The 144,179-nt window shown below is 38.1% G+C and overlaps 2 protein-coding genes and 1 non-coding gene across 3 annotated transcripts; all 3 read right to left on the reverse strand.

Annotated features, from left to right (window-relative positions):
* Positions 1-7,988: 7,988 nt before the first annotated feature.
* LOC126006962 (gap junction beta-2 protein-like) lies at positions 7,989-8,702 on the reverse strand. Its single transcript, XM_049772498.1, has one exon. It carries the CDS (start codon positions 8,700-8,702, stop codon positions 7,989-7,991), a length of 714 nt encoding a protein of 237 aa, XP_049628455.1.
* A 23,834-nt stretch (positions 8,703-32,536) lies between these two features.
* On the reverse strand, positions 32,537-67,920 carry CD163 (CD163 molecule). The gene is made up of 15 exons (XM_049771978.1): positions 67,881-67,920; positions 66,735-66,821; positions 62,389-62,709; positions 58,526-58,846; positions 54,258-54,578; positions 52,555-52,875; positions 43,201-43,515; positions 42,561-42,875; positions 42,370-42,462; positions 41,976-42,290; positions 40,017-40,337; positions 38,534-38,893; positions 37,923-38,030; positions 34,983-35,078; positions 32,537-32,576 (listed from the first exon to the last, which is right to left on the reverse strand). Exons 1-15 carry the CDS (start codon positions 67,909-67,911, stop codon positions 32,560-32,562), a joined length of 3,342 nt encoding a protein of 1,113 aa, XP_049627935.1. The 5' UTR covers positions 67,912-67,920; the 3' UTR covers positions 32,537-32,559.
* A 6,704-nt stretch (positions 67,921-74,624) lies between these two features.
* Positions 74,625-74,731, reverse strand: LOC126008360 (U6 spliceosomal RNA). The gene has a single exon (XR_007495694.1). It is a non-coding gene; the product is annotated as a U6 spliceosomal RNA (small nuclear RNA).
* Positions 74,732-144,179: the final 69,448 nt, after the last annotated feature.

The following is a 144,179-nucleotide window of genomic DNA, read 5'->3' on the forward strand; positions in this document are numbered from 1 at the left end:
TAAGATAAAGACTGAGAAACAGAGCCGTGCTCATAAGCGCAAACACACACACACACACACATTCACACATATAAACAAACATACACACATAAATAGACACACATATACACACCCGCAGAAATCAGCAAAATCAGGCCTGGAGTAAAAACTAAGCCCTGCAAGGTATGACCCCAAAACAAAACCAAAAATTCATTAGTGAAATTTCAATAAATTGATAAAGTGATTGCCTTATCTTTTTAACAAATGAATTTTTTTTTTTTGAGATTAAGGAACCTTCAAAAATAGTGCCTAGGAGAACCTGAGAACCAAATCATAAAACTGTTGGTTCATCTCATCTACTGCTGGTGGGAATGCTGCCTGGTCCAATTCCTATGGAAAACAGTATATGGAGAGTGCTCAGTAAACTTAGAATTGAGCTGCCATATGACCCAGCAATTGCTCTCTTGGGTATCTATCCCCAAGTCGGAAGGACATTCATCCCAAAGTATGTATGCACCCCACTATTTATCACAGCATTCAGTACAATAGCCAAGATTTGGAACCAACCTCGATGTGCAACAACAGATGAGTGGATCATGAAAATGTGGTATTTATACACAATGGAATACTACATAGCAGTTAGAAATGATACAATCATGGATTTTGCAGCAACATGGATGGACCTACAAAATATTATGTTAAATGAAGTAAGCTAGAAGATGGAAGCTAAATACAGAATGATAGCATTTTTCTGACGTACTTAGAATATATATGTGTGTGTATGTATATATACATATATATGTGTGTGTGTATATATATATATATATATATATTACCTCAAGAACAAATACAATGGTCTAATAAGGTAGAAACTCCAAGCACTGCAGTTGTCAGCATTTACTGTGGAAAAGTGTTCAAAACAAGTGGAAGAGGATCTCAACACAAAGCCTCGACTATCCATTATACCATAAAGAAACCAGCAACAATGGAAACAACGGTTTAGTGAACAGGTAGGTCATCAGCCTTTTACTACAAAGGCCTATAATAATGTCTTAGGGAGCTTATACACAAATACATGTGAAGAATATGATTGGAAGCCAGAGACTCCAGTGACAGCGTTTCCTAACGATATGTTTTAGTGCCTTAAACTTAGTAGGTATAAAATAACCTTTCAGCTTCTCTATCCACAGGGATTCTTGGATACAAAGGGTGGACACCCTAATTTGACACCTTGGTGCTCAGACATACTAGATACCATATTCAGTTTGTATTATGAAAATGTCTTGATAGGACACTCCAATATATCATTTTTTATGGTTTATGTCCTCTATTAGGACCTGAAGCATTTGATCATTCCAACTACTGAAACAGTCAACTACGAACCACAGAGTTATATTACAGAATCTACTCGTCAAACACGCTTGGGCAAATTAACATTCTCTCTCTCTCTTCCCCTACTTCTTTCCTTCTCCTCTTTCTTCTTCTTCCTCCTCCTCATCAATTCAATCTATGTCAAATAAAGCCCACACTGATAGTTTCTCTTTAGGAAAGGAACTTCGATACATAAAATGCAGCAGACAGGGTAGCCACCTACATAGGTAGGCCTCATTACCACATTGTTTAGTACTCGAGATGCTAAACCTATGGTTTTCCTAAACTGCTCCAGCCATTATCTAACCCTGAAACCTTCACTTAGCAAGGCCCAACCCCATCACTGACAAAATGCCTAGAAAATGGGAAAACCTCCCAACTCCGACCCATCAACCCAATCTCTTTAATTTGATTTATTAATTTTTTAAATTTGTTTTTACTATATTTACCTTTTTTCTGTTCTCTCTCTTATCTTTTGCTCTCCCTTCCTCTCTTTCTTAAGCTATACCTAAGCTAATTATCTTTTTTCAACCAGACTTTAAGAATTCAGACCCATCTATTAGGGTCAGACCTCTAACAACACCTTAAGAATAAATCACTAATGTCTGTCTTAATGTGGGCATGAATACAGAGAGAGGACTCCTCTATGAGAGCCAAACCTAAACTGTAAATGAACCATGCCTATAGTGTATAAACCCCTCCTATGTACAAGCCCTCCTCCCCCCTTCAGAAATTCTACTATCCTTCACCCCCCAATCCCAATTTGATATCCTCCTTATAAATGCTCTTTAATTCATTAGGAATCAAGATTGACCTCCTGCCCCAATAAGTCATCACCCAGCTCCCAAGTGAAGGGACACCCATTCAGCCCCACATCCCGTCCCCCAGCAAGAAACCACAACCAACACTCCTGCTGACTGACTCATGCTCTGTGGCCCTCCTTCTTTTTTTATTATTATTTTGAGCCACATCCGGCAGTACTCAGGGGTTGCTCTTGGCTCTGCACTCAGGAACCAACCCCTGCCAGGCTCAAGGGACCATATGGGATGTCAGGGATCGAACCCTGGTCGGCCACGTAGAAGGCAAGCATCCTAGGGCTGTGATTTTGCTATGGCTCCAAGCCCACTTGTGCAGGCAGCGTGGACGCTTCGTTGCGTTTTTGAAGAAGCTGCTTCCTGCCCTAGGATCAAGGCTCACTCCTTGCTTTCTGAGAGAGAGAGAGAAGAGAGAGAGAGAGAGAGAGAGAGAGAGAGAGAGAGAGAGAGAGAGAGAGAGAGAAGAGAGAGAGAGAGAGAGAAGAGAGAGAGAGAGGGGGGAGGGGGAGAGAGAGGGGAGGGAGGGGGAGAGAGGGAGAGAGGGGGGAGGGGGAGAGAGGGAGAGAGGGGGGAGGGGGAGAGAGGGAGAGAGGGGGGAGGGGGAGAGAGGGAGAGAGGGGGAGGGGGAGGGAGGGAGAGAGGGGGGAGGAGGAGGGGGAGGGAGAGAGGGGGGAGGGGGAGGGAGAGAGAGAGGGGAGGGGGAGAGGGAGAGGGAGAGGAGAGGAGGGAGAGGAGAGGAGAGGAGGGAGAGGAGAGGAGAGGAGGGAGAGGAGAGGAGAGGAGGGAGAGGAGAGGAGAGGAGAGGAGAGTATGCATTTGATCTGTGCAAAAGCCAAGATCACTAACTACAGAAGACTCACTATGACAACCATGACTGGGCAGAACTTATTCTGGGACCATTAATAAAGACCCTAGTCTAGGCTTTGTCCTACAACCTGTACAACAACCAAGATCTCTAATCCCAGAGGTCTGGCTGAGACAACTGCAACTGAGCAGAACTTCTGGGAACATAAAGAAAGATTCTATTCTAGGCATCATACTAGGATTAGTGCAAAAACCAAGACTGATTAAAATTACAGTGTTGGAACAGAACTTCTAGAAAAGAAAGACTTCTAGTAAAGAAAGACCACTCTAGTCTCCATCCTATGACCTGTGCAAATACCGAGATCTCTAGTTACTGAGGTCTGATTTTATCATCCACGACTGAGCAGAAAGTTTCCAGACAGCACAAAAGGACAAGGGAAGAGAAAAAAAGCAGGTATGGAGCCTATAGTTATTCCCATGACAGTATGCTTGAAGGGTGGAGAAACCCTTTATTTCTTAGGCCAAGGGAATTCCCTCTCTAATCTCCCCAATATTTACTGTGCCTATGCAAAAAAAGCACAAATTAATTTGTTGTTGTTGTTATTATTGTTGATTTTTGTGTGTGCTTTGTTTTGTTTTTATTTCAGGACCGTGGTTATAATTTGGTTGTTGTCTTTATTGCTGTGGTGCTTTTTCGGGTTCTTTTAATTTTTTTGTATGGTTTTTGTTTTTCTTCCTTTTTCCCTTTCTTCTCTTAAGTTGATATTTATAGCCTCTAGAAGAACTCCTATCTTTTCTTTCTTGTTTGATTTTCACCCCTCCCTTTTATTTCCTCTCTTTTTTCTTCCTTCCAAACAGAACCACATAACTTGAATCATCTTGGTCTGCCTCACAAATTGAGGGAGAAATAATGGAGGGTACCAAGACCAAATAGGTATATGAACATTGAGAAGAAATAAAAAATGATCAGACTTAAACACCAAATCCAAAGCCAATGACAACAGAATCGAAACCCAATCTACAACAAGTTAGACAGAGGGGACCACTTATACTAGCAGCCCAGGGGTCAAAGGAGGGGGATATGGGATGCATGCTGGGAACAGGGGTGGAGGGAGGACAACATTGGTGGTGGGAATGGCCCTGATTCAATGCCAATATGTACCTAAAATATTACTGTGAAAGATTTGTAATCCACTTTGGTCAAAATAAAAATTATTTAATGAAAAAAATTGGTGGTTCAATGCAAAGACCAAGGAAATGTGTTATTTGGATCCTATAGTACAAAAGATTACCCATATCACCCTAGTTTTTCTTCAGGGTCACAACTGTCTGTTTTTCAATAATATGTTTATATATGCACCTTGATTACAGACATGTTTGTAGTTGGGTTTCAGTCATATAAGGAGTGCAATATTCTCATCACCAATGGCTCCCATCTCCCTCCCCTCCCCCTACTCCCCATCTATTTGAAATCGGCATTCTACTTCTCTCACTAATTAACATTGTTGTGACACTTGTTAGTGTTGTCATTTCTCAAACTGCATTCACCACTCTTTGTGGTGAGCTTCATATCCAGAGCTGGTCCTTCCTGCCCTTGTCTCTATTGTCTCTGAGCATTATTACAATAATGTCTTTAATTTTTCTTTTCTTATTTTTTTCCCATCACTTCCAGGATCTCATGTTTCATGGCATAGTTTCTCAAAGTAGTCTCTGATTACCCTCAGGATTTCTGTTTTATCTCTAGATATCTCCCCTTTTCATTTCTAATCTTGTTTATTAAGTTTTGCTCGCTTCCTTTATGCATTTGGTGGCGGGTTATCAATCTTGTTTCTTTTTTTTTTGGTATTTGGGCCACACCCGGCGATGCTCAGGGGTTACTCCTGGCTGTCTGCTCAGAAATAGCTCCTGGCAGGCACGGGGGACCATATGGGACACCGGGATTCGAACCAACCACCTTTGGTCCTGGATCGGCTGCTTGCAAGGCAAACACCGTTGTGCTGTCTCTCCAGGCCCCATTGTTTATTTTTTCAAAGAACAAACTTTTGCTGTTGTTGATATTTTGGATTGTTCTTGAGTCTCCATTTAGGGGCACATTTGTCAATGCTTGGGGACCTTCAGGTATGTGCACAGAGACTATGTGGTGCCAGAAAATTAACCTGTGTTAGTCACATGTAAATACATTCTATTATTCAGCCTAATTTTACATCAAAAGCTCATTTGATAGAGATATAGATAGAAATGATAAGAGATAGAGATGATATAGCTAAGGTATAGATACAAGATATAGATATATACATATACGTCACAATAGAAAGAGAAAGATGTTGAAGTGATTTATAAAAATGACACAGAGGTCCGAGCAACAGTACAGTGAATAGGACCTTTACTTTGCATACAGTCAATCCAAGTTTGATCCCTGATATATCATATGGTCCCTGGAGAACTTTCAGGAGTAATTCTTGTGAGCACAGCCAGGAGTAACCCTGAGTACAGCTGGCTGGACCCAAAAAACAAAACCAAAAAATATTTAAGTATTTCATGAGAATAACTTGAAACTAATTTTCTTGAGAACTTATTGTTATTATGATGGATAATAATAAATTGATAATTTAGTGTACAATGATGTAATTGAGTCTATGAAATTAAATATAAGATGAAAAACACCTCAAACCTCTTACATAGCTTCCATTACTACTTCTTCATGTGCTGATGACAGTCAAGATTTACTGTATTAGCAACATTCAAGAACATAATACAGTTAACAACCATTACCAAACTGCACAATGGATTCCCAAAACTCATTCATCTTACAGCCAGGAGTTTGGGTTTTTTGGTTAACATTTCTTGAATTGCTTTAATCCCCATCCTCACTCTAAGAACTATCATACTACGCTCTCTTTGAGAATTTTAGTCCTTCTGGACTCTACTCCTGTGTTCAATTTGTGAAGGAAAAATAAGGAAAACTGGAACTATAAAACAGCTGACAAGGATTTATGGTATCAAAGTAAGAAAAAGAAGGTGGCCAAGTTTACGATCTTAAAAAGAAGTGAAACAAGGTAAGGGGGAAACTTGCAAACATAGAGATGCCCGAATCCCAGAACATGGAAATGGAATCACAACAGTTAATCATACTAGTGCATAACACTTTTTTCTTCAAAGTCACATCAGTATTAACTGCAATTTAGCTTGAGTAAGAACATTATCTTGTCTGATTATCTTTGTCATAAATGTATAAAAATAGTTTTTCAGGTGCCCGAACTCTTGGTCCTCATCATTCAACTTCTTTCTCATCACCCACCTCAGCTGCAATCTTGCTTCTTTAACCATTCCCTAACAAATCCAATAGTATTTATCTTTCTAGATCTTGCATGCACTACCAATGTCTTTACCCACTACTCTTAAGGGTACAGTGAGGTTGTAGTATCCATATAATGACTCTTGTGAATACTGGTCTAAGGAACATAGGAATGCAGGTATCTCTGGCTTAATTTCTGAGAACTGAGAAATGGCATTATTGGGTACCATGGTCATTGTAGTATTAATTCTTTGGAAGAATGTCCTTACTTTACTCATACTGTACCATGAACATATCTACCAACCATATAGGATTCCTTGTGCTCTACCCTCTTGCTAAAATTTAATATATTTCCTCTTTTTTTGTAAGAGTCTTGCTAGCAAATAAAATTCAACAATTCATACACCCTGACCAAGTGAGATTCATTCCAGAGATGCAAGAATGGTTTAACATAGGCAAGTCAATCAACATATTATAACATATGAATAAAAGAGAAAAAAATCATATGATCATAGCAACTGATGCAGAGAAAGCGTTTGACAAGATCAAGTACCCATTCATGATAAAACTCTCCACACGATGGGTAATTTTTCACTTCACCATAACACCAAGGTGAAGATAGACTTAGAGCAAAACAAGTCGTTTAGTTTATATTGAAGGAAAAATACCTTGTGCCCAATCAAGAATAGAAAATTGCCTTTACTTTAAAGTTATACTAGACTGGTACTTGCTGAAGATTTATCAACCTCTGGTCACCACTATGGACATAACCCAGTCTTTGTACTTTAATGTACCAGCTAACTATTCTTAATGTATTTGTTAAAAAAAACATGTAAAGCATTTCCTCCCTAGACACTGGGGATTGCAAGGGCCCCAACAAGAAATGCAAACTGGAGAGGCCTTAGACAGAATTCCCATCCCTTTATCCCATAGTCACTGGGGTTAGCAACACTGTTACTGAGAGAGGGGGCAGTCTGCAGATGACTTTATGGACTTTGAGCTCACAGTTTTCTTGTCCTGATTGATCACTTCAAACAATCAATGGCAGAGTTGGTCCTAATCACCCTCTCCTGTTGCAAACCACAATGCCTGAAAGAGCGAAAGGGAGGGAGAGAGGGGATAAAGTATTTGCCACAGAGCGGGGCTGGAGTGAAAGCGCAATGGTATGGCATTTGCCTTGCATGTGCCTGATCCAGATTGGACCTCGTTCCTTCCCCGATGTCCCATATGGTCGCCCAAGCCTGGAGCGATTTTTGAGTGCATAGCCAGGAGTAACCATTGAGCGTCACAGGGTGTGGCCACAAAAAATAAAAATTAAAAATTAAAATAATAAAAGGTCTGCCACAGAGGCATTTGGAGACAAGTGCGTCAGGAGAAAAACTGGACATTAGTGGTGGGAAAAATGTGCACTGCTGAAGGGATGGGTGGGTATTACAATATAGTATGAGTGAAACTCAATCTTGAACAAATTTGTTACTATCTCTCTGTGAAGTGAATTTTATTACATCAAAAAGGAAAAAGATTCTTTTATATAGAATAATTTTTCTTCAGGTCACGGACTCATGCATACCAAAGGAAGATACATTGCCATACTTTCAACTTTTATTTTGTATGAGAACAATGTGCTGGAAGCAGAGGTTTGGATCAAGTCTGTGCTGCTTCAAGTGGAGACCACATTAGGATTGATTCTGCTTCCAGTCCATGTGTGAGATTGATGATGTTCATCACAGCCGTTTTTTGATCCAGTAACCTCTTGAGACCCGGTACATGCATATGGTGTACACGAGGAAGCTAGCGTTGAATAGAGCAGTGATCATGGCAACCAAAATCATTTCTATGATGGATGCCCACTTTTCCTGTCTGTCTAATATTGCACATGAGTAAGGTCCAGGGCACGCTTGAGTACTGCACTGAATCGGTCCCTGAAGCAACGGTAGTTGGAAGTGCACAAGAATGAACAGGAAGATCACCTGAAAAGTAGTCTGTAGAACAAAGTACACAATGTATGCTGCCCAGAGTGAGGTGTCAAGGACAAATTCCAAATCGGTATCTTCGTTGCCTGTAGAAGCTGTTTGGTCAGAAGCCTGGTTGGTTGCTTCTATAATGCGTTGCTTATGTAGCTTGTGTAATTTCTGTGCGACCCAAAACTCCATGAGAGCAAAGGTGGAGGAAAAGAGGAAGCCAAACGCATACCAAACGCCCACGACGGGGAAGCTGAACTGCTGGTTACCGCACTCTGAGAGGCAGAACGTTGAGATATTACCAAAGCATTTGAAGGTCTCCTCCAGATTGAACCAATCGCCTTGCACCACATAGATGGCTGCAAAATAGGCAAAGAGAAGTCCGAACCAAACCTTGCGACCTACGTAGATACTAGTAGGCTCTTCGCTCATCTGGACTAGGGTGGGTCCCACACCTTCCAAATTGCTTTCAGCCATTGTGGAATCTAGGAAGGCAATGGAAGAATATGAAAGTAAACTAGAACTCAGCCCGTTTAGAGTTGTCTCTGTCCTTTGAAATGTGTTCTCATTAAGGATGCCAATGGCACTGATGAAGAGAACTCCATAGAAAGTATGTGTGGTATCCCCCAAATTTCCAACTGGTGTGGTCCTGGAAGCCCTAGCCTGCTGTGCAGGGCAGTGAATGATAAGATATTCTTGGAAAAATATTACTGGGCACAACCCCTTTCACTGAAGCTCAGGATCAAACCCTTTTGGACAAAAAAAAAAAAAAAAAGAAGACAACTTTTTCATCCTGTGTCTAATGGCTTCATTGACTGCACTTCATTTTCCCCTTCTTGGAATTTCCCTTTCCTGACTCTTCATTGAGTGTGTCGTATACTTAACTCTCAGATATTTATCATCACAATTCTTTGTGTCCCATCTGCTTAATCGAGGCCACAATCTCCAATCGCATTCTGGGGGAGCACAGTGACTTATAGAAACTGTGCCCCAACCTGCTGAGTCAATCCTCTCCCAAAAGAAACAAAAAAGGGTTGGATGGATCCCACATGAGTAGTGCATTTTTCTTGCCTGCAGTGAACGTGGTTTGACTTCTGACATCTCATAGGATCCCCTGAGTCTGCCAGGAGAAGTTTCTGACCCTGAGCCAGTAGGAACCCCATCAAGTAGGCCCCCAAAACAGAATTAGAAAAAAAGGCAAGGCCAGAGAGAAAGTGTCTCGGGTAAGGTATTTATTTGCCTTATATGCATTCAATCAGGGTTCGATTCCCAATGGTCCAGATAACTTTCTCAGTGAAGGGCCCGGAGGAACTCCTGGGCACTGTGGGATGTGCTCATAAAACAAGTAACTCCAAATGAAAACACCAAGACTCTTGTAACCTCTGTGATAGTCCAATTACTGGCAGTAAACTGCCATTCCTATCAAGAAAACTGATTTAGGAGACAAGATCCTGGGGCAGAGCAATAGCACAGCACTTGAGCATTTATTTGCCTTGCACACGGCTCACCCGGGAAGGTCCCGGGTCCCATCTCTGCATCCCAAAAGGTCTCAGGACCCTCCCTAGAGTCATTTCTGAGAGCAGAGTCAGGAGGAACCCTTGAATGCTGCCATTGTGGCCCCAAACAAACAAGCAAGCAAACGAACAAAAACCAGAGCTAAGATCCAAGATGGCTCACCAGGACTGATTGCCAACACCCCAGATGATCCCATGATGGGCCTCTCCAGAGCCAGGTTCTGAGGTCAAGGTAAAGAATGCAATCCCCTGAGATCAGCATCCAGCTCCCACCCCCATCCCTGTTCTGTCCTGCTCTGCCCAGGCTTTGGAGAAGGTGACTTTTGGGGGCAGGTCATGCTAGGAAGTGCTCCTCACAGGGGCCCTGGGGCAGAAATGGCTGCCCAAGCCACGACAGGGCCCTGGAGAGCCTGGCGTTTTGTAAGCTGAGTTGCTCTCAGCTCACTAAAAGCAGACTTACTCGTTAAACAATTGGAGTTCTGGGAGGACTCGGTCTGTCTGTCTGCCAGCGCAGTTTCCTCCTCAAGATGGCCGACAGCAGCTCAAAGGAGCTGCACAGTGATGTTGTGTTCTGGAGCTTCTGCTTTTCTCCGACCAAGGAGGCCCCACCCACCGCCCAAACCCCTCCTCCACAGTCCGAGCCAGCAGCCCCCTTCAGCCAGGGGTTCTGGGGAGGCAGTAGATGGGACTCCTGTGTGGGGTGGTGGAGCAAGTGCCAGACAGGAAGATGCAGTATATCAGAAAGGCCACGCTGGAAGAAACCAAGATCACAGTGGGCCCCAGTAGGGAATGCAACCTGGAGAAGCTGTAGGAAGAATTCCCATGCCTTTCCCCCTCTAGACACTGGGGTTGGCCATGGCCCCAACAGGGAATGCAAATTGGAGAGGCCATAGGAAGACCCCTCTAGACACTGGGGTTTGCAACACTGTTACTGAGAGAGAGGGCAGTTTGCAGATTTCTTTAAGGACTTTGCACTCACTGTTCTTGTCCCGAGTGATCACCTCACACTATCAATGGCAGACTCTGACCCAACCACTCTGTCCCTATTGTGAAAAACTTTTGACTAAGGTGAATTCCTCCCGACTTTGTTTCTAGTGTCCTTGGGTGTTATTCTCGTAGGATGTTTCTTCTTATTCCCCAAAGGATGTGATTGTTCTAGGATTCTGGTTTATTTCACTCAGCATGATACTGTGCAAATCTTCCTCTCTCTGGCCCCAGGCACCGGAACCTTTGTTTTTATTTAAAAAATACATTAAGAATAGTTAACTGGTACATTAATGTGCAAAGACTTGGTTGTGTCCATATGGTGACCAGAGGGTTATAAATCTTCAGCAAGTACCATTCAAGTATAACTTTATTTATTTATTTATTTATTTATTTATTTATTTATTTATTTATTTATTTATTTATTTACTTTTGCTTTTGGAGTCATACCCAGCAGCCCTCAGGGGTTACTCCTGACTCTACGCTCTGAAATCACTTCTGGCAGGCTCGGGGACCACATGGGATGCCGGCATTTGAACCACCGTCCTTCTGCGTGCAAGGCAAACACCTTACCTCCATGCTATGTCTCTGGCCTCTCAAGTATTAATTTAAAGTCAAGACAATTTCCTATACTTACTTGGGAACAAGGTGGTTCTTGTTTTTTAGGGTTTCTTTTCTTTTCTTTTCTTTTGGCCTCAATGTAAACTAAACTATACTTGTTCTGCTCTTAGTCTATCTTCATCTTGGGGTTTTGATGAAGGAAAAAATTACCCATTGTGTGGAGAGTTTTATCATAAATGGGTACTAGATCTTTCAAATGCGTTCTTTGTATCGATTGCTATGATAATATGATTTTTTTCTTTTTTTATATGTTATATTATGTTGATTGACTTGCCTATGCTAAATCATCTGGCATTTGTAGGATGCATCTTACTTGGTCATGGTGTATTAATTGTTGGATTTTATTTGCTAGAAAGATTCTTGTTAAAAATGGTGAAAGATATTAAGTGTTAGCAATACTGTAGAGCACTAGGAATCTTAAATTGTTGGTAGATATGTACATGGCACATTATGGACCAAGTATGGAGGTTCTTCCAAAGAATTAATAATACAATGACCATGGTATTCAATAAAGCCATTTCTCAATTCCTAGAAATAAAACCAGAGATACCTGCATTTCTCTGTTCCTTGTACCAGTATTCATAATAGTCATTATATTATACTATTACCGAACTGTGCACTAAAAGTGTAATGGGTAAGAACATTGGATATGTGGGCAAGACCTAGGAAGAAAAATACTGTTTGATTTGTTAGGAAATGGTTAAAGAAGCAAGATTGCAGCTGAGGTGGGTGGTAGAGAAAGAAGTTGACTGATGAGGGCCAAGAATTCAGGTCACCTGAAAATCTTCATTTGCTCCATTTTTATACACTTCACTACAAAGATAAACAAACAAACATTCATACTCAAGCTAAATTACAGTTAATATTGGTGTGACTTTGAAGAAAAAAGTGTTGCGCATTAGAATGGTTAGCTATCTTGATTTGCTTTCTATGTTTTGGGATTCAGGCAGCTCTATGTTTGCAAGTTTCCCCTTATCTTGTTTTCATTTCTTTTTAAGATTGTCAACTTGGCTACCTTCTTTTTCTTCTGTGATGCCCATAAATCCTTGTCAGCTGTTTTATAGTCCTGGTTTTCCTTAATTTTCCTCATAGATTTAACATAGGAGTAGAGTCTAAAAGAATTCAAATTCTTAAATTGAGTGTAGTATGGTAGCTCTCAGAGTGAGGATGGGGGTGAAATCAATGCGAGAAATGTTTGCCAAAGAACCCAAATGCCCAGCTCTAAAATGAATAAGTTTTGGGAATCCAATGTGTAGTTTGGTAACTGTTTTTAACTGTATTATGTCCTTAAATGTTGCTAATAAAGTAAATCGTAACTGTCATCAGCACATGAAGAAATAGTAATGGAAATTATATAAGGGGCTGGAGGTGTTTTTCATCTTATATTTAATTTTATAGACAGATATAAATTATATATAATTTAATATATATATTAAAATTAAAATATATAAAAATATATATTTAAATTATATATAATTTAATATAAATATATATTTATAAATATAAATTATATTTAATTTTATAGACAGATAGTACATCATTGTACACAAAATTATAAATTATTATCAACAATCAGTTCTAAAGAAAATTAGTTCCAGGTTATTCTCACGAAATACTTAAATATTTTTGGTGTTGTTTTTTTAGGGTCCACCTACTATGCTCAAGGTTATTCCTGGCTTTGCACACAATAATTACCCTTGGTAGTGCTCAAGGAACCATATGATATAACAGGGATCAAACTTGGATTGGCTGTATGCAATTGTATGTATGTATCCTACTCAGTGTACTACTTCTTGAACCTCTGTATCATTTTTTTTCCGGGCTACACCCATTTGATGCTCAGGGGTTACTCCTGGCTTAGGGCTCAGAAATCACCCCTGAATGGGGGGGACCATATGGGACGCCGGGGGATCAAACCACGGTCCTTCCTTGGCTAGCGCTTGCAAGGCAGACATCTTACCTCTAGCGCCACCTCGCCAGCCCCATCATTTTTATAAATCACTTCAACATCTTTCTCTTTCTATTGTGATGCATATGTATATATCTACATCTATATTTTTATCTATATCTAGAACAACACCATCTATATCTATACAATTCAGATCTATATTCCTATTACATGAGCTTTCAAAATTCAAAATTAGATTGTTAAGGACTGGAAAGGTATAAAAAAGTGTAAGGTACATGCTTTGCATGTGACTAACCCTGGCTTGTTTCTTGGCACATCCTGAAGAGCCGCAAACATTGACAAATGTGGCTCCGAAGAAAAACTAAGGTGATCTGAGTTATCTTTGGTGTTACAGGATCCAAGTAAAACTTATCTCCTTGGGTCCTCACATTGAACCAACAATTTTCAATGGCTAGTCAGCCCTCAGGGCCTCTTAAGCACTGTTTTGGAGGGTTCCTCAAAAAGTAGAATTCATTTGTTAAAAACATAAGGCGATTACTTTATCATTTTATTTAAATCTTCACTAATGGTTTTATTTGCGGGGGTGTCATACTTTGCAGGGCTTAATGGTTACTTCTGGCATTGTGCTCAGAATTACTCCTGGTGGGCTCAGGATATCATAGGTTATACTAGGTTCAAATAAAGGTTGGCCGTATGCAAGGCAAATATCCTACCTATTGCAGGATAACTTTAGCCCCTCACTAATGATTTTTAAAACTATTTGTCCTAGGGCCAGTATGTGCCTTGCATGTAGTCAACCTAAATTCAGTCAGTTGGTACTATGTATGGTCCCCTGATTTTGGTCATTATTGATTCCTGAGCACAGAGCCAAGAGTAAATCCTGAGTGCCACCGGATGTAACCCCAAAGCCTCTACCACAAAATGAACAATTTTTCCTTAACAGAGAAACATAAGTATACTCTTGTTTTGTTTTAATTTATTTTTAAATAGGGCTGTATCTGTTTTGGTATCCCAGGGCTATATTTGGCAGTGTCTTTGAGGCCATGTGATTGGGGGATTTCAAACTCATGACTTCAAATGCAAGACCTTTGATTTATTCCTTGAGCTATTCCTGGCCTCTGCATAGATTTTACAGAATAAAGAAGAAAAGATAAAACATGTACATAAGGAAGAAAAGCCTCTTTCTTGAGTTACTTAAGTAAATGAGTATGTTTCTGCCTAAAATAATTCTTTTTTTGTTAAGTATATCAACACATAACAAAACAGAATTGAGTAGATTTTATTCTTGTATAGTTATTAGCAAAGTGTTAAGATAATATAAAGTATTTCAGCTTTTAAATTCATTCATATCTTGATAGTCAAAAACTTTAGCTTGGAAAAGTATAAAAATTACTTTTAGAGAATTTGGTACTGTAACTTATCATGCTGTCAATAATATGGTTTGCCCATTTATCATGCCAACACTGTATAGTCTATTAGCGTGTGTTCACTTCCCTACATTAATATTCTACCAAATTTGAAGCTACTAATGGCAAACAGGCAATTGATGTCCATGGTTTTGTTTCTGCTACCAAGAAGTCACTGTGAGCTCATTTCCTGTCAAAAAAAGATGATACTTAGTTCTATTTGCATGATAGCTAGTATTCCTATTCTGTGTTCATAATTTCCCAGGGATTGAAATGATAATAAAATGGGTAAGGCATTTTCTTTGTACATGTCCTGGGTTCAATCCCCAACATCCCATATGGTCCTGTGAAAGACAGCAGGAATAATTTTTGAGTGAGGAGCCAGGAGCAACCTGTGAGCATTGTCAGGTATGCCCCCCCAAAATGAGTGATTTGATGAGCACACCCCCAAATCTGCCTTGCCTTTTCAATTTTTCCCTATTAAAATTATTTAAAAAGCATGTATCACATAGTGGACCTACTTGATTTTAATAATTTGCTTCCAGATAAGGGTGAGCAAAATTATTAAAATAATAAAAGAAAAAAAAAGAAGTGAAGAAGAAAAAGTACAGTGACAAGCAAATTTGTGAAAATTACTATATCTCCAACGATGTCATTGAGTCATTATCAGGAGGTTTATAAAGCTCTTATTGCTAGCTGACCATTCTGTTACTTAATTTCTTTGTGATATTAGATGGCTTAGATACACATTGGTGTGTTCCTATGGGAATGACAGTATTCAACTAAAAATTGAGTTGTCAAGCAGCCCCAAATATGGCGATGTGGTCCAGGAATTCCAAGAACCGTTGCTAATACTGATAATTTTGTGGGGTGGGGTGTTTTTGACTGTCAAGTTTTCTGGAAATAGAAGAAGTCAGGGTAAAGGTGCTGTACTCACTACAAAGAAATTATAATGATAACAGCCCAAATACCAGCATTTTCTTGCATTGCACTTTTCTGCATGGAATATTCTTTTCTTAACTAGATTAAAAGCTTCCATTGGGATCTTAGATTCACATCTTAGATCTTGAATTCCTTGTTCAAGCTTATCCATTATACATATTTTTTGATTTGTTGTTAGGCAGGTTCATGTTGTTAGTGATTTCTTTGCAATTTTGGGTGAGAAGTGGAGGGTTCATCCTTTGTCTTCAGAAAAAGAGAAGAGGCATGTAGGCTCAGGAAGATGGTGGATAATGAGCCTTGGGAACCAACAAAGACGAATGGGCACATGAACATGTTGCCAATTGGGCTTGCCAATTGATCAACTTAGAGAAGGTGAGGTTTGATGACGATTTGCAAATACTGCATTCTATGTGGAGAGATGCTGGGCAAAGTATTCTCAATAATGGCGTGCTATAATAAAAATCATAATCAGGAAAAGTGAGTGGGAATGAATGACAGCTTTAGCTGTTAGTGACAATGTGATTTGTCATTTGGGTGCTGATTGAAGGTAATTAGTTAATCTAGGTTCCTGGAAAAATATTCGTTGAAGAACATTAATTTTGGTTTTTGGGCCACACCCAATGATACACAGGGGTTACTCCTGGCTATGTGCTCAGAAATCGCTTCTGGCTTGGGGGACTATATGGGATGCTGGGGGATTGAACCACGGTCTATCCTAGACTAGTGCTGGCAAGGCAGCTGCCTTACCGCTCTGGCCCTTATTGAAGAGCATTTTACCTATTTTTTTTTGAATAAAGAACTTATTTATGTGGCATAGGAATGGAGATTTTGAAACAATTCAACTATGTGGTATTGTTTATTTTAGAAGATAACAAGAAATTCATATTCTTATTGACATGATGCACATCCCAGATAGAAACAAATACCCTAAACCAGGGCATTCCATTGTTTCTAGGACATTTTTAATTCTATAGTTTCAGGAGTTCTCTCAGGAAAAAGTCAGGTCTTTCTTGATTATGGAATATAAATATCATTCTGCTGACCTAGGTAAGCTCAAAGGTTTTGGATTCTAGAGTCAGTTCTTCCCTTAGTAACTGGATAGGGCTTCAACACAGTGAGATTCATGTTCTGAATATCTGTGTAGTAACCTATTCTCTGCTCTGGTCTGACAGTCATATTATTCATGGTTTGATGGAGCATTGGTGAAAGTGAAGAACTCTTGATATTTCTTGTCCTAATAGAGCATATGTCAGGCGAGAATTGGCCAATCCTGATGTAGGTATTCATAATCTCTATTGTGTTGAAAGTTGTGACTTGGTCCCCCAGATCACCGAGGAGATGAGCTAGATGGGGTAGAGAATTCCATGTCCTTTCTCAAATTTCAATAGCAGAGTTGAAATTGGGGTCCAGTTTGTTTGAAATGGTGTTTCTTGGCTCTCTGCCCTATTTTCTGTGCTCTTTCTGTGTTTATATATTGTTAGTTTCTCTCCTTATTTTGTGCTATATTTTAATATATCAAAAACTTTAAGTACCCTGGTAATCCTTGGGATTCAGGGGAGTATGAGAGAATGTTGTTGAGTAAAGGAAAGACAAGAGACACCTTATACTGTGAAACACTTAAAAGATGTTGTTTGTTCTGTAAGATCTTAACATGAAATAAGAGGTCATACATACTGTAATCTTATTTTTGAGAAGTTTCTGGGGATAGAGGTCAAGAATGGGCTAGTAATTCTTACTTCCTTATTTAGGAGGGGGACTTTTGCATCAAATCTGGCAGTTCTCAGGGCTTGCTCCTCTCATGACTAGGGATGCTGGGTTTAAACCTAGGTTGGCTGTACACAATGAAACAATTGATCCCCACCTTGTTATCTCTAGTCAACGCCTTTAATACTTGTAGTGTCTGGGAATTCAGGATACTCTCTGGACTGACATAATACACAAATATAAAAATAAGGGGAAGCCTGGAGAAACTGAGAATATAAGAAGGATGATTTTCCATATAGTGATATCTGACCCAGCTATTTTGTATCAATTTTGCTCAGGGACAGATATTCACAATGCACTACTAGGTATAAGGATAAAAACAATGGTATAAATATCGACCAACGGAGGAAGACTAAGTAAGGTTTGTTTGATCCACACCCCTGCAATCCTATGGCCATAAATTTGCATTTCTAGTTCCTTTCCTGTTCACATACAAGGAAGTAAGAGTTCTATACTTAGGCATGATTTTGTCACTGATAAATCTCCACAATTGGTAGGCTCTTGCCATGGGCAGAAGAATCATATGATAGCACTGGGACACACAAAAACATATATAATTTTTCTGTGATGAGAGGAGCTTTCATTCCAATGGAGAAACCCAAACTGCAAGTAAACCAACCATAGGTTCCAAGGAGGGATCTCTCTGGACACTGATTTTTGGGGGAGGGGGGACATTAGGTGATGCTCAGAAAACGCTCCTGTCTTGGAAGACCATATGGGACACGGGGGATCAAACCGCGGTCCTTCCTATGTTAGTGTGCACAAGGCAAATGCCCTACCGCTTGTGCCACCACTCTGATCCCAGGACACTGACTTTTCTGACCTTCTACTTCTGGGTATGACTTCAAGTTGTAATGTGGGTTCTGGTCTTGAGGATTTTTGGAAAAAGAGGCTGAAAGTCTTAGTTCCAGTCTTGATGCCTGACTCTGACAGCTATAATATAGTTGTACACTTGCTATCAAATTTAATAGCAAAAGTGTCCAGAAAGGGGTATAATACACAGAATTGATCAAAGACCAATCAAAATGGGACTGCATGCAAATATCTGAAAATGGTTAGGATTAGGAGACACAAATCAGATGTCTTGTGCATGCAATTTTGTGAAAACCCCTCTGGATAGGTTTATGCTCTTCTCCTGAGGCTGTCTGGCCATGAGATAGTTCCAGAGTCAGTCTTGACTTCCTGCCCAGGAGGCTGGGTAGGGGAGAAGTTAATGTTCTTTACTGCAGCTTTTACACTACATTGTTATAATTGTGGGAACCTATCAAGCTACTGGAAGTTTACTAATTCTTGATAAAGTATGAGATGCTAGTTCTTTGTCATGGACTTGCCCTTTGTTAACACTAACAGAGTTACTGAGAGAAAACCCTTCTATCCTGGTAAAACTAACATTCCCGATAGATTCTTTTGACAAAGAACACTTTTCAAGCAGAATTTTTATTGTGAGCCCTCATCAACTCATTCACTCTCTTATAAATGCAAGTTTATTTCATAGGACATCTATGATGTGGACAGGTTTCTTTTTTCTCATTATTCTTGGGATGCTTCTCTTCTTGATCAAGGCTCAACAACAGAGACTTCTTTTTCATATTGAACAATTAAAAGCAATCTGGCTTTCTCTAGGCACTTGTCATGAAGATGCTTCTGTGATGGTAGAAGGAGTCTTGTGATAAGAATATCATATGAATGGAGATGGAAAGTCTAATTCTCCAAAGGAATGTTCTGAATACCTAATAATTAAAATTCTTTCAATGCATGTTTGAGAGGTAGCATATAAATTCAGGAAAGGCCATTTATCCTGTTTATCCATCTGTTGGTGGTTCTGTGAGTTCTTGATGAAATGGTCAAAAAGAGACACTCTGGAATTTTTGGATTCTCTGGAACAACATCTATCCTTTTTTTTTCTGAATATGTGTTAGAGATATCGTGACCAGATTTTACACCAAATCAAAATACTTGTTCACTAAAAGATTATTGCGTTGCTTTGAGGTAGGTAAATATGCTTTTATTTTAATTGTAAACACCTCTAATACTAGCCAAACACTATTACTACATAAATGAATTTATATTCTTTACAAAGAGAAAGTATAATTTACTATTGTAGGAAAAATGTTATGAATTGCCTTTTCAAATTTTATATGGAGTCATTATAATTCTTATCATTTATTTAAATGTCTTCCCCAAGTCACCATCCATTTCATCACTCTTCTACTACTGTTAAGACTCTAGTTTGCTCTGATAGCCCAAGGTCAGAAAAATATTCCTAGTGATTTGCAAAGGGATTAAAGAGGTTATCTGGTCTGAAACTTTTCCTATCCTTTAGTGAGTGAGAGGCATATTTTTTTCATGGAACTGGGTGATATGTTAGTAAATAAACAAAGGTTTATCATCTAGGCCCACGTCTAAGTGACCAAGAAATAATCCTAGAGGGTTCTTTTCTCTCGTGTCCACTACTCCTGTTATTTTAAAGGCATTTTTTGCCATTTGTTTGCATCTTAAGAGACTTGGTAAGTTTTGGGTTCTGTGGTGAAGTCCTTTGCACCCCTTTCTTAGTTACCAGTGCATGCATGCTGTATATGACCATAACTGCATTTATCAAGTTGAATATATGTTCCTTGAACTTCACATATATGAACCCAAGTATACAGATTCTGGTGAGGCATTAATAAGTAAACTTTTCCAGGCTGACATTTTTTACTGTATGATATTATTGTCTTTGATAGATTAGGGTCCATAGAAAACCCATACATTCAGAAAACGAAGTACTAGGATTGAAGGAATATAAGTTACATTTTAGCTATTGCTTTGCATACACATCCACCCTGAACACTGAACTCTTTCCTCATAATTGATTTTGGGTGTTGAGGGGACATTGAGTTTTTATAGAAGTAAAGCTCTCTGATATTATTCAGTGCTTACTGTGATTTATTGGTAAATATTGACCAGTCCCCACGAAGACATTCAATATTCTCATTGTTTCTGAAATTGACTTTATCACTACCATCACAAGAGGAGACTTTATTGTAATAATTCATAGAAGCATAGAGGTGAAGTCTGGAAGGTCCAGACCCTGTAGCTATTCTTATCAGGGCCCTAAGTGCTAAAGCCAAGGTTTATTAGCAGAGTTGAAGGTGCCTCGCAATCTCTACCCTTGACTCAGTGACTTTTTAAAAAATCAAATCAGATTCTGGCAAGGTACCCATACATTTTAGTTTATCCCATATCTCTCAGCTTTCTTATTGTAATGATACCTTTTTGTAATCTCATGGATGCTTAAGAAAAACATCATTTATATTTCTAGAGAAGGTAACATCTATTGTCAACCAAAAGTGCACTTACTTATCTTTCACAGTCTTTGAGAATCAGGGATCTTAGGGAGTGATCATTAATCTATCAGCATTGTCTTTCTGGTGGCTCAAAGAAAAGATGCTATCTTCCTCTTTAATCATTCCACCTTCCTTTAGAGCCACAGGGTCATTCTGGCTTCTGATGTTTATACTTCTTGCTATAGGAATAAAGTTGAGGTTCAAATCCTTTGGGTCTCAAAGGAAAGGGTCTATTTAAGTCAGAACTTTAACCTGCTCATTGGCTGAGATACAAGTCTGCTCCAAGTGGTTATGCTTTGGGGATTTCCTATTCCTCCCTTCCCAATTTTATTTCTCTAAATCTATTTAGAAAGGCTTTTCTAGTCTCTTTTATGAGACTTGATATTTAAATTTCAGGTTCTTTTTCTAAATTTTGGAGATTTCTTCTGATATCAAGAGGTGCAACTTTCACGGGAGTCCCCCGACCCGCGGGGGTGTGGAAATGAAAGTTGCCAGTTATTAATGGGTTCACTCGAGCAGAACCGACCTGTAAAGAAGAACTAGAGAGATTAGTAAAAGAAGCCTTCAAGACAACGCATGCTGTTCAAAAAGGGAAGTTTATTGTTGGGGGATCAGCTTTTAAGGGCTGAAACACGTCAGGGGTGTTACAAATTTTACACCAATCACAGTTACAAGCATTCATTAGCATAAACTGGGGCAGGTAGTAGGGAGGGGCAGAGGTAGACCTGAGCACGTTTTACTAAAAGGCATAAGATTCAAACAGAGTTCTTAATAATGTTTGCTAACACAAAGGCAAACTCTATATTTTTCTTTCTGGCTGGATATATTGGGCTGCTCTGAATTACTTTATTTTTGTCTATTTCCTTTGTTCTCAAGGCATGGGCCTTTTGGTCACGTGGGTGACCAGATTAGGAATTACTGAGGTGTCCTATGTCCCAGGTTTCATCAGCTAGGCTCCCCACAGTTCCCCCTTTACTGTAATAATAAAAGAAGAAGAGCAAAGTGGGTGGAGTCACCTGTTTTAGGTTATTTGGTGGGCTTCCAGTTCTGGACATGGCAACAAGAGACCAAATTAAAAGTTTTTGCGCGTAATTTAAAATACTGTTAATGAGAGTTTCTCCCAAGTGGTTTGATTGTATAATGTTAGCAAAACTTAGCTAATTCTGAGAGAGAAGTAAATCAAACATATTTAAGCCAGCCCATTGGGAAGAAGGGAACACTTGAACCCACAAAAGTCCCCACAACAATGTTCCTCCTCTAATTCCAAGTGTTGCTGAGCTTGTCACACTAGAAGCTTATTAGATTCTCAAAAATAGGACCAGAGAGTTTACAGATTAGAAGTATAGATTTGGTCTCACTGATTATTTCTCTCTGGTGTATGTTACATTAAAAGGGGGACTGTGGAGGTGGAAGGATGGGAAGAAAAGGATAAAAGTTCATATATCAAGTGTTACCTAACAAACAGATTTGGGAGATTTTTTAAACTTCATTATCCTCAAATGCTCTCTTATACTTGAAATAAAAACCCTTTTTAAAATTTTTATTGGGAATAGAACCCATGTCAAATTGCTTTAAATGGAACCCCACCTTTCAAACTTTTTTCAGGGACATTAACTTTCAGGGAGACATAAATGTATTCTCATGTGCTCTGATCCAATCACTTGCAGGAAAATTCACAACTCTAGCTTCTAGATGTTGCAAAGGGTCTTTGGCCACCACTGAATTCATCATTATTTTAGCTTGATGTCTAGCTCTTCCACCTTGTTCGTTCACCTTGTCCCGGAAACTATTCCTTTGCCAGCTCTTCTTTCTTTAAATATCTTTGCTTATACAATTTGATTACAAACATGATTGTAGTTGGGTTTCAGTCATATAAAGAACATCCCCCCTTCACCAGTGCAACATTCCCATCATCCACGCACCAAATCTCCTACCTCCCAATCCCCCCAACCTGTATTTGAGACATGCTTTTTACTTCCCTCATTCATTCACATTGTTATGTTAGTTGTCAGTGTAGTTATTTCTCTAACTGCACACACCACTCTTTGTGGTGAGCTTCCTATCCTGAGCTGAACCTTCCAGCCCTCATCTCTATTGTCTGTGATAATTATTACAAAAATATCTTTTATTTATCTTAAAACCCATACGTGAGTGAGACTATTCTGTGTCTATCTCTTTCCCTCTGACTTATTTCACTCAGTATAATACATTCCATGTCCATCCATGTATAGGAAAATTTCATGACTTCATCTCTCCTGATGGGTGCATAATATTCCATTGTGTATATGTACCACAGTTTCTTTAGTCATTCATCTGTTGAAGGGCATCTTGGTTGTTTCCAGAGTCTGGCTATTGTAAATAGCACTTTTGTCAGCTCTTCAATACCTTCTTCTCTCATTGCACAGCTGGCTCCTTTGGCCTTTCCTGCCTTGTCGTCCTGCGGCAGGTGCACAGGTGCAGTAGCACGAAGCCCAGCCTCTCTGGTCATGGGAGAACTCGAAGGGCCCATCTAGGCCATGCTCAGGTCGAGGGGTGGGGCTGAGGAGGTCTGTGGCTGTGGTAGCTGCTCAGGAGATGAGGGATATGCGGGGCTTCGAGGCCCACCAGAATCTCTCCTGGGCTGCTTCTGCCCCAAGCACTCAATCACAGCTCGCTCCACCAAAGCCATACCCTGTGTCCGCATCCAAGAGGCACCTGAGGCCAGGTATTAAGACTTGGTGTTAGTGAGTTAGAAGGGGTGACATTGTCTTTCTTTTGGAGGTGTGAGAGGCATGAAGTGACAAGGGAACTTCTTGATGGTGCAGGGTCACTGGGGAGAAGAGGCGTGTGTAAAGGATAGGAAATAAGCAGGGGTCAGAGCCCTGGATATGCCTAGATGACAAAAAAGACCGACATCTGCATTATGGGTCCTTTTGGGTGTGTGTGTCCTGGGTTCCACAGGCAGGAGCTGAGGCTTCCAGTCGATGGCAGGTGGGGAGAAGGGGCACACAGAATTTGTATTCAGTTGATTCTAGTGAATAAAAAATTCAAACACGCGTTCCATTCAGGTTAAGACCTAGTTGAGTGATTTTTTTTTAAAATTCCAGTTCATTATAGGGTTTAAGAGTAGATTAAGTGGGATGAAGGAAGTATCTGAGAACTCAAAAGGAAGTCATTTAAGAGCAAAGGAGCAGAGGCCGGAGGCAGGGCGTTTGCCTTGCATGCAGAAGGACCGTGGTTCGAATCCTGGCATCTCATATGGTCCCCGGAGACTGCCAGGAGCGATTTCTAAGTGTAGAGCCAGGAATAACCCCTGAGCGCTGCCAGGTCTGACCCTCCCCAAACAAACAAACAAACAAACAAACAAACAAACAAGAGCAAAGGAGCAAAAGAAAAACTTAAAATGTAAGTATTGCTTAGGAAACCCACAAAACTGAATCAATATATGAATTATGGTAATTTACAAGGGTGGGAAGAGAAAGAGAGAGATGCAGAGAGAAAGACAGAGGAGACAGAGAGAGATAGGAAGAGAGATAGAGAGAAGGCAGATGGGAAAGGGGAGAGAGAAAAATAAGAGGAAAAAAGATATCACACTGGAGGAATGTCTTAAGCATTAAAAGCATTTTTTTTTTGTTTAAAATCAAATTCATAAAAAACAACGAAGAGAACTCAAAATCTGTCACTTCAGATGGTATATACCACTTCAGGTGGTAACCACCTCCAACCTCCAGGTCTGGTGGGAAGCAGAGAGATCCTGCAGGAAGTCCCATTATTTCTCTGAATCTTTCTCTCCAGAACCTGGCTGAAGATCTGCTTTCCTGGCCCACTGATACCCACCAATGCTGATAGTGGCCACAAACCCTTCAGTGGCCCAGCAGGCGGCCCTGCAAATGAAAACAGCCCCTCCCACTGGTACCCCAGCTTTCTCAGCCATGAGTCTAAGCACAGAAAAACCAAGAGCCTCTTCCAGCCATGGAGGAGCTGGCAGGGAGTATAGAGGTCTCGAGTCAGAGCAACTGCGTTTGTACTCTGGAAAAGATCAGAATTTGTTTTGCCTTGGGGCCATATTCATTATCTGCCCTGGACTTTTTAGGAATCAAGACCATTAGCAAATGAGGACTGAATTTTACTCTCAAGGTTGTAACCAAGAACAGACCTTGTTCCACTGCAGAAGAACTTGAGTCTTTGAAAGGAACAACACACACATTTTCTATGTGTATTGTATGTTGTGTGTTTGTGTGTTGAACATTGAAGGGCACATGAGCCCAAGTCAGAGCTTCTATGATTTTTAGATGATTCAGCGCTAGAGATGGACATGTATGCAATTGTGATGTCTCTATAAACCCAATCTCTGGAGAGTTGGCAGATCTTGAAATTGGCAGGAGGATGCCATCTCTGAGTCCTTGTAGGCACTTGCTTTACCCCATTTGCTTCCATTTTTCTTCCCCAATTGATGAATTTATGTCATGTCTATATAAACTTTATTCTTATTAATATTCTCTTAGTATGTCTTGATTTTTCAACTTAATTGTAGAGAAATCGATATTTGAATGATATTATGTTGGTCCAAACAAAACTCTGCTAAGTTCTTGTGTTCCAGCAATGGAATCATGAGAGTAAACCACAAATTCTAGCTGCACATCGGTCCCTGGCTTCTATGTAGGAGGAATTTCAGGAATGTTACAGTTGAGGAGGACAATCCTAAGGAAGGGAGACATGAGGTGATTCTTTTCTTGTTTTTCTGCCTTCTCCCTCTGACTTCATTAGAAGCTAGCCTGGCTTCTGATATGTATTGGAAACCTAGTTTTTAAAAAAATTTTGAGGGGCTGGAGTGGTGGCACAAGTGGTGGTGCCTGCCTTGTATGCGCTAACCTAGGATGGACCACGGTTTGATCCCCAGCATCCAATATGGTCCCTCAAGCCAGGAGCTATTTTTGAGCACATAGCCAGGGGTAATTCCTGAGCATGACCGGGTGTGGCCCAAATACAAAAATAAATAAATAAAAATAAAAAATGTTTGAGAGGGGCCGGGCGGTGGCGCTGGAGGTAAGGTGCCTGCCTTGCCTGCGCTAGCCTAGGACGGACCGCGGTTCAATCCCCTGGCGTCCCATATGGTCCCCCAAGAAGCCAGGAGCAACTTCTGAGCGCATAGCCAGGAGTAACCCCTGAGCGTCACAGGGTGTGGCCCAAAAACCAAAAAAAAAAAAAATGTTTGAGTATTGTTGGGTTTGTATGTCTGTGTGTTGTAGTGTCAGGTTTCAAACTCAGAAATTATGCATGTGAAGCATGAGCTACATTTATTTCATTTAGCCATAGGTCAACCATTTTTATACATTCCAGCTTCATCTAAACAGGATGAATTTAGCTTTTAGAGTTATGTTGTCAGTAATAGGAAGAAAAAATTCATATATACTGCAACTATTGAAAATTTAAGTTTGTTTAGAAGTTAGCATAGCACTTAAAAATATCCAAAGAGAGGACCGAGAGATACAACAGTGGGCAGAGTGCCTACCTTGTATTGTATGTGGCTGACTTGGCTATGATACTGGGCACCATATATGGTCCTCCAGAGTAACATCAGGAATGTTCCCTGGACATAGAACCAGGAGTAAGCCCAAGAGCCACTGATGTGTTTCAAAGAAAAACAAAAACAAAACAAAAAAAAAAGAAAAAAGAAAAAGAAATTGAAGCTCTGATTACATAAAAATAACTGAAAAATTCTGAAAACTAAAATACATACCAGATACACAGAAAACATAGAAAACTATTATGTGTAATGAGTAGAGCTAGCAATGACCAGAATAACTAGCTGAGGGATGAAGAAGTATGGGCTGCCGTTCCAAAGGAGATGGGGAAGAAAATTATGTTTTCTGAGATGATGACAGTCTAAGCTGAATGCTTTTTAGTGTGTCTTGTTAATAACTCGTGATTTTTGAGCTAGCAAACCCTATCTTTATTCACAACTATATTGTGATATAATCTTAAGCAAATTAAATTTATAAAAATATTCTGATACTTGCTATCTTTAAAGAGCTCTGTAAAGCATTAAAATAATAGAGGTGTATTTGTTTGAACGCACCTTCAGTATATATTTTCAATGATATTTGTATTGACATAAAAAGAACTCTACAGGGGAATAATGTATTTGCCTTGCACAAAGCCAACCTTGGGTCCTTTCTCTCCCAGCACCCATATAGTTCCCTATCTTATATAGTTCTGCTCTCTCCTCAGAGAAAAGTCAAGCATAAGCCCTGAACAAAATCAAGTGTGGCCCACATATTGCCAAAAGATGATTTTTGTCACTATCAAATTCTCATATTTCACAGTGTAAATATGTTTTTTTTTAAAAATTAAACATGTATTTAGTATGCAGACATATGTATTCTTTTTGTAATTGTTCTTATTTATATTATTTTTCATCTGCCAGTCAGTAGGAATTCTCTTCAATGACAGCTTAGTATTTCTGTTTTAATTCATTTTAATTCAAAAGTATAAGCTTCCTGATTTCCTGCTTTAGGATGCAGAGGAAGACCCCAGTGAATGTAATCCCAGCAAGTAGGCTGTCCCCTACCCACCACCACAAGGGTGGTGCCAGACTCCTGCCATTGTCTTATAAAGGTCCTTTGCATTCCAATACTTGACCTCCTGATTTCTTGCTAAAGGCTGCAGAGGAAGACCACAGAAAACTGAAACCCAGCAAAGTAGGCTGTCTATGCCAAAAAAGGGTGGAGATGAGTGCTGCTGTGTGTAACTGACACACACAGCAGACATTCTGGACTTTGTCTCTCTGCTGTATTGTGGCCTGGATTTTAATCCTCTCTGCCCATCCTTTCCTGAGGGCTCCTGGTGAGCTGTCCTACTCACAAAGGGTGGAGATGAGTGCTGCTGTATGCCTCTTTGACATACACAGCGGACATTCTGGACTTTGTCTCTCTGCTGTTCTGTGACCTAAATTTTGATCCTCTTAGTCCATCGTTCCTGAGGGCTTTTCTTCAGAGATGAGTTGTCCCACCCACAAAGGGTAGAGCTAGAAGAGTGCAGCTGCTCTGCTCTGCTCTGCTTCACAGCCACACTCATCTTGTAGTCAATGAACTCCACCATTCCGTGTAGAAAAAAAACCACACTCATGTGAGACAGTGGTGAAACAATGCAGGCCAACTCCATGCCGAGAGAATGAAGATGGCAGCTCTGATGACCTGAGAAGAGTCAATCACCTAGTTAGCCTTTCAGATGAGGAGTTTTGAGAAAAAATATGGAGGATATTCATAGAACTCAAAGAAGGCATATATCAAGTTGAATGGAACAGAAATAAGAATCAAGAGGATATAAAGATAGATATCAGAAAACTCCAAACTGAAATAAGAAGTCTGAAAACTTGGAAGATGAAATAAAAACCTCAAGGGAAAGCCTCTCCAACAGAGTAAAAGCAGCTGAGGACACAAACACTGAGCTGGAAGATGAAATGCATAACAACTCCATACAACAGAAGAAATTGGAAAAGAGCCTTAAAGCAAATCATTAGACAATGAAAAAATACTCAAATAATGCAATCAGATAAAAATAGAAGTCTTCAATAAACTCAACAGAAACAGTACAAGAGTCATTAGTGTCCCAGAGACACAGAAAGAAAATACCCAGGAATAATCAATAGTCAAACATGAGGGACCAGAAAAATATTTAATACAATTGTTAACAAATTTGAAAGAAAACTTTGCCCTTTCACCCCTTGATAGGTCAAGCAGACAGAAGCCAAACAAGAATATACTAGTTCTGAAAAGAGAAATGGAAGAAAGTGGACTAAAAGATATATGTGGCACTCCATCCCCAATAACCTGAATACACATTCTTCTCCAATGCATATGGGTCATTCTTCACCATAGACCACATGCTGGCCCATGAAATATATCTCCATAAAACTAATAGGATAGAAATTGTAAAGACAACCTTCTCAGATCACAGTGCACCTAAATTAGAAGTGAACACAGAAGAAAAACTTCAACACCTGGAAATTAAACAGCTCATTACTGAAAAATCAGTGTATCAGGGAGGATATCAAAGAGGAAATCAGAACAAGAAAAAATATCTAACCCCATAAAAATTGGAGATAAATGAACAATTACTCAAAAAATACAAAGAAATACAAAGAAAGAGAGCACATGAAAAAAATGCTTCACATTACTAATCATCAGAGAGATGCAAATCAAAACAACAAAGAGGAACAGAACAACCAGGAACAGAGACTGGCACACGTTGCAAAGATCAAGAACAATTAGTGATGGCAGGGATGTGGAGAGAAAGGAACTCTCATTCACTACTGGTGGGAATGCTGTCTAGTCCAGCCTTTAGGGAAAACAATATAGAGATTCCTCAAAAGACTGGAAGTTGAGCTCCCATATGATTCAGGTATACCACTCCTAGAAATATACCCTAGGAACACAAAAACAGAATACAAAAATGCCTTCCTCACACCTATATTTATTGCAGAGCTATTTACAATAGCCAAACTCTGGAAACAACCCAGATGCCCTTTAACAAATGAATGGCCAAAGAAATTGTGGTACATATGCAAAATGGAATATTATGCAACTATCATGGGAGATGAAGCCATGACATTTTCATATAAATGGATGTACATAAAATTTTATAGTGAGTGAAATAAGTCAGAGGTAGAGAGATAGACACAGAATAATTTCACTCATCTATGAGTTTTAAGAAAAACAAAAAACATTATTGTAATAATTCCCAGGGACAACAAAGGGCTGGAAAGACTGGCTCTCAATGTGAAGCTCACCACATATAGGGGTGAATTTAGTTATAGAGATGACTACACTAACTGTCGTGACAATGTTAATGAATGAGAGGAGTAAAATGCCTGTATAGAATACAGGTAGAGGGTGGGGAAGAATGTAGATGGGGGGCATTGGTGGTGGAAAGGTTGCATTGGTGAAGGGGGTGTTCTTTTTATAACTGAAACTAAACTACAATCATTTATATAATCATGATGCTTAAATAAAGAAAAAAATTTTAAAAGTACAATAAATGAATATTTTTTATATTTTTGGTTCTTGGACCACACCTGACTGCACTCAGGGGTTACTCCTGGCTCTGCACTCAAAATTTGCTTTTGGTAGGCTCAGGGAACCATATGGAATGCCGGAGTTCAAACTTGGGTCTGTCCCAGTTCTTCCGCATACTAGATAAATGCCCAAATGCTGTGCTATTATTCTGTCCTCCTAAATCATCATTTTCATTACATTTGTAAACTTTGATTTTTAATAAGTAATAATATTTCTCTTTTTTCCCCTTATCTTCCATTCCCTTTCATCTCCTTTTCTTCTTTCCTTTTTCTTTTTTTTCACACCTAAAAGTTTTCTGGAACTAATCCTGGCTCTATTCTTAGGGTTATATCCAGTGGCACTTGGAAAACCTTATAGAGTGCCAGGGTTTTAACTTGTGTTGGCTGTGTGCAAGGCAACAGGTACACTCTAAAATATGCATTTACTCCCTAAAATATAAATCTCTAACATATTAATATGTAATAAAATAATGAAATGTGATTGTTTTAGACTGGTGTGTTTTAAATTCTTATTTTAATTATGGTATTGTCTCCATTCTATGGCATTTATAACCACTTCTATTTTAGTTTTCACTGGTGATAAATTTTTATGACTTTCAAAGTGAATAAAATATTTTATTTTATGGTTTACAAAGTTATTAATAATTGAGTTTTAGGCATGTGGCATTTTAACACCAATCCCACCATCAGAGTCAACTCCCATTACCAGTGCCCTTATTTTTATTTATTGCTTTATTATCATTATTATTTTGGTTCTTGGGCCACACCCAGTGATGCTCAGGGGTTACTCCTGGCTATGTGCTCAGAAATTGCTCCTGGCTTGGGGGACATATGGGACACCGGGGATCAAACCAAGGTCCATCCTGGGTCAGCTGCATGCAAGGCAAATGCGCTATCGCTCCACCCCACCCCCCGGTGCCCCTGCTTTTAAACAGCTATATTTTGTTAGAAAACAATAATCCCTATTAATATCCTAACCTGATTTCGTTGATGAAACCGTGGGATGATGCTATTAAAAATAACTTCAATGACCTCTTTAGGTGTTTGGTGAAGAGACATGAACCTATGTGTCAAGTTGTTTATTAAAAATATGAGACCATATTGGGCCTGAGCAATAGTATAGCATGTAGGGTGCTTGCCTTGCATGCGACTAACCCAGTTCAATTCCCAGAATCCCATCTGGTCCCTTGAGCATGCTAGGAGTGATTTCTGAGCGCAGTGCCAGGAAGTAACCCCTGAGCACCATTGAGACCAAAAGGACAAAAAAAAAATTAAAAATATAAAACTATAAAACAGAGTTTTTGGCACTTGAAAATAGAAATCGTGATAAAAGCTGAGGTTGAGTTTTCCTTGTGACTTCCTGTTCATATTAGGATATGACATGTTCAGGGAATTAAAGAATCTGCTTGAAATCCAAGAGGAATTTATTATAAAGAATTAAAGAAATGAAAGGAATTAAAGAAATCTGCTTGAAATCCAAGAGGAATTCACTATAAAGAGCATTCAGGAAGATTACTATTTAGCACAAAAAATATTAATATAGAATTTACCCAAAAGAGAAAATATGTCCCTTCTTTGTTTAGCAGACATTTTACAGCTACTAAGTCAAAAGAACCAGAGGAAGTCATATTGCCGACAGCTGGATTTTTAATGAAAGCTTTGTCGATGTGAACACAAGCACATTCAATAAAGTTTGAGAAAATTTTACAGTGTATCTTAAATTAGATTCTGTTATTATTTGGTTTTGGGTCTTCAGGTCTCAGACTGTGCTCAGTATTTGTACCACATGTGGTGCAAGGGATCTGTCTGGGTCAGCCATATGAAACATAAGATCCTTACCCCTATAGTCTCACTCCAGTTCCCCCAAATTAGATTGTAAATGTTAATCATAATTGGGAAAAAAGGAAAGTTTATGGCTGGTGTAATAGTACAGAAAGTAAGGCATTTATTTTCCTTACACACAGCTGATTCAGGTTTGATCCCAGCATCCATATGGTCTTCTAAGCTAGCCAGAAGTGATTCCTGAGTACCAAGGCAGGTATAATCTCTGAGCACTACCAGGCGTGACCCCAAAATGAAAAAAAAAACACAAAGTGGGCAGTTTAGTTATCCATCACTTTAAATAAACATTCATGAGAAAAACAGAAAGATCTTTCTTAGTCATATTGATTGTTCAGTGTTCTGATGGGCTTTGTCGGAGCACAGGGAACAATTCCCCTATCCAGTGGGTTCTTTGGAGACTGGATGAAGAAACAAATTGGCATCATATATACTACTAGGAGAAAAAGTCCACCTTTAATAAACATAGATGGTGAATTTACATGGTGGCAAATTCTGGGATTTTATAAACTGTTGACCTAAAGCATTTCTTTTCTTACTCGCATTTTAAATTTCTTCATGTTCACTTCATTTCATTAACCAGTGTAGTCTGTATGGTATGAAAAAATTCTGACACTTTTATGGGATATTTTAAAATAAGAAGAAATCTATTATTTAAATCAAAGTAGAAAATGTATTACGTGAAAATGATGAAGCATTTTATATTTAAGACAATCACTCTCAAACCCCCCCCCCAATGCCATAATACCAACAGAAAGTTACGAATAATTTAAACCAGCTATTTACTTTTTTTTACTCTCTAGGGAATCTTCTATACAACTTTTAGTAGTCACATTTTCCAATTTAAATTTGATAAATTCATCAGCAGTCTTGGAGACTAGAAGACTAAGAGCTATATTGTATCCGTTCAGTTCATGTTCAGTGAATGAGGTGGATTCTCACTCCATTCTTGTTCCGTTCTCGTTCAGTCTTTATCAAGTCTTTATCAAGTCTGAATAAGGCAATAAATAAAAATTATTTTTCTTCCATATATAAAAGCATGGAAGTATTAGATTGTGTTATTTTATTTCCTAATTATCACAATATATTATATTACAGTATAAAGCTGAAACACAATCATTTACATTTGAAACAAAATGATCAACACAATAAACTTTAGTGCATAGAATTATTTCTATTATATACAATTACATTGGCACATCCAGAAATGCCATTTTAATTGTATTTCTTTTTTATAACTTTATGATTTATTTTTTTATTATTTTGGGGGGCCACACCTGGCCGGTCAGGGATTATTTCTGGCTCCCGCTCAAAAATCGCTCCACTTTATGATCATTGCTGGTAGCTCTGGAGACCATATGATGTACTGGGTATTAACTTTTGGCCTCAATTTGTATTTCTAATGCCACATAAATATTTTTGCAAAGAATATATTTTCTATGTGTTGATTCTAATTTTTAGTATCTTATCACCTTTTAAAAAGCTTAGAAGTCTCTCTTTTTTGATATAATTATTTTTAATATATTTATTAGACATTTATTTACCCAGCATCTTTTTTATTTTTTTTGGTTTTTGGGCCACACCCGGTAACGCTCAGGGGTTACTCCTGGCTATGTGCTCAGAAGTTGCTCCTGGCTTGGGGGACCATATGGGACACCGGGGATCGAACCGCGGTCCGTCCAAGGCTAGCGCGGGCAAGGCAGGCACCTTACCTTTAGCGCCACCGCCCGGCCCCTACCCAGCATCTTAACCCCATGATGCACCATTGGTGTTAACTAATGAAGGGATAAGTCATATTTATAAAATATAGAAGTCAGCCTTATGTATTTTCAATAGGAATATATATACACAAACATATAAATGTACATGAAAATGGATGTATACATATCTTATTTTTTTCTTTATAATTCATAGGTTCTAAATTTTCTAAGAGAATGTATCCATTTTGAACAATGAAAAACACAATTTCTTCACCCACCTCACTGGATTATAAATTTCCATTTTCATTTTTAGTGTGCCTCAGAATAGTCCCCTTTTTCATCATAAATAGGAAGAAATTAAGACATAAAATTATTTCAACAATTAAACCACTATATTCATGGAGTTTTCTAAAAGCAAGAAAACAATTACTGGGACTGGAGCAATAGCACAGTGGTAGGGCATTTGCCTTTCACATGGCTGATCCAGTATGGACCCCGGTTCGATCCCTGGCATCCCATATGATTCCCCAAGCCAGAAGCAATTTCTGAGCGCATAGCCAGGAGTAACCCCTGAACATCACCAGGTGTGGCCTCAAAACAAAACAAAACAAAAAAACAACAAAAAAATCCCCCAAAATTACTGGAAAATAAGTCAGAATTTCTCTCAAGGGTCTTAGATGCTCTTTTGAACACTGTAAAATACTTTATACACAATTAAGAAGTCAAAGAAGTGTGATATAAGGGACATGGAAATTCTTTTCTACAGCTTCAATTACTTCCTTGACATAGTTGTAGATAATGTCAAGGCTTTAGGATGGAAGAAGTGAGAGACAATTCCTCTGGAAGGAATGGAGCAAGCACCAAGAAGGTGCTCCATTACATAAAGTTCGTGGAGTAACTGTCATTGGGATTCTAATACAGTAAATTATGCTGTTTGTAGCAGAATTAGTATATAGGTAATAAGTAAGAAAAAGATAGAAACATTATTTCTTTTAAAGGACGCCACTGTAAATACTTGGGATGCAAGAAAGATCTTAAAAACTTCAATGTTCATATTTTATTTGCAAAATACATAAAATGTTTGTTACAAAAAAGAAAATGTAGAATTGAGAAAGAAACTTTGAGATATCTGAAGCTGGAGAGACAGTATGGGGATTTTATGCAGCCCAACCCAGTTCAATATCAGGCACCATAGAATCCCTTGAACTCTGCCAGTGTGGCCTGGGAAAACAACAGGTCAAAGCAACACTGACAATCTCTAAGTATTAAGAATCACTAGGAGGGTTCCTAAGCTCCTGAGTACCAAATGGAAAATCCTCTGTTTATATAAGTAATTGAAATAGTGAGTGGTGCAAACTGAATCTGTTTATCTACTTTTAAGAAGATTAATTTTGTTTCAATTACTTTTTTTTTTACTAAAGTGAGGTCAAAATCATAATATTCTGCTAAATGATTGTATCTCTCACAGAACAACCATAGATTGCTTAACCAGAGGTGTCACAATCATTGCAACTTTAGTGTTCTCTATGAATAATTTTATTTTATTGCTATCTTTCTTCCTTACATGCATCAAAAGTGTCCAATTACATGCTTTGGATTTCTTTCCACTGCTACACAAAACCGACTCCCCCAGCATAATTACATCCAATGGTCTGAACTATATGGCCTTAAATTTTTTTTAAAAAAATTCCACTTACCTGAGGGAGTCAGCAGGTTCAGATCATCTTCCTTCAGACAAGAATTCATTTCTCGGTATTGGATTTGGTGGACAGAATTCTCTCCTCTAGTGAAAACTAACAATAGAGATACCAGATTTGGCATATGCAGAAACATCAAACTTTGTCTCATGTGTGCTTTTCCTATTGGTGCAGATATTTAATCTTATCCCTACCGTACCACACACACGCATATACATAGACACAAACCAGTCAGCCATCTCCTCTAATTAATTCACTTGTGTTTTTCTTTAAAAATCTCTTAAATCAGTTCTTATCTTCTCTGTCTTTGACCTCCATTACTTCAAAAATGTTACTTTTTCACTAATGAGGTACTTACTCAACCACTTATATATCTAGTTTCCAAGAAAAAAAAATCCTACTAATAGAGAGCTTGGCTCTTTCACTTGCTTATAGAATACTCCTCAATAAGTAGTAATGTTCTCATGGAATACAGAAATTTAAAGTTTGTTCCTTTCCTCAACAGCCATCATCTCTACTTTAACTAAACTTTTAATTTTGTCAAACAGTAAATGCATCATACTTTAGGTTTGTCTACATTATTGAACATTTTTATTTTTCTATAACACATCTTTTTTTGGGAGGGCACACTCAACAATGGTTAAGGCTTTATCTTATCTCTGCACCCAAAATATCAATCCTGAGGTGAGTCCTACCAATATTAGCCAATATTAGAGCAGGAATTTACTCTGCCTGTGCTATCAAACTCCACCCTTATTGAAGGAGACAGGCATAGTCAACAAAATGCCCAGTGACATATAACATAATATCCTCATTGAGATGCCTGTGCATTCCTCCAACTATAGAAGGAATATAGATCTATAGTTGGAGAGATCCCATCCTCATAAGAACATTCCCTTATAATCCTGAATAATCCTCAACCAACCAAAATCTCATTGTTATCTATCTTGCTTGGGCAAGCCAAAAGAGAGTGAATACTGCCAAGTCAAGCCTACTCTCTGGTGCTAGCTAACAGACCATGCCTTCAAAATTATTTTCAGATCAGAATGCATGAACATTCAACTATAGAGGGCAAATGTGGCAAGGGAAGCACCATATTCCTATTAAATCCAGGTCATCACAAGTTCCTTACCCACACACAGACCCATGCGAACACAGGACAGACAATCTGGAAATACATTCCCAATATAAATGCTCAGGTATTACAGAATATTTGTGATCTGGTTTACTTGTGCAAGGTGTCTGTGACCATAATAATCCCTAGTCATTGCTCTGGTTGGTCATACTTTGACCTCATGCACACCACCAGATACCAGCAATTTTGCATCCAAGCTCAGATCGGCTAAACCTTGGGATTTTTAGTTCTATAGGAAACTTGGGTTTCAAAATTCCCAATGGGTATTCAGATTGACACAAATTCCAAGCCATAGGTACTATCTTTGCAAGCATGAGCCTTTAATAATGGCTCAGTCCAGGTCATACTCAGATCTCCACCCTAGTCTCAATGTGACCCTAAGCATAATGAGAAAAACCAAAGCTCATCCTCACTGATGAGTGAAGACAAAAGCCCCAAATGGGTTCAAATACACTGAACTTCCTAAATACTCTGATAAAGAATTCCAAGTAAGTCCTATCAATGTTCAATTAAATAAAGAACTAAGTGAAATAAATAATCAATAAATTTAAAGGGAAATGAGATAAAGAGTGGTCTCTGAGCTGAAAATAGAATAGCAGGTTTCAGTAGCAGAATCAAAGAAGTAGAAAACTGAACAAGTGATCTCAAAACAAGAGAAATAAAATTAAAATAGAAAAAAATTGTTACAAATAAAACTGTAAGAGATTTATGAGGCAGGTTTTAGAGGAACAACATTTAAATAATAAGAGCTACAAAAAATAACCCCACAACTTTAGACAAATAATATCCATAAGGTATTAATTGCCACTAAACAAGGTGTATAAGAAATGCTAAATGGTCTTTAAAAAGCAAGGAAACAGTATGTTACTCAGAAGCAGCAATGTCCATCAAAAATATAAAATGACCTAAAAAAAGATTAGCTACAAAGGGGGGTGCCCAGAATGAACTCAGATTTGCTTTAATTTTTAAAAAGGGAAATAAATTTAGTCATTTAGATGTAATGAAGTACTTAATAACCCTAAAGCAAACATACGTGGAAGAAACTAACAAGAATTGACAAATGGTAGTTGATTTCTATACAAAAGAACAATATCAAAAGGAAAACAGAGAAAGCAATGAAACATTTAAAAACTCGTGGAAAAATGACCACCAATTCCCTTATGTTAATATTTTTTCTAAATATCAATAACTTAACTCCACTATGGCAAGTTACTCTTTTGATATAATGATCCCCTGATCAACATATAATGATCCCCTAGTAAACATAGAGTCTTATCTCTGATCATCCTATTTAGTTTGAACTCTTGTCTGATAGAAAGGCTTCCTTTTTAGGGTACCATTTGCATAGATGATTGCTTTGTGGCATTTTATGCATATCATCACATATCTCTCCTTAGAAGCAGCACAAATGGTCAATTCCATAATGTCCCTATTAAACATGTAGATTAAAGGAATCATCCTTACAACCAAAGAACTCTCTGTCCTATAAAGTCAATTCCCCGAGAAGCTGCTTATAGTTCATGTTTCTGACCAATTGATAATTATATCTAAGATGTTTAAAAATCCTAACATACCGGGCCAGAGAGATAGCATGGAGATAAGGCGTTTGCCTTTCATGCAGAAGGTCATTGGATCGAATCCCAGTGTCCCATATGGTCCCCTGAGCCTGCCAGGAGCAATTTATGAGCGTGGAACCAGGAGTAACCCCTGAGCGCTGCCGGGTGTGACCCAAAAATCAAAAAAAAAAAATCCTAACACACTTCTCATGCTATAGAAAGATCAGGAAATAATCATTTGATTCATACCTGCAAGTCGCTGTCTCTGTCTTTGCTTCAGAGTCCACAGGAGGAATACCATAAGAGACACCAAGAGAATAATCCCAAGGATACCAAAGACAATAAGGACTGCATGACCTAGGCACAAATAATATCACAAAAGATAATACTCTCTTAATTAAATGTCTAGAGTCCCTGTTAACTTTTTAAAGTCATGCGCAGAATCACCAAAGAAAATTCAGACTCTTAGAACTTATTTTGACCCAATATCTCAACATGAGAAAATCAAAACATTGATGACCATTGAATACATTGCTCAAAAACTCCATGTCATACCTGTAGCACTTGGTGGTTTTTCACTCACTAGCTTTTCTATAAAAAAAAAAATAGACTCTTAATTCTATAAAAATTAGACAGAATACATATATCAATTCCCCCTATAGTTTTTAGCATATTTAAACCAAACTCCCCCTTCTTGCTTAGAACTCCTGTTTCTTCCATTTGCATAGAGATATATACAAGAAAAAAACTTTTCCTTGGTGAAAACCAACATATAAACACAAAGATCTACCTTATTCCTTCAGACTGAAACATCATCAGGTCCTTGTGGAATTCACTCAGACCTCAAACTTCACTCCAACCTCTCTTTGCTTCCAGAGATTCTAAACTTAATCCACATTCATGAAACTCACCCCTGCATATCACTGCAGCATCTTCCTTGTGCCCACAGTCACTGTGTCCCCAGGTTCCTGGAGGACAATCCCACAAGGAAGACTCATTTCCTTTACACTTCACTCCACTGAGCCATATGGGGCCAGTCCCCTGACCAAAGGCCGCTTCTTTTAGGGCCTCCACAGCTGGGCCACATCCTAGTTGCCCACACACCACCTTTGCATCTTTAATGTCCCATGAATCATCACAAACGGTTCCCCAGGAACCTCGATGCCAGATCTCTACACGTCCAGAGCAAGTAGTGTTTCCTCCTCGAAGTCTGATATTACCTAAAAAAGCAGATACTTAGATCATTTCTGAGAATAAAGACACATCTACGGCATCACAGCACAGAACTCATTTAAAACAAGCTAAACATTGATTTAAAAACTGCTCAGAGTGCATTTCAATTCAGAAAAGAGAAGGAGCAAGGGCTGAACAAGTCAGGTAATAAAGCACAGCTGAATGGTCAAGGATAAAATTGAACTTTTGATGCTGAACTTAATGTGGGTTCTATGCACATGTTTATTTTTTAGTGATGTACAATGGAAACTTAGGAATGTTATGATGGGACATTACTGAAACTGAAAAGTTATGTTTATTTGAAACAATGTATATGTATAGACATATATACAATATACATATCAAAATGGATAAAAATACAAATTCATTTAGAAAACAAAATCTAATTCTTTTTGTGGGGTGTTTGGGGTGACACCTAGTGGTCAGAAGGTATATTCCTGGATCTGTGGTTAGAAGTGACCTGTGGAGATGCTCAGGGGACCATTTGCAGTGCCAGGAATTTGAACCAGGTTCAGTGGAATGCCAGGCAATTTCTGTACTATCTCTCTGGTTCCATAAAACAAAATTCTTCTCTTGCAAGTGAACATGTCTTCTCAGAAAGCTTGGCATATTTAATTCTAGATTAAGAACGTAAATGTAACTCACAGAATGTCCAATGAATAAAGTTAAAGTTAATAATGCTATGTTCTTTCAATTAGAAAATGAGTTGAGAGACTGCCAGAGACTTAGAAATATTTTCCCAGTTTAAGAAGCCAAATGGGAAAATACTTTAAGATGAATTATTTGGACCGCTGCATCTTTTTAAGTGATATACTAAGATAGTAGTTGAAAGGAAAAGGTAAAAGGAAAGATTGACTAGTCAAATACAGAATCATACAGTCCAATACCTCATTTGAGAAAGCACAAAAATAAAATTCTCAGGATCGTGGGATATATGATAGCTTTGAAAAAAAATCCATGATCTGTGAATACAAAAGGCTAAGTGTACTGAAACCCATGACACCATCCAGGTATAAAAAGTATCAGAAATACTGAATCTTACTTAATTTGAAAGGAAGATGACAATGGCACTGTGGCATGAAGTTTTCACATAGAGCCAAAGGAACTCACTGTCACATTTGATCCAGGTCTCCTCTGAAGGCTTAGCCAGTCTGTGCTTCCATGGAGATGATGGGCACTGCCATAATGTGTTGGGTCCTTTTGGACACTGAACATTGTCCACCCATATGTGACGGGGTATTATCTTGTCTGAAGAGGCAGAGCTGATGGTCCCATTGTCCCCACAGCCCAGCTGCTGGCATGCCACTTTCACAGTGGTTGCAGATATGCCACTTTTGCCAATGCTGCCCCAAACTCCATTGTAAAAAACTTCTAGACGTCCTGTACAGGTGTCTTTGCTGGATTTGCTGACCACTCTTAGAGACATGAACTCTGGGGGGCAGAATTGCAAAGATTAATAGTTTCACACTGTTTCTGAAGATTTGACTCTGGCAAAAAGATGATTTTAAAGAATGGGACAATATGTATGAGTAATTTTTTTTTGTTTTGTTTTTAGGTCCTGGTCACGCCTTCAGGAGTGACTCCTGGCTCTTCACTCAGAAGTCGATCCTGGCAGGCTCAGAGGACCATATGGAATGTTGGGATTCGAACCAGGGGGTGTCCTGTGTTGACTGCGTGCAAGGCAAATGCCTTACCACTGTGCTATTGCTCTGGCCCCCATATGTATGAGTAATTTTATAATAATGGTTCATTAGGTTATAGTAAACTATACAAAATGTTCTTTAAATATCTTATAAAATTCTGATCTTGAGTTTTGTATTCTGAAACCTCTCAAATGCCACTGTGAATATGAACTCTGTCAAATGCTCAATCTCGTTAAATTTTTTCTCCCTAGATGACTGTAAATTGACCCTTAAAAATTCTATTCAAGGGCCGGAGAGATAGCATGGAGGTAAGGCGTTTGCCTTTCATGCAGGAGGTCTTCGGTTCGAATCCCTGCGCCCATATGGTCCCCCGTGCCTGCCAGGAGCAATTTCTGAGTCTGGAGCCAGGAATAACCCCTGAGTACTGCCGGGTGTGACCCAAAAACCAAAAAAAAAAATTCTATTCATTAATTTTACTTAGAATTACCCCCTATTAGTTAAAATTTAATAAGAGGACTACATACTAAAATGAAAGTTTTGTGGATTATATCATCATAAATTGGAATATTACCTTCTTTTTAGCACTGAAGAGCTCTGCTCTACATAACCTCAACCAGAGATATGTCATTAAAAATTGATGGTGGTATGCCAGGAAGAGGAGAGAGCTAAAAATACCAGAGTGATTTCATGTGGGATACATGGCTTTGAGCCCAATATGACATGATCACCTGTATACTAGCTTCTGAGCTTCTGTGTATCACCAAGTGTGTCCCCTGCCCACACACAACTTTAATGACATGAAGAAATTACCTCTATAACATACAATTTTCACACTTTCCAAAGTAACTGAGTAATATAACTATTTTTACTCAACATATGAGAACCGACTACATTTTTCTACTTCATAATTATGTTTAAAGCTTGCCATGTAGACAAAACAGAAATTGTGGATTTATGTGTTAATTTTTTGTCTATCAATAATGCTCATTGATCTTCATGAAACATAAGTTGGACATGATGATTATCTTTCCTCTGCAGAATTTTATTGCTACTAAGTGTAAGAATAAGATGATCACTGTTATGATCAATTAAAAGAGACTCAAATTTTATTGCTTGATGCAATAATTATCAAGCAACACACTATTCCTTAACTAACATCCAGGACTCATCTATATATATTTATATAAAATATTTTTGCTATTAGGCTTGTCATCATTTCCATGACATGTGAGTATCTTTTTCTTTCTGATGTTATACTAACTTGCACATGAGGTGGCAATACATTACACTCTTAGAATCTGAACTCTTACGTGGGTTCCCTCTTGCTTTTCAATGGATTCTCCCAGATTAACATCCCTCACTGCCTGTGGCTCCATAGCAGTTCTTTCTTATGTAACTGTGGCTAGAAGGTCTGTGCAAAACGTACCTGAACAAATTACTCCTGCATCCTCCTTATGTCGGCAATTGTGCCTTCCCCAGCCATGGGAATGGCATTGCCAAAGAAAAGACTCTTTTCCATTACAATGGATCTCATCCAGCAAAATGGGACCTGTTCCTTCCCCAAAATGAGCAGAATCGGTGGCATTAATGGCCAAACCACAACCCAGCTGTTTGCACACCACATGGGCATCACTCAGGTCCCAGCTGTCATCACAGACTGTCCCCCAGGATCCCTCATGGTAGATCTCTACTCTCCCTGCACAGCGATTGCTTCCATTTACCAGACGGAGTTGACCACTCCCTGAAAAGAGAAAACCAAAGTTACCAAAACATCTTCCTAATCATTGAGATCCTTTACTTTGGAAAAGGATGTTTCTCACCTATGCAGGCAGAAGATCTTTCTTCTGACATGGGAGAGCTTGTTGGGAGTGAAGTTGAGGAATTGCAGGGGAATAATGTGTGACTCTTATTTCCTGCAAAAACCAAACCTCTCAATCATTCAAGGCACAAAAGATGAGACTGAAGAAGGGAGGTCAGGTGCAGACTAAGGGTGCTGAGCTGAGCCAATTACCTGAGCAGATGACAGTGGACACTTGCTCTGCCGAACAGAGCGGTGCACCCAGAGCTACTACTGGACAATCTCCTAAGGACTTTTCAATGCCAGTACAGTGGAACATATGTCTCCAGGCCTGAACACTGTTTTTCCCAAAATGCGACCCTCCTGGGATAGAAAGGGCAACTCCACATTTAAGCTGCTGGCACAAAACGTGGGCGTCTTCCATGTCCCACTGAGTGTTGCAGAGGGGACCCCAAGACCCCAGCATCTTGAGTTCTACTTGTCCATCACATTGGGATTTGCCATTCACCAAGCGGATTTCAGTGAATCCTGGAAAGAGATATACATTTGTTTGTTTGTTTGTTTGTTTATTTATTTATTTATTTATTTATTTAATTTTTGGTTTTTGGGCCACACCCGATGATGCTCAGGTGTTACTCCTGGCTATGTGCTCAGAAATTGCTCCTGGCTTGGAGGACCATATGGGACACTGGGGGATCTAACCGAGGTCCGTCCTAGGTTTGCCTGCCCAAGGCAAATGCCCAATCACTTGGGCCACTCGTCCGATCCAGAGAAATGAATTTTTAAAAGGCATCTGTGACCACCAAATGCCTGCCCTCTCCACAATACAGGAACAAAAGAATCATTTTCTTACTTGAACAGATCACTCCAACATCCCTGCTGTGATCACAAACTCCATCTGGACGAGGTGCTACTGGGCAGAGGGAAAGATGGGACTCATTTCCCTCACACTGGAATTCTTCAGACCAGATACTTCCTTGTCCTTTTCCATAGTAAGCTCCCCCAAGAATAGAGATGGCGACCCCACACTGTAATTCCCTGCACACCACATTGGCAGTTTCTAGAGAGAAGTCAGAATCACAGACTGTGCCCCAGGCATCTCCGTGCTTCACTTCAACACGACCAGAGCAGGGAATGTCACCTCCGACCAGCCTGACTTCCCTGTGGGCTAAGAACATATAACATGTCATTGGAATGGGGGGAAAGGGGAGAATTATAGAACCTTTTTACTAAGCACTTATTTTACTAAGCACTTAATTGTCATCCTAACAATTGTATTTGGAGATTAGTATTAGAAACCTTCCAATTTCATAGGCAAGGAATAGGAAACATGAAAAAATGTGGTCATTTTCTCAGAACACAGTGAAGGACTAACATCGGAAGTCAAGTAGCACATTTCATAAACTAGGACCTTGATCCTTTCAATATACTTAACATGTAGAAAACTAATCTGTCAGCCCTCCAGCACATTTCTCTTCCATATTTGTTTCTAATGCTTTACTACATCATTATGTATGTTGTAGAGATCTTTGTTATAGCTTCCCAAGTGATAGACTTGTTTCTAATCCTCTTTCCAATCAAGATGGATAAGGACCATCTTCAAACATATTGTTAACTTTCAAACACTTCCATGTATTTATTTAAGAGAATTTAATGTATATATACTGCTTATATTACAATCTTCCAGTTTATATTTGTTTATTTACTTATAAATCTTTTAATTTAAACACCATGGATTACAAAGTTTCTTATAATACATTTTATTTCTAGCATTCAATATTCTGATACCAATCCTACCACATTCCCTCCACTATTGTCTCCAGTTTCTAACCCTCTACCCAAACCTGTCCCTTAGCAGGTATAAATATTTAATATTGTTTGTTACAATTAAGTAGAAATAGAATTATTTAAACTTAACTTCATAAAAGAAAATTTGTGAGAATTGTCTTATCTTTAAAGGGGGTCATTATGCCATTGTCTGAAGAATTACTAAACTGTTTGATATATAGTAAAATAATTTGATACTATAGAGGAATACATGCCAGTAATAAAATCTAAAGTTTATATTTCTGTGAATCCAACGAGTAGGCAGGATATACTAAAGACTCAGATATTATGTCTGAAACACTAAAGAGTCTTGGTCAGATATTTGAACACCACCTGGGAAGGAAAACTGTATTCACGAACACTGAGAAGAGATGGTAAAAGTACAAAAATCTTGGAAATAATCAGATTGTCAGAATATTATAAATCCTAGTAATACATACTGGTAGTATAATATTATACCAAAATTAGCCAGATTTGAGGCTAGAGTGACAGCACTGGTATTCTTTGCCTTGCAAACATATGACATTTGCCTTGCATGCAACCAACCAAGGTTCCATCACCGACATTCATTATGGTCACCAAGCCTGCCAGGAGTTATTTTTGTATGTAGAGCCAGGGGTAACCTTTGACTGCTGCTGGGAATGGCACCAAAACAAAACAAAACAAGTAGCCAGCTTGCAAACAGAAATGAAAAAAAAATTACCACTTTTGTAAAGAGATTTTATCCTTTTTAAAACTGTTATATATCATTAATTGAGAATTATATAATTTGGAACTTATAGTATTGAAAATATCCTTCAAAAAAGTTTTGGTCCATACCAAATCAGTGATGCTCAGGGTTTACTCCTGGCAGGCTCTAAAAACCATGAGTCAGTAAGAAGCAAATCAGTGTTGGCCAAGTGCAAGGCAAGCACCCTATTCTGTGCTATCTCTTCAGCTCTTGGGGAAAAGTTAAGTATCCTTTTACCTTAATTGAGAAGGCAACAAAAGCACAACCAAACAGATGGTCAAATGCTCCCAATCTTAGTTACTTTTACATAGCATTGGATTAAAGCAAATAGAATAGAAGCCTACAATACTTCCAAACTGCTCACTAGTTTGCTGACTTTGAAAGCAACTGAAGTCAATCAATGAGTATTCAACCTTTAAAACGTGGTAAGGATAGACCTTCTATCACTATCATTTATCACCATTGGTTGTAATTAATCAATCAAAATATTTGAGCTATGCCAGAAGCACTTGACATTTGGAGATCAAAAATGCCCATACTTGAGAAAAGCCCCTGTGGTATAATAGCCCATTTATATTTTTGGTTTATAGGACTAATACAAAATGTACAATCATGTTTACTGTCCCACTAATAACCCTTCTTGCCCCAGTAGTTTAGCTGGTAAAGGAAGATAGGGTTGACATGGTTGCTTATACACCCATGCACCACCCCATAATTTAATACTAAATTTCCAGTAGAAATACACCAATTAGATATAAAATGATCTTAGAAACTACATAGCTTAACAAACAGAATCAACAACAGAATATTCAGCTAACAATAAACAGCTCAGTAAACCTTAAAAAGAAAACATATGGGGCCATGCAGGCAGACAGATCCCAGATTTCAGCTCTTGGAGAATATGGAATTAATAATAATATATATATGTACATATATATATATATATGCAGAAAGACTTTTATAGTTGGAGGAATGCACAGACATCTAATGAGGATGGGATCTTTCTAAGCATGTTATATTAATATGTCTCTGGGCATTTTTTTGACTATGACTGGCTCCTTCAATAAGGGTGGAGTTTGATATCACAGTCAGAGTAAGGTCCTTATCTTGTGTGCTACAGATCCAAGTTCTGTCCTCAACACTAATAAAGTCTTGTGAGCACTTCCAGAAGTGGCCCATGACAAAGAGTCAGTAATAAGCCCTGAACATTGCTGGGAAGTGATGGAACCCTGATCCTTCACCCCAGCTAACAAAAGTGTGGAATTTGTAAAGAGTATGGTCAGAAAGATATGAAAAACAAGATAATGCACATCAACAAAAATGCTTTACAGTTTTCCTTATTGCTTGGAGGAGAGAAAACTGTACAGCTCTCCACAAGAAAGTGAGGTGTAAGTTGCCATGAAGGGAATGCCATGTATCGAATTCATTGTACAACAATTATCCCTAGTGTCAGTGGATGATATTACTCTTGAAACAATGTTCTATTGTTGTACAGTAATGCAGAGGGCAAGAAGAATGTGCCGCTACTTGGAGTGTCTAGTGGGTATGACTTATACTTCAACATCAGTGGGTGTGGCCCACCATGACTCTGGCTGCTAACTTCCTACTTGATCAAAAATTCCAATAAAGGGCCCGGAGAAATAGCACAGTGGCATTTGCCTTGCAAGCAGCCGATCCAGGACCTAAAGTAGTTGGTTTGAATCCCGGTGTCCCATATGGTCCCCTGTGCCTGCCAGGAGCTGTTTCTGAGCAGACAGCCACCCCTGAGAAATGCTGGGTGTGGCCCAAAAACCAAAAAAAAAAATTCCAATAAAGGTATTACAAATAAAATGTTCAATAAATCAATAATACATAAATCAATAATACATAAAGAATAAGTTAATTATTTGATGAATTATGGGTCAAATGTTTGAGAAAAACAAATTTCAATGACCTTTAAGTATGGACCAAATGTCTCAATGAACATTCTGAACCAAATGTCCCTGAGGCCATCAACAGGAAATGGAATGAAAAATCTGCTAAGCTTAGCCAGTTTTACTTCCCAAACAAATTCAGATAAAAATTTGCAAGGATGGAACAGGATGGAGCGCAGCATCTGAGCCCATTAAAGTAGACAGAGAGACAGCAATTTATCAAAGAGAAGTTTGAGCTATTAATGACCTATAGGAATTTGTCATGGAATAACATCATTCAGTATGTCGAATAATTGCTGCCAAAAGAACAGTCCTAGGTATTTATTTATGGCCACAGAACCTTCACATCTGACTTTTTTGAGTTTTCTTTTTTTTTGCAAAAAGAGGAGATATTTTAGCCACTTTTTATTGGTTTGCTTGAATGCAAACTAATGTAAAATATAATTAAAAGTAAATTTTTACAACTCTTTTTAAATTTAGAAGAAAATGATGGGATATAAAGTGTTTTTGCATATACTTCATTCAATTCATGTAAAGTCCCCCTAAAGGTCATAAAGTAAAATATACTTTCCATTGTAGCATAATTTAAAATGACAGTAAATATAATGTGTATGTATTATGAAAATATAACAGTGCATAATAGGACAAAGTTCAGACCAAATGTATCTCTCTCTCTTTTTAATTTTTTTGCTTTTTGGGCCACATCCAGTGACACTCAAGCAAGAAAAAGATATCAAGGGCATCCAGGTAGGAAAGGAAGAAGTCAAGCTCTCATTGTTTGCAGATGACATAATACAATATTTAGAAAACTCTAAAGACTTACCAAAAAGCTTCTAGAAGCAATAGATTCGTATAGCAAAGTGGCAGGCTACAAAATTAACACGCAAAAATCAATGGCTTTCTTATACACCAATGATGATAGAAAAGAAATGGACATCAAAAAACAATACCATTCACATTAGTGCACCACAAACTCAAATATCTTGGAGTCAACTTAATTAAGAGGTGAAAGATTTATACAAAGAAAACTACAAAACCTTGCTACAAGAAACAAAAGAGGACACACAGAAATGGAGGCATATACCTTGGCAGGATTAACATAATTAAAATGGCAATATTCCCCAAAGCATTGTACAGACTTAATGCAGTCCCTTTAAGGATATCCATGACATTCTTCAAAGAAGCAGATCAAACACTCCTGAAATATATCTGGAACAATAAACACCCACGAATAGTTAGAGCAACCCTTGGGAAAAGGAATATGGGAAGCATCACTTTCCCCAACTTTAAACTGTATCACAAAGCTAGAGTCATAAAAACAGCATAGTATTGGAATAAAGACAGACCAGTGGAATAGACTAGAGTATTCAGAGAATACTCCCCATATATGCAATTAGTCTTTGATAAAGAGGCAATAAATGCAAAATGGAGCAAGAAAAGCCTCTTCAACAAGTGGTGTTGGCACAACTGAATAGCCACTTGCAAAAAACAAAACGAACTCAGATCTTCATCTAACACCCAGCACAAAGGTCAAATGCAAATGAACTAAAGACCTTGATATCAGACCTTAAACCACAAGGTATATAGAACAACACATAGGCAAAACACTCCATGACATTGAGACTAAAGGCATCTTCAAAGAAAAAAACAGCACTCTCCAAACAAGTCGAAGCAGAGATACACAAATGGGACTATGTTAAGCTGAGAAGCTTCTGCACTTTAAAGGAAATAAAGCTCAGGGTACAAAAGCCACCCACAGAAAGGTAGAAGCTATTCACCCAATACCGATTAGATAAGGGGCTAATATCTAAGATATACAAGGTACTGACAAAATTTAACAAGAAAAAGACATCTAACCCCATCCAAAAATGGGGAGAAAAATGAACAGACAATTTCTCAAAGAAAAATATATAAATGGCCAAAAGGCTCATGAAAAATTCTCCACATCACTAATCATCAGAGAGATGCAAATCAAAACAACTATGAGGTACCACCTCACACCACAGAGACTTGCACACATCATAAAGAACAAGACCAATCAGTTCTGGCAGGGATGTGGGGAGAAAGGAACTCTCATTAACTGCTGGTTGGAATGCCATCTAGTTCAGTACTTATGAAAAACAATATGGAGATTCCTCAAAAAACTGGAAATTAACCTACCATTTGATCCATCAATATCACTTCAAGGGATATTCCCTAGGAACTCAAAAACGCAATAAAAAAATTCCTTCCTCACACCTATATTCATTGCAAAACAATTTATAATAGCTAGACTCTAGAAACAACCAAGATGTCCTTCAGCAGATGAATGGCTAAAGAAACTGTGGTACATACACACAATGGAATATTATGCAGCCATCAGGGAGATGAGATCATGAAATTTTTGTATACATGGATAGACATGGAATCTATTATGATGAGTGAAATAAGTCAGAGCGAGAGAGAGACACACAGAATAATCTCACTCATCTATAGGGTTTTAAGAAATATAAAAGACATTAAAATAATTCCCAGAGATGAGGGCCGGAAGGACCAACTCAAGATATGAAGCTCACCACAACAAGTGGTGAGTGCAGTTAGAGAAATAACTATGCTGAGAACTATCATAACAATGTCAATGACTGAGGGTCGTGGAAAGCCTGTCTTGAATATAGGTAGGGGAGGGAGGAGATGGGACATTGGTGATGGGAAGGTTGCACAGGTGAAGGGGGGTGTTCTTTTTATGACTGAAACCCAACTACAATCATGTTTGTAATCATGGTGTTTAAATAAAGCTATTATTAAAAAAGAATATAAAAATACTAGTAAAAAGCAAAACAAACAAAAATCTGGTAATAACATAAACAAATTAAAATTATAATTAAAATAAGCAAACAGATGCAAAGGTATTTGCAAAACAAGTATGAGAGGGTTTTCTGTATATGTGTTATTAATAGTGAATAAATCATGTTTGAAATATAGCACATACATGTGGACAATAAAGTAATTAGAAACTTTATATCAGAAAGAATACTGATGCAAGTATATCTTTACCATCTGGAGTGATTATCCAAATAACCTACAACATGGCCTAATAGCATGTTAAAATAATAATAATAATAATTTAAAGAGGAGAAAATTGCAATTTTCTGGTGTACTCAGAAGAAAAGATTATATCTTCAAATATTTATATAAATAAATATGAATTTAAATTGAGCATCAACTTAAAAAATAGAAGCTAAACTTTAGAAAAATTCTAAAAAGAATAAGCTTAATGCATTAAAAAGCAAGGAAAAATGTCTTAAAAAATCCAAATGTGGAGTATTAAAAAATTAGCTATGCAATAACAAATTTAGTTGAGAATGATCACTCTAGGCTAGAACTGTGAATTGAAAGGAAGTGAAACAATATGTCCTTAAGTAATAGTATTTAAAAGGAAAAAAGAGAAAAGAAAAGTATTTTCCATAGAGGAAAACTAGAAGTGGGTGTGGTGTACCCCAAGACCCACCCATATCTGGGAGGAGTTTTGGGAACCGGATAATAGGTGTAACTATCTTGGCTGGGTATTTGTGAATCCAAGAACAGTCCCCAGAATGAGAAATTACTTCCCATCCCCTTGTCCCCTTTCGGGGGAAGGCCTTGGTAATATTTATCCGCAGCAAGTAATAATCCACACAGACAAGAACGATAGGGTTTAAAAGATCGGGCAAGGAGAGCCAGAGAATCCTCCTGCAGCCAGCAGCTTTTCACAGAAGGACCCCTCACTCCTGTCCCTCAAGCTATTTATTGCCAACTCCACAGCGCCCCACCTGGAAGGGTTAGGTGGGGCAAAAGTCACAGAACAATCCTAAGGAAACACTTTTAAATACAATTCCAAGAATCATCTTATGGAAACTTTTTCATATGCTACAAGTGGGGGTAAGGGTGAGGGTGGATGAGAGAGTAACTGGGCAAATTGGTGGAAGAAAGTAAACATTGGTGAAGGGATGGGTAGTGGAACATTGTATGACTGACATTGAGCTATCAACAACTTTTTAATTCTTTATCTCAAGGTGACTTGATTAATAATAAAAAGAAATTAAATACATAAATGTACCAATTAATAACTGATAGAAGAATCATGATAAATATTAGAAGCTTTGTATATCTCCTTAAATATCTATATGAGATTATGGTCATAGTACAATGGGTAAGGTGTTTGCCTTCCACAATGATACCTTCCAGCTCAAAGGGTTCCCGAGGCCAACCAGAGTAATTCCTGACTACAGAGTCAGGAGTAAACCCTGAACATCTCTGGATATAACCCCCAAACAATAATCAAATATAAAAGATATATTCTAACTGTATTCTGCCAATAGTGAGCAGTTAAGATAAGATATCATCATTTTGATGACCAACTAGGGTAAAACCTGTATGGGGATTGGTTTGTATTTTCTTATATTCACATAAAATATGCCTTCAAATAATATGTAAGTACCCCAGTCACACAAATTGTTTATATAGAGTGGGGTTGAAAACCTAAGAGCAGTAATCTGGGAAAGAATTTATACTTTTATATTTTAAAGCTTAAAAACATTAGCTTCTTAATCAAGAAATCCCTTTTAGAAAATATCAATAACAACTCAATGTATATCTTTAAATACTATCTTTTTTTCAGTGTATAATTTACATATATAATCAAAGGTAGATGCAATTTAAACATCAGGAAATGCATGATTAGGTTAGGATGAATATATCTTCTCTATGACCAACTCTCTATAGTTGGTGGATTTGTTCTTACATTTTTTATCGAGTCTTTTCACCATACTATCAAACATTTTCAAGTATTTTACCAAGTATTTTTATAATGTTATTCACAATTATTTCAATATATAACCTTAGAGCTGTTGAAATGTTCTCACTTTTAGTAGAGATTTATTGCAAGCTTACACAACTCATAGCTCACTTGTGAGTTTTTTAAAATAGATTTATTGAAATATATTAAAAATTTAATGAAGAATGAATTTTTCATAGAAAGATAGCATAAGCCTAAGATTTAGTCATGACCATCCATTCATTCATCCATTCAGTCATCCATCATTATCATGTTACTTTTTATTTTTTGGCCAGGGATAACTCCTGAAAAATTGCTCAGGAGTCATGCCTGGAAGAGCTCAAAGGATGCTTGGGTCTAAATCTGGCCTCCTACATGTAAAGATGTTGTTAGAACTTTGAATCATCTACCTACTCCCAGCATTGTTAATTTTTAAATCGTATGATGACATTCCCTTGAAAAGTATGTTTAAGTTTTATCTGTAAAATGAGTTTCCTCCTTAACATTTGAGTTCCTTACAGTTAAAAATTACTCAGAAGTTCAAGTGAGCAGCAACAACAACAAACCAAATACCTGTGTCCAAATCATAAAATAAATCATTGATGCATTTGAGATCCTCATATGTATTAGAAATGGTGTCTTGATAGAAATCACATTAGCCCTAAGATTTCTCTCAGTTTCCAAGTTTTCTCCTCAGTCTTAAACAAATTATTGGATGTTTAGACTTTAGGGAAACAAAGGTGTTTGGGCCACACTCAAGGGTTACTCCTGGCTCTGTACTCAGGAATTACTCCTGGAAAGCGTGGGAGACTATCTGGGGTACCAGTGAACCATCCTGGGTTGGCACATACAAAGTCAATGTGTAACCACTGTGCTACAGCTCCAGCCTCAGAAGTGTACACTCATATAATGCAACTTCTGAACCCTTTGACTGAAAAATCTTACCTGAGCAGGTGACTTGAGCTGCCCTGTAGAGATCACAGGGAAGTCCACCCCATTGCCAATCCTTGCAGTCCCAAAGAGAAGTTTCATTGCCTTCACACGTGCTAAGAAACATCCACATGCTTGCTGGAGGGACTTTGGAATAAACTTGATAGGATAGTTTGAGAGCAGAGCCACAGTGCAGCTGCCTGCAAAGCACATTTGCGTGTTCCAGATTCCAGGTTCTGTCACACAGTCTCCCTAACAGTTTCTGAATTTCCACCTCCACTGTCCCAGCACAGCGACTGCCTCCACCTATCAACCTCAGGTTCACATCTGATCCATCTGCAAAAGAAACATCAACTTAAACCATAGATACATAAGGATATTGGCTTGAAAAGACTAATTTTTTTTTCTTAAAAATGTTAGTGATCCTCCCAAGCCATGCTTAGTGCAATAGAGCAGAAATATTGGGTCAAAAAGAGTTAATGCGCCGGAGAGATAGCACAACAGTCGCGCGTTTGCCTTGCAAGCGCTGACTCAGGACCAATGGTGGTTCGAATCCCGGCATCCCATATGGTCCCCCGTACCTGTCAGCAGTGATTTCTGAGCAAAGAGCCAGGAGTAACCCCTGAGCATCGCCGGGTGTGGGCCCCTCCAAAAAAAAAGAGTTAATGCTAGGGTCTCAGAATGCAATCAGAGCTCTTTTGGTTCTTCAGAGCCAGGGGCTACCAGTAGTGTTTGGGGGGTGATTCAGAACATACCCTCCCATGCTCAAGGACCATGAGGTCATAGGGAGGTCGTAGGGAGCTAACCTGAGCATGCAAAGCTTGCACCCCTTGTACTACCTAATTGGTTCTTTGTATCTTTTAGAGTCTCTCAAGTGTGGAGGACATTTCCCAGTGAGGTATATCCAAATGGAATTCAATGAAGGGTTCAGTAGTGTAGTGCTGTTCTGACCACAGGCAGCAGTGCACAGCAGGAGAGAACTCTAGGGTCATTCTTTTTTTTTTGTTTTGTTTTGTTTTGTTTTTGTTTGTTTTGTTTTGTTTTGGTGTTTGGGTCACACCCAGCAGCACTTAGGGGTTACTCCTGGCTCTCTGCTCAGAAATCGCTCCTGGCAGGCTCAGGAGACCATATGGGATGCCGGGATTCGAACCACCATTCTTCTGCATGCAAAGCAAACCCCTTACCTCCATGCTATCTCTTCAGCCCCCTCTAGAATTATTCTTGCATCACTTAGGGAGCCATGCAGATGGTGGTGTCAAACTGGAGTTAGCTTCCTACGTGGTATCTCTCTACTGTATTTTCATTTCCCCAGTGGTTTATTTATTTATTTTAATCTAATTTCATCCTAAATCCTAACACCTGAAAACAATTTTTTAATCTCTTGTTTTATTTTTCAACTATAAATTTTTATCATGGTTTCAATATAATAAAAGCTGGCAATGTCAGAAAAAAACAGAATAAGTTAGATATTAAAATATCTTTTGAATTCCAAGTGGATTTAGAACTCAAAGTAGTTTTCCTGAAGTCTGGATGATTCTCCCAGACAATTCAGTCAAACAACCCTCCAAAGAATACATTAAAGATTTTTTCACAATTGTAGAAGAATTCTTAACAAAGACATCTCTGGATATATTAACTTCTTACATGACAACCCATTGCTGTTTCTGAGAAACCCGAGACTTGCCTTCTTTATTCTTCCTTTTGTTGTTTTGACTTACCAGAGCATGTCACACCAGCATCTTCCTGATGATTGCAGTAATGTTTTCCCCATTCCTGGTGTCCACACATCCAGAGCTCAGACTCATGTCCTTCACAGGAAACATTGTCCAGCCAAATATTTCCTGTGCCCTCGCTGGCGTTTACTCGACCAATGGCAGTGAGGGCAGTGGGACATCCCAGGTGCTTACATGTCACAGCAGCATCCTTACTATCCCATCGATCATCACATACTGTGCCCCATTCTCCTTGAAATTTCACTTCTAATCTTCCTGAACAATTGTTGACACCATCTACCACTCTCAGTCTCAGATCTGCCCCTTCTGTAAGAGAGGCACAAACCAATTCAGTGATGAAAAAACAATATCCACATGGGACCTTCAAACATTGTTCTTGAGGTGACTAAGGACAGAGGGGAAGATGGAAGATGGAAGAGAAAATAAAGAAATACTGTCATGGCAATTTCTGGATACGGAAGGAGGAGGAGATCAGGCAAGAAGAGAGCATCCACTATTGGGAGAGCTTTGTTTATTTGACCATGGAAGAGTTTTTGTTGGAAGTGTTTGTTTTTATTTGTTTGGTATACATTTGCGTTTGGGTGGATTAATAACATCAGACCCAGTTTGTCTGAAAATCCAGCACTAACTTTGGCTTCTGGCTGCATCATTCATCTGGTTGGTATATCTATATTGTGTTGTATTGTATTATATTATATTAATTATATTATATTACATTATTATATTATATTATATTGTCCTCTTTTGGGAGGACTCTTAGTTTAAAAACAGTATAGGAAACTACCTTGCCACTATGACTTAGATTTTCCTTCAACCCATATTCCTTTCAGAGACCTTGCTATTATAATATATTCTGTAATAAGTAAATGACTTTTAACCTCAGAAAATTTTGCTATTTTTGTTGTTGTTTTAGGCCACACTCAGAGATCCTCAGGGGTTACTCCTGGCTCAGCTCTCAGGGATCACTCCTGGTGGTTCTGGGGTATCATGTGGGATTCTGAAGATAGAACCTGGGTTGGCTGCAATCAAAGCAAATACCCTGGTATTGTTTGTGCCCCTCAATTTTACTTTTTTTCTGATGAAACAATCAACATAGAGAAGACCTGCTGAAAAGAATCACTTTCATTGGGGGAATTTAAAAGATTTTGATGGAAGGAAAGTAGGGCTACATACTGAGATTTTTGTACCCTAATATGTAACCCATTTAACTTTCTTCAGTTAAGGAAATCATTTAAAAATTTTTTTCTGTAGGAATTCTGTAGTTTGGATCACAAAGGTCAGATTGTTCAATAATAAAAATAATCTTATCAATGTTATCAGAACCTATAACATTTTCAGAACTTTGATAACACTATTTAAGCAGTAAAATTTCATCAGTTGTGAAACCTGTGGGATTTCCAAGTTTTTTGTGTCAATATATACTCTTACTTAAATAAGCTTGAGTTTCATTCATTTAGAGAGAAATAAGAGAGTGAAATCAAGAGACAAAAAAAGAGAATAAGAATGAAAGGGAGAGAGAAAAAAAAGAGAGAGGTTGGTAGGTAGAAAAAGAGAATATGTATGCACATACTGGGGAAAGAAACTAGAAATATTTTACTCTACGTTCTTAAACATTCCCTGGGATTCAAAACATGTTAAGTTTTCTACAAACTAAGAACTCCAATGAGAACAAGAAGATGGCATTCCTGCACACACAATGCCACTGTACCTATACTGTAATCGGTTATGGTACTGAGAATCTCTAGATTAAAACATTGGCTGCATAGTAGTAGAAGAAATAAGATTTTCATAGAAACCCAAATGTTAATTTATTAATCATTGAACCCTGTATTTCTGGGAAAGGGTATGTTAATTTCTAACAAGGAGACTTCAGTTGGTTGAAGATTATAAGAAAATGGAAGGAGGATTAAAGGAGAGCTTTTATAATTATAATTCCTGTGAAAGGTGCACTAGTGAAAAATGGTATACACTATTTGATGACTGAAACCCAACAATGAACAATATTCTGACTACAGTGCTTAAATAAAGCAATTAAAATACTATGCAGCTTCATTTCTCATGGGATAACAGTGTCTGGGCTTTGGCTATATTGGGGATGAAGGAGAGTGGCATAGTTTATATATAAAGTTGAAACCATGGAACTTAAAATGCCCTCCAAAAGTGGCAGGTTTGGGTGGAAGAGGTTAGTTGGGGGCGTGGGGAACAGAGTGTGGAAGCCTTGGTGACGAGCTTTCATACTGGTGATGAAATTGGTCTTAAACTATATACCTAAAACTCAACTATCAATAATTTTGTAAACCAGGGTTCTTTAATTAAATAAAAATTATAAAAAACACCTATGCAGCTCTAATAAAGAACATAATCATGCAATTTTAGTAGCATGAATGGAACTAGAGAATACCAGGCAAGTAAAGTCAGTAAGAAAGAAGGGAATAGATGTAGAATGATCTCATTCATATATAAGTCCCTAAGGGAGAGCGGTGGGTACACTAGTAATGAATTTTAGAATTGTGTACATGGAAAACTACTAAGAGCAGCATTGTAAATCCCAGAATTTCAATCAATGAAAATAGAGATCAGAAAAACAATTTTCGTATTTCCCTCTTTTCCTTTCCTTTCCTTTCCTTTCCTTTCCTTTCCTTTCCTTTCCTTTCCTTTCCTTTCCTTTCCTTTCCTTTCCTTTCCTTTCCTTTCCTTTCCTTTCCTTTCCTTTCCTTTCCTTTCCTTTCCTTTCCTTTCCTTTCCTTTCCTTTCCTTTCCTTTCCTTTCCTTTCCTTTCCTTTCCTTTCCTTTCCCTTCCTTTCCTTTCCTTTCCTTTCCTTTCCTTTCCTTTCCTTCCCTTCCCTTCCCTTCCTTCCCTTTCTTCTTTTACTTTCATCCTTCCTTCCTTCCTTTTCTTCTTTTTCTTTCTCCCTTCCTTCCTTCCTTCCTTCCTTCCTTCCTTCCTTCCTTCCTTCCTTCCTTCCTTCCTTCCTTCCTTCCTTCCTTCCTTCCTTCCTTCCTTCCTTCCTCCCTCCCTCCTCCCTCCCTCTCTCCCTCCCTCCCTTCTTTCTTTCTTTCTTTCTTTCTTTCTTTCTTTCTTTCTTTCTTTCTTTCTTTCTTTCTTTCTTTCTTCTTTCTTTCTTTCTTTCTTTCTTTCTTTCTTTCTTTTTTCTTTCTTTCTTTCTTTCTTCCTTCCTTCCTTCCTTCCTTCTTCCTTCCTCCCTTCCTTCTTCCTTCCTCCCTCCCTCCCTCCCTCCCTTCTTTCTTTCTTTCTTTCTTTCTTTCTTTCTTTCTTTCTTTCTTTCTTTCTTTCTTTCTTTCTTTCTTTCTTTCTTTCTTTCTTTCTTTCTTTCTTTCTTTCTTTCTTTCTTTCTTTCTTCTTCTCCTTCCTTCCTTCCTTCCTTCCTTCCTTCCTTCCTTCCTTCCTTCCTCCCTCCCTCCCTCCCTCCCTCCCTCTCTCCCTCCCTCCCTTTCTTTCTTTCTTTCTTTCTTTCTTTCTTTCTTTCTTTCTTTCTTTCTTTCTTTCTTTCTTTCTTTCTTTCTTTCTTTCTTTCTTTCTTTCTTTCTTTCTTCCTTCCTTCCTTCCTTCTTCCTTCCTCCCTTCCTTCTTCCTTCCTCCCTCCCTCCCTCCCTCCTTTCTTTCTTTCTTTCTTTCTTTCTTTCTTTCTTTCTTTCTTTCTTTCTTTCTTTCTTTCTTTCTTTCTTTCTTTCTTTCTTTCTTTCTTTCTTTCTTTCTTTCTTTCTTTCTTTCTTTCTTCCTTCCTTCCTTCCTTCCTGCCTTCCTTCCTGCCTTCCTTCCTTCCTTCCTTCCTTCCTTCCTTCCTTCCTTCCTTCCTTCCTTCCTTCCTTCCTTCCTTCCTTCCTTCCTTCCTTCCTCTTCTTTCTTTCTTTCTTTCTTTCTTTCTTTCTTTCTTTCTTTCTTTCTTTCTTTCTTTCTTTCTTTCTTTCTTTCTTTCTTTCTTTCTTTCTTTCTTTCTCTCTTTTTCTTTCTTACTTTCTCTTTTTAGGTGGCATGGACTATTGGCTAAATATCTCCTTTTATTTTTATTATCTCAATTATAGCACTTCCTCCTTCATCATAACCTCTTTATCCTAATTCCAGTAAAGGCAAAGTCTCAACAGTTCTAGATCAAAATATTGGGATACAATGTGACAAATAAATCTGACTTTATTCCAGTTTTAAGAATTCTGGCATTTATCACTCTTGCCCCTCTACACCATTTTTTGCATTGTCTCCTGAAGAAGAGAATAAAACCCAGATTAATTCTTACTTAAACAGATTACTCCAACATCCTCAGAATGACGGCAATTATGCTTCCCCCATCCTTGGTGTTTGCAGTTCCAGAGAGCTGACTCATTTCCAATGCATTCAAGGTCATCAAACCAGATTGGTCCAGAGCCTTCTCCAAAATGAGCTGAACCAGAGAAACTGACAGCACTTCCACATTCAAGTTGTTTACAAACCACAGAAGCATGATGTATGGAGAAACTGTCATCACATACTGTTCCCCACTTTTCTTGGAATCTGACCTCTATTCTTCCAGTACACGGGTTACCTCCATCCATCAGTCTCATCTCCACATTGGATCCATCTAGACAGAGCAGAGCAAAAAGACCAAAATTTTGATATTCATTAGCAGCATTAAAAATAAGAAAGAAAGGGCCCGGAGAGATAGCACAGCGGCATTTGCCTTGCAAACAGCCGATCCAGGACCAAAGGTGGTTGGTTCAAATCCCGGTGTCCCATATGGTCCCCCGTGCCTGCCAGGAGCTATTTCTGAGCAGACAGCCAGGAGTAACCCCTGAGCACTGCCGGGTGTGGCCCAAAAACCAAAAAAAAAAAAAAAATAAGAAAGAGAGGGCCCGGAAAGATAGCACAGCAGCGTTTGCCTTGCAAGTAGCCGATTCAGGACCGAAGGTGGTTGGTTCGAATCCCGATGTCCCATTGGACTTTTAATCTTTTAAAATTTGAACCAAGAGACAGTACAGTGCATGCACTTGACCAGGATTCTATCCCTATTATCCCTCTGAGAACTGCCTGGAGTAATTTCTGGATGCACAGCCAGGAATAACCTCAAACACAAAGGAACAGAAATTTAAGGCAATAGAACTTGTATTGTGTCTGTATTTTCTAAGGCTTTACCAAAGGAAACTTGCTTTCTATTTTGTTTTGTTTCTTTACAATTTGAAGATAGAGTAAGTATTCTCTCATGTCAGAATAGATATGCTTGACTCAAAAGATTTTATTCTAAAAACAAAAATATTAATATTGCTCTGACAATAAAGTATGACAAGTGACAGATGAGTCATTTTAGAACATTTATAATCTTTATTTTAAACTTTTTTTAATTAGAAATAGTTCAGCTATGAATCACTGTCTAAAGATGAATTTGAAATTAGAAAAACAGAAAATATGGAAATAAAATGTGTAAGTATGCATACTGGGATATAAGTGCACAGCAATAATTTGGAGTATACTAAGTTCATTAAAAATTAAGAAAAAAATCATCAAAATATTTTTGCCAAGTGCCCAAGAATGGATGATTAGCTAAAGAAACTATGGTATACACACACACACACACACACACACACACACACACACACACACACACACACAATGGAATACTACTTGACTAAAACAAAAGACAAAAATCATACAGTTTGTTGCCATGTAGATGGGACTGGAAACTATCATGCTAGTGATGCTAGCCAGAAGGACAGGATAAAGAATGGTCTCACTCATATATGAGTTATAAAGAGACATAATAAGGAAATAATAAAAGTCTGTAGGCAACAGAACTTGAGAACTTGTTTATACAACTGAACCTAAGTCAGGGAGAAGGGAGAGAGGAAAAGAGAACAGGGAACAGAGCACAGGGAAAAGTGGAAGGTTTGGTGGAGAATGTGGTGTTGAAATGTTGAACCCACAAAATATGACCAATAACAGTCTGGTAAATCTATGAAACTTAAATAATTTCATGAAGTACAAACTTCTCAAGAATTCAATACGTTTATGAGTGTTTATGCATTCTTTTCTCTTATGCACCAGTTAGAGCTTTCCATGCTATACTTTATCTTATTTTTTGGTTTGGGGGCCACATCCAGTGATGGTCAGGGGTTACTCCTGACTCTGCACCCAGCAATCTCTCCTGACAGGTTCAGGGAACCATGCGGGATATTGGGGATTAAACCTGGTTTGGCCATGCTCAAGGCAAGTGCACTACTTGCTATTCTATTGATCTAAGCCCATGCCTACACTTTTAAAAGCAGTTTTGGCTAGAGCAACCTATAGCAGGTAGGTTGCTTGCCTTAGTAGGTATAAAAAACAGATAATTGAGTTAAATGAATGCAGTGATGACTTAAAGAGTCATTTCTACGATTATGGTGATAGCCTGCTAAGATATATGATGATTTTGGGTTGAGAGATAATACAGCAGGTAAGGCACTTCTCTTGTATGCAGTCAGCCAGGTTTTGTTTTCCAGTACTGTATGTGGTTCCCTGATCCCCATGGGGGAATTCAAAGCCCTGAGCATCTCCAGGTGTGGCCCAAATGCCCTCAAAATTAAATAAATTAAATTATTTACAATAAAGCCTATGTAAAATATTTCTGATAATTTTTTAACTTTTGCTATAGATATTTGAAGCAGGTATTAACATTGTTTCCCCTTTCACTGCATAATGGTAAAAAGAGGAGGAGGAGAAAAAGGATGGGATGGAGACAAGGAAGAAAATGAAGAACTGAATTGTTATAGTAAGAAGCAGTGAGCCTTGAGGAAACTAAAAATTTTAAGCTTATTTAATGACGCTCTACATATTTCACTGCATTCTCTGAAACTGAAGTTGAGAAATATTTGACACGTTGCTCAAAATAATAACATTGCATTTTGTCCAGAATTTTCATAGATACTAACTTATATGGTTCCCATTATATCACAAGCCCTATTGAAAAGATGAAGAAAGAGAGAGGGAGAAAGAAATAGAGAGGGGGAAAGAGAGATAGGAAGAGGGGAAGAGAGAGAGAGGGAGAAAGAGAAAGAGAGACAGAGACAGAGGTAGTCAGGGAGCAGAGATAAAGAGACAGACAGACAGAGACAGAGAAACAGACCAAGAGGTAGAGAAAAAAGGTGTGTCAAGGTCAATGTAATGAGAAAGGAGAAATGGAGATCCATGAATCTGAGTTGGATCAGAAACATGGTCCTGGGATTTATCTGCAGGAAGGTCAGACACTGTGAAGTTGACTGGGGTAAATTTAAATATAAATAAATATTTTATAAATCAGTTATCATATAAATGAAATAAATAGCACTGTATACAGACCATTTATGAACAAGTGCATAAAGACAGAATTTCATGAGGAAAATAAACCAAGAATTAGGAGGATTATTTTTCGGTAGGATGCAGAGGTTGCAACAGGATTTTGGGGTATAAGATTTGAAATATCCAGTTTCTTACTGTGTGGTTCAGAACAATCTTGTGATCAAAATTTTGTATATATGAGCTTTGTCATGTATTTTCTGGAATTGTAACAACAAATTGAGTAGTTATAAAGGTATTTTTGAAAGATTATTCAGAGAAAAACTCTCTGTCTCTCTCTCTCTCTCTCTCTCTCTCTCTCTCTCTCTCTCTCTCTCTCTCTCTCTCTCTCTCGTTTTTGGGTCACACCCAGCAGTGCTCAGGGGTTACTCCTGGCTCTACACTCAGAAATAGCTCCTCGCAGGCTCGGGGGACCGTATGGGATGCTGGGATTCGAACCGCTATCCTTCTGCATGCAAGGCAAATGCCTTACCCCCATGTTATCTCTCTGGCCCTCTCCTTTTCTCTCTTTTAAAGTGGATCCCAAGCATTGCTCAGGGGGCTCAATGGCCACTCCTAGAGATTCTTGGCCAGCAAGGCAAGTAGTTCAATGGGAGGCCCCTAGGGCATGACGTTTCTCAGTTCTTGCAGTTCTGAGGACCACCGGAACCAACCCATGGGTGCTTAGGGGTCCAAGGAACTACTTGCTGTGATCTAGAAAGTCATGTAGTGTTGAAACTATTTAATATCTTTACGATCTCCCCAGTAGTCTTTTCCATTTTAACCCTTCTATGTATTTTCTCCACATGTATTTCATGTAGAGATTTTGACTTATTTTACCTGAGCATGTTACTCCAGCGTCCTGTTGGTGAGAGCATGTATGTTTTCCCCATCCATCATGTTTGCAGTCCCAGAGAGCTGACTCATTTCCTCCACAAGAAACATGATCCATCCAAATGGGTCCAGAGCCTTGAGAGGAATTACTCCAACTAGCAGCTTGGATCTCAGTTGGACATCCCAACTGCCTACAAATCACGGAGACCTCTTCTTTGCCCCAGCCATTATTGCACACGGTTCCCCACTGTTCTTGAACTTTCACCTCAACTCTCCCAGTACAGTTGTTTTCTCCAGCCACCAGCCTCAGCTCCTTGTCTGCTTCTCCTACAATAAAGGGTAAAGGCAGCAACTGGTTAAGATTCAGAAAGCAAATGGAGAATTAATATTCTTAGATTAATTACTTGCTTTTAAAAGACATATTTTAGAGACATTCACAGACATTTTAAAAGACACTTTAAAATATTCTGGCTCTTTGAGGGTATGATTTTTTAGGATATTCAAATAGCACTATCATAAACATCAAATAAGCAATAAGATTAATTCATTGAATTCACAAGATATTTATCTTATTGTTGATATTTTTATACTATCAGCTTGTATATTATCTATAGGGTTTCTAGCTACATACATTTTAAAAAATTGGAAAGAATAAACAACTAGTTTTCTCTAAAATTATACCTAATAACGGGAAGAGATGAACTGGCACTTCCATAAAGAAGACAAATAGATGGCCACTAAGTATTTAAAAAGTGGTGATTATTTTTTATTAGAAAAATCAACATCAAAAATTACTTGAGATATTATCTCACACTTGTAAGAATGGTGTGTATCAAGAATACAGAAAACATCCAGTGTCTTCTGGAAGGTGATTAAACAGGAAACTTTGTTGATGAGAATATATTTTGGACCAGTCTTTATTGAAAATAGTGTGGAGCTTTTTCCAGAAATTAAGAATTGAGTTACCATATGACCCAATCATTCCACTTCTTGACATCTACACCTCAAACACAAAAATAATAATTTAAAAAGATACACAGTCACCCATGTTCATTGCAGACCCTAGTGTAATAACCAGTATATGGAAACAACCTCAATGTCTAATTGCAGAGGAATGGATAAAGATGTTGTGGTATATCTAAACAATGAAATACTATGTAGCCCAAAGAAACCGTGGTACATATACACAATGAAATATTATGCATCTTCCAGGAGAGATGAAGTCATGAAATTTTCATATACATGATGTACATGGAATCTATCATGCTGAGTGAAATAAGTCAGAGGGAGAGAGATGTAGAATAGTCTCACTCATCTATGAGTTTTAAGGAAAATAAAAGTCACTTTTGCAACAATCCTCAGAGACAATGAGAAGAGGGCTGGAACTTCCAGCTCACTTCATGAAACTCACCACAAAGAGTGGTGAGTGCAGTTATAGAAATAACTACTCAGAGAACTACCATAATCATGTGAATGAATGAGGGAACTGGAAAGACTGTCTGGAGTACAGGTGGGGTGGGGTGGGATGGAGGGAGATTTGGGACACTGGTGGTGGGAATGTTGCACTGGTGAAGGGGGGTGTTCTTTACATGACTAAAACCTAATCACAATCATATGTGTAATCAAGATGTTTAAATAAAGAAAAAAATAGAAATACTATGTAGCTCTAAAAAATCATATAGTTTGATGCAACATGATTGGAACTGAAGTTATCATTTTAAACAATACAAGTCAGGGTGAAAAGGACAAATGACAAATGGTCTCACTAATCTCTGCCATATGGAATAATAAGACAAAGATTGAAGGCATCAAATTATGAACACTTTACTCTGATTATAAAAATGAGAATACAAAGGAAGGAGAAAAGGGAGAAGGAAATGAGGAGGTAGATTGGGGGTAACATAAGGGTCAAAGATCTTGAATATTTTTGTGGTTTAGAAGTGAGGTAATTATGCACATGAAAAACACAAGTTAATGATATTGTGGACACATGACCCATACTGTAATAAGTGAAATTTTATAATTGACTTTTCTAAGAAGATGGGGCGCAAAGGTGGCTTCTGGTAGAGGATGCTGACACTGTTAATGTTAAAAATACTCAAAGTTGGGGGCCAGAGAGATAGCATGGAGGTAGGGCGTTTGCCTTTCATGCAGAAGGTCGGTGGTTAGAATCCTGGCATCCCATATGATCCCCTGAGCCTGCCAGGAGCGATTTCTGAGCATAGAGCCAGGAATAATCCCTGAGCGCTGCTGTGTGATCCAAAAAGCAAACAAACAAATAAACAAACAAAAAAAACAAAAAAATACTCAAAGTCAAAAATTCTGCTTTGGACATCACAGTTTTATAAATCACAGTACCTAAATAAAAAATTAGAAATTAAATAATACATAAGGCCAATAGAAAGAAGTCTGATGATAAGGATTAAATAATTAGTTATGATGAATTTAATATTTATATCATGCATATATGTGATATTATACTTTAAAATACTGATTGAAATATCACTGAAATTTATTTATGTAAATGAAATTGACATGGAAATAATTTTCTCTTTTACTATAATTTTCAGTCCCTTAAAAATGTCTCAACTTCATGAAGCTCACCGCAAAGAGAGATGAGTGCAGTTAGAGAAATAACTACAGTCAGGACTATCATAACAATGTGAATGAATGAGGGAAGTGGAAAGCCTGTCTAGAGTACAGACAGGGCTGGGGTGGGGAGGAGGGAGATTTGGGACATTGGTGATGGGAATGTCGCACTGGTGATGGGGGGGGGGGCCTTTACATGACTGAAACCCAACCACAATCATGTTTGTAATCAAGGTGTTTAAAAAAATGAAATATGCTCTTCCTCTTGTATAAATTAAAAATAAAAATGTCTCAACTACTACATTGTCCATTTTTAAGCTAATTTATTGTTATACAGTAATATAGATCTCACTTTTCTCAGTACATTAAAAGATAAAATTTGACATTTGAACTTATCCAAATGTTTCTAAAATTCCCTTTTATCCAAATAATTACAGTACTAATACAATTATGTGTTCTTTTTGTATAGTTAGAAATATTTTCCAATTTTTAAAAGTGTGGTACATATACACAATGGAATATTATGCAGCCATCAGGAGAGATGAAGGCATGAAATTTTCCTATACATGGATGGACATGGAATCTATTATGTTGAGTGAAATAAGTCAGAGAGAGAGAGAGAAAGATGGAGAATGGTCTCACTCATCTATGGGTTTTAAGAAAAATGAAAGACATTTCTCAACAATTTTCTGAGACAAAAGAGAGGAGGGCTGGATGTTACAGCCCACCTCATGAACCTCACCACAAAGAATGATGAGTTTAGTTAGAGAAATAACTACATTGCGAACTATCCTAACAATGGGAATATATGAGGGAAATAGAAAGCCTGTCTAGAGTACAGGTGGGGGTGGGGAGGAGGAATATTTGGGACATTGGTGATTGGAATGTTACACTGGTGATGGGATGGGGGGGTCATCTTTTATGACTAAAACCCAACCATAATCATATTTGTAACCAAGGTGTTTAAATAAAAAATATTTTAAAAAAAGTCAGTTTTTTTTCTGTGAATTAATTTTTTTGGAGTATTTATGCTAAGCATTTATTTGTATTTTTTCCATGTTATAGTGAGGTCTTATTTTGTGTTTTAATAATCTGATACTTAGGGGCCAGAACGATAATGCAGCAGTAGGGTGTTTGTGGCTGACCCAGGGCAGACCTGGGTTCGTTCCCCGGGCATCCCATCTGACCCCTCAGTCCAGGAGTGATTTTTGAGTGCATAGCCAGGAGTATTACCCGAGCGTCACCGGGTGTGGCCCAAAACACAAACAAAAAAAAATCTAATACTTAAAAGGAAATCCCTCAAATTAAAATGATCTTTGAATATACAAAAAATGTTTTTAGGTGTAATTTGGGCTTTTTGCTAATTTACTTTTAGGTAACATCCAGTGGTGCTCAGGGCTTAATACTGACTCTGCACTCAGGGATCACTCTTGGTGGGCCTTGGAGGATCATATGGGTTCCAGAAATAAAACCTGGGTCATCGGTTTTAAGATGACCACCTGACCCACTATCCTTTATATCTAGTCCCAGGTGTTATTTAGTTTTACAAAGGATTATTTGCTTTTTATGGTGTGTGTGAAACATCTGGCAGTGTTTGGCACTATTTTCTGCTTGATGCCTAGAAGACCAAGCTATCATAATTTATCATATGGGAAGGATGAACTCAAACTTTTGACCTGTCTTTATGGTCTCGATTATTTTATTTTAATAATTATTTTATCAAACTGGGCTAATATTGCAAGTAAATTTAACCCAATACTCACCAAGAGAAGTAGTAATCCAACAGGCACTGAGAACAGAGACCACAACAATTGTGAAGGGACTCAAAAGAAAAAAACATCTTCTGAAGTCTATAAAAAATTAAAAAATGAAAAATTATTGTCCTTCTAAACTTGAAGAACATTTCAATTAAAACATAAAACCCTTCTAAATTACAAGACACAAAGGACCATACATTCTCAGTGAAAATAACCTTGAAAGTATAAGTTAATTGGCAACTATAGAGTTAGGAAATAGAATCAAGTTGGGGATGAGAAAAAAAGGCAAGACCAGACTTTAAAAATCTGTTAAATTGAAAAGGCATCAATTAAATTTACAACTGGCATTTGTCTCTGCAGACACTACTCAATCCACTTTGTTAAATCATTAATTCTATGAAGGAATATTTAGCTCTATCATGTTCATTATAGTTTCAATAGTTCTTGGCACAGAACCTGCCAACAATAACTGAGCAACACACTGATGGAATAAAACAACAATATTTATATTTAAAAAATGAATTTTGGTTCTTACAGAAATATCCTTAAATTTTTATCATCTTTCTATTTTCTTGCCCATTTCAGTCTATCCCAATGTTTCTTCACTGTGGACACCAAGGATATTCCAAGGGAACTACAAGTAAAATGGGGAGGGAGGCATAACATGAGACTAGGAGGACCAAATTGCAGAATAAGAGTACCAAAGAAGAAATAAGGTTGGAAGGGGACCATAGTTAAAAAAGTTGAGAAACATTCCTCTAACCTAACACTAATTTAAAAGTTAAAATTAGTTCATCATGCCCATAGAAGTAATGAAGTAGAATTCAGCTATCCACTAAAATTTTTCTCTAGCTAATCCACCTTCAATCAAAATTCATTCCTAAGAATTACTGTTTTATCAGCACAACTTATTTCAGTTCCTTACTTAAATTTATTTCAAGTAGTTTTACAAAATTTCTACCAAATCTAATCCTAATCTCATATTTTATGTTTTGAATCCACAACAGATAAAAAATACTGCCACACAGACTTAATAACCTTTATCATTGATGGTTCTCTAAGTCCAGTGACCATAAAACTAGATTCATTTGACTATCAACATGATGCTATACTCCACAAAAGAGTAAATGTGAATAAATGAAAAGAGTTTACCAGAGATTCCAGAGTTGTCATGTAATATCATTTTGAGTTCATCCACTCCAAAGTTTTAGATTCCTTAATTGCCTTGTTTCCTCCTAGAAATGTCTTCTGAAGGAAAAGATCACTATGAATTCTAAAAATCATTTTACTTCCACAAAATAAAGGCTAGATAATGAAGGTGGAGTCAGCTAAAACAGGGAAGTTATTAAACGATTGTGGTTCCCTTTTACATTCATGCTTTCTTCCATATGGGACATGAATTAACCAGGGAAAATTGAGAGCCATTTACTAGACTTTTCCATTTTAGGAGGTAATATTGAATAATTTATATTATTAAATAGAGTATTTAAATACTTGTACTTCGTTTTTAATAAATGTATAAAAAACAAAGAATGTCAATAGGTATATAGTTATATTATGTTAAAATAAAGCAAAACAGTTCAAAGTTAAATATTTATAATTGTAATTGTTTTAAATATCATTTACATAACTAAATTACTAATAAATTATTTTGTGTAGGCTGACTATAAGACAATCCTTGTTCTTTTTTTCAATAGGATAGAGAAGCAATAGAATTAGCTATTCTAATTAGCTAATGACTATTACATGACTATTACAGCATCTCCAATGATTAAATAAAAGTTAGCAAGACATAATATAATACTAATTCAAATAAGAGAAATGATGTGATAACAAGAATGATTATGGTTTCAAACCTCAGGGTGAAGAAATTAATGAAGTGACCTTATTAATTAGGAGACAGGAATGAACAGCCAAAAACAACCCCTTTCTGTAAAGACATGCTTAAATTATGTTCAAATGGGAAGGACTTTGTCAAGGGAATGAAAGATGAAGGAATATAAGGTCCATGATACGTGCAAAATTGTACAAAACATGGAACTTTGAACATTGTGCCATAAATATTGCTAGGCTCTACTGATAGGCTGGAAATAGAGGGGAATTAAAATGTATTTCCAGGGTCAGAGAAATAACAATGATTAAGGCACCTGCCTGATTTAATACCTGGTACCACATGTGGTCCCCCAAATATCTCTGAGCACAGAGCAAGGAGTAAGCCCAAAATATCACTGTAACCCAAATCAAAACCAACCACTCCCCTCAAAAAACCTGGATCCCCCCAACCCACCACCACCATGACAACAACCAAACCCAAAAAAGCACAAAAATTCTAACCCACCCAACACAATCAAGCAAAATTTAAATGCATCTCCAATCTTTTAAGGAGATAGTAAATAGAGAATAGTAATTTCTTTCCATTTCTTGGAGATATGCCAAACTTCTTGTACATATTTTCTTTCAGTATTTAAGAACTAAATCAGTAGGCATTTACCTTGCAAATGACTTACCTGGATTCTTCCAAAGTGCTCTCAGGAGAGATCCTTTAATCCAAAGTGCTCTCAGGATTGACCCTTTAGCATAAAGCTAGAAGTAAGCCCTGAGCACAGCTAGGTATGGCCTCAAAATTAAAACCAACCAACCTCTTCAAAAAAAAAAATTTACTTGCTCTATGTCTGTCTCTTAAGTATAATTTTAGGTTTATTTAACCTAAAAATATCTTGAGTATGGCTTCATATGCCTACTTTATAACTTATATATGAATACACGTGCCAATACTTTTTGTGATAGACAAAAATGACATCTTTGTCATTTTTGTAATAGACAAAAATTAGAAACAAATCAAGTGTCCTTCAACTGATAGCCAATAAATACAACAGTAGAATACTACTAGGCATTAAAAAAGAATCAAATTCTGTTGGAGATTACAACAGGAAGAAAGCTTATGCTTGGGGATTTTATATGTAGAGAATTCTGCAAAGTAAAAACCAATCTGTGGTAATTGGTAACTGTAATTGATTATGGATATAGATTTAGAGGGCTGTAAAACAGCCCTTAGAACAAGGTCCTTAGAACAAGGACCAATTATGATGAGATGTTTTGGGTAATTGATATGTTCACTGCCTTGTGTTGACAGTTTCACAATAATACAAGTGCATTCATATTTTAAATTTTAATGTTTTAATTAGTTGAAGATATATTAATTTTACATCAATAGATCTGACTGGGGCCGAAGCAGTGGCTCAGTGGTATGGCCTCTGCCTTGCAGGTGGCTGACCTAGGACAGACTGCAGTTTAATCCTCCCCGGCCTCCCATATAGCCCCACAAGCCAGAAGCAATTTCTGAGTACATAGCCAGGAGTAGCCCCTGAGCGTCACAGGGTGTGGCCCAAAAAACAAACAAACAAAAATCTACTATTGGTGGTAAATAAAGGGAAGGAAGACTTAAATCTCATCTTCCAGATTGAAACAGGATACAGGACAAACATTGCAATAAAATCTAGAATTGTGGAGAGAGGACTGAACATAAAGAAGAAAGGAGGGGGTGGAGTGGTGGCACGTTGCAATTGCTAGCAAAGAACAGACCTTGGGTTCGATCCCCCTGCATCCCATATGGTCCCCCCAAGCTAGGAGCTATTTCTGAGCACATAGCCAGAAGTAACCCCTGAGCAACAATGGGTGTGATCCTAAAACAAAATAAGCAAAAAAAAAAAAAAAAGAGAGAGAGAGAGAGAAGAAAGGAGCATATTCAGGAGCTAGAAGAGAATATGAAAGAAATATCTGTGGCATTTTAATACTTCCTATATGTGTAAACAAAGGGAAGGAGGACAAGGAATGAAATGAAAAATAGTAGCCTGGAGTGTTTTTTTTTATTTTAAAACATATATTGGGCATGTTTGTAGTCATGATGTACATATTCACATAGTATTTCTTCTCAAAATGAGTTCATAAGCAACTAGTGCTTTTATAATGACGTATTCTTTATTGCTGTATTAAAAATCCCTACCTGATTTTCAATGTATTGTTAAACTTCAGTAGTAGTATTATGAAAGCTAGGGAACAGTTCCATGCTTTTTTCTTAACTTGATTATGTGGGCGAGACACACCCAACAGTGCTCATGAAGTAATCCTGGCTTAGTCTTCAGGGATTACTTTTGGTGGTGTTAAGAAGACCATATACAGTGCCAAAGATCATCAAACTGGGATTGGCTATCTGGAAGGAAAATGCCTTAATTGCTTTACAATCTCTCTGGCCTCGTTTTTCCTTGCCTTCCATTACCCTTGTAAAATATATTTCTCTTTTTATTTTTATTTATGAGCCACACCAGGAAATGGTCAGTGATTATATCTGTCTCTGAACTTAGGAATTACTCCTAGCAGTGTCTGGGGGACCATATGGAATGCTGGGATATTAAACTATAGCGGGCAGCATGCTTGATAAATGCCCTACCCATTGTGTTCTCCAGTCTCCCAGAATATTGCTCCTTACCCTGATTTACATAAGACATTATCTCTTTGTAATGCTGAGAAGATCAAGTTCAACAATTTTTCTCTTTAGGCTCAAGCAATCACTGAATAAGCAGTTATTTCCGTGTTCAGTAGTATTTTTTGTCTTAATATTCTAGTAGAGTGACTATAAATTTAAGCAGCACATTTGAAAACCCATCAAGTCCATTGAACTATATCGTAAGCATAAATTAATGAATGCTTATTGCATGTATTTTGTTGCAGCTCTTTATTAAATAGAAGTGTTGCATCATACTTTGATTTTCTACCCCAGTTCCAGTCATTGGACTTCTGTTTTGTTCTGTCTGATACAGTTTTTGTCATATACCAATTCCAGTAATAGCTTCCATGGAACTTTCTTATGTTTCTCTTAGTATCTTGATTGCCTCCTGCAATCAATGATTGCTTCAAGGTGGGGAACACTCTGGGTCAGCCATCATAATTACAGGATAGAAGCAATATATTGTACTTATTATTGTACTTTTATTACTACTCAGAAACTGGCTAGCTTTCTATATACCCTGAAATTGCTATGGTTAATGTCCCAATAACATAGTTTCAGGACTTACAACTGTCCAGAGTATGCCTTTATTGAATGTTGAATATAAGTCACTTTTCTTGAGCAAGTACACTTTCCTACATATTTATGACCCCCCCAAATGCCATTTTATCTGTTCTTTAAGTTAGTCAAACACAAATGTTCTCTCTACAAAAGCTTTTGTTGTTTTCTTTTGGGTCACACATGACTGTACTCAGGGTTTTCTCCTTGGCTCTATTGTCAGGGATTATGTCTAGCAGTGCTCAAATGCAGTTAAGAATTGAACCTAGGTTAGCCAAGTATAAGAAAAGCATCCTACCCATTGTACTATCCCTTTAGCCCCACAAAAAATTCTTTTTTTTTAATTTTTTTTATTATTTTAATTATGACAACAAAGATGCAAAGAAAGAGGACAGGGTAAAGTTACAGTGGAAGCCCAATCACCCATAAACAGAATTCTCGGTAGTCCCATCGATGATATCCCAGCCTTGAACTTTCAGCCAAAGAGCATTAAGAAAAACAAAACTGAACCCATGTACAATACAATTACTTTGTCCCTCAAATCCCCAGTTGTAGTACATACTATTTCTTAGCAGCACACAATATAATCTAAAGACATTAGACTTATGTAGCTCCTTAAACATTGAGGGCAAAGTACATTTCTCTAGTTCCATGCACATGCTTACTAGTTTAAGTTAGCCTCAAAAGTTTTAGTGGGTTGTTTTTCTTAAGGATTGGAGTCAAGGGAACATAGTAAAAAACGGTATTAAAGTGCCATTTGTTTGCATAGGCCCACCAAAACATAAGGGATATTGAAAGGCAAATTATGGTCTAAATACAAGGAGACCCTACCCCTGAAGTTTCCTGGCACAGGACTGACTCTAGGCTCCAGGCACACTAGTTTGTCCAATTCAAGTCATCGTCTGTAGTGGCAATACACCTCCATTCCTCACTTAGTCTCTGTTGTTGTTGGTATCATGCTTCTGTATTAAAGATCCTGGAGTCTGCATATCCCATATTGTAGTCAGGATGGTGCGGAGCATCCTCTCATTTCACCTCACACTTATGGGGCAATAGTGAGAACCATGTCCTGTAGAGCAGGTCATTGTTGTTGTCAAGTCTTCTCAGTGTAAACGGAAGTCTCTTTTTAGGAGGTCGATGTCAGACCCTTGGTAGAGTCTTTCCTGGTAGAGGACTGCTTCCAGCTGTTGCTATAAAAGACCTTGGATGTTTCGTAGATAGCTTGCCTGGTTCCAGCGTGAATGGAGGATGCCCATTCTTCTGAGGCCTGTGCCAGGTCATTATATCAATGTTCAGGGTGTAAGGTACATTGTAATGAGATTTATTAGATAAGAACTTATCTGTATGTATGGTGTTTTCCCATTTTAATGTGTCTATGCAAACAAGGATCAATGCCATGAAGCGTTATTGGTGCATCTGGAGGCAATGGGAACAAGACCAGCAATATCCATGACATAGTTCAATCATAGGCATCAAACTGAGGGACAGTTCCACCAACAATCCTTACTGAACAGCTTACAAAGAAAAGACAAGATGAAAAGTGGATAGAAACATCATAGTAGAAGAATATATAGTTACATCAGTTAAAGAAAATACCCATAAAATATTCAAAATATATATGTGTTCAATATGTGTTCAATTTCTGTCCTTCTAAGTAGTTCTGGGATTTGTTAGATCTACTGTATGTCTTTGGTCAGAGAATAGAACTGTGTGTTACTGAAGTTAAGAAGAGTAAATCTGGGGTACTAATGGTTGGGAGGAGCATATGTTCGCGCGGGCGCCCCCGCGCGGTTTGCAAAATGTAGACTGGTATGAAATTGCCAGTGACAGCCTGAGTATAGCTGAGCAGCTATCTGCCACCCCCCAGATCAATCTCCACCCCCTTAGCCAACCTCTGTAGCCAGCCTAGGAGTGGGGAAAACCCAGGGTGCCCCATCAGCTCCTTCCAGAAACCCACCTGGAGATCCGGAGGAAAGGGGGAGAGGGGGGTCGGGTGACCCATGTCCGAGCCCCCCTACCCTAGGCCGGGCCAAGAGGCCGCTGGCACATGCGGAGGCCTGCCAGCTGCCCGCCCGTGACAAAAAATTCTTAAATGCATGTTAGACCTTCTTCCTCTTTGCTCTCAGTCTTTGCCTTCTTTTTCCTCTACATCTCCTATCAGATAAACATCTTGATCTAAATCTGGAGTCTGATCTTCCCAGTAGATTAGCTTTCATACTATCACTTGATATTCTTAATACTTGATAATTGAGTTTTTCCAGCATAGATTTAAATTCTCTGGATTTTCCCTTTTAAGACTGTCATAAAACAAGAGAGAAATAGTCCAGAGAGGGTAAGGCTCTTTCCTTGCAGGCAGTTGACCTCAGTTTGATCCCTGGCATCCCATATGGTCCCCTGAGCTTACCAGGAATGATTCCTGAGTAAAGAGAAATGAGTTACTCCTGAGTATTTCTGGATGTGGCCCCCAAAACAAACAAAAAAACTGCCTTATAGTCATGATTGATTTTTCCTATCAATCCAATGAAACTCAAAATGGATTTGTGTCTGCTGTAGAGGTTATATTTTGGATTAATAAATACATTCTTTTTTTTTTAAAATATGGAATGACAGGCCCAGAGAGATAGCACAGCGGTATTTGCCTTGCAAGCAGCCGATCCAGGACCTAAGGTGGTTGGTTCGAATACTGTTGTCCCATATGGTCCCCCGTGCCTGCCAGGAGTTATTTCTGAGCAGACAGCCAGGAGTAACCCCTGAGCACCGCTGGGTGTGGCCCAAAAACCAAATATATATATATATATAACCAAATATATATATACACACACATATATATATGTATATATATGGAATGCTTCACAAATTTGCATGTCATCCTTGTGCAGGGGCCATGCTAATCTTCTCTGTATCATTCCAATTTTAGTATATGTGCTGCTGAAGCAAGCACATAAATATATTCTTAAATGTCTTTTCATGTCAAATACTCAGGATTTCTGAGGATATATTAGGAATTAATTCATTTAAGTAGTATCATTGAACACAGAGACTAGCAGAAATGGCAGGTATAAACTTAAGCAAATATTTAATTCTATACAATATTGTGATCACGTATAAAAAGTAGACCTAACCTCATGAATCTAACTTTAGATTTGTATGTTATTCAGGTGGATGAATTCCTTAAATTCATCTCTGAAGAATGTGTTAGTTACATTTAAAGAATAAAGATTATTTAGGGGGCCGGGCGGTGGCGCTAAAGGTAAGGTGCCTGCCTTGCCTGCGCTAGCCTTGGACGGACCGCGGTTCGATCCCCCGGTGTCCCATATGGTCCCCCAAGCCAGGAGCAACTTCTGAGCACATAGCCAGGAGTAACCCCTGAGCGTTACCGGGTGTGGCCCAAAAACCAAAAAAAAAAAAAAAAAAAAAAGATTATTTAGGCTGATGAACAAATATGCTGGTCTTCAAAGAACAGTTTTCTTATATGTGCCTTTATTTAAATCTTGTTCTAAGATTATATCTGAGTAAACTATAAAGAACTTTTTGTTTAATGGACCAATTTATCCATTTATTCTATATACTAAGTTAATGCAACTTAGTACATACAAGAAATTGTGATAAGTACAAGGAATAAAATTAGTATTATTCCTTCAGCTCAATAATTTTCTATGTACTTTAGAGTTTAGAAAATGGTCTTAATAGTTTTTGTCGATAGACCAGAGGAAACCATTGGTTTAATCAATTAGTGTCATACATAGTATTTATGGTTAATCATAAAAATGCATTAAAGGATCCAGGTGTAGTGGTAGGAATTTTGCCTTGTGACTGAAACCCAACTTTAATTTTGTTTGTAATCACAGGGTTTAAAGATAATATTAAAAAAATCAATAGTAAATGCCACTTTAATAATATTTAAGTAATTATATGAATACATTTTAAAAGTGGATAAAAGTAGAAAGATCTAGGAGATATTACAGAGGGTAATATGTAGGATGTTTGCCTTTCAGATATTGATGTTTGCTTTTCATGCAACTGACCAGGATTCATCCCTTGCACCATCTGATCTTCTGCTTCCTTTCAGAAGTGCTCCATGAACACAGAACTCCCAGGATATTCCAGAGGGACCACAGGTGAAAATCACATAAATAATGTCAAATAACACATGGCTAGGGGTGATGACACACTATTCTAGCTGGTAAAACAAAGGGGACAATGGGGACATAAGAGGAAAAACGTCAGAAGGGAACCAATGTCAGAAATAATAGAGAAAGACTGATCTAAAGATTAAAGAGAAGAGTGGCCCTCTGTAGGATATCAATGGCAAAGTGCCTGTCTTGTGAAGCTATGAATGATCCCTGCACATATACTGAATATGACCCCAGAGGCACTGCCAGTTTCAAAAATTTATGTGCAGTCCGTTGTGCACCATCACCCAGTGTGTAAGCACTGCAGTTAATACATGATCCTTGGTTTAAGTGATCCAGCAGCATCAACAACAAAGGAAGAGAAAGAATGGATAGAGTCAAGACAATTTGTGAAAAGTCAAGACAATCTTCTCTACTAACAGATGTAGAGGTACTGTTATTTACTCGTGATGTATTGTACATTTTCAAGGCTGTATCCTCATTTAATCTGGTCAGTCTTGTGAAATAATTAATAAAACTCTCATCCTGCAGAAAAGCATTTTAAGACTTAAATAAGGTAAAATAACTTCAAAACAGTGACACTTTTAAATTTATATCCTTTTTTATTTCTATTTGATCACATACACCCCAAAATAGAAAACAATTTTCAATCATTTATTTAAAAAAACAACCAAGACATTCTTAAAGCTAGGAAAAGCAATTTCATAAAGATGTGATATACTGAAGGACACAGAATCCCAGAGATCTGAAATTTAGTTCAAAGAAATTAAGAGGATTAAATGTCTTAAGTCAAAGAAAAACTAATATACTTAGAAAAATGCCCATACAAGTGCACAAATTTTACTTGATGAAACTTTGAAATAATCATTTTTTTTTTTTTTTTTTTTGGTTTTTGGGTCACACCCGGCAGTGCTCAGGGGTTACTCCTGGCTGTCTGCTCAGAAATAGCTCCTGGCAGGCACGGGGGACCATATGGGACACCGGGATTCGAACCAACCACCTTTGGTCCTGGATCGGCTGCTTGCAAGGCAAACACCGCTGTGCTATCTCTCCGGGCCCGAAATAATCATTTTTATTGTTAATGTTTTAAGCATAAGAATGATGATAGAGATTAATCTTGTTATTTATATTAAAGAATAATGTCTCTTATTCTTTCTAGGAAAATAATAAAAAATTATTCACTCTACTATTTCAAAAGCAGTATGTGAATTCTGTCTTCATCCTTGTAAAATTCCTTTAAGTTTGTCAGCATAAAAATGATAGACTTCCTAACAATCTTTTAAAGGAGTTGACTGTTCTTCCCCTTTTTAAGCAGCTGTTTACCAAAATCTGCAAACACTGTCCCCAGTTACTGTTGAATCCCTCAGCATTTTATACGAATGACAAGAATTGAGTACAAAATGTACACAGTACAAACTTTCATCGTGTGTTTACGGGTAAGTTCTTGACCCTAAAATATCGAACACTATTCAAAAGGGCATGCCCTAATGAAAAACTGAACAAGTGAGCAAATGTGCTAATAAGATATGGAGTTATTTCATTGGAAATAGGAAAAGAAGTAGACAGAGACAATAAAACCAAGATCTGAGATTATCCCTTGTCCTACCTGCTGCAGAGAATCACAAAATTTGCAAAAAGCCCTAAAAATTGGACTACTCTGAATCCCACTTATTTAATAATACTTTAATGAGATACAGTTACAAAGTTTTTCATGATTTTCTCTTATACAATATTCCAGCACCCATTCCCTCACCAGTGAACATTTCTTACCACCAATGATCCAGTTTCATCCCACCCCACTATGGCAGACATTATTTCTCTCTCTCTCTCTCTCTCTCTCTCTCTCTCTCTCTCTCTCTCTCTCTCTCTCTCTCTGTGTCTTTTTTCTTTTTCTTTTTTCTTTTGAATTTTAGACTCTGTGGTTTGCAATATTGTTACTGGAGTGGTATCATGCATGTCACTTTCCTTCTTTCAGCACCCAGTTCTTGTCTAGAGGGATTATTTCCAACAACCATTGTCATAGGAGTCACTTCTCTGCCCTAACTGCACCTCTCCCTTCTTTGTGGCATTTCCTACCTTCTTGGTCATTGTCTCTATTGTCTTTGCTTATTGTTATAATCATATATCTCTTTTTTATATCACACCAATATCTATCCCTCTCCTTCTGGCTAATTTCACTCAACATAATACTCCTATATCATCATCAGCAAATGTCATGACTTCCTTTCTCCTAACAGCTGCTTAGTATTCCATTGTGTAAATGAACTATGGTTTTTTTATCTGTTCTCAGGCTCTTGGGTTATTTTCAGATTATGGATCTTGTTAATAGTGTGGCAATAAAAAATGCATATGCCTTTCTGCATTGCTTTTGGGCCCCTAGGTTATGTTCCCAGGAGCATTCTTGCTAGGTCATATGGAAACTTAATTTCTAATTTTTATGAGGACTACCCGTATTGTTTTCCAAAATTGCTGGACCAGTTGACAATCCATCAACAGTGAATGAGAGTCACTTTTCTTTCTGTATCCATGCTAGCACAGGTTATTCTTTTTAATGTGTGCCAGTCTCCGTGTTGTGTCATGATATCTTATTGTTGTTTTGATTTTCACCTCCCTGATGATTAATAATGAGCATATTTTGTGCCTTTTGGCCATCTTTACTTCTTTGAGGACGTTTTTGTTTTTCTCTTCTCCCTATATTTTAATGGGATTGGATGCTTTTTCCTTATTAAGCTTGACCATTGTCTTATCTGTCTTAGATATTAACCCCTTATTAGGTGGGTATTGGATAGGTAATTTCTCCCATTTTGAGGGCTGTCTTTGTATCCTAGCTATTGATTCCTTTAAGTTACAAGGCTTCTTGGTTCAATTTAGTCCCATATTTCTACCCTAAATTTTAATTATACCAACATGATTTACCAAGTTGTTCATAATACAACCACTTCAGGTCTTATATGTTCAAATACCAATCCTAATGTCAGTGAGACATTCTTTTCATCAGTGGCCCCAATTTCCCACCCACTACTATACCCTGCCTCTTGACAGGCAAAAAAATTACTTCATATTGTTTGTTGCAACACAGAAGCAAATGGAATTATCAAAATCTAGATCAAATTATCAAAACTTAGAAGGCTAGGGATATTGAGAGGGATATAAAGAGGGAGAGGAAGATAGAGAAGGAGAGGGAGATGGAGATGGAGAGAGAGAGGAAGGGATAGAAGGAGAAGGAGGATCAATTAGAACTGACTTTTATGTCCCTTCATGGTGTTACTCAAGTCAGAGTCTAAGGATTTACTTGACTGTTGTTGGTGCTAGTTGAAACTCCTGTGTTACTGTTTGTGTTCACTATGAAAATTTACTATGTAACTTTCACATCAGATTTCTTGTGATACTACTAAACTGTAGTATAAAAAATGATAATTTGAGCCTGAGTGGTGGCACAAGCCATAAGGCATCTGTCTTGCTTGCACTAGCCTAGGATGAATCACGGTTTGATTCCTCAGCATCCCATATGGTCCCTCAAGCCAGGAATTATTTCTGAGTGCATAGCCAGGAGTAATCCCTGAGCATCACCGGGTGTGGCCCAAGACCCAATAAAAAGAGATGTTATGTGAACACGTGGTTCAAGATTTATAGATTTTAAAAAATGTGGTTTAGGCTTCTGATAAGTTAAGTTGTGGAATCGGGCTGTTTCTGTCAGAGGGTGTAGGGTGTGTCATTGGGCTGCTGTAGTTCATGTAGAAAGAGGTATATGAGAGTGACAACCCTGCCCCTCCTCATCTTTCTGAAGATTACACAAATTTATCAGCCTGAACTGTGCTACCTAGTCCCATTTATTTATTTTTGTTTTCACTTACTGCTCAGTGGAATTTTCTCTTTGAAAAAACTTTTAGCTTTAACGTCAAGCAATTCTGCTTATGTTTCCCTCTATATACCTTATGGATTAAGTTCTAATATCAGAATCTTTAATTCATTTTGGTTTTGTTTGTGCATGACTTTAAAAAGAGGTTTGAATTATTTTTTGCATGTACCTGACCAGTTTCATCAACACCACTTGTTGAAAAAGCTTTCCTTGCTTCACTTCAACTTTCTTGTGAACATATACTTGAGGATATGTCTCAGGATATTCAAATCTATTCAATTGATCTGAGTCTGCCTTTGTTATAATACCATGCTGTTTTAATTACTAACACTTTGTAGTACAGTTTGATATTGTGAAAAGTGATGCCTTCCATCTTCTACCTATGGATTGTTTGACTATATGGTGTGTGTGAGTTATTATGTTAGGAATGTCTGAAATAATTCTTTGAAAAATGTCATGTGTTGCTTATAGGGATTGCTTTGGGGGAGTTTTACCATTTTAATAATGTTAATCCCCCCAATGCAAGAACAATATATATGTTTTTAATTTTTAATGTCCTGTTTTATTTCTTGAAATAATGTTTTGTATGTTTCTTTGAAAAGGCCTTTCATGCTTTAGTTAAGTTGATTCTGAGGTACTTAATTTCATGAGGCACAACTACAAATAAAAATATTTTTAAAGTCTTTGATTTTTGCTTTTTATTAATTTTTATAGTCTGTTACTTTACTATGGAAACCTATTGTTTCTTGAAAATTTTGTTGTAGAGTCTTTAGAATTTTCTGAATATAGTATCATGTCATCTTCAGTTAGTGAGAATTTGGCTTCTTCCTTTCCTTTTTGGGTGCCTTGATGTCTTTTTCTTGCCTAATTGCTAAGGAAAGTACTCCCAGTAATGTATTGAAAAGAAGTGATGAGAGTGGGCAAGACTCACAAAGAGAGAGAGAGAGAACCCTAATAAACCAAACCAGAAACCAAAAATAGGGACATAATAACAAACATTACAATATTAAAAAGATCATCAGAAATTACTTTGAGAATCTTTATTCAATAAAATGAGAGAATTTTAGAAGAATTGAATGAATACCTCCCAAGGCTAAATGAACATGATTTGAGATACCTGAATAAATCAGTCATTGTTGAAGAAATTGAAATGGTAACAAAAGTTTTACCAAAAACAAAATTCAAGGACCAGATGTGGCCAAGGACCAGATTTACTAGTGAGTCCATTCAAATCTTTAAAGAGAACCTACTGCCAATCCTTTTCAGGATCTTCCACAAAAGTGAAAACAAAAAATTCTCTCAAATAGTTTCTTTGAAGCTAATATCACCCTGATTCTAAAAGCAAAAAGTGATACCACAAAAAAGAGAGTGAAAGAAATACAGACTGATTATCCTTAATGAACACAGAAGCAAAGTTCCTTAACAAAATACTAGCAAATAGAATCCAACAATTTATCAAAAAAGTTTTACACCATGTCCAAGTAGGATTCATCCTAGGCATGCAAAGATGGTTTAACATACACAAGTCAGTCAATGTAATAACCATGTCAATACAAGCAAAATATTTAAATCATATGACCATATCAATAGATGAAGATTATATAATTTATAAGATCCTGTACCCATTCATAATAAAAACTCTCAAAAAGTTGGGAATTTAGTGAACTTTCCTCGTTATTGTCAAAGCTTTTACCGCAAGCTACAGAAAACATTCAATGGAGAAAAATAAACGTCTCTCCTCTAAGATTTGGTGCAAGTTTCTTCTCTATACCACACCCCTAGAATCCTCCTGCATTTGGACCAAATTGTTTCAGAATAACAGACACCCTAAGGTCTGCAAGGGTCAGGAGATCAAGGTTTATTCTTGTTTTTTGTTTTGTTTATTTGTTTGTTGGTTGGTTTGGTTTTTGGTCTCAGGGATTACTCCTGGATCTGTGCTCAGGAATTACTCCTATCAGTGCATCCAATATTGTCTCCATATGGGATGCATAGGGTCAAATTCAAGTTGACAAACACCCTACCTGTTGTACTATTACTCACATCCTCAGGGGTTTACTCTGGAAACAAATAAGTCCCCTATTCCTTCAAATTCTTCCCTTCCCTTCCTGCATAGGCTCAGTGCACCCCTGTATTAAGATACCTGAAGTTTCAGGGTAGGTCTTGTACCCATAATCTTGCCCTCTACTCTTACAACATGACTCATCACACAACTGATGAGCAGAGGCTAGACTTGAGTCCCCATTAGCTGAGAGAGAGAGAGAGAGAGAGAGAGAGAGAGAGAGAGAGAGAGAGAGAGAGAGAGAGAGAGAGAGAGAGAGAGAGAGAGAGAGAGAGAAAATACAATAAGGCCAGGTGGCGGTGGCTTCTCTGGGCTACACACTAAGGTCCTTCACTTTCCTCACTCAGAAAATGGGAATAGTAGGAATGAAATCTCACATATTGTGAGGACTCCCCTGTGGTTCATGAAAAACTAGGCCATGCTCAGTAATATTCAGTCCAGTAGTGTATCCTTGACAGATTGATGCTAAGATATGGTAGAGCTAGAGATAACCAGAGTTAACACGTTAATATATCACCAGGATTAATCAGGGAACAGCTAACAGTTAGGGGGAAATAATTCATTATTATTTATGTTTGGGGGCCACATAACCCTGCTGAGAGTTTATTCTGGTTCTCAGGTTCTCAGTGCTCAGGGATCACTTCTCACACTGCTTAGGGTACCATATGTGGTACTTAAAATAAGTACCTAGGATAAGTACTTAGGATAAGTATGTCAACACTGTGCAAGCTAAGTGCCTGACCTACTGTACCATCTTTCAGAGCTATAAATAAGTAAAAAAAGATAAGTATTAAAGTGCCATGATTTACAAAGTTATTCATAGTAGAGATGTAGGCAAACAATATTCCAACAGCAATTCCACACCAGTTCCAACCTCCTTCCACCAATGACCCCAGGTTTTCCCTTACCTACTATATGCCCTTTAACATTTTTTTTCTTTTCTACTTTTTATTAATTTTTAAACTAAATAAATTACCAAGTCTCCCTCCTCCCCACCCGACCCCCGCCTGTACTCTAAACAGGTTCTCAATTTCCCTCATACATTCTCATTATTAGGACAGTTCAAAATGTAGTTATTTATCCAACTAAACTCATCACTCTTTGTGATGAGCTTCCTGAGGTGAGCTGGAACTTCCAGCTCTTTTCTCTTTTGTGTCTGAAAGTTATTATTGCAAGAATGTCTTTCATTTTTCTTAAAACCCATAAATGTGTGAGACCATTCTGCGTTTTTCTCTCTCTCTCTGACTTATTTCACTCAGCATAATAGATTCCGTGTACATCCATGTATAGGAAAATTTCATGACTTCATCTCTCCTGACAGCTGCATAATATTCCATTGTGTATATGTACCACAGTTTCTTTAGCCATTCGTCTGTTGAAGGGCATCTTGGTTGTTTCCAGAGTCTTGCTATGGTAAATAGTGCTGCAATGAATATAGGTGTAAGGAAGGGGTTTTTGTATTGTATTTTTGTGTTCCTAGGGTATATTCCTAGGAGTGGTATAGCTGGATCGTATGGGAGCTCGATTTCCAGTTTTTGGAGGAATCTCCATATCGCTTTCCATAAAGGTTGAACTAGACGGCATTCCCACCAGCAGTGGATAAGAGTTCCTTTCTCCCCACATCCCCGCCAACACTGTTTATTCTCATTCTTTGTGATGTGTGCCATTCTCTGTGGTGTGAGGTGGTATCTCATCGTTGTTTTGATTTGCATCTCCCTGATGATTAGTGATGTGGAGCACTTTTTCATGTGTCTTTTGGCCATCTGTATTTCTTCTTTGTCAAAGTGTCTGTTCATTTCTTCTCCCCATTTTTTGATGGGATTAGATGTTTTTTTCTTGTAAAGTTCTGTCAGTGCCTTGTATATTTTGGAGATTAGCCCCTTATCTGATGGGTATTGGGTGAATAGTTTCTCCCACTCAGTGGGTGGCTCTTGTATCTTGGGCACTATTTCCTTTGAGGTGCAGAAGCTTCTCAGCTTAATATATTCCCATCTGTTAATTTCTGCTTTCACTTGCTTGGAGAGTGCAGTTTCTTCCTTGAAGATGCCTTTAGCCTCAATGTCCTGGAGTGTTTTACCTACGTATTGTTCTATATATCTTATGGTTTTGGGGCTGATATCGAGGTCTTTAATCCATTTGGATTTTACCTTCGTACATGATGTTAGCTGGGGGTCTAAGTTCAATTTTTTGCAAGTGGCTACCCAGTTTTGCCAACACCACTTGTTGAAGAGGCTTTCTTTGTTCCATTTAGGATTTTTTGCTCCTTTATCAAAAATTAGATGATTGTATGTCTGGGGAACATTCTCTGAGTATTCAAGCTTATTCCACTGATCTGAGGGCCTGTCTTTATTCCAATACCATGCTGTTTTGATAACTATTGCTTTGTAGTAAAGTTTAAAGTTGGGGAAAGTAATTCCTCCCATATTCTTTTTCCCAATGATTGCTTTGGCTATTCGAGGGTGTTTATTGTTCCAAATAAATTTCAAAAGTGCCTGGTCCACTTCTTTGAAGAATGTCATGGGTATCTTTAGGGGGATCGCATTAAATCTGTACAGTGCTTTGGGGAGTATTGCCATTTTAATGATGTTAATCCTGCCAATCCATGAGCAGGGTATATGCTTCCATTTCCGCATGTCCTCTCTTATTTCTTGGAGCAGAGTTTTATAGTTTTCCTTGTATAGGTCCTTCACATTTTTAGTCAAGTTGATTCCAAGATATTTGAGTTTGTGTGACACTATAGTGAATGGAGTTGTTTTCTTAATGTCCATTTCTTCCTTATTAGTATTGGTGTATAGGAAGGCCATTGATTTTTGTGTGTTAATTTTGTAGCCTGCCACCTTGCTATATGAGTCTATTGTTTCTAGAAGCTTTTTGATAGAGTCTTTGGGGTTTTCTAAGTAGAGTATCATGTCATCTGCAAACAGTGAGAGCTTGACTTCTTCCTTTCCTATCTGGATTCCCTTGATATCCTTTTCTTGCCTAATCGCTATAGCGAGTACTTCCAGTGCTATGTTGAATAGGAGTGGTGAGAGAGGACAGCCTTGTCTTGTGCCAGAATTTAGAGGAAAGGCTTTCAGTTTTTCTCCATTGAGGACAATATTTGCCTCTGGCTTGTGGTAGATGGCCTTAACTATATTGAGAAAGGTTCCCTCCATTCCCATCTTGCTGAGAGTTTTGATCAAGAATGGGTGTTGGACCTTGTCAAATGCTTTCTCTGCGTCGATTGATATGATCATGTGATTTTTATTTTTCTTGCTGTTGATGTTGTGTATTATGTTGATAGATTTACGGATGTTAAACCAGCCTTGCATTCCTGGAATGAAACCTACTTGATCGTAGTGGATGATCTTCTTAATGAGGCATTGAATCCTATTTGCCAGGATTTTGTTGAAGATCTTTGCATCTGCATTCATCAGCGATATTGGTCTGTAATTTTCTTTTTTCGTAGCATCTCTGTCTGGTTTAGGTATCAAGGTAATGTTGGCTTCATAAAAGCTATTTGGAAGTTTTTCTGTTTTTTCAATTTCATGAAAGAGTCTTGCCAGGATTGGTAGTAGTTCCTCTTGAAAGGTTTGAAAGAATTCATTAGTAAATCCATCTGGGCCTGGGCTTTTGTTTTTGGGCAGACATTTGATTACTTTCTTAATTTCCTCAATAGTAATGGGTGTGTTTAGATATGCTACATCCTCTTCATTCAATCGTGGAAGATTATAAGATTCCAAAAATTTATCCATTTCTTCCAGGTTTTCATTTTTAGTGGCATAGAGTTTCTCAAAGTAGTTTCTGATTACCCTTTGAATCTCTACCATATCAGTAGTGATCTCTCCTTTTTCATTCCTAATACGAGTTATCAAGTTTCTCTCTCTTTCTTTCTTTGTTAGTTTTGCCAGTGGTCTATCAATCTTGTTTATTTTTTCAAAGAACCAACTTCTGCTTTCGTTGATCTTTTGGATGGTTTTTCTGGTTTCCACTTCATTGATTTCTGCTCTCAGCTTTGTTATTTCCTTCTGCCTCCCTATTTTTGGATCCTTTTGTTGAGCACTTTCTAATTCTATGAGCTGCGTCATTAAGCTATTCAGGTATGCCCCTTCTTCTTTCCTGATGTGTGCTTGCAAAGCTATAAATTTTCCTCTCAGTACTGCTTTTGCTGTGTCCCATAGGTTCTGATAAATTGTGTCTCCATTGTCATTTGTTTTCAGGAAGGTTTTGATTTCCTCTTTGATTTCATCTCGGACCCACTGATTATTCAGTATGAGGCTATTTAACTTCCAGGTGTTAAAATTTTTCTTCTGTGTCCCTTTGTAGTTTATATATAATTTCAGGGCTTTGTGGTCAGCAAAGGCAGCCTGCAAAATTTCTATCCTCTTGATATTATGGAGATATGTTTTGTGTGCTAACATGTAGTCTATCCTAGAGAATGTCCCATGTACATTAGAGAAAAATGTGTATCCAGGCTTCTGGGGGTGGAGTGTCCTGTATATATCTACTAGGCCTCTTACTTCCATTTCTCTCCTCAGGTCTAGTATATTCTTGTTGGGTTTCAGTCTGGTTGACCTGTCTAGTGTTGACAATGCCGTGTTGAGGTCTCCCACAATTATTGTGTTGTTATTGATATTATTTTTCAGATTTGTCAACAGTTGTATTAAATATTTTGCTGGCCCCTCATTCGGTGCATATATGTTTAGGAGGGTGATTTCTTCCTGCTGTACATATCCCTTGATTAATACAAAATGTCCATCTTTGTCCCTTACTACTTTCCTAAGTATAAAGTTTGCATCATCTGATATTAATATGGCCACTCCTGCTTTTTTTTTGGGTGTTGTTTGCTTGGATGATTTTCCTCCAGCCTTTTATTTTGAGTCTATGTTTGTTCTGACTATTCAGGTGCGTTTCTTGTAGGCAGCAGAAGGTTGGATTGAGTTTTTTGATCCATTTAGCCACTCTGTGTCTCTTAACTGGTGCATTTAGTCCATTGACATTGAGAGAAAGAATTGTCCTGGGAGTTAGTGCCATCTTTATATTAAAGTTTGGTGTGTCTGTTGGTAAGCCTTGTCTTAAAGTATGCCATTCAGTTTTTCTTTTAAGAATGGTTTTGAGTCTGTGAAGTTTTTGAGCTGTTGTTTGTCTGTGAAACTATGTATTGTTCCTTCAAACCTGAAAGTGAGTTTTGCTGGGTGCAGTATTCTAGGCGAAGCATTTATTTCATTGAGTTTTGTCACTATGTCCCACCACTGCCTTCTGGCCTTGAGTGTTTCTGGTGACAGGTCTGCAGAAAATCTCAAGGATGTTCCCTTAAATGTAATTTCTCTTTTCGATCTTGCTGCTTTCAGAATTCTGTCTCTATCTATGGGATTCGTCATTGTGACTAGGATGTGTCTTGGGGTGTTTTTTCTGGGGTCTCTTTTAGTTGGCACTCTTCGGGCATGCAGGATTTGATCACATGTATTCATTATCTCTGGTAGTTTCTCTTTAATGATGTTCTTGACTGTTGATTCTTCCCGGAGATTTTCTTCCTGAGTCTCTGGGACTCCAATGATTCTTAAGTTGTTTCTGTTGAGCTTATCATAGACTTCTATTTTCATCTGTTCCCATTCTTTGAGTAATTTTTCCATTGTTTGATCATTTGCTTTGAGGCTTTTTTCCAATTTCTTCTGCTGTATGTAATTGTTATGTATCTCATCTTCCAGTGTACTGATTCTATCCTCAGCTGCTGTTAACCTGTGGGAAATCTCAAACATGTTTTTCTTCAATTCATCTACTGAGTTTCTCAGACCTGTTATTTGATCTGAAATTTCCGTTTGGAGTTTTCTCATTTCTATCTTCATATTCTCCTGATTCTTTTCAGTTTTCTCTTCTATACTTTGTTTGAGTTCTTTGAACATGTTCCATATTGCAACTCTAAACTCCTTATCTGAGAGACTGACTAGGTGGTTGATCATGTTCAAGTCATCAGAGTTGCCATCTTTATTCTCTATGTCTGGCACTGGCCCATGTTGTTTCCCCATTGTCACACTAGTACTGCGTGTTTTTCTACGTGTTGTGATTGTATTCATTGGCTAAATGCTGTGCACCGTCGCGAAGGGGAGCGGAGCAACCGTGCTCCTCTGGCTTCTCCCTTTCTGGGCGTGTCGACTCACCTCCACGGAAGGCTCACAGGAAGGCAGGCTGGCAGATGGGCCGCACCCAGGATGAAATCAGGCCAAAAATGCAGGAGAGCAGAGTAGAGAGGCAGAAGGGTGCTGGCATCTGAGATCCAGCGAAGTTCAGTGGCTCCTCCCTTTCTGGGCGTGTCGACTCACCTCCACGGAAGGCTCACAGGAAGGCAGACTCCCCGGAAAGTTCACAGGAAGGCAGGCTCGCCCTTTAACATTTTAAAGTTTGGTTATTTTAATTTGGATCTAATGCTTGATGTTGTTGGCTCTGTGGTTTAAAGATATACATATACTTTGCCTCTAAACAAACCACCAATGTATCCAAGGAACTTGAAACATCCCCTGTTTACTTCCTGTCTTTTCTTCTTACTCCCCACTCCCCAATTTCTTTCATTTTATGCCCATTTTATATCTCTAATATAGGGTCAAGTGTAGTCTAGGCACCTTGCAGTCCTTTGTCCTTTATTATATAAAGCACAAATATGTGAGATTATCCCATTTTTCCTTTGTCTGAATTACTTCACATAAATGATATTCTCTAGTTCCATCCATGTTGCAGTGAATTGCATGATTTTATCATTTCTGGCCACTGCATACTGTTCCATTGTGTATATATCTCACATGTTAAGTATCTGTTTATCTGCTATGGACACCTACATTAATTTCAGAGTCTTAACTTTAATTTAAACTATATTCATTTCATAGCACAGCACTAGGGCTTTTGCCTTGCAAGCAGCCGACCCAGGACCAATTAGTGGTTCGAATTCCGGCATCCCATATATGGTCCCCTGTGCCTGACAGGAGCAATTTCTGAGCAGAGTCAGGAGTAACCCCTGAGTGCCACTGGGTGTGGCAAAAAATGGAGAGAGGAAATGAACAGACACCTCTCAAAAGAAGACCAACAGATGGCCAGCAGGCACATGAAAAATGCTCATTATTACTTATCACTTGGGAAATCCACATCAAAACAACAATGAGATATCATCTTACACCAGTGTGGATGCATATATCAAAAATATTGGAAACAATTTATGTTGGTATGATGGTGAAAAACTCTCATCTACAGCTGGTGGGAATGTTGTCTGGTCCAATCTCTTTGGAAAACAATATGGAAGGTCCCCAGTAAACTCAGAAATAAACTCCCTGAAGACTCAGTAATACCGCATTTGAGTATCTATCCTCATGACAGGAAAAACGCTCATCCAAAATGATGTTTGCACACCACTATTCATGTCACCGCTCAGTATAATGGCTAAGAGTTGGAATCAACATAGATATCCAGCAACAGATGAGTGTATTATGAATATGTGATATATAGATACAATATAATACTACATACCTGTAAGGAATGATGCAATCATTTCATTTGCTGCAATTTAGTTGAAGTGGAAGATATTACATTAAATGAAGTAAATCAGATGAAGAAGAATAAATATGGGATAAAGTGTTAATAAAGAACAGAACTAAATATCCAAAGAAGCCAGAGTCAACAACAATAAAATCATGAGACCCTAACTATAGCAACCAAAATTAAAATGGGCCTGTTATGCTGGCAGGGTGGGGTGCAGGTGATTGTGGAATGCATTGGACTCTGAGAACATGAGTAAGGAGAGGTTGACACTGATGGTGGAATTGGTCCTGTAATCCTGTATGTCTAAAACTCAACTATGAATAACTTTGTAAAACACAATGCTTTAAATTAAAATTTTTTAAATTACTTTATTTAAACACTGCCTTACAAGTGCTCATAATACACTTGGTTTCTTTTCAGTTACAAAGTTGTTCATGATTGAGTTTTAATCATACATATACATACATATATATATATATTCTTTTTGTTCTTGTTCTTGTTTTTGTTCTTCTTGTTCTTGTTCTTTTTCATCATCATCATCATCATTATCATCATCTTCTTCTTCTTCTTCCTCTCTTGCTCTCTGCCTTTCTCTTTCTTCCTTTTTTCCCTTTTAGATACTTTGGTATGCAATATTTTATTGAGATAACATGCATATAATGTTATCTCCTTTCTGAAGACAGTTCTTGTGCAGAGTGATAATTTCCAACTATGAATGTCACAGCAATAATTTGTGCTATGCCCTTACTGCACTCACTCTCTTTGTGCCAAGCCTTCTGCCATGAACTGTTTCTCCTAGCCCTCTTCCCTCTTGTTTTTGAATATTATTACTGTACTGTCTTTTTATATCCCACAAATGAATGTGATCATTTGATATCTATCCCTTTTCCTCTGAATCATTTTGCTCAACATAATACTCTTATATCTATTCATACATAAGTGATTATTTCATCATTTTCCCTAACAGTTATGTAATATTCTATTACTTAGATCTATCACAGTTTCTTTATCCACTCATTTGCTTATGAGCACTTGAGTCATTTCCAAATTCCAACTGTTGTGCATAGTGCTGCAATGAACATAGAAATGCAGAGAACTTTTTTGTACTGTGTTTTTGGGCAGCTAGGATATATTCCTATTGCTGGGCCATATGGGAGCTCAATTTCTAGGGTTTTTTTGGGGGGGGAGGAATATACATATTGTTTCCTAAAAAGTTTGATCAACATTCCCAACAGTAGTGAATGAGAGTCCCTTTCTCTCTGCACCCAAGCCAGCACTCATTGTTCTTGTTCTTTTTTATGCATGTCTGTGCCATTTTCTGTGGTGTGAGATGATATTTCATTGTTTCTTTGATTTGCATCACTTTGAGGATCAATAATGGTAAACACTTTTTCATGTGCCTTCAGGCCATCTGTATTTCTTCATTCAGGAAATTTCTGTTCATCTCTTCTTTCCATTTTTTGGATGGGATCATATGTTTTTTTCTTCCTAAGCTCTACCAGTGCCTTTTATATATACATATTAGCTATTAATTCCTTATCAGATGGGTATTGAATAAATAGTTTCTCCCTTCCATGATAGTCTTTATATTCTAGTCACTGGTTCCTTTGAGGTGCAGAAGCTTCTTAGTGTAGTCCCATTTGTTTATCTTTGCTTCCATTTGCTTGGTCAGTTACTTTTATTCTATAAAATGCCTCTGTTTCAATCTCATGAAGAGTTCTGCCTACATTTTCTTCTATTATATCAAGGTCTTTAATCTATTATAATTTCATCTTTGTATATGGTGCTAAAAAGGTCTGATTTCACTTTTTTACATGTTCCTGACTAGTTTTTCCAACATCACTTGTTGAAGAGATTTTCCTTACTTCACTTTATATTTCTTGCCCCTTTATCAAAGATTAGTTGATCATATACTTAAGTGTCAGTTTCAGGATATTTAAGTCTCTCCCATTGATCTGATTCTTTTAAGATATTCATCTTAATTGACTTTATATTTTTATATTGTCTAGTATAGCACATTGAGTAGAGATTTTAGCTATACAACTGCAACTCAACATTGAAGTTGAGCTCATACATGTGGATTACAGTATTGCATATTTGTTGCATATAAATAGTTATATCAATATTTGTACTAGGAGTTGGCTTTAATTCCATAAAAATCCTGATTTTTTCCTTCACAGTTCTAGGCATTTGACTTTTGTTTTGTCTTTGATAGTCTTTGTCATGAACCAATTCAAGTAGTTGATTCCACATGATCTATTGATTATTCCTCCAAATCACTAAGTGACTGAGATCCTATTTTCTAAACCAATAATCATATTTATGGAACAGAATCATGATACTGTCTTCATATTCTTTATGCATCATCAAGAGACATGATAGCTTTTTTTATTCCAACAATTTCACTGGTTAAGTCCCACATATGATAATAATATCTGAGTTTAAGACTAGCCAAGATTATCTTATCTTTGAGAGATGGTAATATATTAGACTAATGGATATTAAAATTAATTTTATGATCCTAAAGTCCTACTCAATCAATTCATATATTATGAGCAAGAATAGACTTTGTTAATTTTGTAATGCTTTTGAATATGTATACTTAAACAAAAATCTCCAACGTATTCCAGAATGAAGAAACATAAGTGACTAAGAAATATATGGGAAAGCAGAACAGGGAGGAAAACAAAAGGAGATAGAAGAGAATGAGTGTCAGCAGGATTTTCAAACAAGTCCTTTGGAATCAGCAAAACCAAGCATGAAAGGAAATGCTGAGTTTATTATTTAGTAGAATCTGTGGTTGAATATTTAACCTCTGCCATGCTCTTCTTCCTTCCCCAGTCCCTCTTCCTTGGCTACTGTTTCTAGGACTGGCAAGGAAAAGAAAAAGCATGAAGAGGAAGTCAATTTGGAAGGAATGAGGAAATGGAGTCAATATCAGGGCTATAACCTCTTCCGAAATAAGGGAAAAGTAAAAACTTGTAACTCTGAGTCACAGAAATTAAAATTGAAGTTTTAATTTGAAGTTTGGGAGTGGCCATGTGAATAAGAAGGCTATGACTTAAGAATCCTTTAATAATTGTTCATGTTTACCTTTACTTTCATAAGACTACACTGTGAAATTGATTGACATAACTTGAATATTAATTATCCTCACATGGTCATGGAGATAGAAAAGGAATGATAACAAGAGTTGTTTGATACGCAGGGCCAAATGAATGCTTTCAGAAGTTGTAAAGCACAAATACATTGTGGAACTTTATCATATATATAAAAATGAAAAATAAAAACTTCTTTGTAAAAAGAGTTTATTTTTATTTTCCACTTCCATTCATGATCGCTGTAGATATTTATCCTTGTGATGACCAAGAGCTACACAAATCTGGACTATGGTGCTCACACATTGATTGAGGAAATCACAGCATCACACATCAGAACATCAGGTTGTGCTCTATACTCAAGTACTCAAGTGCTGAATTTCAGTGCTTGCTCACGTTTCCAGTCCTTTAGTTTTGGTGCTCACAAAAGTGATCATTGGAGGGTTGCAATTCCTGATGATAGTGCTGCCACATCCTCTTTTTTCTTTTCTTTTGATGCTTTATGGGGATTGTGCCACTCTATGGTGCTGCTTTAACACACCTGATTGTGGTTCTGCCTGGAATTAATTGTAGTGCTCAAAATCACAGACAACAAACAATTGAGCTTCCAAGCTTGCATTCAGTATTTGAGAAGACTGTGGATTGATCTCATGACCTTACACCTACAACACAGGTGTTCAAAGCCACTAAATTTTTCCTTCAGGATCTTAAAAGAAAAATGCATTCAACAAAAAAGTTCAACAGGAATCTAAATTGTTTACCAAAATTTGTTTTTTTTCAATCATCTATTTCATTAAAAAATAATATGGGCCCAGGAAGGGCTTGGACCGGTGGCTCTCCACCATTGCCACAGTTGGGGAAAGCAGCATGCAGAAGTGACCTATATCTACTGATAGGTAAAGGGAGAGGGAAAACCTGAGCCAGGCTTGGACTGGTGGCTCTTTGCTATTACCGTGGTTGGGAAAGGTGGAGGGTACCTATGCCTTCTGGCAGGTAAAGTGAGGGAGGATATTGGAGGGTGGAGCTAAACCTCAGTGACAGCAGCCTAGGGCTGCACTTCAGAGAAGGGACCCAGCCCCATGCCACAGGTGACAAAAACCCGAAGGTAGAACACTTCAAGCCAAACCACCAAATGCAAAGAAATATGGGTAAACTAAGGAAGACACTAGCAACCAGGGATCTAAAGAGAAATCCTAGTAAGTGTCCAAATCCACCAAAATGCACGAGCCAAATAGATGAGGACCTAAAGGTGGCAATGAAAGCCATGACAATAGAAATCAAGGAATCAGAAACTCTCCTGAGAAGGCCAAGAAAGACCCAGTGAAAACTGGCTACTAGAGGTGCCCCAGCAGAAAGGTAGTTCCTTTGTCTGTGAAGGCGGGATGTGTCTGTCCCCTGCTGTGAGTGTACTACTGGGACAGGGACTGAGAGGATCTGTCTTCTTTGCCTGTTTCTCTTCTCTTCTGTCTCTTGAAACTTTCCTGAGAAGATAAGAAAGACCCAGTGAAAACTGGCTTCTAGAGGCTCAAGAAGAGTCCAGCTCCTCTGCTTAGCTTTGCAGCCATGCACACTTTCTAACTACTGAACCCCACCATAACATGTAGAAAAAAAATCACACTACAAGTGTAACAATGGGGAAACCTTGTAGACAAACACCATGAACAGAGAATAAAGATAATAGCTCTGATGATCCCAAAATTACCAACCATTTGTTTAATCTATCAAATAAGTAGTTTAGAATAGAAATATGGAGGATCCTCATAGAAATAAAAGAAAACATAGCTCAAGCTGAACAGAACACAGAAATAGAAATCCGAAAACTCCAAACTGGAATAGCGGGTCTGAAAAACATGGTAGCTGAACAGAAAACCTCAATGTAAAACCTCTCCAACAAAGTAACAACAGCCCAGGACAGAATCAGAGAACTGGAAGATGAAATGCAGAACAACTTCATACAGCAGAAGAGATCAGAAAAGAACCTTAAGGCAAACAAGCAGACCATCGAAAAAGTACTCAAAGAATGTGAACAGGTGAAAAGAGAAGTCTTTGATAAACTCAACAGAAACAACATAAGAATCATTGGAGTACCAGAGGCCCAGGAGGGAGATCCCCAGGACGAATCAACAATTAAAGGCATCATCACAGAGAAACTCCCAGAACTAAAGATTGCATGCAATCAAATCTTGCATGCCCAAAGAGAACCAGCTAAAAGAGACCTGAAAAAAAGCACCCCAAGACACATCTTAGTCACAATGACGGATTCTACAGATAAAGATAGAATATTAAAAGCAGCAAGATCAAAAAGGGAAATTACATTCTAAGGAGCATCCTTAAGATTTACAGCAGACATGTCACAAGAAACTCTCAAGGCCAGAAGACAGTGGTGTGATAGTGTGACAAGACTGAATAAAATGAATGCTTCACCTAGAATTCTTCACCCAGCCCAACTCATATTCAGGTCTGAAGTATAAATAGCTTCAAGGATAAGGAACAGCTCAGATCTTTACAGATGTAAAACCAGCCTTAAAAGTAAGCTGAAAGGTCTACTTTAAGACAAGAGAGACCAACAGACACACCAAACATGTACACAAAGATAACATTAAATCCCTTGGCAATCATATCTTTCAATGTCAATGGACTAACTGCACCAGTTAAGAGACACAGAGTGGCTAAATAGATCAAAAAATGAATCCAGACTTCTGTTGCCTACAAGAAACGCAACTGAATACTCAGAACAAACATAGACTCAAAATCAAAGGCTGGAGGAAAATCATCCAGGCAAACAACACCCTTATATAAGCTGGAGTGGCCATATTAATATCAGACTACACAAACTTTAGACTCAGAAAAGGTGTAAGGGACAAAGATGGACACTTCGTACTAATCAAGGAATATGTGCAACAGGAAAAAATATCACTACTAAACATATACGCACCCAATGAGAAACCAGCAAACTATCTAATACAATTATTTTTTTTAATTTTATTGTGGTCAAAGTGAATTACAATTCTTTACAGTTAATACTTGAGGCACATAGTAACAATGAATGAGGGGCATTCCCACCACCAATGCTTTTCTCCCTCCAACTTAGATAGAGAGGGAATTAGAAGTGGAGAGGGGAAGAGCTGAGCAGAGATGTCTGCCACCTCTGAATTTCCTTTGGAAATAGTTCCCTCAGGAACTTGCACACAGAGTTCTAATTTAGTTCTCAGCTCAGAAAAGCTGGTAGGTCTACCAGCTTCACATGTCCCTTTATTTCATAATAACCTGAGATGAAACCATATTTTAGTACATTCAATTTATTTATTTGGGGGGTATTCACTCTTTTGAAGAGGACATTGTCATTATTATTTTTTAAGTTTAACTAAATTTTAGAGAGGTTTCAGAAGCCTCCTTAAGAAACATGTTTTGTGTTGTGTTGTTTCTTTGGACTGCACATATGTGTATCTCCTTGTGATTAATTGGAACCTGACCTCTGTATGTTTAAAAAAGACTTAGCAAAATTTTGTTTTGAGATTGATACTTTTGTGGGTTATTTCATATGAAAACTTCGTTTAGAAACAGAGACTAGCGAATTTTAAACACAATTAATTTTTAATAAGACCCTCCACTTATTTTTCTTAATTCAGTTCTAGAAGTATGATTACAGAATTCTAAAAAATGTTTCTTTAAAAAATGTTTGAGCTTTGTTATTCATTGAAATGGAAACTGGGGTAGATTTTTAGAAAAAAAGGTCTTGCCTAAATTTTACTTTCTACTCTTTCTCCCACTCTGTTTTGGGGAGGCAGAATGTGGTTTGAGTCAGACCAAAGCTACTCATGGCATGCTGTTCCCAGCATGCATCCCACATCTTTTTCCTTTATCCCCTTAATGCTAGTGCAACTGTTTCCCCCTTGCACTGCTTGTTGTAGATTGGGTATTGATTCTGTTGTTATTGACTTTGGATTTGATATTCATGTCTGATCAGTTTTTATTTCCACCAAATGAACACACTACTGTCTGGTCTTGCTACCATCCATTTCTCCCCTCAAATAATGAGGCTGATTCCAGTAATGTTGTTCTATTGGAGATATAAGAAAAGATGGGAGAAGAAAAGGAAAAAAAAGAAAAAGGCAAACAACAAAATAGGAAAAACTAGGTGTTATAAACATCCATTTCGAAGAAGAAAAGGAAAAGGTAAAAAAATAAAACAAAATCAGAACAAAACAAAACAAATCAAGCAAAAAACAAAACCAGACCAGCAACTTCTTTAAAAAGGGCTGTGTTTCTTCTTCTTCTTCTTCTTCTTCTTCTTCTTCTTCTTCTTCTTCTTCTTCTTCTTCTTCTTCTTCTTCTTCTTCTTCTTCTTCTTCTTCTTCTTCTTCTTCTTCTTCTTCTTCTAATTCTTCTTTTCTTCTTTTTGCATAGGTACGGTAAATATTGGGGAAATCAGAACAGGAATTCACTTGGCTTAGGAGATACAGGGTTTCTCCGCCCTTGGAGCATACTCTGGGAACAACTACAGGCTTCATACTCACTCATTTATGCACCCCAAGGTCTTTTTATGGTGCCAGGAAACTTTCCACTCAGATGCAGGTGATGACATCTGCCTCTGTAGCTGGAGATATTGTTATTTATGTAAGTCAGAGGGCGAAGCGTAGGACAGAAGTTTATTTATTTTTATTATAGTTCTAGGAGTTCTGTTCCACCACTGTTGTTGCAATCAGTCTTCTGTTATTAGTGGTCTTGGTTTTTGCTCAGATCCTAGGACAGAGCCTAGGATATAGTCTTTTAGCATTGTTCCAGAAGTTCTTCTCAGTCATAGTTGTCAAAGTCAGACCTCTGGGGCAAGAGATCTTGGTTTTTGTATGAATCCTAGGCTGAGGCCTAGGCTAGGAACTTTCTCATTGGTCCCTTGATAGGTTCTGTTCAGTCCATGTTTGTCAAAGTCAGTCTTCTGTAGTTAGCGATTTTGGTTTTTGCTTAGGGCAAAGGATGATGTGTCCCCTGATTGCATGATGCAGTTAGGTGATGAGATAGGGCAGCCCTCTCTTAGCTCAAGTTGTTGCTGTTTCTTCATGTCAGGATGTCATGTTAAAATTGATGCAAGTTGGTGCCGGGTCGGTATTTGGTAGAAGAGTTTGGGAGAAGGTATTTGGGAAGAGTTTGGTTCCTGGTGCTGTTGCTGGGACTTGTGGAAGTTTCATATTTGGGATTTGGGGTTCTCATTTGGATGGTCGCTCTCCAATCACATGGAGTCTAAGTTGGGTCCACAAGACACATGTTCAGGGTGGGAGACTTCCTTGTATTATCCCTAGTAGATAAGAGCTTTTTCTGTATATAACATTTCTCTTTATTTAAAGTGCTTATGCAAAAGGGTATGGTGACATATTATATTGCTGGTATATTTGGTGGTAAGAATGATAATCTGCATAATTTCTGTGCCTGGTTTTGACCTGAGCTTTTATCCCAAGCAAGACTTTTCTTGTAGGTTTTTATACCAAGCAGAACCAAAACAGGTGAGGTTGGAGAGAGAAAGAAGGGAAAAAAGGGAAGAAAAATATGTATAGTAGAAGCAATAAAATACATTTAAAAAGGCATTAAAGAAAAATTCTGTTTATGAGGCTAACTTACTTTTGGGAATAACCAGACTAAGAGGTATTATTATGGAGGTATTAAACACATAAAGAAAATATAGGCATCCTATTTGAGTCTTTTGAGATATTCTTGTGGGGGGCTGAAATCCAGGGCAGATTTTCATCACACATCATGTCTTGTTGGGTTTGCGAAATTATTTGTAGCCATGAGGTATGCTTCCTTGGACTGGGGTGCTTCTGGGGCTGAATAAGTAACATGCAACAATCCACGGTTAGGAGGGTAAGGAGAAAGGCCATAAAGCATGAGTGAGCAGATGTGTTGGTTGTAATTTCTTTTTGAGGCATGTAATGTGGGGCTGAGAGGGAGTCCTTTTGGTTTGGGTGGTTTAATGGAGTAGGAGGTTGGTCTTGGTACCTACTGGGTTAATAACTGAGGGTAAAGAGGGTTAAATAAAGAAGGATAATGGATCAGGATTGGGGGATGAGAGGCTAGGAGGATATCTGAAAGGGGGAGGAAGAGGGGCTATATTCAATTTAGGCATGGCTTGTTTACAGTTTAGGTTTGGCAGTCAGAGAGGAGTCTACTGTCTACAAACTCATGCTCACATAAAGACAGATATTAGTGTTCTATTATTAGGTTGTTATTGGAGACCTGACCCTTATAGGCTGGGTCTGAGCTCTTAAGATATGATTGAGTTAAGAAAAGATAAATAATTGGTTAATATATGGCTTAGGAGAAAAAGGAGGGGAAAACAAAATGTAAGAGAGAAGAGAAAAGAATAAAAAAATATGGTAAAAATAAGTTAAAGAGGATTGGGCCAGTGTATTGGTATTACAGGGCTTTCCAGTTTCGAGGCTCTTCATCATTGATGGGGTGGTCTTTGCTAAATAAAGGTTTCAGGATTATATAGTGGCTGAAGCGTTTTAGGATAAGCACAGTTTTCACATCTAGAGTACTAAGCAATATGATGGTTAGGACTATAGGATGTGGTTACCCTATGTAGTATTGTCCGCTGCATCTTAAGTATAGAGATACCTTTCCTAAGGAGCAACTGACAGTGAGAGCTTTATTTTGAAATGGATTGAATTGATGAAGAAGAATAAATGACAGATGAAGAAAAGAAGTAGAGAGAAGAGATAAAAACGAAAGAAAAAAAAAGGAAGTAGTGATTTGCCAAAACGTGTTTAATGAGTGGGACCTGTAGCATAAGTCTGTGGTGCGCCATTGATTGTTCCAGTGGTCTGAATGATCATATTCTTTGGGTCCTAACAGAAGACATAAACAAAAGGAAGTGGGTAAATTAGAGTATTTTATCACGACATTGCCATAATGGGCACTGTATATGGTATCCAGTATGATTGACCGCCAAGGTCAAAATTAGGATTTCCACCTTTTTTTTTTTTTTTCCAAGGCCCCTGTGGACAAAGAAGCTGACGGGTTATTTTATACTTGGTAAAATTAAGGCATTAAAGTATATTGCTAGTAATCACTGCAGTGGGAGACCAGGCTTACAATCATATTCTGCACCCGATTCTGTGGAAAAATACATTAGGACATAATTATAGAACTTGGTGTTTAGAGGTTAATTACATAGCTGTTCATGCAAAACTGTTGCTTCCATCATTGGTGGTTTCTTTTTTTTTTTTTTTTTTATTTTTTGGTTTTTGGGCCACACCTGGTAACGCTCAGGGGTTACTCCTGGCTATGAGCTCAGAAGTTGCTCCTGGCTTGGGGGACCATATGGGATGCCGGGGGATCGAACCGTGGTCCGTCCAAGGCTAGCACAGGCAAGGCAGGCACCTTACCTCTTGCGCCATCACCCGACCCCATTGGTGGTTTCTTTAGGTTATAATGGGTATTTGCGTATTTGTGTTGCCTCCTCCTTCCACTTCATTTGAACACTTCACCTCGTTATATGCTGGCACCTACAGTATTTGGAGTTTTTACCCGTTAGTCCCTTGTATTTGTTCATGTATTACTATACGTAAATATGGTATATGTTCTAAATACCTCAAAGAAGTGCTATTATTCTGTATTTATCCTTATTCTTCTGGCTGACTTTATTTAACAGAATATTTTGAAGATCCATCCATGTTGCTGTAACATCCATAATTGCATCACTTCTAATTACTATGTAGTATTCCGTTGTGTTTAAATACCACATCTTCATGATCCATTCATTTATTGTTGGGCATTGAGGTTAGTTCCAATTCTTGGCTATTGTGCTTAGTGCTGCTATGAATAGTGTAGTGCATACATACTCTGGGATGAATATTCTTCCATCTTGTTGGTGTAGAAACCCACGAGTGTGATTGCTGGATCATATGGCAGCTCAATTTTGAGTTTACTAAGCACTCTCCATACTGATTTCCATAGGGATTGGACCAGGCAGCATTCCCATCAGCAGTGGATGAGACTTTCCTTCCTACCACATCCTTGCCAACAGAGATTGGATTCATTATTTTTATGTGTGCCATCCTCACTGGTGTTAGGTGGTACCTCATTGTTGTTTTAATTTGGACTTCTCTAATGATGAGTGATGGTGAACATGTTTTCATGTATTTCTTGGCCATCTGTCGGTCTTCCTTGTAAAAGTATTCATTTATTCTCCCCATTTTTCTATGGCTTTATTGGGTTTTGTGGGACTCACCTTTCTGAGTACTTTGCATATCCTAGATATCAATCATTTATCTGATGTGTTGAGGGTGAAAAATTTTTCCATTCTGTTAGCTGTCTTAGTTTTAGCCAGTGTTTCTTTCGCCATACAGAAACTCTTTCATTTCATGTAGTCCTGTTTAAGTTTGATGCTATTCCTATTGCCATTGGCATTCCATCATCAAACTTTTTGAGGTATAAGTCTTGGAGTGTTCTGCCTATTTTTCCCCCAATGAACTTTATAGATTTGGGTCTGATTTCAAGGTCTTTAATCTACATTTTGAGTTGATTTTTGTGTAGAGTATGAAATATGGATCAATGTTTCGTTTCTTACATTTTGTTATCCAGTTGTTCCAACACCATTTGTTGGAGACTGTCTTTGTTCCATTTCATGTTCTTTGATCCTTTGTCAAGTATTAGTTGACTATATATTTGGGGGTACATCTCTGGATATTCTCTTCTAACCCACTGGTCTGAGACACTGTCTTTGTTCCAGTAGCATACTGTTTCGGTGACTAAGGCTTCATAATAAAGCTTCAGGTTAGGTAAAGAAATGCCACCCATTTTCTTGTTTTTCAGTATGTATTTGAATAACCTAGGTCTTTTGATAAACTTTATAATTGATTGTTCCAGTTCCTTAAATTGTGCCTTAAAGGAAAAAATGAAAGGTCTACTTTAAGACAAGAGAGACCAACAAACAGACCACACTTATACACAAAGATGAAATTAAATCCTATGACAATCATCTCTTTTAATGTCAATGGACTAAATGCACTAACTAAGAGACACAGAGTGGCGAAATAGATAAAAAAGATGAACCCAACCTTCTGCTGCCTTCAAGAAACACACCTGAATGGTCAGAACAAACATAGACTCAAAATCAAAGGCTGGAGGAAAATCATCCAAGCAAACAACACCCTTAAAAAAGCTGGTATGGCCATAATAATATCTGATGAAACCAACTTTAGACTCAGAAAACGTGTAAGGCACAAAGATGGACACTTCATACTAATCAAAGGATATGTGCAACAGGGAAAGATTAGACTACTAAACATTTACGCACCCAATGAGAGACCAGCAAATTATCTAATACAATTATTGACCAGTTTGAAAGAAGACATCAATAATAACACAATAATTGCGGGAGACATTAACACAGCCCTGTCAACACTTGATAGGTCAACCAGACTGAAACCCAACAAAAATATACTAGCCATGAAAAGAGAAATGGAAGAAAGAGGATTAGTAGATATAAATAGGACACTCCATCTTCAGAAACCTGGATATACATTCTTCTCCAATGTACATGGGACATTCTCCAGGATAGGTATTCATGAAACATACCTTCATAAAATCAAGAGGATAAAAGAGGACAGAAGCAAGAGGACTAGTAGACATATATAGGACACTCCATCACCAGAAGCCTGGATAAACATTCTTCTCCAATGGGCATGGGTCATTCTCCAAAATAGGCACATAAGTCATACCTCCAAAAATCAAGGGAAAGAAATTTTGCAGGCTACCTTTGCTGACTACAAGGCTCTGAAATTAGATGTGAACTACAAAGGGACACAGAAGAAATACTTTAATACTAGAAATTAAACAGCTTAGTGCTGAACAACAAGTGGTCCAAGATGAAATCGAAGAGGAAATCAAAATTTTCCTGGAAACAAAACAATGAATACAGAAACTATCAGAATCTGTGGGACACAGCAAAAGTGGTCCGGAGAGGATAATGTATAGTTTTGCAAGCACACATCAGGAAGGAAGAAGGGGCATACCTGAACAGCTTAATGACACAGCTTATAAAATTAGAAAATAATCAACAAAAGGAACCAAAAATAGGGAGACAGAAGAAAATAATAAGGCTTAGAGCAAAAAAAAAATAAATGAATTGGAAACCCAAAACACAATCTGAAAGATCAACAAAAGTAGAACTTGGTTTTTGAAAATAAACAAGATTGATAGACCATTGGCAAAACTTACAAAGAGAGAGAAACTTGATAACCCGTATTAGAAATGAAAAGGGGATATCACTACAGATATTGCAGAGATCCAACGGGTAATCAGAGACTACTTTGAAAAACTCTATGCCACTAAACATGAGAATCTGGAAGAAATGGATAAATATTTGGACTCATAACCATTCACGGTTGAGTAAGAAGGATTTAGCATATCTAAACACATCCATCACTATTGAGGAAATTACAATGGTAATAAAATGTCTGCCCAAAAGGAAAAGCCCAGGCCCAGATGAATTTACTAATGAATTTGTTCAAACCTTTCAAGAGGAACTACTACGAATTCTAGCCAAACTCTTTCATGAAGTTGAAAAAAAATGGGAACACTTCCAAACAGCTTTTTTAAAGCCAACATCACCTTGATAGTAAAACCAGAGAGAGATGCTGCCAAAAAAGAAAATTACAGACCAATATCCCTGATGAACACAGATGCAAAGATCCTCAACAAAATCTTGGCAAATAGGATCCAATGCTTCATCAAGAAGATCATTCACTACGATCAAGTAGGTTTCATACCAGGAATGCAAGGATGGTTTAACATTTGTAAATCTATCAACGTAATACACAACATCAACAACAAGAAAAATAAAATCATATGATCATATCAAGAAATGCAGAAAAAGCATTTGATAAGGACCGACACTCATTCTTGATAAAAACTCTCAGCAAGAAGAGAATGAAAAGAACTTTTCTCAATATAGTTAAGGCCATCTACCACAAACCAGTGGCAAATATTATCCTCAATGGAGAAAAAATTAAAAGCTTTCCCTCTAAATTCTGGTAAAAGACAAGGCTGTCCTCTTTCACCACTCTATTTAACATAGTACTAGATATACTTGCTATAGCAATTAGGCAAGAAAAAGATATCAAGGGCATTCAGATAGGAAAGGAAGAAGTCAAGCTTTCACGGTTTGCAGATGACATCATGATACTCTACTTAGAAAACCCTAAAGACTACCGAAAAGCTTCTAGAAACAATAGACTCATATAGCAAGGTGGCAGGCTACAAAATTAACACAGAAAAATAAGTGGCCTTTTTATACACCAATAATGACAGTGAAGAAATGGACATTAAGAAAACAATCTATTCACATTAGTGCCACACAAACTCAAATATCTTGGAGTCAACTTGACTAAAGACGTGAAGAACCTATTCAAAGAAAACTATAAAATCCTGCTCCAAGACATAAGAGAGGACACAAGAAAATGGAAACACATACTCTGCTCATAAATTGGCAGTATTAACATAATTAAAATGACAATAATTCTCAAAGCATTGTACCAATTTAATGCGATCCCTCTAAAGATACCCATGACATTCTTCAAAGAAGTGGATCAAACACTTTTGAAATTTATTTGGAACACTAAACACCCTCGAATAGCTAAAGAAATCCTTGGGAAAAGGAATTTGGGAGGCATTATTTTCCCCAACTTTAAATTGTATTACAAAGCAATAGTTATCAAAACAGCATGGTATTGGATTAAAGACAGACCCTCAGATATGTGGAATAGGTATGAGTACTCAGACAATGTTCCCCCGACATACAATCACCTAATTTTGATAAAGGAGCAATAAATCCTAAATGGAGAAGGAAAAGCCTCTTCAACAAGAGGTTTTGACATAACTGCCTAGCCACTTGAAAAAAAAAACGAACTTAGACCCCCAGCTAACATCATATACAAAGGCAAAATCCAAATGGATTAAAAACCTTGATACCGGACCTGAAACCATAAGGTATATAGAACAATATGTAGGTAAAACACTCCATTACATTGAGACTAAAGGCATCTTCAAGGAGGAAACTGCACTCTGCAAACAAGTGAAAGCAGAGATTAACAAATGAGGAAATATTAAGCTGAGAAGCTTCTTTACCTCAAAGAAATTAGTGCTCATGGGGCCGGGCGGTGTCGCTAAAGGTAAGGTGCCTGCTTTGCCTGCGCTAGCCTTGGACGGACCGTGGTTCGATCCCCCGGTGTCCCATATGGTCCCCCAAGCCAGGAGCAACTTCTGAGCACATAGCCAGGAGTAACCCCTGAGCATTACCGGGTGTGGCCCAAAAACCAAAAAAAAAAAAGAAAAAGAAAAAGAAAAAAAAAAAAGAAATTGTGCTCAGGATACAAGAGCCACCCACTGAGTGGAAGAAACTATTCATTCAATACCCATCAGATAAGTGGCTAATATACAAAATATACAAGGCACTGACAGAACTTTACAAGAAAAAATCTAACCCCATTAAAAATGGGGAGAAAAAAATGGACAGACCATTTGACAAAAATGAAATACAAATGGCCAAAAGGCATGTGAAAAAATGCTGCACTTCACTAATCATCAGGGAGATGCAAATCAAAACAACTATGCAGTACCACTTCACACCACACAAATTGGCACACATCACAAAGAATGAGAACAAGCAGTATTGGCGGGGATGTGGAGAAAAAGGAACTCTTATTCACTGCTGGATGGAATGTCTTCTAGTCCAACCTTTATGGAAAACGACATGGCAATTCCTCAAAAAAAAAAAAAAAAACCCTGGAAATTCAGCTCCCATACGATCCAGCTATACCACTCCTAGGGATATACCCTAGGAACAGAAAAATACAATACAAAAATTCCTTTCTTACTCCTATATTCATTGCAGCACTATTTACCATAGAAAGACTCTGGAAACAACCAAGATGCCCTTCAACAGATGAATGGCTAAAGAAACTGTAGTACATATACACAATGGAATATTATGCAGCCATCAGGAGAGCCGAAGTCATAAAATTTTTCTATACATGGATGTACATGAAATCTATTATGCTGAGTAAAATAAGTCAGAGGGAGAGAGAAAGACGCAGAATAGTCTCACTCATCTATGGGTTTTAAGAAAAATGAAAGACATTTTTGCAATAATTTTCAGAGGCAACAGAGAGGAGGGCTGAATTTACAGCTCACTTCATGAAACTCACCACAAAGAGTGATGAGTGTAGTTAGAGAAATAACTACATTGATAACTACCTAATAATGAGAATGTATGAGGGAAGTAGAAAGCCTGTCTAGAGTACAGGTGGAGGTGGGGTGGGGAGGAGGGAGATTTGGGACATTGGGGATGAGAATGTTGCACTGCTGCTGAAGGGGGGTGTTCTTCACATGACTGGAACCCAACTGCAGTCATATTTGTAATCAAGGTGTTTAAATAAAGTTATTAATTAAAAAATAAATATCACAAAAGCAGTTTCAAAGGAAGCAATAAAGCAGCAACCTGTTCTAATGCACTAAAACAATGAGACACACTACAAAGTTTCTCCCAGACCACTCTGTAGTTTCAGCAATGAACTTGAAGCTGAGGTAAAAATGGTGTCTGAATTTGGATAGGGATTGCATTGAATCTATATAGTAACTTTGGTAAGATAGTCATTTTGACTATGTTGATTATTTCTACCCAGGAGCAGGGGATAATGTTCTTCCATTTCCTTAGAACCTCTTCAATTTATTTCTGAAATGTTATGAAGTTTCCATGGTATAGGTTTTTCACTTCTCTTGTAAGGTTGATTCCCAGGTACTTGATACTATTTAAATGGGATTGACTTCTTAATGTCTTTCTCCTCTATTTAGTTATTTGTATAGAGGAATGCTATTGTCTTTTGTGTACTGATTTTGTACCCAACCACTTTGCTGTATTGGCTTATTGTTTCTAAGAGTTTTACTGTGGATTATTTAGGATTATTATGTATATCATCATATCATCTACAAAAAAAGATAGTTTGACTTCATATTTCCCTATCTGAATTCCTTGAATTTCATTTTCTTGTCTGATTGCTATTGCTAATACTTCTATAACTATGTTGAATAGGAGTGGAGGTAGTAGACAACCTTGCCTAGTTACTGACCTTAGTGGAAATGTTTTCAGTTTTTCACCATTAAGGATAATGTTGGATGTGGGCTTTTTATAGATAGCTGTAACTATCTTCAGGAAAGTTCCTTCTAACCCTATTTTGCTGTGTGTTTTCAGCATGAATGGGTGTTGGATTTTTTTCAAATGCCTTCTCTGCATCGGTTGATATGATCATGTGGTTTTTTTCTTTCTTCTTGTTGATGTGATGTATGATGTTGATTGATTTGCATTTGTTGAACCATCCTTGCATCCTTGGTATAAAACCCACTTGGTCATCGTGTATAATTTTTTTGATGTATTGTTGGATTCGGTTTGTTAAAATTTTGTTGAGTATTTTTTGCATCTATGGTCATTAGTGAGATTGATCTGTAATTTTCTTTTTTGGCAGTGTCTTTGCTGTCTTTGGGAATGAGTGTGATAGTCACCTCATAAATGGAGTTAGGAAGCATTTCAGTCTTCTCAATGTTTTGGAAGAGCCTGAAGATCAGTGGTTGTAATTCTTCTCAAAATGTTTGATAAAATTCACCCATAAAACCATCTGGACATGAACTTTTGTTCTTGGGGAGTTTCTTAATTACTGTTTCAATTTTCTCAGATGTGATTGGCCTGTTTAGGCTTTCTACATCCTCCTTATTAAGTCTCGGAAGATGTTATTTTTCAGAAATCTGTCTGTTTCTTCAGGGCTCTCTAGCCTCATTGCATACAATTGTTCATAGTACGCCCTCAGATGTCTTAGATTTCTTGGGTTTTGTTGTAATCTCTCCCCTTTCATTTGTGATCATATTTATTTGGGTGTTTTTGCTCTTTTTTGTGAGTCTTGCCAGCTGTTTGTCTATTTTGTTTATTCTTTCACAAAACCAACTCTTGGTCTCATTGATTTTTTTTGTATCGTTCTTTGTTTCTATATTGTTTATTTCTGCCCTGGTTTTTTATTATTTCTTTTCTTCTGGCTGTGTTTGGGTTCTTTGTTGTTTTTCCCCCAGCTCCTTAAGGTGTCCCTTTACACTGTTTATTTTTTCTTTTCCTTTCTTCTGACATATGCCTGTATTGCTATGAGTTTCTTCTAAAAACTGCTTTTGCTGTGTCTCACAGATTTTTGACAATTTGTTTCTTTATTATCATTTATCTCAAGGAATCTTTTTATTTCTTCCTTGAGTTCCTTTCTGATCCATCTGTTGTTGAGTAGCATGTTGTTTAATCTCCAGATGTTGGATTTTTCTCCACAGTTTCTTTTTACAATCCATCTTGATCTCTATTGCATAATGGTCTGGTGGGGTGTTTCTAATAATCCTTATGTTTGTGACTTTGTACAAGTTAGATTTATATTCTTTTTGTTTGTTTTATTTTGTTTTTGGGCCACACCCGGCAGTGCTCAGGGGTTACTCCTGGCTATCTGCTCAGAAATAGTTCCTGGCAGGCACGGGGGACCATATGGGACACCGGAATTAGAACCAACTACGTTAGGTCTGGGCCGGCTGATTGCAAGGCAAACGCCGCTGTGCTATCTCTCAGGTAGATTTATATTCTAAGGCATGGTCTATTCTAGAGAAGGTTCCATGTGCACTTGAGAAGAATGTATATTCTGCTTTCTTAGAATAGAGAGCCCTGTATAGGTCCATTAGGCTCATTTCCTCTAATTTCTCATTTAGGGCTCTTATATCTTTGCTAGATTTTTGCCTGGTGTATCTGTCTAGTGGTGATAGTTGAGTATTGAAATCTCCTACTACTATCACATTTCCTTCCATATATTTCTTTAGATTTGTGAGCAAATGCTTTACATATTTTTTGACTCTACAGTCGGCACATAAATATTGATCAGGGTTAGTACTTCTTGGTCTAATGTTCCCCTGATCAGTAAGTAGTGAACCTTTAGTCTCTGAGCACTTTCTTGAGGTTGAATGAAATTTAGTCTGATATAAGAATGGCTGTCCTGGCTTTTTTTCCTCGTTGGCTTGAATAATTGATTTCCATCCTTTAATATTAATCCTGTGCCTGTCCTGTTCTTTTAGGTGTGTTTCTTGGAGGCAGCAGATGTCTGGTTTTTGTTTTCTGATTCATCCTCTACTCTGTCTTTTAATGAGGGAATTTAGCCCATTGACATTTAAAGAGATTACTACCAGAGAGGGTTGTTGTGCTATTGTGTTGAGTAGAGTGGTTGTTATTACAAACAGGGTTTGGATTGTGTAGAACATCTTTGAGAAGTTTATTTAGGCATGGTATGGTTAGCATAGATAATGTGAGTTCTTTTTCATTAAGAATGCTTTTAGTTCTCCTTCCCACTGAATGAGAGTTTTGCTTGGTAGTGTACTCTAGGTTGGAAGTTTCTTTCATTCAGTAGTTTAAATATGTCACTCCACTGTCTTCTTGTTTGGATTGTTTCAAATGGAAGGTCTGGTTTGATTCTTATGTACCTTACTTTTTATTTGAGAGGTTTTCTCTTCCTTATTGCTTTAAAGAATTCATCTTTCTCTTTGTTTTTGCCAGTTGAATTACCATATGTCTTGGTGTTGGTCTGTTAGGATTTATTTTATTGGAGACTCTTTGCCTCCTGGATTTGTATGGGTTTTTCTTTCCAGAGGGTGGGAAAATTCTCTGCTATTATTTCCCTCACTACTTATTATTCTCCTTTCCATTTTCCCTCCCCTTCTGGTATTCCTACAAATTGTAGATTATTTCTTTTATCTTTGTTCATTAGGTACCTAATATTTCCTCCAATGTTTTGTCTCTTGCTATTTTATTGACTGTCACTGTTGTCTTGCAGTATTTCCTCAAGTTCCTGTATGTGTTCTTCTAAATGTGTCATTCTGCTATTATGGCTTGCTAACATGTTTTTTATTTCACTTAGTTCCATTTATATGGATTCTTTCATCTGTTGTAAAAGTTCTTCTCTGAGTTGGCTGAATTGTTCATCTATAGATTTCTTAATCCTGCAGGCTAGTGATTCCTTGATTTCCAATATTAAGACATTCATTGTCACTTTTAGGTTCTCATCTATTGGGCTCGTGCATTTTGGTGGATTTGGAAGCTTGATAGGATTTCTCTTCATTTCCCCAGATGCTATTGTCTTCCTTAGTTTACCCATATTTTTTTGCATCTGGTGGTTTTGAATGTTGAGTTTTCTGGTTGTTTAATAAAGTGGTCTGTTGTACTGATTGTATTAGAGGTGCTTGAAGGTATATTCGATTTAGAGTTTATTTTTCCTTAGCTAGGTGGCTTGTCTAAGTATGATTGGGATATTACAAGCTGCTTAAGTGTTTTGCTATTTAGTTTTGTGGGCTGTGGATTGTCTGAGGAAATTTAGTGTTATGTCTGGGCTGATTGGGCCTATGTGTTGTAAGTTAGAGTATCATGTGTTCATGCAGATCATGGTCTGGGAGAGGGAGGTGGGCTGTCTCAACCCTGCCCAAAGGTCCCAGGCCAAGGTGCACGCACTTCCCAGTCCAGAAGAGGGGGTGGGAGGTTTCAAATCTGCCCCAAATTTCCGGTGCCCCAGTACAGGTGCTTATTGAGCCGGTGGATGGAGGGGGTCTGGCAGGGGGGGAAAAGTGGTCTCAAACTAGCTCAAAGGTCCGGGATCCCAGATGTGTGCATTTCTAGGCAGTTGGGGTCTGGCAGGGGAGAAGGGCAGTCTCAAACCAGCCCAAAGGCCCGAGAACCCAGATGTGCACATTTACCAGTTCGGTGGGTTGGGGGGAAGGGCAATCCTAGACCAGCCCAAAGATCCGGGAGTCTAAGTGTTTGCACTTCCTGGTCTGGTGGAGGGGAGGCCAATCTCCTCTAATACAATTATTGACAAATTTAAAAGAGGACATCAATAATAACACAATGATTGTGGGAGACCTCAACATGGCCCTGTCAACATTTGATAGGTCAATCAGATTGAAACCCAACAAAAATATACTAGCCCTAAAAAGAGAAAAGGAAGAAAGAGGCCTAGTGTATACACACACACACACACACACACACACATATGACACTCCATCCCCAGAAACCTGGATACACGTTCTTCTCCAATGTACATGGGTTATTCTTTAGGATAGACCATGTGCTGACAAATAAAATATACCTCCATAAAATAAAGAGGATAGAAATTTTTCAGGCCACCTTTGTGGACCACAATTAGATGTAAAATACAAAGGGACACAGAAAAAAAATTTTGACACCTGGAAATTAAACAGCCTACTACTGAACAACTAGTGGGTCTGAGATGAAATCAAAGAGTAAATCAAAACTTTCCTGGAAACAAATGACAATGAACACACAAACTTCAGAATCTATAGGACATAGTGAAGCAGAACTGAGAGGAAAATTTATAGCTTTTCAAGCACACATCAGGAAGGAAGAAGGGGCATACTTCAATAACCTAATGATGTAGCTTATAAAATTAGAAAATGATAAACAAAAGGAACAAAAAATAGGGGGACAGGAAATAACAAAGTTTAGAGCAGAAATCAATGAAGTGGAAACCCAAAAAACAATCCAAAAGATCAACAAAAGCAGAAGTTGGTTCTTTGAAAAAATAAACGAGATTGATAGACCACTGGCAAAATCACAAAGAAAGAGAAACTTGATAACCTGTATTAGAAATGAAAAGGGGATTTGGGAGGCCAGCTCTTCCCAGGTATGGGGTTAGGGGACACCCCACACCTGAGGCCTTCTCCCTGGCTTGGGGGGTGCTAGGAGGCCTGGCAGGCCCCCAACTGTGCCTGTATTTCTCTCCTGGACTCCAGGCCTTCTCTGGGTGGTACATCTATAGTGGTACTCAAACTTTCCTCCTTTCTCTTCCTCCTATAAGAGGGGGATGCATGGGGAGGAGGGTGGGCTGATGCAGCACTGGTGTATGTTGGGACATTCACTGGTATTTTTTCCTCATTGGTCTCCATTCTCTGTGCATGGTGTTTGCATGCGAGTTTTTCCCATTGCCAAGCTTGTAGTGTGATTTTTTTCTGTGTGTTGTGGTGGGGTTTATTGGTTAGAAAGAGTGCGCAGCCACTCTGCTTCACTTTGCAGCCCCGCTCTTCTGGGGCCTCTAGGTGACAGTTTTTTGGGGGGGTCTTCAGGGTCCTCAGAAGAGGCACAGCAGGGCGGAGTCTCCACAGGTAGAGGGATCAGCACTCCGCCTGGCAACCCCCACAGCCAGCCAGTTCTTACTCACTCGCTCGCTGGGCAGCTTCAGAATGTAGGTTTTTTTTTGGGGGGGGTTCACTTCTCAGGCCTCTAAGGAGAGGTTCAAGAATTCAGGAAAGACAGAGAAGCACAGGAGAGCACTAATACTAATTTTCAAAACCTCGCGGGTGCATATGTGCCCACACGACAAATATACTTTTTAAGCATTATCCAAAAATGTTTCTTATCCTAGACTGTTCCTAGGAATGAAAACAGGATGCCCAAGATTTGGATGAAAACACTAAAATAGATTAATGTCTAGTCTTTTTGTGGACGTGACTTTCCATACTGACTCCAAGACTAAACCATAAACAATTCATCTATATATTGTATGTAGTCTCTATCATGTATTGCTTCTCCCCCACTGCTGTGTCTCTCCTACCCCCTCATCTCCCAAACTTGATCCATTATCTTCCCCTACTTAACCCTCTTTACCCTCAGTTCCTAACTGGGTAGACACCAAGACTGACCTTCTGCCCCAACAGACCACCATTCAGCTCCTCAGTGAAAGGCACCTTCTTGGTTCCCATCTCATGCCTCAACAAAGAACTACAACCAACATGCCCACTGACTCATGCTTGGTGTCCCTTCTCGCTCCCATCAAACTGAGGACTGTTGCATGATACCAGAATCAGCTTCAGCAAAACCCCTAGTTCAAGGACAATCTAGGGTTCCGCAATGCCGCAAAACATGTCTCAAACTCATCTATCTCTTGTTTTTTTTTCAAATACCTTTCTTTCTTTCTCTTTCTCTTTCTTTCTTTCTTTCTTTCTTTCTTTCTTTCTTTCTTTCTTTCTTTCTTTCTTTCTTTCTTTCTTTCTTTCTTTCTTTCTTTCTTTCTTTCTTTCTTTCTTTCTTTCTTTCTTTCTTTCTTTCTTTCTTTCTTTCTTTCTTTCTTTCTTTCTTTCTTTTCTTTCTTTCTTTCTTTCTTTCTCTCTCTTTCTTTCTTTCTTTCTTTCTTTCTTTCTTTCTTTCTTTCTTTCTTTCTTTCTTTCTTTCTTTCTTTCTTTCTTTCTTTCTTTCTTTCTTTCTTTCTTTCTTTCTTTCTTTCTTTCTTTCTCTCTCCTCTCTTTCTTTCTTTCTCTCTCCTCTCTTTCTTTCTTTCTCTCTCCTCTCTTTCTTTCTTTCTTTCTTTCTTTCTTTCTTTCTTTCTTTCTTTCTTTCTTTCTTTCTTTCTTTCTTTCTTTCTTTCTTTCTTTCTTTCTTTCTTTCTTTCTTTCTTTCTTTCTTTCTTTCTTTCTTTCTTTCTTTCTTTCTTTCTTTCTTTCTTTCTTTCTTTCTTTCTTTCTTTCTTTCTTTCTTTCTTTCTTTCTTTCTTTCTTTCTTTCTTTCTTTCTTTCTTTCTTTCTTTCTTTCTTTCTTTCTTCTTTCTTTTTAAAAAAAAACCCAGGCTTATTTATCTGTTCTATTTTATTGTATATATATATATATTTGCTACCCTTACCATTTTTGGTGCTTCTTGGTACAAAAAGCCTTGCCTGGGATAATAAGGGCAGATCAAAAACAGACCACAGAGACTGTGAGTATAACCTGTCATCCTTACTCAGAATAGCACCAGCAATCCAATATGAAAACATACGTTTTTGTATGGGCACAGTAAATAAGGGGGAAATCATAGACACAGAAATAAGATCTTATCTTCTAGGGATAAGACCTCACACTTTTTATAACACAAGGGTGCCTCCCATCCTGGACATGTGTCATGTGGATGCAACCCAGTCTCCAGGAGATTGGACAATGTTAGTTCAACCCCAAACCACATATCCCAGATGTAGAACTGATACAGCTCAGGGCAACAACACCAGGAACCAACTCCATTGGGAGAATTATAACACCGCTCTGGCACCAACTTGTACCAGTTATGATATGACGGTGAGGAAATGACAACTTGACCCAAGACCAGGTTGTCCTATCACCTCACCTAACACTAGATGGAAATCAGAAGATGTACTGTCCTTTGAACTGTGAAAAATAAGAGCACCATGTACAGAAAACTGACTTTGACAGCTGTGACTGGGCAGAACTTTCCTTGGGACCAATAAGGAAAACCCTACCCTAGTTGTAGATCAGGACTCTTATTTAATAAAAAAAGGATTTCTTATTGCAGAGGCCCAACTTGGACAACAGAGACTGAGCAGAATCCTTAGATCCATAATATCCCATACTTCGGCTTGGGGACTGAATTAAAACAGGGAGCATCTGTTACAGAAGACTGAACACAACAATGATAGAACAGAACCTCTAGTACCATAAAGATTCTAACCTAGACCCTGTCCTAGGACCTGCGCAAATGCCAAGACCGCTGGTTACAGTGGCCTCATTTTCTCACCCCCAACTGAGAGGAAAGTTTCCTGGCACCATATAAAAAGCCCTTGGGATGAGGTAATGAGTATCTGTGGAGCCAGGGGTTGAATCCATGATGGTATGCTTTTTATGGAGAAGCCCTGAATCTCTTAGATCACGAAAATTCCCATTGTCCCTCAATGCTTACTGTGCCTATGCAAAAAAAAAAAAAAAAAAAAAAAAAAAAGAAAAGTGGAGGGAATGCCAAACTCTGCCACTCCAGCACCCCTTCTTTTTCTTGTTTTGTTTTGATTTGTTAGTTTTTGACTTTATTTTCCATCTCTTTTTTCCTCCACTTTTCTCTTCCCTTTTCACTCCTGTGGTTATTACTTGGTGAATTTTCTCCCCTTTTTTTCTTTTCTTATTAGCTGGGTACATTTATTTATTTATTTATTTATTTATTTATTTATTTATTTATTTATTTATTTTTCTTATTCTCTTTCTTTTTTTGGTGGTTGTGGCCAAATTTTTTTCTTCCTTTTTTTCTTATCTGTTTTATCTCAAACGGCAACAGAATAGATCATTTACACAAGTTATAGAGTGGAGATCAGTTGCACTAGTATTCTGGGGGGCAAGGGAGGGAGATATAGGATGCATGCTGGAAACAGGGGGGGAGGGAGGGCAGCACTGGAGGTGAGAGTGCCCCTCATTCATGGTCACTATGTACCATAAATAATTCTGTGAAAAAATAAAACATAGTTAAAAGAATAAAAAATATAAAGAATTTTAGTGAAAGAGTCCCTCAGTTTAATGCTTATGGTTGAGCCAAGCCATGGGAATTGTTGAACTTATTCTTGCGGCCCCCATATGCACTGATAACGCCACGTGGCATTATTCCTTGTTTGCGTAGGCACATTAAAATGGAAAATACTATACATACAAATAAATTCTTATCTGATACAGATAGAAACACACAAATCTTGTAGTGCAATGGGATCTTACACCCTGAACATTGACATAATGACCTGGCACAGGCCTCAGAAGAATGGGCGCTCTCCATTCACCGTGGAACCAGGGAAGCCATATATGAAACATCCAAAGTTGTCTATAACATCACCTGGAAGCAATCTCCTACCAGGGAAGACCCTACTGCTGCTCTGACATCTACTCAAAAGAGTCTTCCCTTAACACTGAGAAGACTTAACAACAACAATGACCTGCTTACTGAACAGGGCTTTCTGAATTGCCCTGTAATTGTGAGTTGAAATTAGAGGACGCTCCTCACCATCCTGACTTCAATGTACAGAATCCAGGATCTTCAATACAGAAACATGATACCAACAAAAGAGACTGTGTGGAAAATAAAACTAGTGACACTACAGACAATGACCTGGATTGGACAAACCAGTTGCCTGAGCCTAGAGTTGGTCTTATGCCAGGAAACTTTAGGGGTAGGGTCTCCTTGTATTTAGGCCAAGAATTTTCCTTCCCATGTCCCCCATATTTTGGTAGGCCTATGCAAATGATAATTGCTACTCTAACACCATTTTTATTGTGCTCCTTTGACTCTAAACCTTAAAAAAAACCCACTTAAACTTTTTAGATTAACTTAAACTAATATGCATGTTCTATTAGCTGTGTCATTAAGCTACTCAGGTAAGCTCCTTCTTCCTTCCTGATGTGTTCTTGCAAAGCTATAAATTTTCCTCTCGGTACTGCTTTTGCTGTGTCCCATAAGTTCTGATAGTTTGTGTCTTTATTATCATTTGTTTCCAGGAACCTTTTGATTTCCTCCTTGATTTCATCTCGGACACACTGGTTATTGAGTATGAGGCTGTTTAACTTCCAGGTGTTAAAGTTTTTCTTCTGAGTCCCTTTGGAATTCACAAATAATTTCAGAGCCTTGTGGGCAGCGAAGGTAGTCTGCAAAATTTCTATCCTTTTGATATTATGGAGGTATGTTTTATGTGCCAGCATGTAGTCTATCCTGGAGAATGTCCCATGTACATTGGAGAAGAATGTGTACCCAGGTTTCTGGGGATGGAGTGTCCTATATATATCCACTAGGCCTCTTTCTTCCATTTCTTTCCTCATGTCTAGTATATTCTTGTTGGGTTTCAGCCTGGTTGACCTATGCAGTGTTGACAAAGCTGTGTTGAGGTCCCCCACGATTATTGTGTTGTTATTGATATTATTTTTCAGATTTGTCAACAGTTGTATTAAATATTTTGCTGGCCCCTCATTCGGTGCATATATTTTAGGAGAGTTATTTCTTCCTGCTCTATATACCCCTTGATTAATATAAAATGTCCATCTTTGTCCCTTACAACTTTCCTGAGTATAAAGTTTGCATTATCTGATATTAGTATGGCCACTCCAGCTTTTTTATGGGTGTTGTTTGCTTGGATAATTTTTCTCCAGCCTTTTATTTTGAGTCTATGTTTGTTCTGGCTATTCAGGTGCGTTTCTTGTAGGCAGCAGAAAGTTGGATTGAGTTTATGACTTTAGATTGCTTGGTGTACCACTAAGAAATGTTATAATGTACTACAATCTGGGGACTTGAGGGACAAAGTAATTGTATATGGGTTCGGTTTTATTTTTCTTAATGTTATTTGACTATAAGTTCAAATTTAAGGTGTCAGCAGGGGGGTTTCTTCTGAGAACTCTGTTTTTGGGTGATTGACCTTTCACTGTAACTTTACCTTTTCCTCTTTCTTTGCATCATTGTTCACATAAATAAAAAATTAAATAAAAATGAAAAGGGGAGATCACTTCAGATATTGCAGAGATTCAAAGGGTAATAGAGAAACTCTATGCCACTAAACATGAGAACCTGGAAGAAATGGATAAATTCTTGGGCTCTTATATCTTTCTATGGTTGAATAAGGAGTATGTAGCATATCTAAACAACCCCAACACTACTGAAAAAATTAAGATGGTAATCAACTGTCTGTCCCAAAACAAAACCCCAGGCCTGGATGAATTCACTAATGAATTCTTTCAAACATTTCAAGAGGAACTACAACCAATCTTTTCCAGAATCTTTCATGAAATTGAAAAAATGAGAACACTTCCAAATAGCTTTTGTGAAGCCAACATCACCTTGATACCGAAACCAGACAGAGATGCTTCCAAAAAAAGAAAATTACAGACCAATATCCCTGATGAACACAGATGCAAAGATCCTCAACAAAATCCTGGTAAATAGGATCCAATGCCTCATCAGTAAGGTCATTCACTATAATCAAGTAGATTTCACCCCAGAAATGTAAGGATGGTTTAACATCCATAAATCTATCAACATAATACACAACATCAACAACAAGAAAAATAAAAACTACATGATCATATCAACAGATACAGAGGAAGCATTTGATAAGGTTCAAAACTCATTTTTGATTAAAAAATACTCTCAGCTAGACGGGAATGAAAGGAACCTTTCTCAATATAATTAAGGCCATCTACCACAAACCAAATAGTATATACAATATTATCCACAAACACAAATATCCTCAATGGAGAAAAACTAAAAGCCTGGTATAAGACAAAACTGTCCTCTCTCACCACTCCTATTCAACATAGTACTGGAAGTCGTTGCTATAGTGATTAGGCAAGAAAAAGATATCAAGGGCATCTAGATAGGAAAGGAAAAAGTCAAGCTTTCACTGTTTGCAAATGACATAATACTATATTTAGATAACCCTAGAGACTCTACCAAAAAGCTTCTAGAAACAATAGACTCATATAGCAATGTGGCAGGCTACAAAATTAACATGCAAAAATCAATTGCCGGACTGAGGAGACTTGTCAGCTTTGCGTGTTTCTCTTCTCTTCAGTTTCCTGAACCTCTCCTGAGAAGGCCAAGAAGGGCCCAGCAAGGATTGTCTCCTGGAGGCCCCCCGGCAGAAAGGCCAAGAAAGACTGAGTGAGTGAGTGAGTGAGTGAGTGAGTGAGCTACCACCGGCATCCCGGCAGCAAGGTAGCTCGCTCATTTGTCTGTGAAGGCAGGTGGGAGGGGTGTGCCCTGCTGTAAGTTTAGCAACTGGAAGAGACTGAGGGAACCTTTTAGCTTTGTGTGTTTCTCTTTTCTTCTGTCTCCTTAACCTCTCCATAGAAGGCCAAGAAGAGCCCAGAAAGAACTGTCTTCTAGAGGAACCCAGGCACAAAGGCCAAGAAAGACTGAGTGAATGAAAACTGACTATCACTGGCACCCCAGAAGCAAGGTAGCTCACTCATTTGTCTGTGAAGGCAGGTGGGAGGGGTGTGCACCTACTGTGAAAGTAACAACTGAGAGAAACTGAGGGAGACCTGTCGGCTTTGCGTGTTTCTCTTCTCTTCTGTCTCCTGAAACTCTCCTGAGAAAGTCAAGAAAGGCCCCAAAAAACTGTTTCCTAGAGGCTCTAGAAGAGAGGCTACCCTTCACTTCACGGCCACGTAAACTTTCTTTTTTTAAATGTATGTTTTTATTATTATTAGGCAACATGGTTACAAAATAGTGTTAGTGTTTATGATATTAATGAATAAAGTTATAACACACACCATTACCAAAGTGCCCAAGATACTTTACCACTATTTCTTTTTTCTTTTTTTCCCCTTTTCTAAAATAATTTATATTTTGGCCAAAGTGGCTTACATATCTTTCACAGTAATATTTTAGGTATATATTAACAATGAATCAGGAGAGTTCCCATCACCAAAGTTGTCCTCTTTTCACCCACTTTCTCATGTTGCATCCTATACCCCCCATTCTCACCCCTGAGCTGCCAGTATAAGTGGTTTCCACTGGTTCTAGCTTACTACTGAGTGAACATATATCTGTTTGGTCATGGTACTCTCCACTACTTCCCTCTCTATTTAAGAGGGGGAGCTAGATGATTCAATTTATGTGGTTTTGTTTGAAGAAAAGAAAAGCAAGTAAGGGCCCAGAGAGATAGCACAGCAGCGTTTGCCTTGCAAGCAGCCGATCCAGGACCAAAGGTGGTTGGTTCGAATGCTGGTGTCCCATATGGTCCCCCGTGCCTGCCAGGAGCTATTTCTGAGCAGACAGCCAGGAGTAGCTCCTGAGCACCGCCGGGTGTGGCCCAAAAACCAAAAAAAAAAAAAAAAAAAAAGAAAAGAAAAGCAATTAAATTGGGTAAAAATCAAATAAGCTGAAAATAGGCGTAGTTCTTCTAGAGGCCCTCAACCTCAGTTTGAGAGAGGGAAGGGAAAAAGGAAGTGAAACACAACAATATAAAAGGAGATATCAAATAAAAAAATCCAGTGAGCACTACAGCAATAAAGACAAGCACTACATAATAACCACGGTCCTGAAATAAAAACATAACAGAACCCAAAAAGGAAAAAAAAATAAAATAAAAAAGTGGGAGACCTCAACTTCAATATCCAAACAAAAGCATAGAAATCAAAAAATAAATAGATAAATAAAAAGATTATTTTGTGCTGTTTTTTTTTTCTCTGCATAGGCACAGTAAATATTGGGAACATTAGAGAGGGAATCCCCTTGGCCTAAAAGCTACAGAGTTTCTCCACCTTTGAAGTATACTGTCATGGGAATAACTATAGACTCCTTGCATGTTCTTTTACTCTCCCCTCGGCGCCTTTGTGGTGTATGGAAGGCTTCAGCTTTCTCATGGGTGATAAAGTAAGACCTCTGTATCCAGAGATTTTGGTATCTGCACAGGTCAAGGAATGGAGCTTATGATGAAGTCTTTCTTTGTGGTATTAGAAGTTTTGTTCCTTCGCTGTTGTTTAATCCATCGTCTGTAGTTGGTGGTTTTGCTCATTGCACTGATCCTAGTATGGAGCCTGGGATAGTCTTTCGTTATGTTTCCAGAAGACTTGCTCAGTTGCAATTGTCTCAGCCAGACCTCTGGAATTAGAGATCTTGGTTGTAGTACCTATCGTAGACCAAAACCTAGACTAGGACTTTTTATTGGTCCCAGGATACATTCTGCTCAGTTATGGTTGTCACAGTCAGTCATCTGCAAATAGCAATTTTGGCTTTTGTACAAATCAAAGGATGACAAGCCTTCTGATTTTTTCATATCGTTAGATGGTGAGGTAAGACTGCCTGTTCTTAGATCAAGTTGTTCCCATTTCCTTCTTGTCAGGATATCTTATTAAAACTGGCACATATTGGTGCCAGAGCAGTATTAAGGATGTCCTAGAGGGGATTTGGTTCCTGGAGCTGTTGTGGAGAACTGTGTCATTTCTATGTCTGGGCTCCAGGATTCAAGGCTGGATGGTCAGTGTCTAATGACCTGGGGTCTAAGATGGGTCCACATGACATATGTTCAAGGTGGGAGGTGCCCCTGTATTGTAAAAAAAGTATGAGTTATCCCTAGTAGATAAGAGCTTGATTTTGTACGTAAGATTCCCCCCCCCTTTTTTTAGCATGCCTTTGCAGGAAGAAATGGTGCTACATTATATTGCTGGTGCATTTGGGAGTGGAAGAAGGAAACAAAAACAAGACAAAAATAAAAATATATATGCTTACATATATATAAATAAAAAATGAATTAAAAAAGTAATTATAGGAACAAAGTGATGCAGATTACCTTAGATTTAGGGAAAACAGGTTGAGAGGAAGTATTATATAGATCTTAAACTTATGAGGGAAGTATAGGTTTCCCCATAGTCTTTTGAGATTTTCTGTGGAGTGTGGTCTCTAAGGTGCATTTTCATCACACACCCTGGCCTTCTTGAGATTAAAAAAGGATTTTTGGCAGAGAGGTCTTGGATAGAGTTCTTTCAGTGGGGATCCTTTTGGAGCTGAGTTCAATATCAAACAACAGTCCACGTTAGGGAGAGGTGAGAAGGAGGGTCACACAACATGAGTCAGAAGGATGTTGGTTGTATTTTCTTGCCAGGGATGAAGTGTCTAAGTGGGTGTTCCTTTGCTTGGGTGCTGAGTAACTGGCTCATTGGGGTAGGAGGTCGGTCTTGGTGCCTAATGAATTAAGAACTGAGGGTGAGGAGTTTTAATAAGATGGGAAATCGGGTTGGGATTGGGGGGTGAAGGGATAGTCGTATTTCTGAAGTGGGGTGAGGGGATAGTTTATGGGAGGGATTATATACACTATAGGTATGGGTTGTTTACATCTTAGGTTTGGCTATCAAGGAGGAGTCCTATCTCTATGTTCTCATGCCCATATATAAACGTATAGTAGTTAGCTTAGGTATAGCTTAAGAAAAAGAGGAGGGGAGACCAAGAAATAAGCTGAGTACAGAAAGATAGGTAAATATAGTACATGTAAGGTAAAGGAACTAATAGATCAACTTTTGGAAACATAGGTTTCACATCTCAAGTACTAAACAATGTGTTAGTGAAGTCTATTTATATAGGTGTTTACTCTATGCAGTATTGTCCACAGCGTCTTATATATCAACTTTACTCTCCCAAAGAGGAGATAACAGTGTGGATTTTGTTTGATATGGATTGAATTGATGATAATGAGGAGGAAAAGGGAGAAGAAAAGGGAGAAAAAAGTAGTGAGAAGAGAGGAGAAAAGAGCAAGGGAATGTTAGTTTGCTTGAAACATGTTCGATGAGTAGGCCCTGTAATATAAGTCTGTGGGTCACAGTTGCTGCTTCAGTGGTCTGGCTGATCATATGCTTCTGGTCCTAAAAGAGGGACCTTAAAGATAAAGAGTATGTTAAAGTATTTTTATCAAGACATTTTTATAATGCAAGCTGAGTATGGTATCTAGTGTGACTGAGCACCAAGGTGCCACCTTAGGTTGTTCACCCTTTGTATCCAAGGACCCCTGTGGACAGAAAAGCTGAGAGGTTATTTTATTTTTAATATAGTAATATTGTAAATAAGTATGAGTTCTTATCCCTAGTAGATAAGAGCTTGTTTATATACATGGGATTTCCCCTTTTTTAGTGTGCCTTTTCAGGAAGAAATGGTGCTTCATTATATTGCCGGTGCATTTGGGGGTGTAAAGAACAGAGAAACAAGTCACACACCCAAAAAACATAAAAATAGGGGCCGGAGAGATAGCGTGGAGGTAAGGCGTTTGCCTTTCATGCAGGAGGTCATCGGTTCGAATCCCGGCGCCCCATATGGTCCCCCGTGCCTGCCAGGAGCAATTTCTGAGCCTGGAGCCAGAAATAACCCCTGAGCACTGCCGGGTGTGACCCAAAAACCACAAAAAAAAAAAAAACAAAAAACATAAAAATAGAAATAAAAATATATATTTGCTCACATATGTATAGTGAAAAATGATTTTAAGTAAAATGAAATAAAAAATAAAGAGGTAGTGTTATAGAGGTCTTATACTTGTGATGAAAGTATAGGTTTTCCCATTGCCTTTTGAGATTTTCTTGTGGGGTGTGGGTTCCCTGCACCTTTTCATCGCACACCCTGCCCTTCCTGAGATTGGTAAAAGATTTGATGGGGGGTCTTGTGTAAAGTTCTTGCATTGGGAGTCCTTTTAGGGCTAAGTCCGGTATCTCCCATCTTGAAAATATGTCATGTGGATCCATCTTAGACTCCAGAAGATTATACACTGACAATCCAGACTTGAATCCTGAACCCCAGACATAGAACCGACACAGTTCTTCACAACAGCTACAGGAACCAAAGCCCATCTGGGACATCCTGAATACTACTCGATCTCCAACAAGTGCCAGTTCTAATATGATATCCTGACAACGAGAAAATTGGGAACAAATGGACATAAGAACAGGTTATCTTACCTTACCAACTAATGATAAAACAAAATCAGAACACACTATGGGCTGTGCAAAAGCCAAGAACGTGATCTACAGATGACCGGCTGATAGAACCATAACTGGGCAGTATGTATTCTGGGACCAACAAGAAAGCCCTAGTCTAGGGTTTAGTCTACATCCTGCATAACAATCATGACCTCCAATTCCAGAGTCCTGACTGAGGCAATTGCAACTGAACGGGTCTTCTAGAAACATAACAAAAGACAATATCCCAGACTCCATCCGAGTTTCAGCGCAAGGGCCAAGACCACTAACTGCAGAAAACAGATTAAAATGACATCGAGGAAACAGAACTTCTAAAATCACAAAGAAAGTCTTCATCATAAGTTCCACTTCTTGACCTGTGCACAGACGGAGACCTCTAGATTTAGAGGTCTATTTTTATCATCCAAATTGGAGCAGAAGTCTTCCATATGGCTCAAAAACACCAAAGGGGAGAGTAAATGAATGTGAAAGGAGTCTATAGATAATCTCATGACAATATATCCCAAGGGTAGAGAACCCTGTATCTCTTAGGCCAAGGGGATTCCCAGTTCAGATGACCCCAATATTTACTGTGCCTATGCGGGACGGGGGAGACAAAAACACTAAATAATCCTTTACAAATTTTTTTTAATTTTTTATTTTTTTATCTAATTTTTGTCGATTTCTTTGTTTTGGGGTATATATTGAAGTAGTTGTCCATTTTTTTAATTATATATTTATTTTTTCTTTCTTCTTTTCACCTTTTCCTCTTTGCGCCTTGTCATATTTCCTATCCCAAGACCATGGCAACTATGTGGTGCATATTTTTATTGCTGCAGTGCTCACTGGGTATCTTATTTGATTTTTCTTTTTGAACTGTTGTGGTGTTTCACCTTCTTCTTTTCTCCTTCATCCCTCAAACCAAGGATGAGAGCCTCTAGAATGACTCTGCTCATAGTCGACATAGTCGATTTTTATCCCATTATATTACCTTTCTCTTCCTCAAACAAAAACACATAACTTGAACTTTCTAGTCCCGCCTTCCAATCAGAGGGGGCAGTAATGGAGGCACCAAGACCAAACCGCTATAAGACCACTAAGTAATAAACTAGACACAGAAGGGACCACGCATTCTAGCAGCCCCTGACGGGGAGAGTGGAGGATTTGGGAGGCAGGATGGGAGCGATTGTGGGAGGACAATTTTGTGGTGGGAATTCCCCTGTTTCAATGTAAATATGTACCTGGAATATTACTGTGAACAATATGTAAGCCACTATAATTAAAATAAAAATTATATATCAAAATAAATTTAAAAATCCATTTAACACTCAAAAATATATAGTAAGATTAGACATTAAAATATATTGTTGTGAAATGCTTCCATTGGAGTCAGTGACTTCCAATCATATTCTTTACCTGTAATCCTGTATAAGAACCCTAAGATATTATTATGGACCTTTGTAGTAAAAGGCTGATTACATACCTGTTCTCACTACCCTGTTGTTTCTGCTGTTGCTGGTTTCTTTATGGTATAATGTGTAGTCGAGGCTTTGTGTTGTTCCTCTTCCACTTGTTTTGGGAACTACTCCCCATGTTGACAATTACAGTGTTTGGAGTTTCTACCCAGCTAAACCCTGTTATTTGATCATGCAGTATTGCCTGTATATCTGGTGTATATTCTAGATACTTCAGAATAGTGCTATCATTCTGTTTATCTTTCATCTTCTGGCATACTTTATTTAACATTATATTTTTCTATATCCATCCATGTTGCTGCAAAGTCTATGATTGTATCATTTGTAACTGCTATGTAGTATTCCATTGTATATAAATATCACATCTTCGTGATCCACTCGTTTTTTGTTGGACTTCGAGGTTGGTTCCAAGTCTTGGCTATTATACTGACTGCTGTTATAAATAGTAGGGTGCACACATACTTTGGGATGAATGTCCAACCGACTTGGAGGTAGATCCCTAGGAGATCAATTGCTGGATCGAATGGCAGCTCAATTCTGAGTTCCTTGAGCTCTCTCCAGATTTTTCTGTAGGGTTTGGATGAGAGGGCATTCCAACCAGCAGTGGATGAGAGTTCCTTTCATACCACATCCCTGCCAACAGAGGTTGTTCTCATTTTTTTGATGTGAGCCATCCTCACTGGTGTAAGGTGGTACCTCTTAGTTGTCTTGATTTGGATTTCTCTAATGATGAGTGAAGGTGAGCATGTTTTTCATGTGTTTGTTGACCATCTTTTGGTCTTCCTTGGAGAAGTATCTATTCATTTCATCTCCGCATTTTTCTAGGGCTTTATTAGATTTGGGGGGGTGTCAGCTTTCTGAGTGCTTTGTATATTTTAGATATCAGCCCTTAATCTGACGTGTTGAGTGCAAAGATTTTTTTCCCATTCAGTTAACTGTCTTCTTGTATTAAATAGGGTTTCTTTCGCCATGCAGAAGCTTTTTAGTTTGATGTAATCCCATTTGTTTATGTTTGATGCTAAAGTTCTTACAATTGGAGCTCCAGCCTCGAAGACTTTTTGATATAAAGGTCTTCGAGTATTCTACCCATTTTTCCTCAATAAACTATAGATTTTGGTCTGATTTCAAGGTCTTTAATTCATTTTGAGTTGACTTTTGTGTAAGGAGTGAGGTATGGGTCAATTTTCAGTCTCTTACAGGTGGCTTTTCAGTTGTACCAACACTGTTTGTTGTAGAGACTCTTTGTTTCATTTCAAGTTCCTGGCTCTTTCGTCAAATATTAGTTGACTTTATATCTTGGGGGTTGTTTCTGGAAATTCTGTTCTAACCTATTGGTCTGAGGCTCTGTCTTTGTTCCAGTACCATGCTGTTTTGATCACTATGGCTTTATAATATAGTTTCAGGTTAGGTAAGGAGATGCCACCCAAATTCTTGTTTTTCAGTATGTATTTGGCTATCCTGGGTCTTTTGTGGTTCCAGATTTCAAGATTGATTTTCTAAGTCTTTAAAAATGATGTCTGAATTTGGATAGGAATTGCATTGAATCTCTATCGGAGTTTGGGTAGGATAGTAATTTTGACTACATTGATTCTACCTACCCAAGAGCATGGCATGTTCTTCCATTTCCTTAGATCCTCTTCAATTTCTTTCTGAAGTGTTTTGAAGTTTCCCTGGTATAGGTCCTTCACTTCGCTTGTAAGGTTGATTTCTAGGTACTTAATATTTTTGATACTATTTTAAATGGGGTTGTCTCCTTAATCTATTTTTCCTCTACTTCGTTATTTATATAGAGGAATGCTACTGTCTTTTGTGTATTGACTTTGTAGCCAGCCACTTTGCTGTATTGGTTAATTGTTTCTAGGAGTTCTACTGTGGACGCCGGAGTCTCAAACTCACAGCCCATGGGCCGTTTGCGGCCCTCTGTACAACATTTTGTGGCCCTGCCCTAGAGGAATCATTTTTTTTTTGTTTTTGTTTTAGTTGTTTAGATCACACCCCCCAATGTTCAAGGCTTACTACTGACTTTTCACTCAAGGATCACCCCGACTTTGTCTCCTGTGGCCCTCAGGTAAATTGAGTTTGAGACCCCCGCTTTAGGGTTTTCTATGTATACCATCATCTCATCTGCAAACAGAGATAATTTGAGTTTTTCTTTCCCAATTTGGATTCCTTTGATTCCCTTCTCTTGTCTGATTGCTATTGCTAGGACTTCTAATATTATATTGAATAAGAGTGGAGAGAGTGGACAGCCTTGCCTACTTCCTGACCTTAGTGGAAATGCTTTCAGTTTTTTCCCATTAAGGATAATGTTTGCTGTGGGCTTTTCATAGATAGCTGTAACTATCTTGAGGAGGTTCCTTCCAACCCTAGTTTTCTCAGTGTTTTCAACATGAATGGGTGTTGGATTTTGTCAAATGCCTTCTCTGTATCGATTGTTATGATCATGTGGTTTTTGTCTTTCTTGTTGTTGATGTGGTGTATGATGATGATTGATTTGCGTATGTTAAACCAACCTTGCATCCCTAGGATGAAACCCATTTGGTCATGGTGTATAATCTTTTTTATGTAGTGCTGGATTTGGTTTGCTAAGATTTTGTTGAGTATTTTTGCATCTATGTTCATTAGTGAGATTGGTCTGTAGTTTTCTTTCTTGGCGGTGTCTTTGCCATTTTGGGGGATGAGTGTGATATTAGTCTCATAAAAGGAGTTGGGGAGGATTACTGTCTTTTCAATGGTTTTGAAGAGCCTGTGGATCAATGGTAGTAAGTCTTCTCAGAATATTTGATAGAATTCACCTGTAAAGTCATCTGAACCTAGACTTTTGTTCTTAGGGAGTTTCTTAATTACTGCTTCAATTTCCTCTGAAGTGATTGGCCTGTTTAAGCTTTCTACATCCTCCTTTCCCAGTCTCAGAAGATGGTATTTTCCCAGGAATCTGTCGATTTCTACTGGATTCTCTAGCCTAACTGAATATAGTTGTTCATAATAAGACCTCATGATTTGTTTTATTTCTCGGGGTTCTGTTGTAATCTCTCCCCTTTCATTTGTGATCCTTCTAATTTGGGTGTTTTTTCTCTTTTTTTGGGTGAGTCTTGTCAGTGGTTGTCTATATTGTTTATTTTTTCGAAAAACTAACTCCTGGTCTCATTGATTTTCTGTAATGTTTTCTTAGTTTCTGTGTTGTTTATTTCTGATCTGGTTTTTATTATTTATTGTCTGCTGGTTGTGGTTGGATTTCTTTGCTGCTGTTGTTCCAGCTCCTTAAGGTGACCCATTAAACTATTGATTTTGTCATTTTCCTCTTTCCTGACATAGTCCTGTAATGCTATGAGTTTCCCCCTAATTACTGATTTTTCTGTGTCCCACAGATTTTGTCTCTTCATTATTACTTGTCTCAAGGAATCTTTTTATTTCTTTCTTGAGTTCCTTTTTGATCCAGCTATTGTTTTTCTTGTTTATTTTTTGTTTTTCCTTTTATTTATTTAAACATCTTGATTACATAAATGATTGTGATTAGGTTTAAGTCATGTAAAGAACACCCCCTTCACCAGTGCAACATTCCCACCACCAATGTTCCAAATTTCCCTCCATCCCACCCCACCCCCACCTGTACTCCAGACAGGCTTTCCAGTTCCCTCATTCATTTACATGATTAAGGTAGTTTTCTGTGTAGTTATTTCTATAACTGCACTCACCAATCTTTGTGGTGAGCTGCATGAAGTGAGCTGGAAGTTCCAGCCCATCTCTCATAGTCTCTGAGGATTGTTGCAAAAATAACTTTTATTTTTCTTAAAACCCATAGATGAGTGAGAATATTCTACGTCTCTCTCTCTCTCCCTCTGACTTATTTTACTCAGCATGATAGATTCCATGTACATCCATGTATAGAAAAATTTCATGACTTCATCTCTCCTGATGGCTACATAATATTCCATTGTGTATATGTACCACAGTTTCTTTAGCCATTCATCTGTTGAAGGGCATCTTGGTTGTTTTCAGAGCCTGGCTATTGTGAATAGTGCTGCAATAAATATAGGTGTGAGGAAGGGGTTTTTGTATTGTATTCTTGTGTTCTTAGGGTATATCAATAGGAGTGGAATATCTGGGTCGAATGGGAGCTCAATTTCCAGATTTTGAAGGAATTTCAATATCGCTTTCCATAGACGTTGGACTAGACAGCATTACCACCAGCAGTGAATAAGAGTTCCTTTCTCTCCACATCCCCACCAGCGCTGATTGTTCTCATTCTTTGTTATGTGTGCCAATCTCTGTGGTGTGAGGTGGTATCTCATCGTTGTTTTGATTTGCATCTCCCTGATGATTAGTGATGAGGAGCATTTTTTCATGTGCCTTTTGGCCATTTGTATTTCTTTTTTATCAAAGTGTCTGTTCATTTCTTCTCCCCATTTTTTGATGGGATTAGATGTTATTTTCTTGTAAAGTTCTGTCACTGCCCTGTATATTTTGGATATTAGCCCCTTATCTGATGGGTGTTGGATGAATAGTTTCTCCCACTAGGTGGGTGACTCTTTTTTTTTCTTCTTTTTTTTAGAATTATTATGACATAACATTTTTTTTAACACCACCCATCACCAGTGCAACATTCCCATCACCATTGTCCCAAGTCTCCCTTTCCCCCACCCGACCCCCGCCTGTATTCTAAACAGGTTCTCAATTTCCCTCATACATTCTCATTATTAGGACAGTTCAAAATGTAGTTATTTATCCAACTAAACTCATCACTCTTTGTGATGAGCTTCCTGAGGTGAGCTGGAACTTCCAGCTCTTTTCTCTTTTGTGTCTGAAAGTTATTATTGCAAGAATGTCTTTCATTTTTCTTAAAACCCATAAATGTGTGAGACCATTCTGCGTTTTTCTCTCTCTCTCTGACTTATTTCACTCAGCATAATAGATTCCGTGTACATCCATGTATAGGAAAATTTCATGACTTCATCTCTCCTGATAGCTGCATAATATTCCATTGTGTTTATGTACCACAGTTTCTTTAGCCATTCGTCTGTTGAAGGGCATCTTGGTTGTTTCCAGAGTCTTGCTATGGTAAATAGTGCTGCAATGAATATAGGTGTAAGGAAGGGGTTTTTGTATTGTATTTTTGTGTTCCTAGGGTATATTCCTAGGAGTGGTATAGCTGGATCGTATGGGAGCTCGATTTCCAGTTTTTGGAGGAATCTCCATATCGCTTTCCATAAAGGTTGAACTAGACGGCATTCCCACCAGCAGTGGATAAGAGTTCCTTTCTCCCCACATCCCTGCCAACACTGTTTATTCTCATTCTTTGTGATGTGTGCCATTCTCTGTGGTGTGAGGTGGTATCTCATCGTTGTTTTGATTTGCATCTCCCTGATGATTAGTGATGTGGAGCACTTTTTCATGTGTCTTTTGGCCATCTGTATTTCTTCTTTGTCAAAGTGTCTGTTCATTTCTTCTCCCCATTTTTTGATGGGATTAGATGTTTTTTTCTTGTAAAGTTCTGTCAGTGCCTTGTATATTTTGGAGATTAGCCCCTTATCTGATGGGTATTGGGTGAATAGTTTCTCCCACTCAGTGGGTGGCTCTTGTATCTTGGGCACTATTTCCTTTGAGGTGCAGAAGCTTCTCAGCTTAATATATTCCCATCTGTTAATTTCTGCTTTCACTTGCTTGGAGAGTGCAGTTTCTTCCTTGAAGATGCCTTTAGCCTCAATGTCCTGGAGTGTTTTACCTACGTATTGTTCTATATATCTTATGGTTTTGGGGCTGATATCGAGGTCTTTAATCCATTTGGATTTTACCTTCGTACATGATGTTAGCTGGGGGTCTAAGTTCAATTTTTTGCAAGTGGCTACCCAGTTTTGCCAACACCACTTGTTGAAGAGGCTTTCTTTGTTCCATTTAGGATTTTTTGCTCCTTTATCAAAAATTAGATGATTGTATGTCTGGGGAACATTCTCTGAGTATTCAAGCTTATTCCACTGATCTGAGGGCCTGTCTTTATTCCAATACCATGCTGTTTTGATAACTATTGCTTTGTAGTAAAGTTTAAAGTTGGGGAAAGTAATTCCTCCCATATTCTTTTTCCCAATGATTGCTTTAGCTATTCGAGGGTGTTTATTGTTCCAAATAAATTTCAAAAGTGCCTGGTCCACTTCTTTGAAGAATGTCATGGGTATCTTTAGGGGGATCGCATTAAATCTGTACAGTGCTTTGGGGAGTATTGCCATTTTAATGATGTTAATCCTGCCAATCCATGAGCAGGGTATATGCTTCCATTTCCGCGTGTCCTCTCTTATTTCTTGGAGCAGAGTTTTATAGTTTTCCTTGTATAGGTCCTTCACATTTTTAGTCAAGTTGATTCCAAGATATTTGAGTTTGTGTGACACTATAGTGAATGGAGTTGTTTTCTTAATGTCCATTTCTTCCTTATTAGTATTGGTGTATAGGAAGGCCATTGATTTTTGTGTGTTAATTTTGTAGCCTGCCACCTTGCTATATGAGTCTATTGTTTCTAGAAGCTTTTTGATAGAGTCTTTGGGGTTTTCTAAGTAGAGTATCATGTCATCTGCAAACAGTGAGAGCTTGACTTCTTCCTTTCCTATCTGGATTCCCTTGATATCCTTTACTTGCCTAATCGCTATAGCAAGTACTTCAAGTGCTATGTTGAATAGAAGTGGTGAGAGAGGACAGCCTTGTCTTGTGCCAGAATTTAGAGGAAAGGCTTTCAGTTTTTCTCCATTGAGGACAATATTTGCCTCTGGCTTGTGGTAGATGGCCTTAACTATATTGAGAAAGGTTCCCTCCATTCCCATCTTGCTGAGAGTTTTGATCAAGAATGGGTGTTGGACCTTGTCAAATGCTTTCTCTGCGTCGATTAATATGATCATGTGATTTTTATTTTTCATGCTGTTGATGTTGTGTATTATGTTGATAGATTTACGGATGTTAAACCAGCCTTGCATTCCTGGAATGAAACCTACTTGATCGTAGTGGATGATCTTCTTAATGAGGCATTGAATCCTATTTGCCAGGATTTTGTTGAAGATCTTTGCATCTGCATTCATCAGCGATATTGGTCTGTAATTTTCTTTTTTCGTAGCATCTCTGTCTGGTTTAGGTATCAAGGTAATGTTGGCTTCATAAAAGCTATTTGGAAGTTTTTCTGTTTTTTCAATTTCATGAAAGAGTCTTGCCAGGATTGGTAGTAGTTCCTCTTGAAAGGTTTGAAAGAATTCATTAGTAAATCCATCTGGGCCTGGGCTTTTGTTTTTGGGCAGACATTTGATTACTTTCTTAATTTCCTCAATAGTAATGGGTGTGTTTAGATATGCTACATCCTCTTCATTCAATCGTGGAAGATTATAAGATTCCAAAAATTTATCCATTTCTTCCAGGTTTTCATTTTTAGTGGCATAGAGTTTCTCAAAGTAGTTTCTGATTCCCCTTTGAATCTCTACCATATCAGTAGTGATCTCTCCTTTTTCATTCCTAATACGAGTTATCAAGTTTCTCTCTCTTTCTTTCTTTGTTAGTTTTGCCAGTGGTCTATCAATCTTGTTTATTTTTTCAAAGAACCAACTTCTGCTTTCGTTGATCTTTTGGATGGTTTTTCTGGTTTCCACTTCATTGATTTCTGCTCTCAGCTTTGTTATTTCCTTCTGCCTCCCTATTTTTGGATCCTTTTGTTGAGCACTTTCTAATTCTATGAGCTGCGTCATTAAGCTATTCAGGTATGCCCCTTCTTCTTTCCTGATGTGTGCTTGCAAAGCTATAAATTTTCCTCTCAGTACTGCTTTTGCTGTGTCCCATAGGTTCTGATAAATTGTGTCTCCATTGTCATTTGTTTTCAGGAAGGTTTTGATTTCCTCTTTGATTTCATCTCGGACCCACTGATTATTCAGTATGAGGCTATTTAACTTCCAGGTGTTAAATTTTTTCTTCTGTGTCCCTTTGTAGTTTATATATAATTTCAGGGCTTTGTGGTCAGCAAAGGCAGCCTGCAAAATTTCTATCCTCTTAATATTATGGAGATATGTTTTGTGTGCTAACATGTAGTCTATCCTAGAGAATGTCCCATGTACATTAGAGAAAAATGTGTATCCAGGCTTCTGGGGGTGGAGTGTCCTGTATATATCTACTAGGCCTCTTACTTCCATTTCTCTCCTCAGGTCTAGTATATTCTTGTTGGGTTTCAGTCTGGTTGACCTGTCTAGTGTTGACAATGCCGTGTTGAGGTCTCCCACAATTATTGTGTTGTTATTGATATTATTTTTCAGATTTGTCAACAGTTGTATTAAATATTTTGCTGGCCCCTCATTCGGTGCATATATGTTTAGGAGGGTGATTTCTTCCTGCTGTACATATCCCTTGATTAATACAAAATGTCCATCTTTGTCCCTTACAACTTTCCTAAGTATAAAGTTTGCATCATCTGATATTAATATGGCCACTCCTGCTTTTTTTTGGGTGTTGTTTGCTTGGATGATTTTCCTCCAGCCTTTTATTTTGAGTCTATGTTTGTTCTGACTATTCAGGTGCGTTTCTTGTAGGCAGCAGAAGGTTGGATTGAGTTTTTTGATCCATTTAGCCACTCTGTGTCTCTTAACTGGTGCATTTAGTCCATTGACATTGAGAGAAAGAATTGTCCTGGGAGTTAGTGCCATCTTTATATTAAAGTTTGGTGTGTCTGTTGGTAAGCCTTGTCTTAAAGTATGCCATTCAGTTTTTCTTTTAAGAATGGTTTTGAGTCTGTGAAGTTTTTGAGCTGTTGTTTGTCTGTGAAACTATGTATTGTTCCTTCAAACCTGAAAGTGAGTTTTGCTGGGTGCAGTATTCTAGGCGAAGCATTTATTTCATTGAGTTTTGTCACTATGTCCCACCACTGCCTTCTGGCCTTGAGTGTTTCTGGTGACAGGTCTGCAGAAAATCTCAAGGATGTTCCCTTAAATGTAATTTCTCTTTTCGATCTTGCTGCTTTCAGAATTCTGTCTCTATCTATGGGATTCGTCATTGTGACTAGGATGTGTCTTGGGGTGTTTTTTCTGGGGTCTCTTTTAGTTGGCACTCTTCGGGCATGCAGGATTTGATCACATGTATTCATTATCTCTGGTAGTTTCTCTTTAATGATGTTCTTGACTGTTGATTCTTCCCGGAGATTTTCTTCCTGAGTCTCTGGGACTCCAATGATTCTTAAGTTGTTTCTGTTGAGCTTATCATAGACTTCTATTTTCATCTGTTCCCATTCTTTGAGTAATTTTTCCATTGTTTGATCATTTGCTTTGAGGCTTTTTTCCAATTTCTTCTGCTGTATGTAATTGTTATGTATCTCATCTTCCAGTGTACTGATTCTATCCTCAGCTGCTGTTAACCTGTGGGAAATCTCAAACATGTTTTTCTTCAATTCATCTACTGAGTTTCTCAGACCTGTTATTTGATCTGAAATTTCCGTTTGGAGTTTTCTCATTTCTATCTTCATATTCTCCTGATTCTTTTCAGTTTTCTCTTCTATACTTTGTTTGAGTTCTTTGAACATGTTCCATATTGCAACTCTAAACTCCTTATCTGAGAGACTGACTAGGTGGTTGATCATGTTCAAGTCATCAGAGTTGCCATCTTTATTCTCTATGTCTGGCACTGGCCCATGTTGTTTCCCCATTGTCACACTAGTACTGCGTGTTTTTCTACGTGTTGTGATTGTATTCATTGGCTAAATGCTGTGCACCGTCGCGAAGGGGAGCGGAGCAACCGTGCTCCTCTGGCTTCTCCCTTTCTGGGCGTGTCGACTCACCTCCACGGAAGGCTCACAGGAAGGCAGGCTGGCAGATGGGCCGCACCCAGGATGAAATCAGGCCAAAAATGCAGGAGAGCAGAGTAGAGAGGCAGAAGGGTGCTGGCATCTGAGATCCAGCGAAGTTCAGTGGCTCCTCCCTTTCTGGGCGTGTCGACTCACCTCCACGGAAGGCTCACAGGAAGGCAGACTCCCCGGAAAGTTCACAGGAAGGCAGGCTGGCTGGTGAGCCGCACCAAGGGTGAAATCAGGCCGAAAATGCAGGACAGCAGAGTAGAGAGGCAGAAGGGTGCTGGCATCTGAGATCCAGCAGAGTTCGGTCGTGGGTGACTCTTGTATCCTGGGCACTATTTCTTTTGAGGTGCAGAAGCTTCTCAGTTTAATGTATTCCCATCTGTTGATCTCTGCTTCCACTTGTTTGGAAAGTGCAGTTTCCTCCTTGAAGGTGCCTTTAGTCTCAATGTCATGGAATTTTTTACCGACGTGTTGTTCTATATACCTTATGGTATCAGGTCTGATAACAAGGTCTTTAATCCAATTGGATTTTACCTTTGTACATTATGATAACTGGGGATCTATGTTCGCTTTTTTGCAAGTGGCTAACCAGTTCTGCCAGCACCACTTGCTGAAGAGGTTTTCTCTGCTCCACTTAGGATTTCTTGCTCCTTTGTCAAAAATTAGGTAACTGTATGTCTGGGGGACAATGTCTGAGAACTCAAGCCTATTCCACTGATCTGAGGGTCTGTCTTTATTCCAACACCATGCTGTTTTGATAACTATTGCTTTGTAGTACAGTTTAAAGTTGGGGAAAGTAATGCCTCCCATTTTCCTTTTCCCTAGGAGTGCTTTAGCTATTCGAGGGTGTTTATTGTTCCAGATAAACTTCATAAGTGTTAGATCCACTTCTTTGAAGAATGTAATGGGTATTTTTAAGGGGATCGCATTAAATCTTTATAATGCTTTGGGGAGTATTGCCATTTTAATGATGTTAATCCTGCCAGTCCATGAGCAGGGTATGTGTTTCCGTTTCCACGTGTCCTCTCTTATTTCTCGGAGCAGGGCTTTACAGTTTTCTTTGTATAGGTCCTTCACATCTTTGGTCAAGTTGACTCAAAGATGTTTGAGTTTGTGTGGCACTATTGTGAATGGGATTGCCTTCCTGACGTCCATATCTTCCCTATCATTATTGGTATATAAAAAGGCCATTGATTTGTGTGTGTTGATTTTGTAGCCTGCCACCTTGCTATATGAATCTATTGTTTCTAGAAGCTTTTTGGTAGAGTCTTTAGGGTTTTCTAAGTAGAGTATCATGTCGTCTGCAAACAATGAGAGCTTGATTTCTTCCTTTCCTATCTGGATTCCCTTGATACCTTTTTCTTGCCTGATTGCTTTAGCAAGAACTTCCAGTACTATGTTGAAGAGGAGTGGTGAGAGCAGAAAGCCTTGTCTTGTACCATAATTTAGAGGAAAGGCTTTTAGTTTTTCTCCATTGAGGATAATATTTGCCATTGGCTTGTGGTAGATGACTTCAACTAGATTGAGGAAGGTTCCTTCTATTCCCATCTTACTGAGAGTTTTGATCAAGAATGGGTGTTGGGCCTTATCAAATGCTTTCTCTTTGTCTATTGATATGATCATATGATTTTTATTTTTCTTGTTGTTGATGTTGTGTATGATGTTGATAGATTTACGGATGTTAAACCATCCTTGCATTCCTGGGATGAAACCTACTTGGTAGTAGTGTATGATCTTCTTAATGATGCATTGGATCCTATTTTTTAGGATTTTGTTGAAGATCTTTGCATCAGCATTCATCAGGGATATTGGTCTATAATTTTCTTTTTTGGCAGCATCTCTGTCTGGTTTGGGTATCAAGGTGATGTTGGCTTCATAAAAGCTGTTTGGGAGTGTTCCCATTTTTTCAATTTCATGGAAGAGTCTGGCTAGGATTGGTAGTAGCTCCTCGTCAAATATTTTTAAAAAATTCATTAGGAAATCCATGTGGGCCTGGGCTTTTCTTTTTGGGCAGATGTTTGATTTTAGTTTCAATTTCCTCAGTAGTTATGGGGGTGTTTAGATATGCTACATCCTCCTTACTTAAATGTGGAAGGTTATAAGTGTCCAAGAATTTTTTCATTTCTTCTAGGTTCTCATGTTTAGTAGCATAAAGTTTCTCAAATTACTCTCTTTGGATCTCTTCAATATCTGTCGTGATCTCGGACCCACTGGTTGTTCAGTAGCAGGGTGTTTAATTTCCAATTGTTAAAGTTTTTCTTCTGTGTGGCTTTGTAGTTCACATCTAATTTCAGAGCCTTGTGGTCAGCAAAGGTAGCCTGCAAGATTTCTATCCTCTTGATTTTATGGAGGTATGTTTTATGTGTCAGCTTGTAGTCTATTCTGGAGAATGACCCATGTACATTGGAGAAGAATGTGTATCCAGGTTTTTTGGGATAAAGTGTCCTGTATATATCTACTAGTCCTCTTTCTTCAATAACTCTTTTCAGGGCTAGTATGTTTTTGTTCGGTTTCAGTCTGAATGACCTATCAAGTGTTGATAGGGCCATGTTGAGTTCTCCCATAATTATTGTGTTATTATTGATTTTTTTCTTTCAGATTTGTCTGTAATTGTATTAGATAATTTGCTGGTCTCTCATTGGGAGCATATATGTTTAATAGTCTGATTTCTTCCTGTTGTACATATCCCTTGATTAGTACATAGTGTCCATCTTTGTCCCTTACCACTTTTCTGAGTATAAAGTTGGTGTCATCAGATATTAATATGGCCACCCCAGCTTTTTTGAGGGTGTTGTTTGCTTGGATGATTTTCCCCCAGCCTTTGATTTTGAGTGTATGTTTGTTCTGACTATTCAGATGTGTTTCTTGTAGGCAGCAGAAGGTTGGATTCATCGTTTTGATCCATCTTGCCACTCTGTGTCTTTTAATTGGTGAATTTAGTCCATTGACATTGAGGGAGATGATTGTCATAGGATTTAATGTCATTTTTGTAGATAAGTTTGCTGTGTTTGTTGGTCTCTCTTGTCTTAGAGTGGATCTGTCAGTTTTTCCTTTAAGGCTAGTTTATCATCTGTGAAGTTCCTGAGCTGTTGTTTATCCATAAAGCTATGTATTCTTCCTTCAAACCTGGACACGAGTCGGGCTGAGTGCAGTATTCTCGGTGAGGCATTCATTTCATTCAGTCTTGTCACAATATCCCAGCACTGTCTTCTGGTCTTGAGAGTTTCTTTGACATGTCTGCTGTAAGTCTTAGGGATGCTCCTTTGAATGTAATTTCCCTTTTTGATCTTGCTGCTTTCAGTATTCTATCTCTATCTGTGGGAGTTGTCATTGTAATGAGGATGTGTCCTAGGGTGTTATTTTTTGGGGTCTATTTTAGCTGGTACTCTTTGGGCATGCAGGATTTGATTGCTTGTAGTCTTTAACTCTGGGAGTATCTCTTTGATGATGTTTTTGACAATTGGTTCTTCCTGGAGATCTCCTACTTGGGTCTCTGGGACTCCAATGATTCTTATGCTGTTTCTGTTGAGTTTATCAAAAACTTCTATTTTCATCTGTTCACATTCCTTGAGTACTTTTTTCATTGCCTGTTCGTTTGTTTTAAGGTTCTTTTCCATTTTCTTCTGTTGTGTTGAGTTTTTCTGCATCACATCTTCCAGTACTCCGATTCTCTCCTCAGCTGATGATACCCTGCTGGTGAGGCTATCCATTTAGGTTTTCAGTTGAGCTACTGTGTTTTTTAGATTTGTTATTTCAGTTTGAAGTTTTCTGATTTCTGTCTTTTTGTTCTGTTCAGATCGATCTATGCTTTCTTTGAGTTCTTCAAACATATTCCATATTGCTATTTTAAGTTCCTTATCGAGAGGTTAATCAGATGGTTGAAATTTATTAGTTCATCCAAGCTTTCATCTTTATTCTCTGTGCACGGTGTTTGCCTGAGAGGTTTTCCTATTATCATGCTTGTAGTGTGGTTTTTTCTGCATGTTGTGGTGGGGTTCATTGGTTAGAGTGTGCAGCCGCGAAGTGAAGGTGTGCTCTTCTGCTGCCTCTAATTGACAGTCCACAGAGTGAACAAAGGTACAGCAAGGTGGAGCCTCCACAGGCCAGAGAGCTCAGCTTATTGGACGAGACCCCCACAGCCAGAACGTACTCACTGGGCAGCTTCAAAATGCAGGTTTTTGGGGGTGTGCTCCCTAGGCCTCTGAGGAAACCTTCAGGGATTCAGAAACACAGGCAGACAGGCACAGGTGAAGTTTCCCTTGAATTCCTCAGAGTGAACTAAGGCCTAATCCTACTATTGAGCAGCATGTTGTTCAGTCTCCAGGTATTTGATTTTATCCACTGCTTTTTCTTACAATTTTGACCTCTGTTGCATTAGTGATCTGATAGGGTGCTCCTAATGATCTTTACATTTGTGATTTTATGCAAATTAGACTTATATCCAAAGGAATGGTCTATTCTGGAGAAGGTTCCTTGTGGGCTTGATAAGAATGTATATTCTATTTTCTGGGTGTGGAGGGCCCTATATAAGTCTGTTAGCCATAGATCTTTTAATTTTTCATTTAGCACTCTTATTTCTTTGCTATTTTTCTGTCTGGTGGATCTTTCCAGTGGTGATAATGGAGTATTGAGATCTCCTACTGTTATCACATTTCCCTTCATGTGTTTCTTCAGGTTTGCGAACAATTGCCTCACATATTTTGCTGACTCTACATTAGGTGCATAAATATTGACCAGGGTTAGTACTTCTTGATCTAGTGTTCCACTGATCAGCATGTAGTGACCTTCTTTGTCTCTGATCACTTTATTGAGGTTGAATGCAATTTGGTCTGATATAAGAATGGCCATCCCTGCTCTTTTTTGTTTTCCATTGGCCTGAATTGACTTCCATCCTTTTATTCCGAGCCTGTGCCTATCCTGTACTTGTAGATAAGTTTCTTGCAGGCTGCAGAAGTCTGGTTTATGTTTTCTAATCCAGTTCTCTATTATGTGTCTTTAGATGAGAGAGTTTAGTCCATTAGTATTTAGGGAGATTATTGACAGAGAGGGCTGTTGTGAAGTTGTGTAGGGTGGCTGTTGTTATAATTGGGGGGTTGGATTGTGTAATTTGTCTCTGAGTAGGTCATTTAGAATCGGTTTTGTTTGCACAACTAATGCAAGTTTGTTTTTGTTTGAAATGTTTTTAGTCTACCCTCATATTAATGAGACTTTTGCTGGGTATTGGAATCTAGGTTGGAAATTTCTTTCATTCAGTCATTTGAATATGTCATTCCAATGTCTTCTTGCTTTAACTGTTTCAAATGGGAGATCTGGTTTGATTCTTATGAACCTTTCTTTGTACTTGAGCGTTTTTTCTCCCTTATTGCTTTATGAAGTTCATCGATCTCTTTGTTTTTCTTTTTTGCCATTTGGATTATTATATGTCTTGGTGTTGGTTTATTAGGGTCTATCTTATTAGGGACTCTTTTCATTTCCTGTATTTGCACCGATGCCTCTTTCCAAAGGGTGAGAAAGTTTTCTGCTATTATTTCCCTGAGTACTTGTTCTTTCCCTTTCCCTATTTCCTCACCTTCTGGTATACCTGCAATTCTTAGATTATTTTTTGTCTTAGTTCATTAAATACTGGACTTTCTTCTTCCAGTACTTTGCCTTTTATTTTCTTGTTGGCTTCTTGGTCATTTTTTGTTTGCAGTTTTTCTTTGAGATAGTCTATGCACTTCTCCAACTGTGTGATTCTGCTCATATGGCTTTTTATGGTGTTTTTTATTTTCTTTAATTCCATTTGTTTGAAATCTATTGTGTTCAGTAACAGGTCTTCTTTAAGTTGGTTGATTTGTTCATCCATGGATTTCTTGTACTCACTAGCTAGTGATTCATTCATTTCTTTTACCATGGCTTGCATTTCTTTTCTCAAGAAGATCTTTTAGATCTTCATCTATTGGATCTGTGCATTTTGGTGGACTTGGAAAATTTTAGGGTTTCTCTCCATATCCCTAGATGTTAGGGTCTTCCTTAGTTTACTCATATTTCTTTGCATTTATTGGTGTGGCTTGGAGTGCAGTGCCTTTTGAATTCAACCCACTTTTGCTACCTGTGGCATGGAGGTGGGTCCCTTCCCTGAGTGTAGCTCTAGGTGGGACTGTTGGCTAAACTTGATGAGGTTTGGCCCATCACTCGCCCTCTAGTGGAGCCTGGTCAGTTGTTCACCCCATCTTACTGCCAGCCAGTGCAATTCCACTCCTGGCCACAGTGGTAGAGGACACAGTTGAACCTAGCTTCATTGCCCCCTCCCCTACCTGGAAGTCAGTGGAGCTCTACCCTCTCCAGACTTCAGCCTGAGATCTTCCCTCAGCCTAACAACTTTCCTAAGCCTGGCAACTACCCTCAACCCCTGGGAGTCCCAGGTTCACTTCGGGGTCAGGAGGGCAGGCTGCTTTAGGGTACCCAAAGGTCCTGGGAGCAGTCTCAAGCTCACCAACGGAGATCCTAGCCCGTCCCAGCGGCACAGAGTGGCTCAGGCATGGGGGATCTCAGGGTGTAAATGTGGAGGTGTGACAGAGGGGGCTCTACACTCACTCCTGTCTGCAAGTGGATCGAGCACAGGGGTCTTTGGGGGTGCGTGCGGGAGGGCTGCGGGCATGGTGGTCTCTGGGAGCACACGTGAAGGGGTGATAGGGGGCTCTACACTCACCCTTGTCTGCAACCGGCTCCGGGGGTGCAAGCGGGGGTGGCAGGCGCAGAGGTCTCTGTGCGCACATGACCCCATGTGTACTTTCTAACCAATGAACCCCACCATGACAGGCAGAAAAAAAATCACACTACAAGCATGGCAATGAGGAAAACTCACAGGCAAACACCATACACAGAGAATGAAGATGATAGCACTGATGACCAAAAAAAAATACCAACTATCTGATTAATATCTCAGAAAAGGAATTTAGAATAGAAATATGAAGGATCCTCATAGATATCAAAGAAAATAAAGCTCTAGCCAAACAGACTGCAATGATAGAGATCAGAAAATTTCAAACTGAAATAGCAGATCTGAAAAACACGGTAGCTGAACTGTAAACCTCAATGAAAAGCCTCTCCAAAATGGTAATAGCAGCCGAATCACAGGATCAGTGAACTGGAAGATGAAATGTAGAACAACTACATACAGCAGAAAAGATAGGAAAAGAACCATAAGGCAAATTAGACAATGGAAAAAGTACTCAAGAAATGTAAACAGATACATTTAAAAGTATTTGATAAACTCAACAGAAACAACATAAGAATCATTGAAGTTCCATAGGCCAAGAAGATCCCCAGGAAGAATCGCAGTCAAAGACATCATTACAGAGAAATTCTTAGAAATAAAGACTGTATTCAATCAAATATTGCATGTCAGAACAGAATCAGCTAAAAGTGCCAAAGCAATAATGATCAAAACAGCATTGTACTGGAATAAAGACAGAACCTCAGATCAGTGTACTAGGCATGAGTACTCAGAGAAATTTTCCCAGAAATACAATTACTTAATCTTTGATAAAGGAGCAAGAAATCCAAAATGGAGCTAGAAAAGCCTCTTCAACAAATGGTGGTGGCAAAACTGGTTAGCCACTTGCAAAAAAGCGACCTCAGACTCCCAGCTATATAAGAAGGTAAAATCCAAGTGGATTAAAGACTGGATATCAGACCTGAAATCATAAAGTATATGGAACAACACATAGGTAAAAACACTCCATGACATTGAGACTAAAGGCAACTTTAAGGATGTAACAGCACTCACCAAACAAGTGGAAACATATATAAACAGATGGAAATATCTTAAGACGAGAAGCTTCAGCACCTCAAAGGAAATAGTGCCCAGGATACAAGAGCCACTTACTGAGTCGGAGAAACTATTTACCCAATATTCGTCAGATAAGGGGCTAATATCCAAAATATACAGGGTACTGACAGAAATTAACAAGAAAAAATAAACATCTAGACCCATCAAAAATGGGGAGAACAAATGAACAGACACTTTGTCAAAGAAGAAATACAAATGGACAAAAGACATATGAAAAAATGTTCCAAATCACTAATCATCAGGGAGATGCAAATCAAAACAACTATGAGGTACCATCTTATACCATGGAGATTTGTACACATCACAAAGAATGAGAACAAGCAGTGCTGATGGGGATGTGGAGAAAAAGTAATGTTTATCCACTGCTGGTGAGGATGCCAGCTAGTCCAACCTTTATGGAAAGCGACATGAAGATTCCTCCAAAAACTGGAAATTCAGCTCCTGTACAATCCAGCTATACCACTCCTAGAGATATACCCTAGGAACACAAAAATACAATACAAAAATCCCTTCCTCACACTTATAGTCATTGCAGCAATATTTACCATATAAAGGCTCTGGAAACAACCAAGATGTTATTCAACAGATGAATGGCTATAGAAACTGTGGTACATATACTCAGTGGAATATTATGTAGCCATCAGGAGAGATGAAGTCATGAAATTTTGCTATACATGGATGTACGTGGAATCTATTATGCTGAGTGAAATAAGCCAGAGGGAGAGAGATAGACGCAGAATAGTCTCACTCATCTATGGATTTTAAGAAAATAAAAGATATTTTTGCAATAATTCTCAGAGATAAAAGAGAAGATGGCTGAAAGGTCCAGCTCAGGACATGAAGCTCACCACAAACAGTGATGAGTGCAGTTAGAGAACTAACTACATTGAGAACTAGCCTAATAATGTGAATGAATGAGGGATGCAGAAAGCCTGTGTAGAGTATAGAACGGGGTGGGGAGGAGATAGATTTGGGAGGGATAGATCTGGTGATGGGAATGTTGCACTGGTGAAGGGGTGTGCTTTTTACATGACTGAAATCCTACTACAATCATATTTGTAATCAATGTGTTTAAATAAAGATATTAATACAAAAAGAAAAGTAAGAGATATAATGGAAAAAATAATCAATGGCCTTTTAATACAGCAATAATGATAGGGAAGAAATGGACATTTGAAAAGAACCCCATTCAGATTAGTATCACACAAACTCAAATATCTTGGAGTCAATTTGACTAAAGATGTGAAGAAACTATACAAAGAAAACTATAAAACCATGCTTCAAGAAATAAGAGAGGACATGCAGAAATGGAAAAACACCCTGCTCATGGATTGGTAAAATTAACATAATTAAAGTGACAAAACTCCCCAAAGCATTGTACAATTTTAATGCAATCCCTCTAGAGATGCCAAGGACATTCTTCAAAGAAGTGGATCAAACACTTCTGAAATTCATTTGGAACAATAAACACCCATGAATAGCTAAAGCAATCCTTGAAAAAAATAATATTGGTGGCATACTTTCCACAATTTTAAACTGTATTACAAAACAATAGTTATCAAAACAGCCTGGTACTGTAATAAAGACAGATACTCAGATCAGTGGAATAAACATGAGTACTCAAAGAATGTTTCCCAGACATATAAACACTTAATTTTTTTATAAAGGGGCAAGAAATCCTAAATAGAGCAAGAAAAGCCTCTTCAACAAGTGTTGTTGGCACAACTGGTTTGCCACGTGCAAAAAAATAAACTCCCTCATCTAACACCATGCAAAAAGATAAAATCCAAATGGATAAATGACCTTGATATCAGGTCTGAAACCATAAGGTATATAGAACAACACATAGGTAAAGCACTATATAACATTGAGACTAAAGACATCTTTTAGGAGGAAACAGCACTCTCCAAACAATTTGAAACAGGAATAAACAGATGGGACTATATTAAGCTAAGAAGCTTCTGCACCTCAAATAAAAGAGTGCCTAAGGTACAAAAGCCACCTACAGAATGGTAGAAACTATTCACCCAATATCCATCAGACAAGGGACTAATATTTAAGATATACAAGTTACTGACATAACTTAAGAAGAAAAATCATATAAGCCCATCAAAAATGGGGAGAAGAAATGAACAGACTCTTCCTAAAAGAAGAAATACAAATGGACAAAAGACACATGTAAAAATGCTCCACATCGCTAATCATCAGGGAGATGCAAATCAAAACAACTATGAGGTACTACCTCACACCACAGAGATTGGCACACATCACAAAGAATGAGAACAAGCAGTGTTGGCTGGGATGTGGAGAGAAAGGAACTCTTATTCACTACTGGTGGGAATACCT

Source organism: Suncus etruscus, chromosome 4 (genome assembly GCF_024139225.1).
Source record: "Suncus etruscus isolate mSunEtr1 chromosome 4, mSunEtr1.pri.cur, whole genome shotgun sequence".
In the NCBI taxonomy this organism is placed as follows: Eukaryota; Metazoa; Chordata; class Mammalia; order Eulipotyphla; family Soricidae; genus Suncus; species Suncus etruscus.

What these genes read in the sequence shown, in the direction of transcription:
- LOC126006962 (XM_049772498.1), bottom strand. Translation starts at nt 8,702, where the DNA reads ATGGCTGAAAGCAATTTGGAAGGTGTGGGACCCACCCTAGTCCAGATG.
- CD163 (XM_049771978.1), bottom strand. Translation starts at nt 67,911, where the DNA reads ATGATATTACATGACAACTCTGGAATCTCTG. An exon ending in CGCTGGAGTAACATGCTCAG is followed by an intron (nt 58,847 to 62,388) that starts GTAAAATAAGTC and finishes TGCTCTGTCTAG; the next exon opens with ATGGATCCAATGTGGAGATG. An exon ending in ACAGAGACAGCGACTTGCAG is followed by an intron (nt 35,079 to 37,922) that starts GTATGAATCAAA and finishes CTCTATTGTTAG; the next exon opens with TTTTCACTAGAGGAGAGAAT.